At 39.4% G+C, this 138,601-nt stretch overlaps 16 protein-coding genes, 2 long non-coding RNA genes and 2 pseudogenes across 35 annotated transcripts; 7 read left to right on the top strand and 13 right to left on the bottom strand.

The window, feature by feature from the left end:
• The first annotated feature begins 3,856 nt into the window (after positions 1-3,856).
• On the top strand, positions 3,857-6,764 carry LOC126622311 (squamosa promoter-binding-like protein 3). The gene is made up of 2 exons (XM_050291009.1): positions 3,857-4,389; positions 5,514-6,764. The coding sequence occupies exons 1-2, from the start codon at positions 3,875-3,877 to the stop codon at positions 5,608-5,610; spliced, it is 612 nt and encodes a 203-aa protein (XP_050146966.1). The 5' UTR covers positions 3,857-3,874; the 3' UTR covers positions 5,611-6,764.
• Positions 6,765-6,977: 213 nt separating this feature from the next.
• Positions 6,978-9,569, bottom strand: LOC126622310 (mitochondrial arginine transporter BAC1-like). 3 transcript variants are annotated; one of them, XM_050291005.1, is made up of 8 exons: positions 9,284-9,560; positions 8,682-8,771; positions 8,434-8,535; positions 8,143-8,247; positions 7,970-8,068; positions 7,701-7,889; positions 7,507-7,605; positions 6,978-7,392 (listed from the first exon to the last, which is right to left on the bottom strand). In XM_050291005.1, exons 1-8 carry the CDS (start codon positions 9,374-9,376, stop codon positions 7,258-7,260), a joined length of 912 nt encoding a protein of 303 aa, XP_050146962.1. In that variant the 5' UTR covers positions 9,377-9,560; the 3' UTR covers positions 6,978-7,257. The 3 variants fall into 3 exon arrangements, with proteins under 3 accessions (XP_050146962.1, XP_050146964.1, XP_050146965.1); XM_050291008.1 differs by having other exon boundaries at positions 7,375-7,392; positions 7,709-7,889; positions 9,284-9,569; XM_050291007.1 differs by lacking the exon at positions 8,682-8,771 and having other exon boundaries at positions 9,284-9,565.
• Positions 9,570-14,277: 4,708 nt separating this feature from the next.
• LOC126622307 (putative E3 ubiquitin-protein ligase RING1a) lies at positions 14,278-19,772 on the top strand. Its single transcript, XM_050291002.1, has 10 exons — positions 14,278-14,570; positions 14,746-14,788; positions 15,878-15,936; positions 17,287-17,368; positions 17,524-17,644; positions 17,742-17,783; positions 18,172-18,702; positions 18,887-18,994; positions 19,106-19,315; positions 19,476-19,772. The coding sequence occupies exons 1-10, from the start codon at positions 14,477-14,479 to the stop codon at positions 19,494-19,496; spliced, it is 1,311 nt and encodes a 436-aa protein (XP_050146959.1). The 5' UTR covers positions 14,278-14,476; the 3' UTR covers positions 19,497-19,772.
• A 1,266-nt stretch (positions 19,773-21,038) lies between these two features.
• On the bottom strand, positions 21,039-22,360 carry LOC126622309 (auxin-repressed 12.5 kDa protein-like). 2 transcript variants are annotated; one of them, XM_050291003.1, is made up of 3 exons: positions 22,056-22,360; positions 21,713-21,920; positions 21,039-21,398 (listed from the first exon to the last, which is right to left on the bottom strand). In XM_050291003.1, the coding sequence occupies exons 1-3, from the start codon at positions 22,165-22,167 to the stop codon at positions 21,359-21,361; spliced, it is 360 nt and encodes a 119-aa protein (XP_050146960.1). In that variant the 5' UTR covers positions 22,168-22,360; the 3' UTR covers positions 21,039-21,358. The 2 variants fall into 2 exon arrangements, with proteins under 2 accessions (XP_050146960.1, XP_050146961.1); XM_050291004.1 differs by having other exon boundaries at positions 21,713-21,917; positions 22,056-22,241.
• A 4,211-nt stretch (positions 22,361-26,571) lies between these two features.
• LOC126622306 (protein FRIGIDA-ESSENTIAL 1-like) lies at positions 26,572-30,653 on the bottom strand. Of its 2 annotated transcripts, none has more exons than XM_050291000.1 (5): positions 30,183-30,653; positions 29,434-29,659; positions 29,045-29,274; positions 27,396-28,963; positions 26,572-27,286 (listed from the first exon to the last, which is right to left on the bottom strand). In XM_050291000.1, exons 1-5 carry the CDS (start codon positions 30,625-30,627, stop codon positions 27,257-27,259), a joined length of 2,499 nt encoding a protein of 832 aa, XP_050146957.1. In that variant the 5' UTR covers positions 30,628-30,653; the 3' UTR covers positions 26,572-27,256. The 2 variants fall into 2 exon arrangements, with proteins under 2 accessions (XP_050146957.1, XP_050146958.1); XM_050291001.1 differs by having other exon boundaries at positions 29,045-29,265; positions 30,183-30,647.
• Positions 30,654-34,554: 3,901 nt separating this feature from the next.
• LOC126622300 (ethylene-responsive transcription factor 12-like) lies at positions 34,555-35,558 on the top strand. Its single transcript, XM_050290991.1, has one exon. The coding sequence runs from the start codon at positions 34,684-34,686 to the stop codon at positions 35,218-35,220; it is 537 nt and encodes a 178-aa protein (XP_050146948.1). The 5' UTR covers positions 34,555-34,683; the 3' UTR covers positions 35,221-35,558.
• A 20,016-nt stretch (positions 35,559-55,574) lies between these two features.
• LOC126622302 (protein yippee-like At5g53940) lies at positions 55,575-60,351 on the bottom strand. 3 transcript variants are annotated; one of them, XR_007623391.1, is made up of 6 exons: positions 59,925-60,351; positions 58,993-59,036; positions 58,493-58,601; positions 58,127-58,182; positions 57,878-58,054; positions 55,575-55,969 (listed from the first exon to the last, which is right to left on the bottom strand). XR_007623391.1 is itself a non-coding variant. In XM_050290993.1 (5 exons), exons 1-5 carry the CDS (start codon positions 60,018-60,020, stop codon positions 57,976-57,978), a joined length of 384 nt encoding a protein of 127 aa, XP_050146950.1. In that variant the 5' UTR covers positions 60,021-60,350; the 3' UTR covers positions 57,794-57,975. The 3 variants fall into 3 exon arrangements, 1 of the variants encoding a protein (XP_050146950.1); XR_007623390.1 differs by having other exon boundaries at positions 55,575-55,927; positions 59,925-60,350; XM_050290993.1 differs by lacking the exon at positions 55,575-55,969 and having other exon boundaries at positions 57,794-58,054; positions 59,925-60,350.
• A 4,858-nt stretch (positions 60,352-65,209) lies between these two features.
• LOC126622298 (ethylene-responsive transcription factor 4-like) lies at positions 65,210-66,374 on the bottom strand. Its single transcript, XM_050290989.1, has one exon. The coding sequence runs from the start codon at positions 66,248-66,250 to the stop codon at positions 65,507-65,509; it is 744 nt and encodes a 247-aa protein (XP_050146946.1). The 5' UTR covers positions 66,251-66,374; the 3' UTR covers positions 65,210-65,506.
• Positions 66,375-68,734: 2,360 nt separating this feature from the next.
• LOC126622305 (uncharacterized) lies at positions 68,735-69,421 on the top strand. Its single transcript, XR_007623394.1, has 2 exons — positions 68,735-68,853; positions 69,058-69,421. It is a non-coding gene; the product is annotated as an uncharacterized LOC126622305 (long non-coding RNA).
• Positions 69,422-75,181: 5,760 nt separating this feature from the next.
• LOC126622297 (MACPF domain-containing protein NSL1-like) lies at positions 75,182-78,678 on the top strand. The gene is made up of 7 exons (XM_050290987.1): positions 75,182-75,743; positions 75,999-76,237; positions 76,532-76,727; positions 76,880-76,960; positions 77,070-77,253; positions 77,330-77,496; positions 77,791-78,678. Exons 1-7 carry the CDS (start codon positions 75,489-75,491, stop codon positions 78,478-78,480), a joined length of 1,812 nt encoding a protein of 603 aa, XP_050146944.1. The 5' UTR covers positions 75,182-75,488; the 3' UTR covers positions 78,481-78,678.
• A 106-nt stretch (positions 78,679-78,784) lies between these two features.
• LOC126622304 (pentatricopeptide repeat-containing protein At3g57430, chloroplastic-like) lies at positions 78,785-81,103 on the bottom strand (annotated as a pseudogene).
• A 10,610-nt stretch (positions 81,104-91,713) lies between these two features.
• LOC126622299 (protein DEHYDRATION-INDUCED 19-like) lies at positions 91,714-95,100 on the bottom strand. Its single transcript, XM_050290990.1, has 5 exons — positions 94,752-95,100; positions 94,503-94,642; positions 93,310-93,387; positions 92,923-93,209; positions 91,714-92,166 (listed from the first exon to the last, which is right to left on the bottom strand). Exons 1-5 carry the CDS (start codon positions 94,834-94,836, stop codon positions 92,058-92,060), a joined length of 699 nt encoding a protein of 232 aa, XP_050146947.1. The 5' UTR covers positions 94,837-95,100; the 3' UTR covers positions 91,714-92,057.
• A 1,098-nt stretch (positions 95,101-96,198) lies between these two features.
• On the bottom strand, positions 96,199-98,882 carry LOC126622303 (protein NUCLEAR FUSION DEFECTIVE 6, mitochondrial-like). Of its 7 annotated transcripts, none has more exons than XR_007623393.1 (4): positions 98,657-98,881; positions 98,432-98,553; positions 97,237-97,308; positions 96,199-96,470 (listed from the first exon to the last, which is right to left on the bottom strand). XR_007623393.1 is itself a non-coding variant. In XM_050290997.1 (4 exons), the coding sequence occupies exons 1-3, from the start codon at positions 98,812-98,814 to the stop codon at positions 97,851-97,853; spliced, it is 288 nt and encodes a 95-aa protein (XP_050146954.1). In that variant the 5' UTR covers positions 98,815-98,881; the 3' UTR covers positions 97,440-97,681; positions 97,807-97,850. The 7 variants fall into 7 exon arrangements, 5 of the variants coding, with proteins under 5 accessions (XP_050146955.1, XP_050146956.1, XP_050146951.1 ...); XR_007623392.1 differs by lacking the exon at positions 96,199-96,470 and adding an exon at positions 96,500-96,721; XM_050290997.1 differs by lacking the exons at positions 96,199-96,470; positions 97,237-97,308 and adding exons at positions 97,440-97,681; positions 97,807-97,858.
• Positions 98,883-99,347: 465 nt separating this feature from the next.
• Positions 99,348-101,088, bottom strand: LOC126622301 (uncharacterized). The gene is made up of 3 exons (XM_050290992.1): positions 100,822-101,088; positions 99,943-100,101; positions 99,348-99,851 (listed from the first exon to the last, which is right to left on the bottom strand). The coding sequence occupies exons 1-3, from the start codon at positions 100,831-100,833 to the stop codon at positions 99,573-99,575; spliced, it is 450 nt and encodes a 149-aa protein (XP_050146949.1). The 5' UTR covers positions 100,834-101,088; the 3' UTR covers positions 99,348-99,572.
• Positions 101,089-104,737: 3,649 nt separating this feature from the next.
• Positions 104,738-107,219, top strand: LOC126622296 (uncharacterized). The gene is made up of 2 exons (XR_007623389.1): positions 104,738-104,951; positions 106,763-107,219. It is a non-coding gene; the product is annotated as an uncharacterized LOC126622296 (long non-coding RNA).
• A 996-nt stretch (positions 107,220-108,215) lies between these two features.
• LOC126622292 (protein E6-like) lies at positions 108,216-109,600 on the bottom strand. Of its 4 annotated transcripts, none has more exons than XM_050290983.1 (2): positions 108,919-109,600; positions 108,216-108,828 (listed from the first exon to the last, which is right to left on the bottom strand). In XM_050290983.1, the coding sequence occupies exons 1-2, from the start codon at positions 109,518-109,520 to the stop codon at positions 108,432-108,434; spliced, it is 999 nt and encodes a 332-aa protein (XP_050146940.1). In that variant the 5' UTR covers positions 109,521-109,600; the 3' UTR covers positions 108,216-108,431. The 4 variants fall into 4 exon arrangements, with proteins under 4 accessions (XP_050146940.1, XP_050146941.1, XP_050146942.1 ...); XM_050290984.1 differs by having other exon boundaries at positions 108,216-108,918; positions 109,018-109,600; XM_050290985.1 differs by having other exon boundaries at positions 109,018-109,600.
• Positions 109,601-113,295: 3,695 nt separating this feature from the next.
• LOC126622295 (uncharacterized) lies at positions 113,296-114,304 on the bottom strand (annotated as a pseudogene).
• Positions 114,305-114,809: 505 nt separating this feature from the next.
• Positions 114,810-117,158, top strand: LOC126622293 (uncharacterized). Its single transcript, XM_050290986.1, has 3 exons — positions 114,810-115,153; positions 115,518-115,960; positions 116,450-117,158. The coding sequence occupies exons 1-3, from the start codon at positions 114,989-114,991 to the stop codon at positions 116,886-116,888; spliced, it is 1,047 nt and encodes a 348-aa protein (XP_050146943.1). The 5' UTR covers positions 114,810-114,988; the 3' UTR covers positions 116,889-117,158.
• A 474-nt stretch (positions 117,159-117,632) lies between these two features.
• LOC126622291 (homeobox-DDT domain protein RLT1-like) lies at positions 117,633-128,206 on the bottom strand. 2 transcript variants are annotated; one of them, XM_050290980.1, is made up of 18 exons: positions 127,522-128,206; positions 126,969-127,424; positions 126,276-126,352; positions 125,221-125,628; positions 125,057-125,146; positions 124,813-124,977; positions 124,491-124,713; positions 123,981-124,081; positions 123,328-123,414; positions 123,078-123,227; positions 122,833-122,988; positions 122,106-122,315; positions 121,268-121,972; positions 120,627-121,181; positions 119,595-120,227; positions 119,389-119,493; positions 118,876-119,136; positions 117,633-118,712 (listed from the first exon to the last, which is right to left on the bottom strand). In XM_050290980.1, the coding sequence occupies exons 1-18, from the start codon at positions 127,664-127,666 to the stop codon at positions 117,957-117,959; spliced, it is 5,283 nt and encodes a 1,760-aa protein (XP_050146937.1). In that variant the 5' UTR covers positions 127,667-128,206; the 3' UTR covers positions 117,633-117,956. The 2 variants fall into 2 exon arrangements, with proteins under 2 accessions (XP_050146937.1, XP_050146938.1); XM_050290981.1 differs by having other exon boundaries at positions 126,276-126,349; positions 127,522-128,204.
• A 3,448-nt stretch (positions 128,207-131,654) lies between these two features.
• LOC126622290 (triose phosphate/phosphate translocator, chloroplastic) lies at positions 131,655-135,028 on the bottom strand. Of its 2 annotated transcripts, none has more exons than XM_050290978.1 (12): positions 134,574-135,028; positions 134,386-134,460; positions 134,190-134,255; positions 133,808-133,886; positions 133,470-133,590; positions 133,278-133,373; positions 133,001-133,113; positions 132,849-132,926; positions 132,634-132,750; positions 132,427-132,526; positions 132,237-132,337; positions 131,655-131,971 (listed from the first exon to the last, which is right to left on the bottom strand). In XM_050290978.1, the coding sequence occupies exons 1-12, from the start codon at positions 134,825-134,827 to the stop codon at positions 131,954-131,956; spliced, it is 1,218 nt and encodes a 405-aa protein (XP_050146935.1). In that variant the 5' UTR covers positions 134,828-135,028; the 3' UTR covers positions 131,655-131,953. The 2 variants fall into 2 exon arrangements, with proteins under 2 accessions (XP_050146935.1, XP_050146936.1); XM_050290979.1 differs by having other exon boundaries at positions 134,569-134,717.
• Between the last annotated feature and the right edge of the window lie 3,573 nt (positions 135,029-138,601).

The following is a 138,601-nucleotide window of genomic DNA, read 5'->3' as shown; positions in this document are numbered from 1 at the left end:
ATTCTCATGTGAAGATTGACTCCAATCAAATAAGTAATCATAATTTAATTCAATTAGGATAATTACCCTATTATCTCAAGATATTATTTCCTATTTAATATCTTGAGAATAATTAGAGAATATTTCTCCATTAAACCCATATGGCCAGCCCTAGCTCTATAAATACCCCATATTCTACCAATTTTGGAGAGATTTTTGCACCCCTAAAAAAACCCTAAACACTTTACTCTCTCAGATAAACTAATTTAGGCACCGGAGATCCGTTGACCTACCCCCCCACCTCGTGGGCGCGTGAGGCTTAGGTCTTTGATCAAATGTGTTGATTGTTTTGCAGGTGCATTTTCATCAAGACTGAAAACGGCGGAAATTTGCATCGACGATTATTACATTATGCACATGGTTCATTTTCATGGCCAACTCCCCACAACCACATGTATGTGGCTTGACTTTGTTCGGAATGGGCAAATGATTTGTGACAGGTGATTATGAGAGTGAGGGTGGTACTATTCCACTTCAAGGTGTCTCACCCCAAACCTTCCCTCATTTTCTCCTGATTAATTGGCATTTATCATATTTAACTAATATGTTGTGGAATGTGATTAGTGGATATGCATTGCATGGTGATAAGAAGTAATTATGATGAGAGAGAGGTAATTATGCCAAACATTGGCATTAGGTGTGATTAAACCCTCTCTTCAACCTTCGTGACATGAAATGGTTGGACATTTGGTCGGGTATATATTTCCGTCAAATATTAAGAGAATCATCCTTTGTTCGGTATGAAATGCTATAATTTTTTTTTAACATTAAGTAAATTGAATAATAAAACCAGAAGTTATGGGTAAGTGGTAATTTAAGGTTTGCCTCTCCAACTCACTCTATTTCGAATTCAAACACTCATGTAAGTGTAGAATATTGTTTGTACTAAAAAAAAAAAATTAGCTAAAAGAAAAAGCTAAAATGATTAATATGACAACTAAACAACTATTTACTGCAAACTCTTTCTTAGAAAGAAGTTTATAGCTGAGTTGGTTAAGAACACAATATTATCATTACTTATATAATATATTTGTATGTGTTGGTAGTTATAGTATTACTATTAAGCTATATGATCATTTTTGTATATGGTCAAGTCAAACAATATTATCATTACTTAACCCCCAATCACTCAAAGAAAAAGCCAATAATCAAGCCTTGTAATTAGTGGTTACTCTACTAGTGTAGTCCACATTGTGTGGTCCTCGACCTCTAAGTAGATGCAAATTCAATCTAAATTAAAACTCAAAATGAACTGATTTACTATTGCCAATCTTGTTGATAACTCTGAACTTATGTATATAAATCCAGCTTCTATAACCTCTTCTGTATGTATATATATTAAAAACATTTTAAACACCCGCAACATCTCGCATGCACTTTTGTACTATGCATGAAAATATATGATAATTTGGGCCCATTGTTAAACAAATATTTCCCAGTATATTAAGGGCTCAATAACTACTGGCTTCAATGTCGAGCAACTTTTGCCTAGTAAGAAGGGCTCAATGACTTCGGCCACCATTTGGTTGGACTACATGTAAGATTGTAAACCAAACAAAAATGGGCTAAAATTGCAGCCCAAACAAAAATGGGTCAAGGATCTAGATCCAAGATTGTAATTAAGTTAAGCTTCTTGGGCCTAGTGGGCTAGTTGTGTCCAAATTAGGGTTGAATTTGGCCGTCATAAATGCCGGATCTAAACTTTGGAGAGAAACTTACATGTATTCCAATACAACATCATGTCATTGACATTAACAATGCAATATCATGTGTTAATGCAAAAATGCACAAGATTGTATTGTTTGTTCGAAATGTCACATGATGTACCGAGAGCCACAGACAGAGAAGTCATTCTCAGTTTCTCATGCCATGCTATGCTATAGACGAGTCCAAAAACAAGAAAAAATAAAATTCAGGGAAAAAAGCTGTGATGGGATGTGTGAATCATGGTGCATTCATGCTGTGAGTTTGTCCGTCCCCTTTCTTCTAAGGGCTTTTCCTCCACCACTAAATTCTCTATCAAACTCAATTATTTAGGTCTACATTTATTAAGTTCACTAATTTTATTTCACACGGTAAGTGCCCCTTTATCACAGTGGTGAAAAGATGTGGAATCCTTACATGATGATGTGGGTTCAAACTTCGTTGGTGGCTAATCTAACATCTAATCTAATAAAATCTATCGTTTGACAAAAAAAATAAAATTTTATTTCACACGCTATACCCATCTTGTATTTGAACTCAATTGAACCAAATTTTCTTAATCGATAAGCAACTGTTAAGTTATGCGTTGCCTCATTTGGCAATTAAAATAAGGGATCATAGTTTGTTGGTGCAAGGCTCATCTTCTATTTGTTTGTTTAATGTTCATAATAAAAAACTACCAACTAGCTAGTACTATAATTTATTGGTATTCATCTTCACCGGTAAGTAAGAGGTCTCATGTTTGACTCACACATATTTGTGTGTTACATTTGATACCTAGTTTGCAGCTCGCCCATTGTGATGTCTAACCCAATCAATTAGAATATGCCATTCTCGTCATAGTACATTTGAATATGTTACACTAATTAATCCAAATCTAAGGGATTCGATTTGAAACCCACGGGTGCTCTATGTTGCACATGAACTTGCTCATGGGTTGGATCGTACAAATGGGGACCAACCCCTATTTATAAGTGACAATATATAGTACCATATGTGTCAAAGCATGATAATCACTGTTGCTACCTCATTGGACCATTTAGGGTTTTTTTTTCGCCTTTCACCCTTCACTTTCCAATAATTATAATACATTGTGAATGAAGGAGTCGTCACACTCTCTATGAAAAGGACTGGCAATATCTATATATGTATATATTCATATAGTTAAACCTAACCCTATGAATTATAACATATCTTTAATTTTTATAGGGTTTTAGGTTGAATAAAATTGAGGTTTCATCATAAAATCAGTTTGAGAGTAACTCAATTTACTTATAAGCCCACGCAAGATCCATATTCCATCAATGTGCGACTCATTCTTAACAAGCCCCCTCACATGTGTCGAATTTTCAAGCCCAATACGTAAACAACACAATGGGGTGACATGGAGCACATGTGGCCGTTTGACTTCACACGTGGGACAACCTGCTCTGAAACCGTGAAGAAAATTGAGGTTCTACTATAAAGTCAATTGGCAACATGAAAAGTAATCCAACTTACTTATAAACTCATGTAAAGTCATTTATTCTACCTATGTGAGACTCGTTCTAACATAAACTTGTAACGAATAGACAGATGTACAAATCAAATTCATTTTTACAAAAATTGAGTTGTTGATTAGGTTGATCCATGATTGGATTAGACATAAGCTCTGTGCTCTATATAAAAATTATATGGCGTAATAATCACACATGCATTAACGCGTTTCAGTGTCCTCCAGGCCATCTCAAATTACAAAAAAGTGTCCTTCGAAATAACCTAGCTGTAGCTGACCCCTAGCTGGTTTAGCCGAACCCAAATTTAGTCACTAAATTCGTGGCTGTACCTAATATAAGTAGTGATTAATAAAGGTTCGTCTAGAAGTAATTTTGAGAGGGCGCCCAACATCATTTAGGAGGAGAAACACATAAAAAGTGTTCCTTCATCCAAATGGTTTTATAGAAAAGTGCCTCTAAACGAGCACTAATTAAGTCTAAAATTGAGGTTAGATATTAATTAGTGAAGATGAGTTTGAACTGTGTTATGTTGTTGTAGTGTAAAAATCATATGTAGATGATGTGTTATTGGAGTAAATATTTCTAGGGTTTGGAGGTACCATTCACTATTATACTTTGTGCTCACAAAGTAACAAATGGAACTTGTGGTCCTCTCTCTCTCTCACACACACACGCTTCTCTTCCTTTTTCTACACCTTTGCTGTTTGATCAATGTTTTCATTTTAGCCTGCTTCTCCTTTGAATTTAACATCTTCCTTCTCCTCTCATTTCTTTGCTTCTCCTTTCGTCGGAAAAATATGGAATCAGGCAGAGGTCATGGAAAGAGGATCTTGGTGAAATACGAGGAAGAGGAAGAGGAGGAGGAGGAAGAAGAAGAAAGTAGGAGTGGGACACCATCTATAGTGGATGGTGAGGATGAGAGAAGAGATACAGTGATGATGATGAATAGTACTGCTCCTCCTCCTACAGGGAGAAGATCTGGTGCAGGAGGGTCTACAGCAGGGCCATGTTGTAAGGTAGATTGTTGCAATGCTGACTTGAGTGATTTAAAGCAATACTACCGCCGCCACAAGGTCTGTGACGTTCATGCCAAGGCTCCGGCGGTGTTCATGGGTGGAATCCGGCAGCGCTTTTGCCAGCAGTGTAGCAGGTAACAATTTTAGAACCGTTTTTTCAACTACCACAGTTTTGCAAATAATAACTCTTCCATTAAACATTTAGACAACCTTCAAACATTTTTATCTATGGAGTTCTTCTCTCATGTGATAATGATCAAGAAAATAAATAAATAAAGTGCCCTCTTTCAGAGAGCTCTTTTGCTGGGAAATGCAGGGTTTACCTTTTCCCTTAAAGTTTTTTCAAAAGAAAAGGTTCCCAGGTAGTTTAAGTTTATAGTATGAATTAAACTTGCAAGAACCCCACACCTACAGTTTCATGCCATATCTTATGGAGAGAATTCCATATTAGTGAGTATGCCTAGCTAAACGGTTTTCTTAATTGTTGCCTAATTACTATTCATGTAGACACATAATTTTTGTTAATTTCATGCACTTAGAAATTATATATATATATGACGCAGCACGAAGCAGGAGAGATACAGCCGTAAACCCTCAAAAAACAAGAATTTTGGAGTCCATCAGAGTTTGAGAGAAAGTCGAAAAGTAGTTGTGTTTAGACTTTAATTGATAATTGATAATCACATTGAAACAGTCAAAAGGCTTAAATAAACGGGTTACAACCCCTAAAACAACTCAAAGGACTCTCGACATTAAAATGACAATAATTCAACATTAATCGGACGACAACCCAAATGTTCGATCTTTATAACATAAATTAAAACTACGTTTTGGAGGCTGAAACAATCTCGGATGGCCAAAATCCATTGTATGTTTGAACCATGGCATCGTTCCCTTTTTGAAAATGTATCATAGGCCTAAATTGGAACTCGAACGCCAAAGTTGCAAATTCTCATTGCATCCTTTTGCCTTCCGACGGTCCATTTCCTCTTCAATCATTTCGGCCTTTTGTTCTACATCAACATAAATTGTAGATACACACATACAAATTTTTCTAAAGAATGATTAACTGCCCTTTTTAAGAAAAATGCGAATTGTCGTTGATTTTGTTGATTCTTTAACTCTATAGTTTATTTAGAGTTGTCAATATGTCCCTAATAAACTTGACTGTGCATTTAAAAAAGTGCATTCAAGTGCATGGTAGGAAAGACACTAGAGTCATGAGTCGAATAATGAATGAATGGTGGTGCATTGACAGGTTTCACAGCCTATCGGAGTTTGATGACCGTAAAAGGAGTTGTCGCCGGCGATTAGCTGGACACAATGAGCGGCGTCGGAAGACCTCCCTACAATAACATGGACATGGAGGCGGCATTTCTAATTAATTTAGTACTTGTTTGGATGTGTTTTTTAAATAACTGAAAGCGCTTTTGTTGAAAATGTTTTTGGAACTAATCCTTAGTAAAAATGCAAGTAAATTCTGAAAAGCACTTAAAGTGCTTCCTGGAAGAAGTACATAATTAGTGCTTATTGCAGAAAACATTTTAAGTGCTTTTAGAACCAAAAAATATTTTCTTTAAAAGTACTTTTAACCATTTTAAAAACACATCCAAACGAGCTCTTATTAGTTTCCATCTAGCATATGATAAGCTCCCTATCTTCTGTCAACCCTCAACCTTCATTATACGTATTCACCACTGAAACTCCCACCCCCCCCCCCCCCCCGGTATGCATTAATTAAGGAAGATTGGTTTACTTTTAATCATTTTAAAAGCACATCCAAACGAGCTCTTATTAGTTTCCACCTAGCATATGATAAGCTCCCTATCTTTTGTCAACCCTCAGCCTTCATTATACGTATGCACCATTGAAACTCCCACACACCTCCCCCCCCCCCCCCCCCCGAGTGTGCATTAATTAAGGAAGATTGACTTACTTTTAACCATTTTAAAAACACATTCAAACGAGCCCTTATTAGTTTCCACTAAGCATACGATAAGCTCCCTATCTTCTGTCAACCCTCGGCCTTCCCCCCCCCAGTGTGCATTAATTAAGGAAGATTGACTTACTTTTAACCATTTTAAAAACACATTCAAACGAGCCCTTATTAGTTTCTACTAAGCATACGATAAGCTCCCTATCTTCTGTCAACCCTCGGCCTTCATTATACGTATGCACCACTGAAACTCCCACACCCCACCCCCCGGGCCCCCCGGTATGCATTAATTAAGGAATATTGGCTTCTTTGCTAGCACAATTTTGAACCTTGAAATTGTGCTTCATGATTCTTGGCTGTGATTTGAAACAACCCTACCACTTGATCTGTTCAGTTGGTAACGATAATTCTTGTTTTCTTCACATGCTTTAATTTGTCACTAACTTTTATCATACATTATCATGGTATTTTGTCCTAAGATCTTTCTTATTATTATGTTATGAATAACATGTACGTGAAATGAACCGTCACAGTGTTCGTTAATATTACCAATCTAATTATGTTTAGCATGTATTTTACTTGTTGATACCAATATAGCCACAAATATGAACACATTCACTCATATTACAACATATATATATACATCATCACATTTCGGGTGTGACGGGACGGGGAGGGCTATCAAATTTACCATATGAATTAGCCATGTCCAGACCTTTCTCTCTAATCTTTCAAAAAATTGTAATATCAAGAACAGAAAAACACCAACGAAAACTTCTTGGCTGCTTTGTTAGAAAAACTTCTATTTCAGCTGACAGAAATTACAATAAAACATGTGAAATCCTTGATACAAACTTTTCAACAATCATTACAAAAAAAATCTCACAACAAACCACTCCAATCTCTGATATTTTCTTGTAGAAAAAATGTTCGAGCTCCTTAAATCGAGAAAACAATGCATAGTAACACCCTTGGAGTTCATCTGAGTGAAAGAATTTTCTCTTGCTGAATGCGGTTTAAAAGTTGCCAAACAGGTTGGAAGCATTTGGTTATTGTAGAGAAATGCTTAGTCGCGCTTGATGCCTAATAGTTTTATGGCCAACTCCCAGGTGACGATTGCTGCTGCATTAGCAGGAAAAGCCCGAACAATAGTAGGACCCAAGCCAATATAGCATCCTTTCAATCCAGCCCTTCTGTAAATCTACAGAGGAAAAAAGAACAAAGGCCAATTTAAACATTTTCCGGGGGATTGGGAGGGGGATGGGTGAGAGAGAGAGAGAGAGAGAGAGAGAGAGAGAGAAAGGGGTGTCCTTACCAAGCTCAAGATTTGAAATGGATTTCTTGTTGCGTTCTTATCTGGAGTCGTCTGAATTATGGTTTTTGCCACGTCCAAGGGTAGAACAGCCAACCAAAACTGGACATAGGGTGAGAACATCAGAATTTATAAGTCTAGTGGAATAAGAATGTGAGCTTGTGTACTAGAGAACGTTAAATTGTGAAGATGCATACTGCTATACCACCAAGGCCACCACTAGCAATCCCAACTCCCACGTCAATCAAGTTTCTGTGGTCAGTTGAAGCAGATTTCAATTGTAAATGCATGTGATAGCGGACATACTCATAAATGCTGAAGAAGACCGCATTTCCAATACATTCTCTTAACAATGTCGTAAAACCTCCTCGAAATATTCCTCTAACCTGAAAAGCATTCAATCACCTAAAATGATCATAAAAAGTTATGCTCGCCATTGTCGCCAGAAATAACAGTATTTTCTTACCCCATCATTTTTCACAGTTGTAAGGACACAATCAAGAGGATTGCCATATCTTCTAGACATTGGGACCACAGAGTCTGTGCCTTGAATTTGCATCCTACACTGGAAAAAAGCAGTGCAATAAGTATACCGTGAGAAGCAACGGAACAATCTAAAAACCATCCAATTCCTCATACCTTCACCAGCTCCGAGGGGCATAATATAAAACTGATGACTGATCCACTAAAAGCTGCAGATGGAATTATGACCTTCGGCTGTGGACCTGCACCTTGGGCACTTCCCTTCAAGTGTCATTGCAATTCAGAAGAACGTCACATAAGAACCATAACAGATATACAATATCTTTATAGAAGTCGTATCAATAAAGTCACTAAACCGGTTCGCTATTATGCATCTAACAGAAGCCATTATCCAGATCATTACAAAATAAAATAAACAAAGATTGTCCACTTTATTTTCGTTGAAACCTGCAGTGACTGTTTGATCTGGGAATACATGCCGAAAACAACTGAACTCTCAAAAGCCATCCCCACAAAAGATGATGTCGCCCCTCTGTAAAGTCCTTTAATCTGTTAAGGACCCAATATCAGTCAGCTCTCCTGGAAAAGATGATGCGGAAACTCAAATTCTATAACATTGGCACCCTTTCCGAAAGAAAAATGGTTCTAGATCGTTACATTAGAGATATTCAGCTAGATAAAGTTCAGAATCATACGCCTTCAGTCCTTAGTATCCTTGCAGTGCAATGCAAACTATTCCTGTACGTAATCCCGTGTGCTGAAGTGTTGTGTTTTTGCATCTTAACCTAATTCAACATTCAGAGACAACCTTAACGGGAAGCACAATTGACACATAAAGAGAAATTGTCCATACATTTTAACAGTTCACAAAAGATAATCTTAGAGGTAAACAATATCCTGAAATCATCAACTACAGATGTGACAAGACGACGAATGGATCGAAAGATTACAGCTTGGCCAAGGTAAATTTACAGAATATCAAGCTAATAAGAAAACAGGGCAACAATGTATACCTAAAGGAAAATTAAGCTCTGTAAGTTGCTACTAAAACCAAGTTTAGTATATCATCTAAATTTTGATTCTTTCCACTAATATGATACTAATCCAAACATTTTCCGATCAAAATTTAAACTACCCAGATTCCAAAAACTAAACTTTGGCATTGTTTAACACATTTTACTTCCAAATTCTATCAAATTACACTTGAAAATAAAATTAAAAGCAACACCCATTAAAGTAAACCTCACCAGCATTAAACCCACTGAAAGTTGACAAAATCAAAGAGATGTGATTTTACCTTGACGGTGTCAAAGGGATGGCCGATTCCAACGGTGGCCACGCCGGCGATCAAGCCCGCAACGTACTCCTTGTAACCGGAGCTGTCCGCCATTTCTCTCTCTTTCTCTCTGTGCGAATTGGCTTGTGTTATTTCTGGGATTGTTGAAATAGCTAAGACCAGAGAGGCGGCGGCGCGAGAGACGAGAGGCGAGTCTCTGGGTCAGGACCGCCGCATACAAAATTTTATTGGGCTGTTTTGGGAAAATCGCAAATATTGTGCGATTGGTTTTGGTAAGTGCGATGTGACACAAGACCCACTGTCCGACGTATCGATTGGTATGCAAACGGGATGGGATAAAACGGAATGAGACGGGACGGGACGGGAGAGAATGGAGAGGGATAAAAAATGTCCTTGGATGGAAACAAGGAGGAAGAAGAAGGAGACGGAGATGTTATAATTTTGTGTTCCACAGATGTGGAACGAATCATTCCAGGGGTAAGGTAGAACAAAAATTCACCTAAAATTCGTCATGTGAAACGTCGCTTTCCATCTGTTTTAGGCGCACCAAACATGAAACAGAATGTCTCATCCCACTCCATTCTGTCCCGTCCCACGTACCAAACAGGACCTGAAGATAACATGTTCGAGCCTCAAAACTGAAAACACAGTTTTTAGCTCAACAAAATTTATCTACTCAAATTGAAGTTTAAGCATTTGTGAGGAGAAATTTTTGTCGAGAACAAAATTCAATACATTAAATATCATGCATTCATTCTCAAGGATTCAAACGCGACATCATGAAAGGGTATTGGAATACCCAAGAGCAATGGATGATAGGCGGTTTTTTCTTTTTCTGGGCCAGGTTAGTGAGACAAATAAAAGATTAGACTACTAACGGAGTAGTAGTTTGGGTAGAATTTTTTTTTTTTTTTTATAGTTTTCAACTAATTATATAACACTTAGTACCGAATTATGTTTTCAGCATACTAAAAAATTTCTCCTTTACAAGGCCATATTAGCCCAATCATAAGGCTCCAATAGCGTGAGACTCACTTAACAAGAAAAATTCTGGCTCCAATAGCATACTTTTCAACTGACAAGGATGCATTTTTCACAAGAAACTAAGGGTATGTTTGGTACTTTACTTAAATTCAACATTTTAAACTCAAAAACAATTTTCAAGTTTTAGATTTTAAAAACTTGTTTGGTAGGACTATTTTCAAAAACTGAACTTAAGACTAACTAAAAAAAATAGTATATTCTCTAAAAACATAAAAAGTAAGTTTTTAGAGTTTTTAAACTTAAATTCACTCATTTATTTTCTCTCATTTCTCCCCTCCCACTCCAAATCTATCTCTCACTCTTTTCTTCTTTCTCTTTCCTCTTTTTTTTACCTTTTTCGTCTCTCATCCAATTCGTTATCTTCATTCTTTTGGTTCTTTCTCTCACTCTTCTTTCTCTTTATCTCGTCCGATCCTCTCATTTCTTTCTCTTTCCTTCAATCATCTCTTACTTTATTTCCTCCTCTCTCTCTTCTTTCTCCCTCTCTTGCGATCCCTTCTTTTTAGATCTCTTTGTCTAGTTTAAGTCGTAAGGTTTAAAATTTTTAAATCGCAAACCAATCATCTTTTTGAATCTTAAAAAAAATTGATTTCAAGAAATGTTCTCAAGAAATATTTTAAGAAATGATAAAATTTTCGAATAGGATACCAAACAGATCCTAAAGCATTGTTGGTACTTTATTTCACTCTCTTACTCCTTACTGTAAATATATTTTTGTATAAAAAAGGCCGCAAAAGAATAGCGGAAAGGTGGAACAAGAAGACGATTAAGAAAGTTATCATACGGATTGCACAGGATCGTTGATGAATTGGTTTAAGAGCATTCACATACCATGCGCCGAAGTCATTCCCACAATATTGAACGCAAAATAGGGTAGAATTAAAATCATACGGTTTTTACTGCAAGTTGCATCAAATTCATGCTGCATATATGATGTACTACAGTAGATATCTGCAGGATGCTGGCACGTCATAACTTGCTATGAACAACATTGTTAGGAAGTTTTCTTGCCTTGCCAAGTTGGGATGGCTTTTCAAACACATATTTTCTTTCGGCGACAAATCTTTCAAACGAGAGCCTTTTGATTCTTTGTTGTTATCTTGTAGTAAAGAGGGTGGAATATGAGGCGGCAAAGGAGGGGGTTTGGGAGACAGAGGTGGCATCAACGCCCATACAGAAGAAAGACAACGGCTTGGTTGGTCAAGAACTTGGAGAAGTGAAAGATCCTGCATGTCTGTGCAACAAAAACTGCAGTAGTCAGATCTCTCAGGATTGCTTACCGTCGGCTGCTAAAAAAGAACCAAGTTCCACCACACATCTTATACGGTATGCCACCAACAATAAAACAAAAATTCAAGCACAGAAAATGAATTTAAACGACCAGTACGTGCGAAATAAGAAGTTGACTAAATAACATTTTGAGAACTTGAAGATGGGCAGAAGAGCAGCACATGGAATGCTGAAGTTCAGATGCGGTATAACTGTTCCTCCACCATGCCTTGCATTACTGTTTCAAGAATATATCTCATTAAACAGGCTTATATAAATCAAATGAACACGTCTAAGATCTGAATGGACGATGATGACACTGAAAGCAGCTTCAATAACAACGTAGATACGCAACACGTTGGTAGAAATAACAAACTTCAGCGTCTTCTGATCAAGACACATACCATTGAAAGTGCAAATCTGTCATGTTGATTTAGTTAACCAACTACACTGCTTTGGATATGATTCTTATAAAACATGCCGTACACAGAGCAAAATAATTAAAGACAACCAGCATACAACAATTTAGTTCTTCATACCTTGTAACAAGTCCGATCATATGACCCTCTGAATTAACGACAGCGCCACCACTACCACCAGGATGGACAGCAGATGCTGTTTCAACTTCAAGCATCGCAGGAAAATCTCCTTGTGTATTTCCCGGTTGGTTCGTTTGATATGAGAGCGGAAACTTTCACTTTAAAACTTTTGTGACAACACCAGAACAAGTTGATGGGGAGAAACCTAATGTGATTAAACTCAATCAGGATTCAGGACATGAAGCATAAGAGGACTTTTTAAATCAAGCAAACAAACAAGCCAATTAGGCCATCTCCAACCGAAAGGTCCAGATGGCCGAAAATAGCCCGAAAATTGTCTTCAACCGAAGGTCAGGCCCAAGGGCTTGTGGACCCCACTAGACAAAAAAGGGCAAAGAGTCAATCGGCTGGTCATCTTTAGCCAGCCCGTTGCCTAGCCCTATTTTTTTATTTTTTTTATTTTTTTTGTTCTTTTCCATTTGCCCCACTTTAGGGTTTAGGGTTTAGGTTTTATTTTTTTTTGTTCCAGCCCATTTTTTGCTTTTTATGCCCAGCCCACTTTTTTTTTTTTTTTTCTAATTTTTTTCCTACACCATTTCTCACATATTTTTCACTTATCTATACTATCTTACCTCATTTTATTTCAATTTTTCACATTTCATACTATAGCCCTTTGGTCCTCAGTTGGAGACGGTTTTTTGTGACATGGCCCTCGGTTGGAGATAGTAAGAAATTTGGCCATGCACGTTCATTAAAATATTAATTTCTTGAATGACCAAAGGGCTAAAACGAGTCTTCTGATCAACCTTCAGTTGGAGATACCCTTATTGGAGGGGTGGGAAACAAAAATTGCACAACAGAGGCAAGGACATACGTACAGTTCCTCCCGCCCAACTGTGGCACTATAAGATCCAACGTCCATTTTTCAGAACTATATGCATCAGTAATGCAGCGCGAGTATACGAAGAAAACTTGAAGCATAGGATCTGCATAAACTGTATCTATGCATACCGTTCTTTTTCAGTTTCAACATTGTCATGCTATTTGTTAAATCCCTTTATGTATATTAAATCTTGACTGGATTGTATAAAAGGCCAAATGAAATGACATGCAGACACAATCAAGTCATTCATTTCCAAGGGGCACCAGAATTCAATCAAACAGAAACAAGTGGACACTTTTACCAATTTCCCCTCTGTATGATTGTTTAGGAGAGTATTGGCGTATTAGATGAATAAAGCATCGTCTTATAGATACTTTATTGGTTAGATCTTGAATATACATGTAGATACATGGTGCTTTCAGTTGAAAAATAAGCATAAGAGACGTCGAACATGGAATAATAAGTCACAATTTACTTATCTAACACTCTGACAAACTCAGTATCTTCCAATGAATGTCAAACGTGTTACTTTGGCTAGTCTCTAGTCATACTTATATTGTACCTTACTCAATGCGCTCAACTTTAACGTAAAAAATTATTGCGAATCTCAATTTCAAACTTAGATATTATTACTGAAGTATTTGGCGAAAAAGGTTCAAAACCAAAACAAAAATGTTAAGAAAACATGAAACTCCAAATCTGATAGATTGATAATGGACTTGTATCGGTTTAGGGATAGTTTAGTAAGAACAAATTTAACAATAACAAGTCGGTGGCAATAGGGAGAAATTAAAGAGAAAATAAGATTCGGGTGCATGTTAGTTAATCAATCCATATTCTCCTTTCTATATTTCCGACGATAGTATCAATAAATGGTATAGGTTTTATGCAAAATTTAATCTTTATACAAATTTGTTATATTTCTGCATGCAAAATTAATCGTTAAATTTTTTAGATCATTAATTAATATGTAACATGAAAGAATAATTGTTCTATTAGAGAGTTTTTATTTTTATTTTTATTTTTTTAATTTTTAATTTTTATGATTTTATTTTTACTACAAATCCAGGAATTGCCAGCAACTAAACGTAAACCCAAAGATTAAAAAAACAAAAACAAAAACAAAAAAGTAAAGCAAAAAAGTAAGATATATTTACCATATTACCCCTGCATATACACGTGTTAACTGAAGACCCAAGCTTGAATTGTCTCCATCTTTTTTTATTTTTTTTATTTTTTATTTTATTTTTTATAAATAGAAGAATTTTCGGTAAGACCACGAGCCTCTGCCCCTCCGCCTCTCTCTGGTCAGCCACACTCCACCACCCACTACCGCCGACCACCGCCACCTTCATACCTCTCTATCTCCTCTCTCCGAGAGCACCACAATCAGCTAACAATTTTACCTCACTCACAACGGTTCCGTTCCTTGCTAAAGTTCCGCTGCAAACCAGAGCAATGCCGGCACAGAAGCGCACCCATGAGGCCATGGAAGATGATCCTCCGCAGAACCACCGCGAAAACAGCCACGAAACGCCGCAAGACGAAGAGGGTACGTCTTATTTCTCCCAACGCCCAAACCCAACTCTAGATTTTTCCAACCCACCGCATATACAAACACCGTACTCGCACGTTTCTTCCCCCTCACATGGTTTTTGGATTTTTGTTTTCTCTGATTCTCTGTGCTGTTGCTTCATCTGTTCTCTCTCTTCCCTTTTGCTCCTCAGAGTCCGATCGAAGCCCGTCGCAGAGCACCGAAGAGAAAGACGAGTGAGCTTTTTCTCTCTTTTTATCTTCATTGCTTTTCTCGTTCTTCTGTTTTTGGTGGTCGTTTCCGTTTATTGTGTAACTGTTTGATGTTTGAATGCTGGGTGTGATTTGGGATCTGCATGCTTATCTTCGTGCTGGGTTTTGTTTTGTTTGTGGTAATCGAGCGGTTGCTGGGTTTGAGCTGGGTGGATTGACGTGTGTATGCGACTGTGAAAGCAATGGCTTTTGGGTTGATGTGGGTTTTCTCTTCTGTTTTTCTGGGATGGATTGCCGTGTTTGTGTTGGGAAGAAGGTTGGTGGAGTTGGGTTTTGGATCTTTTGAATTCGAGCTTCAAATTCCATCGTGCATGGGTGGTTCAAGCATGTTGCCCAATCTGGTTTGCTCATTAGCTGCAGATTCTGATCATTTTCGTTTCGCTTCTTGTCAAAATTTTCGATGATTGTTGGGTCATTTCGAGCAGAAATTCTCACTCTCTCAGTCTTGTTGGTGCTTGGCTGAAGGAACAAACAATCTGCTTACTCTACTGGGTTCTCATTGTTCTGCTAAACTTCCACATAGAAGTGTTTTACTTACAGAATATTTACCACGCCAAGCTTGCTAGTTTTTACTCGTTAGATAGAATTGTTGCCATGTTTATAAAAGAAAGCAACTAACGTTCTTATTTTCGTTTTGGGATATGGTAAACAATGCTGGCAATAACGTCAATATGCATGCTGAATTGGGCATTTGTATGCTGCTTGCAAAATGCAACCCCACAACATGCAGCAGTTTATGTTTTAGTTTCGATATGCATTTGTGTTGTCCAGGCTGATGAAATGGTATGAAAAGTTCCATGTAATGATGGATTTATGCTTGAGGACGAAATCAGTATTATAAAATGATCAATGATTTATTTTATCTGATCATGGCTCGAGGTGGGGTTGGCTATGCTTACAGTATTTCCCTCTGAGAAATTGGAGTGCACACATTTTTCATTCTTTGTATAATTATAAGCGTGCAAAAATAAAAACTTGCACAAAGGGCAACCGACATATTATACATTACATCCGCTCTATGCTAATTTTTCTTTTTATTGGTAATATGCACAGATTTGTCATAGTGAAATTGGCAGAAATTCGGAAAGAAGTCCAGTGCCCCATCTGTTTAGGTATGTCTTGGCATACTAAATTTTGGATTATAACTGAATCAAGATGGCAAGTAAGCCTTTTGACTGGTTCTATTTTTTTGTAAAAGGTAATATTGTTGGGTACCAGCATAGAGTAAAGCTTATTATCTATTATCGAAGGGAAGTTGATAGTTCAGTTCTAGAACATCATATTCACTTCGCATGCTTATGTCGTTTGTTGTGTTGCAGCATTGATATTAGAATATCTTGAAATGCCTTTGTCTAAAAAAATTCTTGCATACAAGTCAGAAATATTGGTTTTGTTTAACTTGTCCGAAACCATGTATTGTATGTACCACTTTGTCAGTGCCGAAACATCAGCTACCAGTACAGGGTTGTGAATCTAGTGATATTTGGTTCCGCTGTTTTCTGTTTCAACTCTATCCATAAACCCTTATGAGAAATCCCATGCCCACTATCAATGTGTTTGCTCTGCTGACATAAACATGAAAATTTTTGTTTTTAACGTTTTTATAGCCGACCCCACTTAGTGGGAAAAGGCTTTGTTGTTGTTGTTGTTGTTAACGTTTTTATACTGCATAAAATTTGCAGTTGGGTATAGTAGAGAGCTCAATATTTGTCTTATTTTCTCAGAAGTTTGTGGTTGTTTCTTTTTACAAGAATATAATTTAAAGACAGAAATTTTTTGTGTAATTTGTAAAATATTTTATCCAAAAAAATATCTAAGAGTTATATTTGCAAATTCTGTGGCGACTCTGAGTTGGTACTTACATCTTCTTCCCTAAAATTGCAGTTGTTAGGTTTTTTTTATAGATGTTAGAATTTATGGATTACATTCTTCAACAGAATTACTCTTTTCACATGCAGAGTCACATTTTCATGATAGTAGCTCATAGGTAGTTACATACTAATTGAAAGACAGTCATCTCAGCTCAACAAAGCATCAATGCTGTCAAATTTATTATTTTCTCTTTTTTTTGGCCCATAACTCTGTTAACGGAAGTACATAAGTTTCTATGTCATGGTAAATTCAATGGAAGAAATAGAATTATATCCTCAGCTTTATATTTAAAGCCTTAAAATTTTATATTATCTTTTGAATATCTTCCTCTGATAAACACAAGCAGCCTTATTGATGTGCCAATATAACTTAAAACCATTTGGACGGTCTAAATCTATGTTAATTATGCAGGCTGAAATTAATGTCCAAAGATTGAGAATTTTCACATCCAAGAGTTCTTTGTTCATATTGGAATTTTTCTAAATATTGAGACAATTCATCAGACTATATCAAGCAAAGTACTCATTGGTCCCTTTTACATTCGTACATTGGAAAAGAAAAGAAATTCATTTACCGATTGGTATCTATAGGGATCATTCGGAAAACAAGGACAGTGATGGAATGCCTGCATCGCTTCTGCAGGGAATGCATTGACAAGTCCATGCGCCTGGGGTATGTCTTCAAACTATTACTTTTTCCTTTTTAATTCAAATGAACGTTCAAGTTATTTTTGTCATACAGATTTTGTTTGGAGGATTTCACAAAGTATTAGAAAATTTGAGTTTGTGGCTTTACTTCTCAATACTGGTAACTGGGTTTCGCTGCAGGAACAATGAATGCCCTGCCTGCCGCACCCATTGTGCAAGTCGTCGCTCTTTGAGAGATGACCCAAATTACGACTCCTTAATTGCAGCTATATATCCGGATATTGACAAGTATGAGGAAGAGGTACTACGATGCTGATTTACAACATCTCAACTGTAAATTTTGTTTTTTGTAAGTTAAATTATAACTGAGAGAACTGACGGTTGATTACCTCCTGTAGGAATTGGCTTTTCATGAAGAGGAGAAGGCTCGCAATAAGCAGGTGACTATTCAAGTTTCAAGTTTCTTTTAGGGTTAATAAGTATATGGTTTAATTGGAAGTTAACCCTAAATAAAGAAAAATAACAAACGGCGAGTTATTCTAGTTTTCTCATGCAATTGATGAGTTCTCTGGTTTTGTAAAACCCTGGAACAGTCATTCCTTGAAACTTTTAGTTAAGACTTGATTATCTACTTGTATGTGGGTCTCATCTGTGTCTCATTACCGAAAACAATGCAATTTGTACATAATAAGGTATTACACTAGAATCATCGCATTTTCATCATTTAGGTGTTACTCGTCACCATGAAGTTAGTGGAACTGTATAGAGATTTCTTTTTGTTCTTAGTTTGTTACTTCGGGCCCTTGATCTTTGAGCTTATTTGCACAGATCCAAGCTTCCATTGCCCAGACATTTCGACGGCAAACCGAGGCACTAGGAAGGAAACGAACAACAGCTAAAGCCACAGCAGCTGCATTTATGAGGAGATCACGGGGTAGCTATCGAAATGCGAGGGGGAGAAGGAGCTATAGAAATGTTGCTGAACATCAAGGGTCGAATGACAATGAGGATGTAAATGGTGATGATTGTGGTAGAGATTTATCTTCGGGTGATGAGCGCACAGAACCAAGACCGAAGAGATCCAAAAGATGGAGAGGAGATCGATATTATCAGCCCTCATCGGCAGCTGCTAATGCAGATAGTGATGATGAAAATGATTATGAAATGAACAAATCAGAGATTCTGGGTGCATCTGTGGGGCGTGTTGGCAGCTCAGAGAGGCTTTCCTGGGGAAAAGGTGGCATGCGGAGTCATACACGGTATGGCAGTACAAGTGGTGGCAGTGGTAAAAATGCCAGGAACATCCGTCTCTCTAAGTTGGTAGAGTATCTTCGAAACCCAGGAGATAATGATGACGAGGTAATCTAGAGTTTAGGCTGACGATCTTGTCATGACTCTTCTGTGATAGGGGACTGTGAGCAGTGCCTTTTGAGATCATTCCTTCACACACGCTATGTATATATGATGTGTATTTAGACTTTTTATCTGGCAATCTGCTTCAGTACCGAGATGGTTGGATCAAACGTTTTCTCATTTCTTTCAGTTGGACATCCACCTCCTGCTTGTGTCTTTGGATGAGCAAAGAATACCAAGTTTGCAGCGGCCGTATCTTTGCTGCAGGTCTACTCTGTCAGTTGGACAACTATGTCAGGTGATCCTTCAGCTGTTTGTTGCATTTTTTTTTTCATTTGATGGCTTTTTCACAATCTCGGATCTCCGAAGATTTCATCACCATACCGAAACTGGTTTTATTTGTACACAGTATGTAGCTCTCCGAACGGCGTGTCAAGCTGAAGAAGTTGAAATATACTTGGTGAAAGAGCTGCATGCCGAATTCAGTCATTCAACTGCCACCAATATTCAAATTTCCAAGTCTCTTGTTCTGGATTCAAGCAAAGAAAACCTGCAACTTTTAAAAGAAGAAGAAACTTTGGCAGAACTTAGAACTCACAATCTCATTCCTGGCTATCTGGTGAGCAGTGAGCACTTCTTTCAAAGTTCACACGACCAATAGAGATAGCGGAAACTTGTGCGCGACGAAGGCTTGCGCATCAAGAAAGAGAGTCTAGAAGTTTTTAAAAATTTCCTTACTTTCTTAATATTGTGCGTATTTGTATGTATGATTTTTGCAGATTTTGGCATATCAGAAGTAGTGGAACTGAAGCCGACGATGACGAGAAATCTGAAAACAAGTGGTTCTACCTTCTCCTTCTCCTTCTCCTTTTATGTCTATTGTGATCACCCAGCTGCTGGCATATGTTGTTGAATAGAAGAGAGTGTCTGTTTTAGAAACTCGCCGCCAAGTACAGAGCAATTTGGATGCAGATGCAAATCGCCATGTCATGCTCCGAGCTTGTTACCAACTCAACTGTTATTTTATGTACTTATATAATATGAATTGGGTAGTGCTATTTATAACCTCATTTTTACCTCTCGCGTACACTTATTAAATGTTTGTTCTTCTTCATTTTATTCAATCTTATGATCGAAAATTGAGGAGTGTGTGAGAATGAATAATAGGTATGGGTAAAATAGTCTTTTCAATCAGGCAGTATCCCAAAGTTGAAAGTAAACTCGCTCCCTCCCTCTCAAAATTCATTTTCTATATAATCCAATCTAATCACTCAACAACGAGAGAGATTTACATGCGTTGCAGGACGTCACCAATAATACAATGTGCGGGGGGGTGTTAAAAAAGTATTGTATTATTGACGAGAAACGTTACAGTAGCTTTTTGATGATTCCACCAATAATGAAATGTATTATTATATTGTCTTACTGACGAGACGTTACAATCTACGGGTTTTGTAAATTGTTTTGCAAGCAACATTTCAATTCAATCCAACGCACCAAAACGAAGCCTAGCCCCCACCTAATTTGTCCTTGGAACAAAAAAGAATGGAGGCAGATTGTCTGCCCTCCCATTACCATGCCCTTCCCTTTATCTCCTACATTGTGCGATCATAATTAAATCACGTCAACATTTTATATTAATTTTTTATAAAGATAATAAAACATGTTAACGTAATTTAACTATGGTTGCACAAATAGGAAATAATGAATAAAAACATGATAAAAGGAGGACAGACAATCTACCTCCAAAAAGAAATAGATGAATCTCCCATTTCCATGATTCCATTTTATTATGGACTATATGAACTATAGTGATTAGTGACTCCATTATTGATTATGATAAAAGATAATGTATCATAATTTGTCACTTTCCAATGGGCCCCACTCACCAACCTCACGTAACGTCTCAATTGCAATCCTCTCTCCTTCCTTATCCATAGACATGTGGGTCCCTTTACATGGACAGACCAAATTATTAACAATACGAGGACTATATACCATATATTATAATATTAAAAAAGATTTAAAATATCTAATATCTTCTGTATAATAAGCTATTAATTTGAAATACTTCCATGATGACGTATTTATGTATTTAAGCGTATAAAGTCGTCCTCAATCCTCATTGGATTCTAATCTCGTGTGGATAGATAAAATCAGAATCGGATCTCTTCCACTAAGATCATCGGATCAAAAGATCCGAACTTTTGAAATTTAATTACCGATTAAAAACATAACTTCCTTTAAAAATTATAATAAATTTAACCTTAAATTAGATTTTAAGGATTCGAATGACTCAATCCGGTGATCGATAAAACCAAATAATTGAGTGCATCATAACATTTAATAACATCCAGAAGATATTTATTTATTTGATTATAGCAAAAACACGACAGCAACTCCTCACAACCATCCAACGGTAGATCTGACCCAACAATCATCACCGCACAAGTGTTCATACGACAATCTCACATATAATTCCAAGACAGTGAGCTCTCTTGGAAGAAAGCCCTAAGTACAAAATCCAAAAGGATACCTAATCGCATTGCCATCAGAAAACCCTCATCGGGGCACGTAGCAAACACTGAGATGAACAGATACACTATTTACATGCAGCCCCTGGTGACTGGCTGCTGGTCAGCTCAGTTGTTTCTTCGTCACCTTAACGATGATGGATGCTCCTGGTCTCGCCACTGTAGAGCCTGTGAGATCACATCACACATAAAAGGTTAACCCATGATCGCAACAACAAACCATATAGATCTAAACCCAACAAACAGATCCTCGATCTACGGCTTAGATCTATTTACGTTAATATTCGAAATACGCACAAATAGAACTGGTCACAAACTTTACGTATATAATCACAGTACTTATAGTATCCATATTTGTATCTATCGGTTCTTTTTTTATAGTATCCATATTTGTATCTATCGGTTCTTTTTCTTTTTTTTCGATTAAAAATTTGTAACTAGTTCTATGCGTGCGTTATTAGGGTTAGGCTACGTATACATACCAGTCGTAGACAGTGGGAGAGTTGGGCTGTGGCTTGTCGAAAACCTGGTTGCCCATGGATTTAGTGGCAAGGTTGCTACCTGGGTGGAACACACTCCTCCAAACGTTGTCTTTAGCACGAGCGGAAGCCGGTGTGCCTGGGGTGCCTGGGGTACCTGGTGTTCCGGGGCTCATCGGCATCGTCAACTTGCTCGACTCTCCCTCCACTTCTACACATCACCAAGTTAATAATAATTAAAACCCAAAAGTGAAAAACTCTGAATCCATAGCAAATAACATATTAAAAAGGGCCAACGATCGACGAAGAAAGAACGAACGTCGTGCCCAGAGAATGATTGTAGTACCTTTGGCTTTGATATTCAAGGGCTTAGGAGCCGGCTTCCTAAGCATGTCAAGGCCGCGTTCAGGCTGAGGTCCGGCAACAATATCATCCCAAAGCTTTTCAAGCAGAACCATTTTTGCTTTCTCTCTTTCTCTCTCTCTCCCTCTCTTCTTTTCTTCTCTCTCTATCTAAAGGTCTAAGGTCTAGATGGTGCTATTTATAATACAACTTGAAGCTAAAATATCTCCTCTCCCATTAAAATTTTGCTAAAAAATTATGTAATTCATACACTCAATTTTACTTTCTTATATCGTCTTAATTTTCAGTTGTCGAATATAATAAACGAAGGAAAATCAATTTTAAAAACAAAAATAAGTCTATATATAACACTATCTTTTTGTTATCTTTTGTTTTGCTACTTCCACCTGGAATGACGGCATTGTTACTGAATCAAAGATTATAAGAATAATACTAAAGAGACTAAATTTATAAGCAAAATTTGTAATTTAAATAATATGTCATCAATAAAAAATGATTGTGTTAATCAATATTTAATAATTCAATCATGAACTTCTATATTTTTTAGTTTATAAATTTAGTCTATCTAACATTACCTTTATCCGATGTAGTGCGTAGGGTAACGATAATTGTGAAGGTGAGTGGCCATAGGAAAAATGAGAGTGGAGAAAAGGACGAAGGAAATGGATAAGACTGAAGACTTGCTAAAATTGGGTCCCGCCATAAAATATCCACCTAAGGTCTAAATGTAAGTTAGCTGGGGATTTGCTTCACAAGTGTACGCTCAATGCTAAAAAGTTTGTCCTATTCCTCAGAGCAATGTGGGGCCCACAAAGTGATGGAGACATGGGTCAGACTGACATGTGGGAAACTCTGATTGGGTTCGTATTTTCCAACAAGTCCCTCAATTCTTGTCAGTGGCTCGTTTGGTGCGATAAATTTTTTCAGCACGTCGGAAACACGTCTTGTATGTCAAGTGTAATAATATATTATTTGTTAAATTTTTTTCTAAAACTTTTTACCAATATTATTATACTTAGTGTAGCTAGCTATGTTCTCGACACATTTTGGTACATAGGATTCGACTGGATTGCATAAATCTCAAGTTTAGAGATATGTTGCGAGAAAAAAAAAATTACGGCCAAATAGAGAGTAAAAGATTAATTACTCAAAAACGAAACTTATCGGTTCTAATTCTCTCCAAACTCATAATAGGATTAGAAGGATAAGTTTACTTTCATCCTCTTTATTATTGAAATATGATTTTCTTAAACTTAGAAGAGATAACGGTCTCGGAGCATCTTCAAGGATTCATACAGCTGCAACGATCGGGTCATCCCTTCATTTGGCAGATTGTGTTGTTCTCCCTCCAAACTAAACCTAAGGCCCAAAACCCACCTTCGGAATCCGAATCCGAATCCACCTCTCAAATCCAGAAAATGGACTCGGTTTCAAGGCCCAACAATCAAACCTAAGTTTTTGACCCACCTTCCGGATCCGAATCCACCTCCCGAGTCCAGAAAATGGACCCGGTTTCAAGGCCCAACAACCAACCTAAGTTTTTGACGAAATACTCAAATCCTGTGAAGTGATCATTTTGTGTAGCAATCAATTTAGACAAAGTCAAGTCCACCAACAAAATAATTCCTTTAGTTCGTTAGTAGGTGATTTAATTAGAGAAATTCTAAGACGAATCTCTAAAAAATGGAGCTCTCTATAGATTCTCTGCCACCTCATGTTTTTAATATAATGTTTTATAATATTGGCACAAAAATGGACGTTAAACTGTGATATGACAAAGAGTTCATGAAGAATTCCTCTCGGAGAAAATCCCTTGGAATTTCTTGTTTTTTAAAAAGGGGGACCAACTAGTTGTTTCGCCATGACAATCCACTCTTCTGAGGGCTAAGAAAACTCATAGAGGCATTTCAACCTCTTGCTAACTACCATCGTGCAATTCACAAGCGTTAGGAATCGAACCCAAGGCATGCCTTGTGAAATACGGATCTGAAATTCGTCAACAACCACTGGACCCCGTGATGGTTAGTCCCTTAGCATTTCTAATTTATTAACATTGCTAATGCCATCCTCGATAACATCAGCTTCTTAAAGGAAATTTGGTAATTAATGTAGGGGTCAAAAGCACCAGACAAAAGTTCCTTGAAATCTCGAAGCCATCTTTATTTTTAAGGTTTTGTAGATTAACAACAGATTTGGTGGGAGTCGGCGTCCGGCCACACCCACAACCACTCCACAATAAGTATAATTTCCACAAACCAAGTCCAAACCTTGTTTTTACTTTGGTATCATCCACGCCCATACCCAAAAAAAACACCTACAAGGCTACAAGTTGCCTGCCGACGAGGTTAGCCGCAACCATGTATCAAACTCATCACTAACATATACACATCATTCTCGACATCTATGCAAGTCAAACTTCGAAAATACCCCAACAGAACTTGCCGCAACTAGGTATCGCAACTAGGTATCATAACTCATCACAAGTATAAATCATTATTGTCATCTATGTAAGTCGAACTTGAAAACTTCTCAAACTAGACAGATACCAATAGATCAAAGGCTAGTTTCAAATTTTACGCATTTGATGAATCACAAAAACTATGTTGAATATTCGAAATATTCTCATCATATCTCGTTCTTTCCAAGCTGCCTAACCATCCAAAATAATAGAAGGAGAAGAGTATATCATGGCTGACACAATACGGCAAGAGCAGCAGAAGTGAAAAATAAACAAGCAAGACAAAAAAGAATAGTTCAAAACTTCAAATCAACACCTGCTGCCCTTATCCAGAAGTGTATATATAGAACCTGGAAAGCTTGGAACCATGAAAGCATCATCATCAAAGCAATGGCAGCCCGCCTGCAAAACAAGATCACTGTGGATGCTGCAGCCGATAGCAATTCACTCGATTCCTTATCATTCGCGGGCCTCATCTGTGTTCAGGATCAGCAATCCAAGTGCCTTCCTCCTACTAACAAAGCTAATCAAATTCACAAACAAGACACAGAGTTTGAGTTCAGTCACACAGAGTCCATTGTCACTGACCCAATCAAGCATTACCCAGCAGACCTGTTGATCTCGAATGGTCAGATCGTACCAAAAGCAACTGCGTTTGAATCAATGCAACGTCTCAAGACTGACCAGCTTAGCATCAATGGTCCAGTACGAGCAACACGTACCAGAAATAGGAGATCAAGTGAAACCACCGGTGGCACAGAAGTATATGCTAAGCCAATTCCAGAATCCAGAAACCAAGAGAAAAAGGAGAAGCCTGAGCCAAGATCATCGTTTGGCAAGAAAATATTCAAATCATTTTTCTTCCCTTGCAAGGAATGCCAAGTTGCTAAGCCAATCAAGGGAGCACATAGAGTGTCAGAACAAAATGGGAAGTCACGTTGACATGAAGCTCCTTTTCTTTTCAATTCTTTATATTTCAGCTAATCAGAAGTCCATTCAATTAGTAGAGAAGAAACTTAGATTTCGAAGCGAGGCTTCAATATAACCTGAGTTTGTTTCAGTTAGCAAAAATCAATAAATTTCAGATATGAATTTCTTTTCTGAAGCTCTGATCAATAAACAACTCGATGATAGATTCTCAACAGTCTCAGGTCACTTAAAGTCACTAATACAAATCTGTTTTGCAGCAGTCAATGCCATAAACCGATAAACAGTCCCGACTTCTTTGCAGTGCATTGTATAGAGAACTAAAAAAAGTATAATTCAACCTACCGGGATCAGATGAAGTTATCTGATATCCTACAGGATTCACGGCATCTCAGTATCGTTTCTAACGTACTGAAGTCATTCATCATGTAAAGCAGCCTGGATCTAACACTAACATTAACACTACAGATCATTTCCCAAGCCCTGTGTTTGCCTTTTCTTTTACTTAATCCTAATCTTGATCATACCAAAACTAAGCTACTTTTGGAAACTTGTTAGGCCTTTATGATAACAAATTTTGACTCGGGGTGAGAAACCGTACATCTGGTCAAACCTAACTTATTCTAGAGATGGGAAAATGGGAAATTATTACAGCATGATTCATTTTACAGCTTTTGTAGTTGCAGCTATCAGACCTCACCAACAATCCCATATGTAAGTTATTTTCCGACAGAAAATCTGAGTTTTAGGACTCCATGACAATAAACTGTTTTTTGAAGGAGAAATAAAGTAACAAGGTACTAGGATATCGATCTTTTTTCCATAAACAAAGAAAAAAGAAAAGAAACTGCCTTAGCTCAAAGATTTGGGCCCTTATAGGCCAACATGGGAATGGAACTGTCAAAAACACTTCACATCAAACATGAGAGTAAATTACCAAAGTATGAAATAACAGATGAAATAACAGCATGCCATAGAAAAATAAGAGTACCTCAATCCACATGTCTTCACATAATGAAACACTACCCAGAAGAATCTGAACAGTTACAGATCATGATAACAAAAAATGAGGATGGAGGAGGAAGAGTAAAACTTCAAATTACACTGCTAGCAATTATATGTCAACTTGAATTTCATAAATTTAAATCAAACATCTTTAGGTATTTACAATTTCTGAACGATACACTTTACTATCCTAAAGTAGAACTGCCACTCTCCAAGTGCTTTGTAGGCAGTATAAAGGTATACGTAAACTCAAGAATCAAGATACCCAAAAATTGATCAATTACATATCCATCCTAACTCATGGAAGACTAATGTACAAACTGTAAGTTCAACTTCACAGGGTCCAAAATGGGTATCATTAATTCCCAATTTCCCAAACCAAAAGGTTTCATTTAACCTTTTCACTCCACAGCACCTAAGAATTGAAGACTGACCTTAGAAAGACTAAGAACCAGCATTTACACACCTGATAAAATTTGCAAAGACCCTCAAGCTGAGTTAATTCAAGCCTAAGGCAATCTTCCTTGCATAAAAATGAAATGAATGATAACCATTTTCTTATAACAGAGACTAAGATAAGTCCTAGTTATGACACCATTTACCTCACAATCTATGAATTGTCAGTAACATAAATAATTTATGAAAGAATAAATCTTGTAAAAAAATTAAAAACTTTCTACAAAAACTCAGTTTTGATTATATAAAACAGGGGATACTAAACCAACCGTCCATGACCTCTGATTAGTAAACTGTGTAGGAAAATTTGCAAAAGAAAAATCACTTGGCCTAACATCTCAAGATTTTCCATATTTTACAACATATCCCTGCAATGAAACAAGTGGCTGTCAGATTCCATGAACAATTGTATGCTCAAAACACAAGATCTGCTTCATCACACTATCACCAAAAATTAAAGAAAAAGAAAAGGCTAACCTCAACAAGCTTTGAGATTTTTGGACGGCATACAGACAAGTATTGGATAACTGTTTCTATGGTTGGTGGGATTTGATGGGGCTGAAAAGCACTGATAATCTTCTCTACTGCTCTCTTGACTATCATGTTATGTGCATCCTTGCTGAGACTACCTTCACGCCATTTTGGTTTTAACAATTCTTTTACTAAATCTACAAGAGCTGCACGGAAATTCCTCACAGCTTTTGATTCTTGCTGTACATTCCCGTCTGTCAAATGTTCACCATCCACTTCATTCTTATCTCTAAATCTATCTACTTTTATGTCTTCTTGGTGTCCAGAACTGTCACTTACATGTCTAGAATCACCATACGCCGTACTGGCTTTGTTTTGTTTTGTACTACCTTTGAGATGAGACAGGCCCAAGGGATTTTCTTGTCCAGTCATGGTTCCTTTTAGGCATACAGCAGAAGTCCCCACTGTCTCTGCTTCAGTGCCAGGTGAATTATGGTCACGTATACAGCAGCTATTATCTAATACCTTCTCATGATATGTATTATGTGAAGACATAGAGTTTGTATCACCATCACAAGCTGGCCGCGTGGTCCCACTAGCAGATTCACCATGTATTTGCTGATGCAATTTATTCATAACGGTTGCCCCTTCAGGATAGAAAGAAGTTTCACCAGAGATGTTTGCTAACTTTGGTAACTCAATGCTGTCATGAAGAGGGTCATACTGCCTCCCTGAAGATGATAGAAACGCACAAGGAAGAATAAAAGATGGCCGGAAAGGCACAGATGGCTCCCAGTCATTTGAAGAAATTTTTGTTTTAATTTCAGCAGAGTGCAATGACACGCTGATCACAGGAAAACTTTTCAACTCAGAACTAGAGAAGGGAGAAGAGCTTTTCAGCAAGGGAGGTAATCTAGTACAAGACCGGTAATCCTTACTTCGATCAAAAAGCTTAAGAGTATCATGAGGACTTGCATCGAGATTGGAAGAACTAGAAGGCAAAGAAAATCCAGTCCAAGATGAAATACGGCTAGTTGGAAACAAGCCAGTAGTTGAAAGATTTCTTGAGCTTGAATTCAAAGCAAGGTTCATGAGTGGGGAACTATGAACACGGTGCACATGCTGGCTCCAAATTCCATCTGGTTCCCCCACACCGCTCGAATGTGAAGAGTTCTTCCTTATAAAGTACTTGCCTGATGATGAAATAGATCCATTTGAAAAAAATCCAGGTTCAGGATGCAAACCGCTCATAAATATAGATTTATCTTTATCAGCAGGCCAATTTCGTGTCTGATCATCTCTTTCTATATCCTTAAGCGATGAGAGAAAGCCTGGATCATCTTTGGATGAATGCAATTTCTTTGCATCAGTGGACTCGCCCACATTTGATTCCTCCCCTATAACTGTTGGAAACTTGCGCTTTTCATGAAACTGGTGCTGTCTTCCTATGTGTTCCAAAAATCGGATCTTTTCAGATGTGAGATGTGAAGAAAATGCAAAATCACTTCCACTTGAAGAGGCCAGAGGGTCACGAAAACCAGGTGACCTTGATCTCTCAGTAATGTCTCTTAGACCTGTTACAATAGAAGGGTGTTAATAAGAACGTCATAGGAGAGCACTTTTTTGACATCCATACCCAAGAAGATACAACGTACCTTCATCAAGCTGGACTTCTCTAGTAGAATTAGCAACATCTCCCTCAGGTTGTGGTTGGGAACTATTGGGATTATCTTTTACATGGACGAATTTACAAGAACTACCTCTAATGCACCAACCCTTTGCATGGAAATCACATATAATAGCTGGGTGCTTGTTTCGATCACTAGTCTCAACCGCAGGAGATGTAATTGTGGTCCCTATCTCAAAAGCACCCAACCTGAAAAACCTGACAGTTAGTGGGATGGGTAAAGGTTTGGTTCAAAAGGCAAATAATTAGCCACCAGGTACACATGTTAATCCAACACTCTAAATATTAAAAATGCATTGGATTTGGCTCTACAATGAAAAGATTTTAAACGTATAAAGGGTCAACACATCACCTCACCTTGAATCCATTTGCTTTCTATCATTCCTCTGCTGCATGTCCACTTGTTTCATCCCATCCTCTGGATTCACAATACCTCTAACCTCCTTACCTAAATTATCCCTCATCGGGATGGCATCAGCCATCTCTTCCCCGCTACATGAGCTGGCGGCTTTAGCATCCATAATCTCACTATTACACAGATGACTGTTGCCATCATCGCGTAGGTCTACAGAGGTTCTCTGGCCTGAAGGGATTCCAGCATCCTTGTTAACAACCACATAATCATCTTTTATACCAAAATGTTGTTGAGAGATAGAATGTTGATACGTATTCAATAACAATCCAGTTATCCTTGAGCTAAATTTTTCTAAAAAACTGGAACACATTCATCTTCTAGATATATGATTGAACCGAATAACGGGCGGATTTCGAATCAAGTAGAATGCTTGACCTATAAGTTCAAACAAGCAAACCGAAACCTTTTCCCAAACTCTTCAAACTACAGTTCCAAGTTTACAACAATTCGTCATAACCCAATTGCATTACTTAATTTCACCTAAAATTTTCCAATTAAGCTAAAAAGGCACAGCATTGAAACATGAATTGCTACAATCAAGCCATATTTTACAGAATCAATCAAAATTCGAAGTCAAAAGAAGCAAAAAACACCGAAATTCCAAAAAAATCAAACAAATTATAAGAAATTAAAATTAAACTAGGTTAATAGAAGAGGTAAATAAACTAGGTTAATAGAAGAGGTAAATAACCGTTCTGATGATCATGGGCTTGAATTGGTGAATCTGAAATATCCATATCCACTTCAACCCTTCCTTCTACTTCGTCTTCCATATCCTCTTCCTCCTCCGCCTCCGCCGCCTCCTCCTCTTCTTCCGCCTCCGCCTCCCCCTCCTGCTCTTCCTCCTCTTCTTCTTCCACTTCTTCTTCTAACATCTCGGGGTCTTCTTCTTCTTCTTCCTCGATATCGTATTCGGAGCATTCGGCCGGTTTCAGAGATTGGTCATCGCGGCTGTGAGGCATTCTGAGTGCGCGGCTGTATACGTTGGTACGGTGAGACTTGGTGTGGATGTTTGTGGGGACGCTGAGACTGAGAGCTTCACTGATCTCCGTCGGCCAAGGAACACATGGCAATTCGGGTACCGGAAGTGCTGATGTCATAATTATTTGGACTAGAAGAAACCGTAGATGTTCCATGTAATCAATGGAAAAGGATCCGGATACTTTTCCTCCTAGGAATTAGTGATCGTTTATCGTATATTGTGCGGTCAGAAATCATTTTAAAATTTTAAATTTTAAATTAAATATAAATAGTACGTAATTAAAAATGATTACACGATATATGATAAACGATCACGATCATGAAATCCTTAAAATCTCCAGAAAAAGGATTCCAAGAGCAGACAGACAACTCTATTCAAGAAAAAGAAAGTCAAATATTTGGGGACAAAATGAATAATACTAGATCATACTAGAATAAAAGGAAAACTAATGAAAAGGGCTTGAAAACTTTGAGTTTTAATGATAATGACAAAATAAAGGGTAAAGTGAATAGTACCATGATTGATTTTTTAGTGTAAAAATGTGGTTTTTCGTTAAAGTAAACAGTACCGGGTGCTTTTCGTTAAAGTTCCCATAGAATAAATTTGTGTATATCCTATGTTATAGTGAGATAATAATTATAAATAAATAATTCTTTTTTATGACAAAATTATCCTTGCATTATTTTAGGCATTTTTTCAAAGAAAAACTAATGAAAGGGACTTGAAAACTTTGAGTTTTAATGATAAGGACAAAATAAAGGGTAAAGTGAATAGTACCAGGATTGACTTTTTAGTGTAAAAATGTGGTTTTTCGTTAAAGTGAACAGTACCGGGTGTTTTTCGTTAAAGTTTCATTTTTTCAATTGGTTTTGAACTTTTTCGTTGGGGGCATTTATGTTCCATTATTTTTTATGAAACCCGTGACCTCAAACGGGCTACTGGCATTATATATTAGTATAAATATATCGGGAATTGTTATTAGCATTTCAAAAATTTCATTCTACATTTCAAATTTTATATTTATTAGAGAGCCGCATTCTGCACCCTTACCACTATGGAGCTTGTTGTGGTTATTTTGAACCTAATTTTTTTTTTAATACACATATAATGTGTCACTTTAATCTAATTATTATTTAAATTGTCGATTTATTTTTGCATACAAATGACTACATAATTTTTAGGGTGACTAATTTATCAAAATGTTATCTAATTTTTAGGGTGACTTTTTCAATACACATAATGTGTGACTTTTATCCAATTATTATCAAAATTTTACTGAAACTGTAACTAATTTATCTTCCTTTTCTACTTCACAATAAAAAATTTCCAGTTGAGGCGTCACTGTCATTGAAGAAAACAATGGAGCTTCCTGTTCGGTTGGGTTGGAATGGTGATCAATGTGCTCCCCAAACAACATCCATGGAGCGGAGCTGACTGCCAGTTTGATAGAACAAGCAACAAGTCGGTAATGAGTGTTTTAACTGTGCATGCACAGGGCTCTGGACAGCCAAGGGCTGAAGGGATTCTTGCCGAATGACATATCCAAATTACGCCATCTTTGAAGCATGTCAGTTCCTCGCTTTGAATAACAAAATGGAACTTCGTTAGCTTCTGTATGGCATCTTCGTTTTTTATTCAACTTGACGTGCTAAACTTCGATGAAATGGTACTCACTGCATAAATGCGACAGCAAGCAAGTCCAAGTGTTTTACAGCCTTTTTAACGCATGTTTTGTTCTACAGAAAATTGAGCAGAAATAGCATACAAGGGTCCATTCCTTCCTCACTTGGAAATTAAGTTAACAAACTTATAGAAGTACTGTAAGTGCAGCTCATATATTCTCTTTTCCGGGACAGCGTATCAACAGTTCAATTCCATGTCTAAAAAAAAACTCATGCTCCTTCCTTGGCAGGGACTCGTCGTTCAATGCCTGAATCGCTTGGAGAATTGACCTCGTTGCGAAGACTGTAAGACGTATTATAACGCTAACTTATAGTTGTATGAAACCAAAATGTGCACGGAGCAAGCTTCAAGCAAGAATTAGACACTTAATAATCTGCACGCTTTTGGGGCTTTTTGCATATGTTAACATGAAAAGAAATGTATGTCTACTAATCCTGAACTACATGTTTGGTTTTGATTCAGTTTCACTGATAATCATGGACTATGCGGTATACCGGGACTACCTATGTGTCTGACTGCCCTTGATTGATCCTTTAGGCAAAATCCGACTGCAGGTAAGGATGTCGATGTAGAAATCAAAATGTTTCCGTGCTTCCATACCGTACTCCCAGATGGAATTTAGAATACTAAAATAGTGTTACTTAACAAGATTTCTAAGAAATTGTTTGGCATTGGCATTTGAATATTGTCACACATTAAGGTTTTGGGGATTGCTGAGCACAAAAAACTTGTCTGCAACGAGATATATTGTATTTATCTCTCTCTCTCTCTCTCTCTCTCTCTCTCTCTCTCTCTCTCGTTGGCATACACTTTCTGCTACATGCACCTCACTTCAAATTCTTAGTAAGATGCATGTAGCGAAATAATGAAGTGAGTTACATGTAACAGAGTATAACCAACATTCTCACCTCAAATTCTTAATATCATGCACATAGCGTAATAATAGAATGAGTTACACATAACAAAGTGTATACCAACATGAAGAGGGGGGGGGAGAGAGAGAGAGAGAGAGAGAGATAAAAGCAATCAGGTTCCCGTGAGTTGCTTACGAAGGATGAGAGCCTTCAAAAACTTGTTTGCAACGAGATGCACTGTATTTATCTTTCCCTCTCTCTCTCTCTCTCTCTCTCTCTCTCTCTTCTCACGTTGGTATACACTTTTTGTTACGTGCACCTCAATTCAAATTCTTAGTAGGATGCATGTAGCAAAATAATGGAGTGAGTTATATATAACAAAGTATAACCAACATTCTCACCTTAAATTATTAATATCATGCACATAGCGTAATAATAGAATAAGTTTACACATAACAGAGTGTATACCAATATGAGGGGAGAGAGAGAGAGAGAGAGAGAGAGAGATAAAACGTGTCTAAGAGTACAATCCCTACCACCATAGGGTATCTAAGCCTTCAAAATTCAGAGATCCAAAACAATATTCACAAAACCAACAGAAGAAAAAGCAGTCAGGTTCCGTGAGTTGCTTACGAAGGATGAGAGCCTTCAGCCCTTTACTACTTTACCAACCGTACGATTACCTCCGTCAGATGTCTGTACGTGGAGTCAGCAGTCAGTGGGTCAGTGGTCACACGAGTCGCACCCACTCCCCAACCCAGTCCCAGTCAAACACGCCATCGACGCAAGCCTTACCCACACCCAGCAGCAGCCCATCTCAGAATTCAATTCAAAAGTAACCCAAAAACCCACCCCAAATTCAATTCAATGGGTCAACCCAACCCGCCCTCTGTCTCCTGCTACTCAGACACCACCTCTCTGCCCGCCACGTGTCCGCCTCCTCACTACCAAACATCTAAGAGATTTTTCAATGTGACCGTCACACGTGGTGTACCACGTGTCGCTATATAAATAATGAGATATGTGTTAAAAAATTAATAACTTAAAAAATAAAATTTCTCACCACTTACCTAAAAACAAATGATGTACCACTCATATTTCCGTCACAACTAAAATTTTATCCCTTCAATCCAATTCACTATCCGAATACGCCACCCCGGGCCCCACTTCCCATGAATTATTATTTAAATAATCAATACAAGAATCTAAAAACAAAATTCCAACATACGAAATAAATGGCGGGCGCGGCTGAGCCTGACCACGCCGCCGTACAGATATCGGTAGGGCTTACATCACCACCCCCACACGTCTACTCAGGCGGCGGCTCTTTCCTTTCCTTTACCGTTAGGGCCCACAGCACTATCCTCACGTGTGCAACCCCCTCTCGCGCCCTCACCATAACCGTCCGATCGCACATGAACGCACATCTCCAATCTTGATAACAATCCAACGGCCCAAATAATTAACAAGTAAAAAAGACAGCATAATCCAATCAAAACAATTCGTATATATATAAGTAGAAAAGAGCCGTGCCGTCCAGCCGAGGATTACGGGTGTCTGAGTGGGGCCCCGAGATTTTCACTTTCTACACCCATTCAACTTCTGTCAAAACCCCCCTCTCTCTCACTTTCTCTCACTCAGAAGCTTTGCTCTCTCTCTCTCTGGATCTTTCCATGGCGACTGCAGCTGCTCCCTCTTCCTCCCGCGAGGGCCACTACAGGGGCGTGAGGAAGCGTCCATGGGGCCGGTACGCCGCAGAAATCCGGGACCCGTGGAAGAAGACGAGGGTCTGGCTCGGCACATTCGACACGCCGGAGGAAGCCGCCCTCGCCTACGACGGCGCCGCCAGGACGCTCCGAGGCGCCAAGGCCAAGACCAACTTCCCTGCGCCGATCCCCAGCGGCATCTCCCTCGATCTCAACGCTCCCTCCGCCGCCCACTGGGCCACTCACTCCGGCCGCCTCGTCGAATTCCTCCACACCGGCGTCCTCAACGACATGGGCGGCGGCACTTCCACGAATGATACGCTGCCGTTGATGGCGAGGAGGGAACCTCAGCAAGCTCCCGTTGGTGTGGCGGGAAATGTCGGCGGCGGTGGTAATGGCACGGTCGCGGATGGTTCGGGTTTCGGCAGTTCGGCGTCTTTTCTGGGACTGGTCCGGCGTGGCTTGCCGATTGATCTCAATGAGCCTCCTCCCTTGTGGCTGTGAAGAATAACATTAATCATCCCGCCGTCGTTCTGTGTTTTTCCCTCTCATCGTTGGTTCTAATTATCTCTCGCCATAATTTTTCTTTTTATTTTAGTATTTTCACTAATTATCTAAAGAAAATCTTCACCGTTACGCTTCGGATGTATGAGGATATTAATATTTGAGAGAGGAAAAAAAAATTGTTGTTCAAATTAAATTATTAGAGAGGGAGCTTTTTCTTTGTATGTATATTTCAATATTTTATGTTTTTTTTTTCCTTAATATTTTGTAATTTATCAGTTAGAAATGTCTTCTGGTTTTTCCAGTGCAGTGCGAGTGGGATCGCCTGTTTCCGATAATCTGAGCATCCCCATGAAATCTGAAGCGAAAAATTGACCCACTTGCAGTTCTGAGGCGCGTGGTAGTTGAGAGTGTCCGTATCTCTCCCGACATGACGATTGCGGTACCTTAATTATTAATTAAACTAGTTTAATTATCTCTTCGTCTGTCGAACAATTTCAAGAGCATTTTTGTGGTTGTATGCTCATTCGACACTGTCGCATGCCTTTTCACTTATTTTTATTAACTTTCACAATAAATATCTTCTTTTTTTTTTTGAAAATTAAACTAATTTAATTATCTCTTCATATTTCAAACAATTTCAAGAGCATTGTTGCTCACTATCATAATTATGTTGAGTGTTCATCATACACCTAATCATCTGTCAAGACTCACATGTGTTTTCACTTAATTATGTTAACTTTCATATTAAATGTTATTTTTTTAATTTTTCAAAATTAACCAAAATTAAGTGAAATGATAAGTAACAGATGATTGAGTGTAGGCTTTTTTGTCGCACATAAACTTGCTCCTTAAGCAATGGACTAGGATTCTCCCGTCTCTTTCTTTCTTTCTCCTTCTATTTGAACGCTTGAGATTTCATCTTTTTTTTCATCTTTGTGTAGAGAAGAAGAAGAAAAAAAAAAACTTTCTAGGGAGGGAGGGGACGGGAAAAGGGAGGCGAGAGAAACCCCATCCTTAAGGGGTTTACAGTTTTTGCAATCGAGCTTCAGTGTTTGATTTTTCACCTTCTCATATTCCTGTATATGTGCAACAGTCGGAGTCATGAAGGGACCACACTGGTCTCATGCCCTTTCTAACATTTTTCGCACGCAGAAAAGTTTAGAGTTATGTTTATGATTTTCCGCAAGCTCAGGGCCCCAATTTGACTTTTTAGTTTAATTTCTTTCATTATATTTGATTTGATATTTGTGGCTCTTATAAAGTTCAAGTAATCCGTTGCTTGTGAGCTGTGAGGACAATACTATAGCAAACCTAAAGGACATAGTTATTTTTGTAGGATTAGGAGAGCATTTCAAATATAATTTTTGCACACTTTTTACATTAAAATTCTGGCTCCGTGCAGTGCAAGTGCAACCAATGGAATATTGATGGGTACTGTTATGAACATCTGGTTACAAATTATCTAAATTTTGTATATATTGTACGATTCTTCCCGATAATTAGAGATTGTGACTAATAGTTCCAGCTAATTTTTTCAAATTCATTACAAGATACGTAGATCGTGACTACATACTTGCTAAGATCCATAAACCTAGACGATTCTTCCCGATAATTAGAGATTGTGATCGTGATTTACAGAAATTATTGTAGGGCCTAATTGATATGACAAACTTGGATTTTGGGAAAAAGTTGGTTTGTCTTGTTTGTTAATTTCATGGGACAAGTGTGAAGAGGTAGCCTTTCCTTGTTATTTAAAAGCAAGAAAATACATACGTACACAATAAAATGGCCGCGTTCTTCATGCGGTGTGATGTTGCCGGCTTTGGGTCACTTTCTCTTCTCTTTTTTTCCATCCTCTGGAAATCTCTCTCTCTCTCTCTCTCTCTCTCTCTCTCTCTCTCTCTCTCTCTCAACCCAACCAATATTTCAAAAATAATATTATTTACTTTATACAAAACCTTGATTAAAACGTTAACGATAAAAAAATCACACGCATTATTTATATGTCAATTTCAAGCCTTGTGAGTGACAACCTTTGGATTTTTCTTCTTTTTGTACATGTATTCTGTAAAATGATTCTTGATCACAATTCTCGAACCAGTAGCGAAGGACAAATACATAACTTATGTGCAATGACACAACTAACTATTTTGGTGGATTAGGGTTTGTATTTAAGACTTTTAAGTGGAAAAAAATGAACCCTCAAAGTGCAATATAATCGCAATCTTGTTCAGGTGGTTTAGTGACACTTTATCTTCTCATAATTTGAGAAGGTTTTAAGTTGAGCTCTCTTTATAATTTGTGGTATATTGTCGTTTTTTGCGGCTTGTTTGTTATAAATGCATCTTGTAGGATGACTGATACATTATACAGGCTGTGACTACAAGTTATTCGATTACTAAATTTTCATGTTATAAGAGTCTCTTTTAATTAGCTATCGGTGGTCATTTATATACGCAAAGTAATTTTAACTAGCACATTTTTACCAAACTAATGTGTTCAAAACTTCAAATATAAGAAAATAGGTAATGTTAAAGAGACCAGCTATTTAGACTAAATTTTGTAAAGTATATGATATGGTTGTTAATGATTAGATCATTACTTAAAATACGATCAACAAGTTTATTTATTATTGGTGACACATCGTATAATTTACGAATTTAATTTAAAATTTTAGCATACTGTTTGGGCCCAAAATAGCAGTTTGGGCCGAGGGAGGTATCACTTTCGGCCCGGGAAGACTACGGCGAGAAAGTCATGGGGGCTTCAGCTCATGGGCTTCTAGGCCTAGATCGGTTAAATCAGAGTGCAAGTCGAGTCCTAATACAATAGGGACCCTCGACGAGATCGGTAAAACTAGAAGGCGAATCCGGCTCAGTTAAGGACTAGATTCGTAGTCCTAGCAGAGGTAGGACTGATTGAGGTAACGTTAATCCGGAGAAGGAAACCTAGTTCGAATAGGATTAGAACTCGGGCTCGGTGTTCTGCTTCTATAAATACAAGACATTCAGCAATGGAAAAGCCCCACAAAAATCAATACAAAATTGCCCTGCGCAAACTCTCACAACTTGAGATCTTTTTCTTTTCCTTTTTCGCTGACACATCTTCCGTTGGCATCAACAGCACTGTGGAAGCAACCGGTGATATCTTAAGTCGGCATAGATAGCTCTGTCACCGTAGAGTCGGTCGGTCTCGCAGTATCTTCCGTTGGCATCAACAGCACTGCGGCGAGAACGGTCGATTGCCTATCCAAGTCTCGGTCGAGAAGGGTTTTCGAATCCTTGTTGGTCGAGGTCATCTCATTAGCCTTCTCGGCAAGGTGAGGTGTTACAGTTATTACATTCGGCACATTGTAAGCCGAATTCGGTTCGTGAACTTTGTAAGAAATAGCAGCCTTGTCTTCAGGCTCGAGAACCCAAGAGGCCGAGACGCGTTCCTTTCTCGGCCGCAATCGCAAGACGCAGAAGTCAGTAGCGCGACCCAACGCAGCATCATCAAATTTACTCCTCGGCCGAGCCTCGGCCGACGAGTTGGCACGCCCCGCAATCACCGAAGGACGTAGTTAGCTTAGAATATATTCGGCCTGCGCGCCACGTAGGCTTTGTAATTTCTAGGGTCAACATTTTGGCACGCCCGGTGGGACCCAGTGCTAAACTACGAAGTTCATGCCAATTGAAACACGATCGGTAAAAAAAAAACAGCTATGGGAAAGTCGACAGCCGATTTACCGAGTCAGAGCATAGGACAAAGTGTGCCACAGGCGCAGAATCCCCTTAGCGTTGGGACACCTGAGTCCACGAGCGCGACTCGCCGAGAGAGAGAACTTAATCTCGGCGGTCAACTCCGTGGTTTAGAGATCCCAAACAGAAACACATGCGTTCTCAATGAAGGGATAATAGAGGAATGTGATGAGGATGGTGGTGAAGGAACAGACCCACCAACGAGGTCATTCCTCCGAAAGCGACTGGACGAGCAGTCTCGGTCAGTCGAGCAGACGTTCAGTCGAGGCATTGACAAGCTGCAGGACGCGATACTCAGTGCCAATGATCGGCAAACCAAACTGCTCGAAATGCTGGTTAGCCAAGTTGGTGGCAGCAGGCCTTTCGATCTTCGCCAAACTTGCTTACCAGAAAACAATCCGGCACCGATTGTACCGGCCGGGCCTATTCTTGCCCCGCTCAAAACAATTAACTTAGAGAAGGGAGGAGGGTCGAATAGTAGGTCAGACGGGACCGACCAAAGGGTCGAAGCAGCATCTGTTGATATGACCGAAGTTCAGCGGATGATCGACTCCGCTATGAAGAAAGGGCCGAAGTTTCCCAAGTTTATTCATCCATACCCAGCTTACGTTGAGACGTTTGGATACCCGAAGGGCTTCAAGATCCCAGATTTTAGTCTTTTTGCTGGTGAATCGTCCCTGTCTTCGTTGGAGCACGTGGCTCGTTTCACCGCGCAATGTGGAGATGTGAATAGTGATTTCCACAAGTTAGGGCTGTTCAATTTTTCATTGACCGGCTCGGCATTTGCCTGGTACATCAATCTCCCGCCTAATTCCGTCCAAAACTGGGAGGAGTTGGTCGAGAAGTTCCACGAGCAATTTTATCGGCCGGGGATGGAGATGTCAGTTTCTTCATTAGCACGGATGGCTCAAGCGTCTGATGAGTCACCAATGGATTATCTTACTAGGTTTAAATCGGCTAGGAATTGGTGCCGAGTGCCCTTACCCGAAGTCGAATTTGTCAGACTTGCTTTGAATGGTCTTGACGTCGAATACAAAAAGAAATTCTTGGGGGCAAATTTTCGGGACATGTACGAATTGGCCCAGCATGTCGAGCAGTACGATTATTTGCTCCGCGAGGAAAAGACTTCGAAGACTCCAACTCGGGGAACGATTTACAAGAACCCTACTGTCAATTATGCATCAACCGAGGATGAATGTGTTAGTGTGGATGCGGCTGAGATAGTAATAGATAAACCATACATTTGCAAGGCATTAACTCAGGTTGATTCTAGAGAAGCCAAAAGTCGCTCGGCCACTGAAGGAACATCGAAACCGTCAAAGGTTTATACTTTTGATATTACCAAGGCTGACGCAATTTTTGACCAACTGTTATCAGCAAGAATCATTAAGCTTCGGCCTGGTCATAACATTCCTAAGGCCGAGGAGCTTAAAGGAAAGGTGTATTGCAAATACCACAATTCGAGCAAACACACGACAAACAATTGCGTCGTATTTCGTGATAACGTCCAAAGCTGGATTGATAATGGCAAACTGAAGTTCCCCGAGAAGAGGATGAGTGTTGATACTGATCCGTTCCCCACGGCAACAGTAAATATGGTCGACGCGTACCTACCCAAGGACAAAGGGAAAGGCAAGGCTGAAGTGGGTGAGACACAACGCCCGCGGAGTCAGAATGTTCGGCCACGGTTCATGGCCGATTCGCGTTCAAATAAACTATCTGCGGCCTTAATGGGGCCCGCTATTGTCAAATCTTTGACGGAGTATAGCGCCGATGAAGATAGTGGGACAGCGGTTCTGTGCAGGAAATGTAAAGCGAAGGTCGACAGTGAACCAGAAGAGAAACCTTCTTCGCAACCCGTGGCCGTAACTCGGCAAAAGGTAGCCAATGAAGACCAACATCATGGGGTTTTTGGGAGGCTCGGTCCTAAAGTACGGATGGAAGAGACACCCCCGGTCAGGCGGCGCCTCGATTTTGATGCTTCATTTTATGACGATGATTACTATAAGCGTAATTCTAGCAGTTCAGGATCATCACGGAGTCAGAAGACCTTCAAGCCTCCTGAGCCTAGAGATCAACGTTGGTATACGTACCATTCTTCGAAGGGCGTCTATACCGCGTTGTCCAAATCTCAGAAACGCCGGCATCAACGGATGGATTGCATGGCTCGCCGACAAGCAGCCCAAGAAACTTCGGCCCCTAAGTGGCGACCGAAGGATACAGTTGCCACTAATGAAAAGCGACCACCTCCACCAATTATGACAGAGTTGGCTCAGGGAAAACGGCTGGTCGGTCAAGACGTCGAGACCATGTTTGAAGAAGCCGATAAGCGGATCAAACTTCTCATTCGACCAGGGGAAATGAAGGCACGTGTTGAACATTTCAGGCAAAAGGTCGAAAGTAAATTATCCCCGATAGCTATCCAAGAGCCTTTGGTCAAAATTCGACGGAATTTGCACCCCCCGTTCCTTGGGGAGTCTTTGGAATATATGCGAGAATTTCATAAGGAACATTCGGCCAACGATTTGTATGGTTTGCCGAAGGCATGTCAGGACACCATTGATCTTGTCTTGGCTTGTCCGGATGCTGAGCGGATCATCCAGAAGACCTCAGATCCAGGATTGAAAGCAAGGTTCCAGCACATACGAGAAGCTCGTGTCTTTGGATTTGAAGTTGACCCGTATACCGATATCGATGTCGCTGACCTTCCTTTCTCGCTAGAGGACCTTCAGTATTTACGGTATCACTTTGAAGTATTTTCAGCAGTTTCTCTCTTCGGCCTTACGACCGATGAAATCGCCCGTATTGCCCGTCTTGATGCTTATCTCGACACTAGGGATGCTCGGCTACACTACCAGGAGCAGGTTCAGGACTTGACCCCAAGCTCATTGTCAATCTCGACCTTACCTGAGGCGGTCATGCGGAGCCAACAAGTGGCCGAAGCAGCTCCGCCGGGTGACATTGTTGAAGGGACGGAAGAATCTCGTTGTCCGACTCTGACGACAACCAAGTCCGTAGTCGCTAACCAACCGAACGAGGAGGGTCTCGACCAGATGGGCCCGTCCGTCCTGGATAATATGGAAATTAGTATGGTTCATGTATTACCTGCCGATTTTCAATCAAGCACGGCTCAACCAAATTTCCTCGATGGAGATGTGGTTGTCGAGGAACCTGGTCATGTTGATTTTATATCGATTGCTGAAGGCGAGTCAACAGCAAGAAATGATAGCCTAAAGGCCGCTTTGGCCGAATTGTTCCCTCGTTTATCATCGGCCAAGCTTCACCATTTAAAGCCATTGTATGTAACGGCACACATCGAGGGATATCCGGTTTCTAAGGTTTTTGTCGATTGTGGAGCTACTGTCAATATCATGCCCCTGAACATCATGAAGGCCTTACGCCGTTCCAATGACGAACTTATTCCGTCAGGGATCACAATGAGCAGTTTTGTCGGCGACAAGTCCCACACCAAAGGTGTGCTTCCGTTAACTGTGAATATTGCCGGTCGCACCCATATGACCGCCTTTTTTGTGGTTGATTCCAAAACCGAGTATAATGCATTGCTCGGCCGAGATTGGATTCATCAAACCAGCTGTATTCCTTCCTCATTGTACCAAGTGCTTGTCTTTTGGGACGGCAAATCGGTCACTGTTCATCCGGCCGATAGCCAGCCCTTCGAAACCAACATGATTCAAGCACGGTATTATGACGATCACGTCGGCTATATTACGTTGCAAGGCTTCAATGAAGAAGGACGGCCGACTCGGATTTCCGTTCAGAAAGCTATCGAGGTTGGCGCCGAGACTGTCCAGCAGGATTCGGCGAGACTCGGATTAGCTAACTTTCTCCCCGAACCCGATGTTTGACGCCGATCGGGAAGCACGTAGGGCCGCGGTTTCATCTACTATGGAACGACTGCTGGCCCATTGGTATACGATATCCAAACAACCAAATTCGGGTGTCAACCTCGTCGAGTTCCTTGCTGAGGGAGATAATGGGCCTGTATTATCTTTTGATAAAATTCGAGCCGCCCCGGCCAAGCTCGAAGATCATCGGCCCCTTGTCAAGGACCCTTTGGAAGAAATTAATGTTGGGACGGCCGATGACCCACGACTTTTGTTTATTAGTGCGTTACTTCCTCAACAAATGAAGGACGAGTTGCGGGCTTTGCTTACGGAATTCAAAGATTGTTTTGCTTGGAGTTATCATGAAATGCCCGGCTTAGATCGTGCTTTGGTCGAGCATGAATTACGTATTAAGCCCGGATTCAAGCCTTTCCGTCAGCCACCTCGTCGATTCTCGACCGAAGTACAACTCAGTGTTAAGGACGAATTAGTTCGGCTTTTGAAAGCCGGGTTCATTCGGACAGCTCGATATGTCGAATGGTTGGCGAATATTGTTCCTGTATTAAAGAAAAGTGGTGCACTGCGCATCTGTACCGATTTTCGCAATCTGAATCTGGCAACGCCCAAAGATGAGTATACAATGCCGATTTCAGATCTGTTAATCGATGCCGCGGCGAATCATGCGATCTTATCTTTTCTGGATGGACATGCCGGCTATAACCAAATATTTATTGCCGAAGCCGATGTGCACAAAACTGCTTTCCGGTGCCCGGGGGCACTCGGCACTTACGAATGGGTTGTCATGCCATTCGGCCTCAAGAATGCCGGCGCCACGTACCAACGGGCGATGAACACCATCTTCCATGATTTAATTGGCACCATCGTCGAAGTTTATATCGACGATGTTGTCGTCAAATCTAAACGCCGACAGACACATCTGGACGATCTCCGACAGGCTTTTCTCCGTATGCGTCAGCACAACCTCAAGATGAATCCTGCCAAGTGTGCCTTCGGTGTATCGGCCGGGAATTTTCTTGGTTTCCTCGTACATCATCGTGGGATTGAAGTCGATGAGAACAAGGCACGCGCAATCATCACCGCCCCACCCCCAACAACGAAGAAACAATTACAGTCCTTACTCGGCCAAATCAATTTTTTACGCCGATTTATTGCTAATTCGGCAGGTAAAATGAAAGCCTTTTCCACACTTTTGAAGCTTAAGGACTCTGATAAGTTCATGTGGAATGAGGAGCACCAGGCGGCGTTCACACAGATCAAGGTTTCCCTTACAAACCCACCTGTCCTGGTCCCTCCTCAGCGCGGTAAGCCTCTCAAGCTGTACATCTCGGCGGCCGCCGAGTCCATCGGTTGCCTCCTCGCGCAAGACAATGATACCGGCCGGGAACAGGCTATCTTCTACCTCAGCCGTAATCTGAGTCCTCCGGAGATCAATTATTCCGCCGTTGAAAAGCTCTGTCTCACCGTGTTCTTCGCTGCATCCAAGCTTAGGCATTACATGCTCCCGTCGGTCACCCAAGTCATTGCCCAGACCGACGTTATCCGGTACATGCTTACCCGGCCAATTGTGAAGGGCCGAATTGGGAAATGGACGATGGCGTTGTCCGAGTTTAGTTTGCAATACGTGCCGCAAAAAGCTGTGAAGGGACAGGCGTTGGCCGATTTCCTTGCCCAGCACCCTTCGCCTTATGATTTCGGGGGTGCTGATGTTGAGATTGGCATGGTGGTGACCCGCGACAACTATTGGACGATGTATTTCGATGGTTCCAGTACTTCGTCCTCGGCCGGTGCAGGCATCGTCATTCAGTCTCCTCACAACGATCGTTGGTATTTTTCGCTCAAATTGGATTTTGACTGTACCAATAATCAGGCCGAGTACGAGGCTCTGGTCATTGGTCTAGGCCTCCTTCTTGACCTACATGCCACTCGTGTCCTCGTCCGCGGGGATTCTGAATTAGTAATTAACCAAATTAATGGGTCTTTTCGCTGCATGAGTTGTACTCTGGCGCCTTACCACATGATCGCCAGCTATTTGGCCGAGTCCTTTGACGGCATTACATTCGAGCATATTTCTCGGGTTCATAATACCGACGCAGACGAGTTGGCTCAAATCGCCTCCGGTGCACAACTCCTGGGGGGCAAGCTAGGCCGGGAGATACCAATATTACAACAATTATACCCGGCCTTGGTTGATCAGCAAATCCTCCGTCGAGACAATGTGATACGCACCAGGGTCATGTCCTTGCCTTCGTTGGTGGATCGGCAGGACCAGGACTCTATAGAAATTTGCGCGGCCGAGGCAGTACCAGATGATTGGAGAAAGCCCATTATGCAGTACCTTGATAATCCTAACGGAAAACACAGTCGCAGGACACGGGCTCACGCCACGAACTATGTCACGTACCAGAGCGAGTTGTACCGAAAGGGTGAAGATGGTTTGTTATTGCTATGCCTCGGCCCTCAAGAGAGTGCTCGAGCGATCGCAGAGGTTCATGAAGGGGTATGCGGAGCTCACCAGTCTGGACGAAAAATGCGATGGCTACTCCGACGACACGGTTATTTTTGGCCGCGAATACTGAAAGATTGTATCGAGTTTGCACGAGGATGCGTGCAGTGCCAAATCCATGGGCCTATACAAAGGGTCCCGGCCGAATCGCTACATTCGGTCATTAAGCCGTGGCCGTTTAGAGGATGGGCCATGGACGTAATCGGCAAAATCACGCCGACTTCTGGAGCTGCTAAGCATGCATGGATAATAGTCGCAACTGATTACTTTACTAAGTGGGTCGAAGCAAAATCATATGCCGAATTAACGTCTAAGGAAGTTTGCGATTTCGTAGAGGAACACATTGTGACCCGGTTCGGTGTGCCAGAAACGATCATAACCGACAATGGAACAATCTTCACAGCCGAAAGGTTTAAGGAATACACGGCCAATTTGAAAATTCGGCTGGAACAGTCCACACCGTATTATCCACAGGCGAATGGGCAGGCCGAGGCAAGTAATAAAGTGTTGATTGGCATCCTCGAAAAAATAATAAAAGAGAGGCCTGGCATGTGGCATTTGAAGTTGAACGAGGCATTATGGGCATACCGAACGTCGTCCCGATCGGCGACTGCAACAACCCCGTACGCATTGACTTACGGACACGATGCGGTGCTACCAGTCGAGTTGAGCATAAATTCGTTGCGATTAATTGAACAAAGTAGTTTGTTTAGCGCCGAATATAATCAGTCCATGAGACAGGAACTAGAAGATTTGGAAGAAGCGCGACTTGACGCTTATAACTTACTGGTGGCACAGAAACAGATTGCCGAGCGAGCCTATAACCAAAGGGTACGACAGAAAACGTTCGGCGAGGGTGAATTGGTGTGGCAAACGGTGTTGCCCGTAGGAATAAAAGATCCTAGGTTCGGCAAGTGGTCGCCGAATTGGGAAGGGCCGTTCATTGTGCATAAGGTATACGGTAAAGGGGCGTATCATCTTAAAGACCGGACTGGAGTAGTTCACAAATTACCAATTAATGGGAAGTTCTTGAAGAAATACTATCCGGTCACATGGGAAATGCGCGAATAAAAAGTTTGTTGTAGGAAAAGTCATTCCATTAAAATTGACAGGTATTACAAAAATGAGTAGGTCTAAATACATTCAAGGAGACGAGGGAAGAAGAGTGCTGAGCAGAGCTTTCAATTCCAACCACCGCACGTCGGCCATGATGACTTCGGCTTGTCGATTCTTTTTGTCTAGCCTCAGGCGCTCGACCCGTTTTTTGGCCGCCGCATACTCAGTTAGGCGATCCTTCCCGCCTGACTCGAAGTCCCTCGCAAGTTCAGAAGCAATGACCGACCGGCGTTTTGCTAGTTCGGCCATCTGACGGTCGAGCTCGGCTAACGCTTCTCCTTTTGCCCGTAGATCGTCAATCTTCGGACGGAGGGTGTCTTGAACGGCCGTGGCGGCTTGCAGGTCCTGTTCGGCCTTCAGAGCAGTCTGGAAGATGCCAAATGTCTCCCGAACGCGCTCCAAAGCAGACGATGCCCGAACAATGGCATCTCCGCTTAGGCGACCGTCGGCCCCAAGGTCGTTCAGACACACGCCGAGCAGATCAAGACCGTTGCGCTCAAGTACTTGCGATGAAGAGAGCGACAGGACTTCTCGCAACTGGGTTAGGGCGCTTGGATCGGCAGCCTCAGTTGGAGCGGCCGAAGGGCCAGACTCTGCAGTCGTACTGGAGAGGAGAGCTTTGAATTCAACCTCCCATGAAGCCTGCACGAATAAACAAGGTTAAGCTTAAAGGAAGTCATGACAAGAATAGCAAGAGGGTGTCGTTTTTTTTTAACCTGCTGAGAGGAGACCTCGGCCATGTCCCCAGGGTCGTTGCTCGAACCTAAAGAACTCAATGGCCGAGCCCAGTGTCTCAGATTGCTTCTCACTTCACGAGGCCGATGGAGGTTATCTACGTTTGATGGCCACTGAGGCGGCCAGGAAATATAGATAACGCCCTTCGGCGCATAGAATTGACGGTGAAAAGAATGTACAGGCACCTGACATTTAGTTTTTCCTTGTTTAGAATTCTAAAGCAGAAAAGCAATCAGGAGGAAAATCGAAGGTACTTACAAAAGCCGAGGTAACCTCTTGTGGAGGGATGTGGAAGCCTTGGTCTTGAGGATGGATCGGCGATTCCGCCGTGGCCTCGGGTTCCTCGAGCAGGCGTTTGCCACGGTCGGCTGCCGATGGGCCGATTGGCGCAGCTGCTTCAGTGGAGGCAGGGACGTCCTGGTCTTGAGAAGGAACGAGAGGTTCGGCCGCCGGGGTCGGTTCCTCGACCGTGAGCTTGCCACGATTAGCCGAGGAGGGGCCGGGTCGAACCGCCATCTCGGATACTGGAGGAGTTCGTTGACGAGTAGGAGGACGACGCGCCAGCGGGACCTCGTCGCTCCCCTCACTCTCTTCCAGCACGAAGACCGTGGGCTTTGGATTCTTGGGAGAGGTTTCCTCGGTCGTAGGAACCGCCTGGTGTGAGACAGGTGCCTTCTCGACAGAGGGAGGTACGACTGATTCGCCGGCCACAGAAGCAGGCCGCGCTGGGATCGTCTCTACGGCTGAAGCCGGCTGTTTCTTGACCCCAGAATGGCCGGCGGCGGGAGAAGGGGAAGCACTGGGAGTCGTCGTGTGGCTGGAAATAACGTGGATCTCCCGTGCACCTTTCTTCGCCAGTTGCTTTACCCGCTTGGCAGGCGGGGAAGGCTTGATAGCCGGCCCGGCCTCTTGGCGAGGCCGTTTGGTCAGCCCGGCCCTACCAGCAGGTTTGTCCTTTTTGGCCACGACCGATTTTTTCCCGGCCATAGCAGCGGCAACTACCTCTGTCTTTCTCAAAGGCCGACTACCTAAAAGGATAAAGACAATTCAGTAAGGCGTACAACAGGCAAGGTTGAAGAAAAAGGGGGAATTGAACAACTACCTTGAGAATGGGGGGCCGGGGCTTTCTTAGGTCGGTTACCGAAGAGCCTGTTTAGTACATCCTCGACCGGCGCACCGAAGAACTCTTGAGTGTAATTTTCCCACCACTCACCGAAGGTGTCAGTGCAATGGGTTTCTGGGGTGGCCGGTCGAAGGCGAAATCTTTGGCAGTACTCTTGAAACTCCTTCGCAGCAGTCCTGCACTCGTTCTCTGAAGAGCGAGGCTCGCGTCCGCGGCTCAATACTGTGCGGGAAGAGAGAAAGGGGACGGGACAGCCCTGAAGATAGCCGAGCTGACGGGCAAGGAAGTTCGGATGGTACACTTCCCACCCCGACCGTTTCCCGTCGCAGCCGAGAGGAAGGTCGCGAGCAAGCACGAACGACCCCCAGGTTCGGCGAAGAGCGGCGTCCTCATCTGCCGCCCACGTAGAGGTAGGCAGTTTGATGGAGGGGGGGTAATCACGACGACGAAAAATCAGGAATTCGTCGCTTGTGAGATCGTCAAGGGCAAAGAGGTACCTAAACACCTCTTCGGCCTGATGAGGAGGCGTTGGTCGGGAGGCTAGCTGAGGACCAAGAGCCTCTGTTGCTGAGAAATCAGCTATAGCCGGCCGAAGGGAGGCAAAGTACACCTGCAACCAGAGCTGGAAGACCCAGAGAGGGCCATTCTGGTGGGGGTCCACCGTGTGGAGAGTCGCCTCGGCCAGGCAACGGAAGAGGTGGGCAAGAATATTAGAACTCAGCGCCAGGACGCGACCACTGGCCAGGGCTTCGGCCACTGGCATATTCTCGACCAAACATTTGTTTGATTTGGTACAACAAATGTATTTATTGTACCAGTAGAAGAGGAAGGCTTCATGCTCTCCTTCTCGCAGGTCCTCTTCCCCTCGACCGGCAAAGTGAAGGTAGAGGGTGTTGTAGTTGAGAAAGTTCTTGTGGAGCTTCTGTATTTCATCCCTCGACGGGATGTGACCGTCACTATTCAGGGTCTCGAAGGCTCGACGGTCGAAGAGCGTCTTCAGATCGATATTCGACGGGTGCCCGGAGAGGGTCGCGTCGATAGGGATCCCGGTGGCCGAGGTCCCCAAAATGGCGGTGATGTCCAGGATGGTGGGACCAATGGGACCAAGGGGAAGGACCATTGTGTTGGTGGCTGAGCACCAGAAGCATAGAGCGGCTAGGAGCAGCTCCTTGTCAGGGACAATGTCCATCGACGAAAGGAGGATGGCGTCGTAGATGCCCAGGATTTTCCATTTTTCGCCGAAGAGCCGTTCCATTCGGACAACCCAGGTCGCCCAGGTGGTGGTCGTCGAGGGCCAGGAGCCTTGGGGCTTTGCCGCCTCCCATCTCGACCATTCAAACCCTTGGAGCAAGGGTGTAAGGCAGTGTTCCTGGAGAAGACCAGTGATGGTCGGCGGGATTGTTGCCTTGAAGAGAGGACCCAGGATTTGGTGGACGGTGCTCATGTCGTTCTCGAACCGTATATTCTTGATCGAGCTCCGATCAAGGATCTTCTGATGCTGGTCGCATTCCCGGGAAAGCTTGGAGATGAAGGAGGCCATTGTAAAAGCACAGCGTAAGGAGGTTTTTTGGGTTGGGGATTTGAGGACGAAAGCTTGGAATGGAGGAATGCACTTGAGAGCAAGAGCAGGGGATTTCAGGAAGTTTGAGAACGTAAAGAACAAATGAGGAAATTTCGGTATTTATAGAGTAATGGGAGGAAGAGCAATCGTTCGAAATTCAAAACAAAGGGCAAAATCGACCGGAGGAATCGTTGATCATGATGAGCATTTGGGGAATGCGGTTGAGAAGACCGACGGTTTTAGGTTTTGGGGGCGCACGATCGCGTGTGACGGCGAAGTTAATGACGAAAGACGGTTCGACGCCTGCACGATGACAGGTGGGCTTACGGACTGATGAAATGGCTCACGGATTGAGATAGTGGTCATAATGACGAGACGGTTCGGGCAGGCGCACGCTTCAGACGTCATTATCGGGGATTGGCCATGTTAGGGGATGCCACGTGGCGAGTGGTTTAGCAGGATCAAGATCGTGCGAACATGTTCAATAAATACGCCTTGGAACTCGGGTATTGGGATCCTGAGTGGTAGATTCGCTTCTTCAAGGCCGAAACTCGGCCGAAGGGTTCAGGCCGAGGACCTCAAAAGCGAGGGGGCAATGTTTGGGCCCAAAATAGCAGTTTGGGCCGAGGGAGGTATCACTTTCGGCCCGGGAAGACTACGGCGAGAAAGTCATGGGGGCTTCAGCTCATGGGCTTCTAGGCCTAGATCGGTTAAATCAGAGTGCAAGTCGAGTCCTAATACAATAGGGACCCTCGACGAGATCGGTAAAACTAGAAGGCGAATCCGGCTCAGTTAAGGACTAGATTCGTAGTCCTAGCAGAGGTAGGACTGATTGAGGTAACGTTAATCCGGAGAAGGAAACCTAGTTCGAATAGGATTAGAACTCGGGCTCGGTGTTCTGCTTCTATAAATACAAGACATTCAGCAATGGAAAAGCCCCACAAAAATCAATACAAAATTTCCCTGCGCAAACTCTCACAACTTGAGATCTTTTTCTTTTCCTTTTTCGCTGACACATCTTCCGTTGGCATCAACAGCACTGTGGAAGCAACCGGTGATATCTTAAGTCGGCATAGATAGCTCTGTCACCGTAGAGTCGGTCGGTCTCGCAGTATCTTCCGTTGGCATCAACAGCACTGCGGCGAGAACGGTCGATTGCCTATCCAAGTCTCGGTCGAGAAGGGTTTTCGAATCCTTGTTGGTCGAGGTCATCTCATTAGCCTTCTCGGCAAGGTGAGGTGTTACAGTTATTACATTCGGCACATTGTAAGCCGAATTCGGTTCGTGAACTTTGTAAGAAATAGCAGCCTTGTCTTCAGGCTCGAGAACCCAAGAGGCCGAGACGCGTTCCTTTCTCGGCCGCAATCGCAAGACGCAGAAGTCAGTAGCGCGACCCAACGCAGCATCATCAAATTTACTCCTCGGCCGAGCCTCGGCCGACGAGTTGGCACGCCCCGCAATCACCGAAGGACGTAGTTAGCTTAGAATATATTCGGCCTGCGCGCCACGTAGGCTTTGTAATTTCTAGGGTCAACACATACGTAGCATTATTCTATAAAACTTCCAAATTACTCTTTTCACTGTAACTTTTGGATGTTATTTATATATGTCATATTGTTTATTTTAATTTTAAAATAAGTAGTGGTGCAATACCAATTTTTCTGAATTATTGTGAAAATGAAGTTGTAATGCAAAATCGTAAGTAGTTGTCAACCAGAAACACAATTACTTTTAGGACGTGTATTAGATTAGACAAAACAATATTAAAACCAATAAATTAGTATGAATCCAAGCCTGTGGGCTCACACGGGGCACCAAATAATTTGATTAGTCGACCAGACACTGCTTTTGGGTATTTTGTGACGCAACCAGATGTACAGTTGCTAATTCAGGGTTCATTTAGAAGTAAAATTAAAATGGTTAATACCGCTTCCTATAGGATATTTTTTTAAACAAATTCTTAGTAAAGTACTTTTAAATCTAAAATTATTTTTACTAAAAATATTTTAAATTATTTTAAAAGTACGTTCAAACAAATTCTCCGTACACAGTAACAGGAGGAGGTCACTTAAGTTACAAAAGTAAACAAAAGATTGCAAAATCTAGTTAAAAGCTAAATTACGCAATTGTTAATCAATTAAATTAGGATTTAATATGTAATAATTGGAAAAGGAAGGGAAAAGGGGGAAAGATGGTTTGATTAGGGTAAAGAAAGTGGATGAGACGGCCACTAATTAAGTATTAGCATTAGGATTATATAGTTTGTCAATGTTTTGCCTTTTCACAGCCTCCTTTTAGGCCGGCGGCTTTGGTCGCAAAAATATTATATAATTTTATATATCAATATAGGTAGCCTATGATGGTGCTTGTGTCCCTCAGACTCAGGTCCACATGACTCAAATGTGCAAAACGTATTGTCGTTTTCATGTGTAGCGCAAGCAAACTAGCTACCAACTTGGTCTTTTATTTTTATTTTATTTTATTTTAAGAGAATCGTCACAGCAGTCATTCTTCTACGAGCAGAGAAGACTCACAAAAGTAGTTTAGTATCGCCTTAGCTACCATCGTGCGATTCACCAACGTCAGAAATCGAACTCAGAATGTACCGTGTGGAATATGAGTCTGGAATTCGTTCTCAACAAATGGATCACTATGTGGTGGTTATCTCCTTGGTCTTTTCTAATTATCGTTAAATTGTGAGATCATAGAAAATTTATGAAGAATTCCACTTTGAAAGAGTTTCCTTAGTATTTCTCTAATTTGAATTACCATTTCAACCCTGTCTTATTGTACCCAAAGAGTAATAAGTAGGTGAAATCCATCAAACGTGATAATATCAAGGCACTCAGCGTGTACTATTTGCCAATAATTTGTCCACGTTAAGTATTGATTTCATCAGCTCTAAAAATTAGTAACACTACCCAATATTGCCTTTGCATTCAAATATAATTTTCATACTCGAGCCCCCTTGACAATCAAGAATTCTCCGTTATGTTAAATATTAGTGGATAAAATCTTTAATTGCATGGAATATACAAGTCGGGTTTAGGGTTAGGGTTACAGAGAAGAAGACAGCGAATAAAATAAGAGGGGGAAAGAAGGAAGAAGACCGAATACAACACGCAAAGGAGCTGCAGGTGCAGGTGGAGCAGCAGACTTGAATTGCTTTTACAGAGATATTTCACCCAATTCCAACGTCACCACTCGCCATCATCACCACTCAGCACACATGCACATCAGCTGCTCCCTCCTGCAACTTCTGCAGAATCTGTACGTTGCATCTGCTGCCACCCTCTGCCGCGTGGGTACACCTACCCCCGGCCGTCACTTCATAGACTGACCGATTTGACCCTCCCCAGTTGGTCCCCACATCCCTTTCTGTGCCTCCCCTCTTCCCTTTTCTCTCTTTTGCCCTTTTTATTATGGCGGGAAGCCACTTCCCCCGCGTACGTGTCGGCTTCTCTGCGCGCGCAGTGGCTGGCGTTCAAACTGTGGCGGGTCCCCGGACCAGTCGAATCTTGTCGGAACCAGGGGCGTCACGGCCGTCTCTCCAACGTTTGGTTTTGCTTTTTATTACGTTGCGCAGCCCACACCACATTCTTAATAAATCGATATATTTATAAATTAAAAAAAAAAAACAACAACAACAACAACAAAAGTTGAGTTATGCTTTTGATTTTCTATTTAGATTTTTTAGTTAAAATGATTTTTGAGATTTGTACAACTCTTCAGGTGCTTGAGATTTGAAATCAATAGAATTAATCTCTGAGTATGTCCACCATCAATCATTTTAGTTATTTCTTAAAAAATCTCTATTAAATAAGAATATAATGATCAAAAAATCCCAATTTTTTGTCAAATTATTTTGGCACATTGTTTATTAAATTAAGCATATATTTATCTTTTTGATCCTTATTTAACATAATTTGGTAAGGTAACATCAAAATGATTGATGATGGACAATCTTAGGGATTATTTCTATTGATTTCAAATCTCAATGACCAAAATAATGTGTTATGCAAATCTCATGGATCATTTTAGCTAAAAAGTCTTCTGTTTATTATGTTGTCATACTGTAATTTAGTATAAAAATACTTTTTATGATTTAATGTTTTGATTTGCAATTTTACTTTTTTTTTGTCGAAGATTTATAATTTTACTTGCTGTCATGTATTTGACCGCTAAAATATATTTACGAATTATATAATATTATATGAAAAATCTCTTATATGAAATATTTGCCTGGTTATATATAAATTTATATTTTCAAACAAATCAAGACGTATTTACATAATTATATATTTTTAGTAAGTTACTTTGGTACATATGATTAAGATATAGCAAGCATAAATAACGACTCACAGTCACAGGTACAAAGGCAAAGCATTGGGACACGACGACGCTATATTTTATGTGACACGTGTGCCCGTGATAAGAAATGACATGAAAATACATTACGATCATGGAGAGATTTTTCATTGTGATTGGTACATGAAGTGGTACATTACGCATCATTATACAAATCGTGGGATATGTGTGTAAAAAAATTAATAACTTATAAAATAAAATTTCCTACCAATTTTATTAAAACACGTGGTATACCACTTATTTTATCGTCACAATTAAAAGTTTCTCATGATCGTGACAATAACGACCGATGAGCATTATTCATACATGATAATGATGCATTAAGGAGGTTTTTACCGTTTTGACAGGGAGGGTGGTCGACAAAAAATGAAAAAAGAATGAAAAAACCAAATTAATCGCATCACGATGAGTGAAAGATTTTGTCTTTGGCATGTCGTTTTCAATTTCCTTTCTTAAACAAGCTACGAATCCATTTCAAAATTGTCGAGAATAAAAATATTGAGCAAGCAAATACATAAATAGACCAACGATTGACAACTCAAGAAAATTGAAACAAAATATAAGGTGAAAGAAAAAAAAAACAAATTGGAAATAAAGAGAGGCTTAGATTAGAATGACGAAACGTATTAAGATTTAACAAAATTGGTCAGAGCCGTATACTACATGTATTGCATTTAAGTTTCAATTTTCTTTTGGCCTATTTTTAGTTGTGATACCTAGAACTCCTTTTTAATCTTACTTTGTTCCATATAACTTAAAAATCACCACTTTACTCTTTGAAAGTTAAAACACACAATCGTTTCATTTTGACTTGTTGACTCTTTCTTCTCTCTGAAATTTATAGGTTGCCTCCTAAAACATATGTGAGACCTAATACCTAATAACACTATACCACATGTGCAATAAAGTTGATTATAAATATCCGTTATGCGTTAACATTCAACAAGCAGATAATATTTAAGTTTAAAATAAATTGAAGAGATGAAAAAAATATAAAAAAGAAATGACTAGCTTGGTGCATCCAAATTAAACCCACATAAGAGATTAACAGATCTAAAGGCAATATAGAGCGAATTTTGAGTTTTATAGAAACGACTTTCAAGTTTCATAGGGCAAAATGAGATCATAATCGAGTTTCAAGAAGCAAAATGAAGCGAACTTTGACTTTCAATGAGTAAAGTGATGATTTTTTACTTACAAGGAACAAATTAAGATTAAATTAGAGTTCTAGAAAACTTGGCCAAATTTTTTTTCTTCATAATTTAGATCAATTGAGGGTAATATTTTTTATAAGTTCTAAAACGATGAAAACAGAAAATTACATAGCGAAATAAAATACTTATATAACATAAATACATTACTAATATAATTTCACGTGCAAAAATACAATATCGTACATAATAACATTTACATATCAGATTGTATCATCGACACAAAACAACAAAACATTACCTTAACGATGCACTCGTATGCTATGAAAGTTGTTCGAAAAGGGAAGGGCACTGAGAGTCCAACCGTGGTGTGCATCACGCGGGGGCAGAGAGTTGCAGAGCGGCGCGTGGCCGTGCCGTTCCAATTAATACCACCACAACAATCCCCGGACGGTGACATTTTATTATTTTTTCTTTCTTTTACCCGATTATTCTGTGGTCCCCATCTCCATGGCTCCGTCCAAGACTCGGTCAGACAATACTGAATGATGGAGGAAAAAGGATAAGGTCACGTACCTTTATACTTTTTACACACATCTCTCAATTTCAGTACTTAGATCAAATAAATTAAAGAAATTAAAGCATAAAAATAAACAAAATATTTGAAAAAATAATAATAATAAGAGCATGCATAACACTCTAAAATAAAGCTACATACTTTTGAGAATTACCGACGTAGATTGAATTAGGTAATGAATTCACTGTTACGTGACCTTTTTTGGTTCAATAATTTATTATTATATACAATCTTTTATGAGCATGATAATATATTATTGAATCTAAACGTTAAGTGACAGTAAATTTGTTTTCATGTGAGTTACTTCTCCGCAAGTGGGGTTCTCTTCCCACTAATCACACTAACTTCTCAATATAATTTTATGATCAAAACCGCTCATTCTATAAAAGGAAAACTAAAGAACATGGCTTCAAATCTTTACATTTTGATAAAAAATAATCCATAAACTTTATTTAATAATAAAGACAAAAAAACTAATAAAAATTCTCAATTGATCTACACACTGGATCACCAGGTCTGATCAATACCAAGTCAATGAGTCAATGCAAAAGGGAGAAAGGAAATTATGCTTTATGTGTTTTCACGTCGTCTTCAAGGAAATTTCGGTGTGAAAAGGAATGCACATATGAGTGGGTACAATAAAAGAGAATTTAAGAAAATAAATTATGCTTTATGTGCTTTCACATCTTCCCGTTGAGGCAAATGTGTGGGTACCAGAAAAGAAACAAAGAAGTCTTGTTCTTTGATTTAATATATTTATGTGAAAAGAAGTTTCATAAACAGTGTCATAAGTTTTATAAACAGTGTACCTTGAATCAGCGTGTCAGATTTTTTGTCATTTTTATTAAAATTATATCATTTTCATTAAAATTTAAGTCTTTTTAATTAAATAAAGTTATAGCATAATTTTTTATTAAAATAAACTTAGTCCAAACCCTTTTCATCAAAGTTCCCTTCTATAAATCCTTAATTATTCACAAAACATTCAATGTTCATGTGTTTGTTAACGAAGCATTATTAAACGATGAAACGTTTCTCGACACGAGTAAATTTTTCACGCGACGAACATTGAACAATGACAAAAAAAAAATGTGTTCACCGATGCAAAACATTGGGACGTAGATTCAAGTGAGTGGTTAGCGCCCTATTAACTTACTAAACAATTATTGTATAAGCTAAGTTAATTTTTTATTCTGTTGGACGGCAGAAGACCTAAAATTAAGCATGCTCATGTATCCAATAAGAAGCCAGGATGTTTCTCTATCCAAAGGAACACCGTCCACCCACATCTGTAATTAAATAATTATATCTAATAAGCGCAAAACAAGAGTAAAACTACGTACGATTGACTTTTCCCCCTCGGCCCCAGCCCTTGCAACACTTCAGTGAGATGGGTGGAAAGGAGAAGAAACCAAAATGGGCCCCAGAAAAATTATACCTATCATTCTAATGAATATGAAGGGATCAGATCATTGGGGCACATTGGTTTTTTTAAAATGGCTAGCCGAAGGCCAAAGGGAGAGAAATTTTTGCGAGTGAATGACCAGACCACGTGGCTGTTAGACCGCACACACACAAAATACGTAGAGTATTTTGGTCCTACCATGAGTACCATCCCATGTTTCTTCCCAAATATTGACAAAGCAAAGCTTCTAGTAGGAGAGCTCTAACTTTTCATGTGCTCCAAAGGTTTTCGGAAAATTGCATCTTCAATCCTGATGCTACAAAAGGCTCTCACTTGTGTAGGGTGTTTAGGTTCTCATAAACCGTGTATACGCTCGAACTAGTTGTTCATAATCACAATTCTCAAAACCAGCCGCGAAAGACAAATTTATAACATCGATCGATGGATTGACTTGATGGATAGGGTTGGTAATTAAGACATTTAGTTGGAAACAAAAAATAAAAACTCACCTGAAAGTGTAATACAGAATTCAGAACTCTTGATATTGTCTGTAATGATTATAACTGTAGCATCCACCTCTTATTATTTGTATAAGTGTTGAACTTTGCTAGGGATTTTCTCCATCACTTGAACCAAGACGAGCGTCCAAGTTGAATTCCTCAGCTACATCCTCCACTATCCTCCATCTGTTATTGAAACAGGCACATTTAGTTCAATTGAAACCGTAAATAGAGACAAAAGTAAAAGACAGCAAGTACCTTTCGAGCACAAACTTTCCTTCCTTGTATTTTTGGTTTTTTTCGTGTGCAATTACCTAATAAAATTCACCGTCAGTATTGCATAAGATTGTTTTGTGTTCAAAATAAAGGTGTTCAGTCCACAAATAGCACTTTAATAACATTGATCAACTGCTATACGTAAACTTTGCCACAAATAATCTCACTAATTCAAAAGTAGAGGGTCCACGTCTAAATGTAAATGATTGCACAGACGTAGAGTGCATTTCGAGTACTTGATTCAAAAAAATATAGGTTACCTAAACGTGACTCTCTAGTCCTGCTCCTACCTACTCGTGCTAACAACAAATTGGAAAACATTCAAGCAGAGACATGAAAAAGGCATACATATTTCCAGCCAAGAATCTGTCCGCAGCAGCAACAAAAAATATCTTCCACAGTATGCAAACCAGAGTACATTAGCCTATCTTCCTCAGGACCGAGCGTTATGTTCACCCTGGATAATTTTCATAGGTCAGATGAGAAGAATGAGGATGCAGGGAAAGCCAATCCACATTTACCCATGGCATTTGAAGATAATATAACATTGTTATTTTTATGAGAACAAATACGACAGCATCAAATTTATATTATTGTGACCAAAAGGTTGAGAATGCCTGTGTCCTCCTCCAACTACTGCTTAACGTATGAGGAATTTTAACGATCAGCAAACCTACAATATAGAGAGGAGACTGATTCCTATGAAAAATTGACAATATGGCTAGTCAAGAATTAATTAGTTCACTATAAGGATATTTGTTCATTGTCTGGCAATATGTCAGCCAGAAAACGACATGACAAATACGAAAGGCAACTAAAAGCAAAGGCTATAATAGCAAAGAACTTACACATTGCTGAACAGATATGCCCTTCCTTGATGGCTGTTGAAAGACTAATCAAAAAAAGCAACAACGAAAATAAACATCTCAAAATAATGAGAATAAGCTCCATGACATATAACAGAATAAAAATTGAACACGGTTCTATATATTCTTCGAAAAGGAAAACATTACTAAGATCCATGTCTAATGTATCACACTTGTCACTCTTCACAACAACAAAACTTAATAGCTTGGCCGCAGTCTAGTTGCGAAATGTTTAGTTTCTCCACGAATCTATGTGTGTATACATTCCAGTCGTTACCATGGCACTAAGTGGTTTTCTCCTCCCAATTGACCCGGAGTTTTTAAGCTTTTACAATCTGTAATATGCCGAGAAAGTGTTTATTAATTCGGTAGGTGCGTGTGATGTCATACACTGGGGCCAACACCATTGACAGCGCTCAAAGGCGAAAGCAACACTCTTAGATCTTGACTCTGCAGCTGTTCCTGTTCCTTTGATTGGTTCTGTGCAGTTTATCGGTTCTTCGGTTTTTTTCCTTTTACATGTGTCCATTCTCGCTTCACAAAGCTTCTTCACCAAGAAATACCACATATCCTCTAACGAACGCCCTAATCCCAATTCCCAATCCAGAAAAAAAAATGCCTACATATAATCTAGTCCATGCAGGACCTGAAAACCCCAATTCACTTATGCAGGACCTCAAAACCCCAATTCACTTATGCAGGACCCGAAACCCCAACTTCTAAAACCCTTTTCCTAAAATCAATACAAACCCATTTCAAATTCCCTCAAAAGGAAACAAATTCTCAACCTTTTTCTCCATTCTATCACAAACTAATCCTATTTTACTGGTAATCATGCTTATATCATTCCAAAAAACCTCATCATGTATAAAAAGATGCAAACTTTAGGGGAAAGAAATAGGGAGAGAGAGTACCCGAGAGAGGACATCATCGGCAAATGCAAGAGCGCTGTCACAGAATCTGCATCTGTAAGTTCTGCCGTCCAATTCAATCAGAAAAATTCTCCCCATTTGAAATTTTGACCTAATTCCAACATAAACCCTAACCTTATCAATCTAACAGTCTCTGTCCTCAACCCCAATTTTTCGCTACCAATAATTCTACCATTTCAGCCCCCAATTTTGAACTCGCTCTCTTTTTTTACTCACACAAATCAAAATCCCAATTCCAATTTCGCAAACTGGGTGTGCTCTGTTGCTGCGCCACTTTGACTCCTCTCCCACCGCCACCGGAAAGTCCCGGTGCATCCAATCTTTTTCTTTCGCATCCTGCTGTTTCAGTCACGTGGTGGCGCGTTCGTTTGTCGGTACACATGCAATCAGGCGACGTGTCGTTCTTTGGTCCACCTCTTCTCAAAAATAGTTTTTTTTTCCTAATTAAAATCAAATTGTAACAAATAATAAAGCAAATCCTATCGTTTGGTAACAATCATCTCACAAATAAGATGGGCGACCAAGGAGAAAAAAGATCTCTTCGTATGTTTTCCACCGAAGAAATCAAATCAAATGATTCAAATTTTTGAAATTTAATCAAACGGTTAAAAATTATTATAAATTTTAAAAGTTTTCAATAACTTCTATGTTTTTTGTTGTTTGATCAAATTTCAAGAATCCAAATCACTTAATTTGGTCGCTTTAGAGGAAGAGATCCGAAGAGATGATCTGTTTTCGACTTAGAAAAGAAATGATCTTTTTTTGTCCCATGCACCAATTTGTAACAAAACACGACATCTCATTTTGTCTTTCTAGGATTTAGTTGTTCACATTCGCATAAATGATTATTTGTGCGTCAGTATATATCATAATTAACGATGAAAGTGGAAAAACAAAAAGGAAAACTAATGAGAAATATTTGAAAACTTTGAGTTTTAACGATAAGGACAAAATAAATAATATCATAATTAGTTGTTCACATTCGCATAAATGATTACTTGTGCGTCAGTATATATCATAATTAACGAGGAAAGTGGAAAAACAAAAAGGAAAACTAATAAGAAATGTTTGAAAACTTTGAGTTTTAACGATAAGGACAAAATAAATAGTATCATAATTAACTTTTTAGTATAAAAATATGATTTTTCATTAAAGTAAACAGTATCGAAAACTTTTCGTTAAAATTCCCCAAAACAAAATTAGAAACATTAGGATAGACGATGAATTCAATCTGGTTTTGTCTTTTTATTTTTAATTACACAATCAGCAAAAAAAAAAATATATATATATATATATAAATCAAGTACCAAATGCCCTTTTTTGATCGGATGGTGAATACAAGTGTCAAAAATAATTGATTAGAAATTCAAAAAATAAAAATAAAAACTTTCAACTAATTATTTTGAGACGCATAATATACTGAGTTGTGTTTGTTGTACGCTAAAACATGTGATCTCGCACACACACCTAACCAAAGTTAATTTGGTAATACATTATTATTTATTATATAGTTTGTGGTCAAATCATGTCTCACACCGGATTTAAATATTTTTTATTTTTTTTCAATGACAAGAATTAGTCCATGCGATTGTAACGGCTAAGTGTCACGACACCATTGATCCATTTACCTTAAACATCTTCTAATGATTTTTATTATAATTTTATAGTATAATAACTGTATAATTCCAAATAATGATCAAATATCATAGATATAGCCTACGGGTGGTGTTATTCATATATTTTTTTTAATTTTTGAACTTCAGATTGAATAAGTAGAAAAAAAAATCAAATGACAAAAATTAATAAAAAAGTGTGTAAAAATAAAAAAAAATGTGTGTGAATAACACGACGCTAACCTATTCCTTCCGATGTGGGTTCCATCATCCATGGTAGTATTATTACAGCTATTGCTCAACAATTGGATACCAGATAGAATGATAGGGATTTGATTACAACCTCCTAACAACATTCAATATGATGGTGTTTTTCTTTCTTTTGTAAATAATTTTGTGCAATTTGTAACTAGTCAAGAATCGTCATATATCATTGAGATATCAGTATTTTTTTTTCACGAAATGCGGTTGGCTATCAAATTCTTAAAATATTAATATTATATAATAGAAAGAGGAGCACAACTCATTATAATTTAAACCGAGTGACATAAAGCACGTATAATCGTTGATTTTTATATGTGGGCTAACCTAACTCTGATACCATTATAAAAGTTCATATAATTTGAAATAATTGGGACAAATGTCCCAACTCCTTGTAAGTTTGCTGATGATGAACATTTTCTTGACATCAAAGTACGTGATGTTGCACATACGCTCAAATTTGAAAAGAAATTTAACAAGTGGATATGATACGCGTTCATATAGTTGATTGATGTACCTAAAGGGACTTTGAGCAGACACATTAGTTGGTAAACAAAACAAAATAAATGCTTGACAACGAAATCTCAACCCTAAACTCCCACAAACAGTTATCCAAATCAATAACCATTCAACAAAGCTAAAGCCAAATACGAATGACATTGACAATGTCAATAACGCGTCGTGGGATGCGGCAGCCTTCAATTCGAAATCCAGCTAATCAGCTAAGGTCAAAAGACTCACATAGACATTTTAGCCATCCCATGACCATAAGTCTGGTTTCCACACTAGCAGCGAGTTTCGAACTCAAGACCTCTAGTTTTTAATTTGAAGGAAATCTCGCAATCCGTCATTGACTACTAGGTCACAAGCTCGTGGTTAACGTAAATAATTGATAACTTTGGTGGGAAATGGAGAAAAGGGGATTGCAATTTCACAAGTTGGGCCCCAATACGCATATGTAAGGATTATGGGGATCTTCCAATCATATCCGTTTATTGTACATCGTGCGGTTAGTTTTCATCATATACTGTTTATATTAAATTTTAAATAAAAAAATTTATAATGATTTCTGACCGTACGATGTACAATGAATAAATGTGATTTGAGAATTCTGAGATCCTCATAAAATAGATCCAACGAGGATCCTCACTCATGTAAGAGTGCGAGAGAGTCTTTTTTATTCTCCAAACTCCAAAGCGCACGTACGAACACAACTCTTTATTCCTTGTCACAACCACAAGTGTATTAAGGGACGATACTACATCGGCTTTTTTACCCAACGAATTTTGACCGTCTGATGAACATTAATCATCGGCTGACTGGTTGCAGACTATAATATTGGCCAAATATTAAAACTCCCGAGTTGCCCGACTGGGTCAATTTCCGGGTTAATTTCCCGAGCATCTTTCAGCCAATGGGTTGTTGAATGGCTAAAAAAGCTTATTAGATCTGGTACGAAAAGAAAGAATATAAGAGAGAAAAGGGAATTCACCGCCAGTGAAGTAAAAATCCAGCGACTAATTAAATAAATATACCTTCATCTCGTCGTTGATATAATTTAAGTAAAATAATAATATTATGTAACTGTGTTTCTGTTGCATCGAAAACTTTTGTTTCAGTAAATTCATATTGAGAAGTAATAAGAAAAGGGAGTGAGGGGGAGGTGTCACCTCAGGAGGCAACAAGGAAAAAGCCATAAGCAGCCGCCCGCACCTATATTTTATTCTTTCTTTATTTTTTGTTAAATGTATATTCTATTCATTTATCTAATTGCCTGACGGTCGTTTTTATTATTATTTCTTTTTTTTCTGGCTTTCTTTTCAACACGGACGCGAAACGTGGCCCGTCGCGAGACGTCCCAGTCTCTCTCCTTCTGTTGGCCGGACGAGACCGCGGGGCCCACACGCGGCAACAGCTTTCAACTAAAACATGCCGCCCCGCTTAACTGTCTGTCACTTCCCGACACGTCACCACTCTGCGCCGTACTCCATTACTTTCTCTTATTATATTTTTTATATAATATTATCTTAATTCTCGTTGCTTCTCCGTTGCTACCTTAAATTATCGTAAATTTTAATCCATTGAATTAAATATAAATTGCGGTATCAACGTATTGATTGATTTAAATACACGCATGCTCTAACATTGAATTGCACGTATCTCTAAATCTATGCATTGAACCAAAGATATTTACATTATGTTGGTTCACGATCAGATACATAAAGTTTAACATTGAATTGCACATATCTCTAAATCTATGCATTGAATTGAACCAGAGATATTACATTATGTCAGTTCAAGATCTGATACATAAAATTTAATAATATAATTATTTAAAATTTAAAAAAAAAATTCAACTAATTATATGACAACAGTTAATTTACCGGACCGTCTTTTCAACATGAAAAATCTCTCAGAGTTGATTGCATCATCTATTATTCGGCTCGAAAGCTGACGTCGTTCACTCGACAGGAGCATGTTTTCCGGAATTTCGAATCGAAGTTGAAGTGTTGTCCAAATATTATTTTTCAGCCATTATCTTATCAAAATATTCTTCAGCAAAAGGACGGTGGGCTCCACTAAAAGCGGCAGCCGCGCTTTCCCACTTTCGCTCGCAGCGCCCGCCACCACGTGGGCCCCGACTCTGTCCGCTTCTTTCCTCCCACCTGTTTCTCGTTGCTAAGCAAAACCATTTAATTAATTTCCCCAAAAGATAAATATAAAACAATAAATAGGTACTTAAGATCGGACGGCCGTATATCACGTGCCATCCAAACACGAATCTCGAGAGCTACCCAGTCAACGTGGAACTAACTTTCGGTCTGAAACACCCTCCGAAACCGGCTTGCTACCCTTACGCGCCCTCTAACCACTGCTCCCACGCGCCTATAATATTTTTTTTTTGCCCTTTAATCCCAACATTTCTCTAAAAATCAGAAGGTGGGGGACAAAAGCGGAATTATACAAAGCACTCGGTTTTCACTCGTTCGAGTCAAGTAATGGCCGCCGACGCTTGGGGCAAAAGACGTAGCCACGCGGCATCGAGTTAGGACACCAATTATGATGGGCAACGCTATCGTTAACCACAGGAATCATCAAATTTCGTGCTATTTTATATTAATAGCCGGCTGAAATTAAATTACAAAAAAAAAAAAAAAAAAAAAAACCTTCACAAATCTTGAAAATATACCCTGATAAAATTAACGAAACTTCCTATTGCGCAATGGCTTGTAGCGTTTGATGATCGTTAAATCCCGTCGTTATTAAATAGAATACGAAACTGATTATAAATGTGATAAAGAGCGTTAGATCGTCCGGTCAGAATATCATATTCGTAGAGCAAAGGAAACAATTACGGTAATGATTAAACTAAAATATAATAGATTATGGAAATTCAGAAATTAACAGTTAATTATTTCTTAAACGAGAGATTACACCTGAAAATTGATATCGAAAAAAAAAGTCACAACAGAATGAAACACGGTGGAGTTTCGCTGCTGGAAAAAAAGGATGATGATCCGATCAACTACGTATTTACATGGAGCTTCTTTAATTGGTTTCTCTTTTCATGTAATTTTTTTTCTTTTTCTATCTTAGAAATTAGAAAATTATAAAATTAATAAAAGGAAACTGAAATTGAAGATTCCCTATTAACTCGTGCCGTCGCCGCGCGCTTCTCGAAAACCAAAATCAAGCGAGGTCCGGTGGTGGAGGGAGGTTAAGATCGAACCCTCCGCCGCCGCGAGGAAGATCGTTCTGGTTCAGATCGACCACCGAGGACGAGTCCGAGTCGCTCTGGGCCCCGCCGGCAGCGTGGAAATCGGGCTGGTGGAAGTTGGGGTGATCGAATCTCATGCGTGGATGAAACTGGTGATTCTTCATCGCGCCGGCTCTGAAAACCGAGTCCAAATAGAGCACCTGCTTCGCGGCCGCCGCGGCGGAAGACGGAACTCCGATGACAGCTCCGAATCCCGGAACCTGATGGTGCTGGAAGGGGAACCTCATCGGCGCGGAGCTGACACCGTGAGCGAGATTTAGATCCAACGGCGAAGAATCGACCATGAGGGCCGGCGGCTCACGGCTGGAGGACTCCACCGTGCTGCTCTGACTCGGGCTCTGATTGTTGCTTCCGCTACTAATTTTATTATTATTATTTTTTGTAACATTCAGGGTAACATTTTCCGAAGGCTGAGGGAAGTTGGTCTTGGCCTTGGCACCGCGGAACTCTATGGCGGCGGCGTCGTAGGCCCGGGCGGCTTCCTCCGCCGTATCGAAGGTTCCGAGCCAGACCCGGCTCTTCTTGCCGGGATCTCTGATCTCGGCGGCGTACCTCCCCCACGGCCTCTTCCTCACACCTCTAAAATGCACCTCCTTCACGTTTCCGTTACCGTTCATCCTAACGGCGGCGGTGGCCGTCTTCTCTCTCGGCGCCATAACTAAACGGTGGCGTTTTGTGTATGTAGTGTTTGGGTGGAAAGAGTGTTTGGCTGCAGAAAATATGTGAGAGAAACGGGTGTGGAGATGGCGATGGAGGACTAGGAGGCAGGCTGTGGGTTTTATATAGAAATGATGAGCGAGGAATTGAAGAGAGAGAAAGAGAGAGGAGAGAGAGAGAGAGAGAGAGAGAGGCGCACAGTCAACAAGGGATTTGACTGAGATGGGATTAGGGAGGGGCGGCTCTCCATCGGTGGCAATTTAGTAATTGTGCAATGTTCGTTTCCGTATTACGTGGCATGTGTGCGTTGTCGAGAGAGCACACCCATCATTTTTATCATCATCTGACGGCTGCGAATGCACTCTTTGATTGCGTGCGGTGATCCTTTCCTCCCATCTCCCACGCTCCACTCCGTGTATCGTTTCGATTCGCCGTTTATTGTTGAGTCAATATTAAAGAATATTTTACATAGCCTGATTATAATCACGTTTGAAAATGATTTTACAATGACCGTAAATATTTTTAGAGAATTTTGTTTATGTTTTAAAAATATTTTTTGAAATAAGCACTAGTTATATGCTATTTGTAGAAAGCATTTCAAGTACTTTTCTATGATTCATTGTATTTTTACTCAAAACTGTTTAAAAATCATTTTCACAAAATGCGTTTTCAGCCATTTTAAAAGTTGTTCCAAATGAGCCCTATATTGTTATGTAACGTTATGTTTCAATGAAACAATAACATTTGAATATAATGTTTTCAAAATCATTTATTTTATTATTAATTAAATGTTACTACGGTGATATACTCCAGCCATATAAATCATTCCCCAAAATTAAAAAGTGGCAAGAGAAGATGTTTCATTCACACATTTATTTTCTTCTTAAGCACTAGTGTTTGTTTTTAACTTTGAATTTATTGAAGAAGGATAAAAAGTAGAAGTGTTAAAAAACTATTCACGGTTGAATGTCCCAAAAAGGTATTTTATCGAGATCTATGTAAGCACATTTTCTTTTGAGATTGTATGTTATCGTTTTCAAATTAATGCATAAAAAAAAACTCTTTACGATTGAAAATTTCAAACATGAACGTTAAACGAATCGTAAACTCAACAAATTAAGGATTAATGTGTGTGATGAACACATTCAAACACAATTAACATTGTTAGACTAATTTTACTAAATAATATGGGTAATTTATTTTAGTTCAGGATCAATTATATGAATATTATATTATTTCTTTAATATCAATTTCCTAAACAGATCGACTAACAATCCATAGTTTGATACAAATATACATAAGAGCGCAACCTCTTTCTACCTCGTCAACGTATTTGGGCAACATAAACCATTTTAACAAGTTGTCGACATAAACTCATATCATATCATGCCGCGTTAACTTTTATTTTCAATTTTTTAAATTCTTAATGTAATTTTTAATTTGTTGCCTTAACTTTCCTTCTTGGGCCCACGCTTTTACCCTCCCTTTGAACCGATCGCCCTTGGACCAAAAGGGCGCTACCTCTCGGCCAATCCGGATCCAACACGTGTCCTTTTATTACGCGTGTTGCTTGGATGCGGAGGACCCCACGCAACCAGCCCCGCCCAGCGTTTCTTACTACATTTGGGAGTGGTTTCTGAGAGCGGTATTGTTTTTATCCGACAGCTCCTCCTCCCCACACTCTCTCTGTTATCGTGATCCACACGCGCATAAAATATTTACTGTCTTTCTAGATTCTATCCCCGCGTTCGTCAGCGTGCTGTTTTAAGCAAATGCTCATAAATCGGTGCTTTTTTATTGTCTATTTCAATTAGCCTTGTCTATTTTTTTTAGAAAAAACTTGTGTATAGGGTCGACTTGCCATTAAAATTTGTTGGGTGACATTTACAATTCACTCAAAACTCTTCATGTGATAAGTTTTTTTTTTTTTTATTTTTTTTTATGAGTACATTGATATTTTTACATTAAGAGGAGGGAGAGTTCGGCTAAGCCATATAATAGCTAGCCTAATTTGGCATCAAATTCGCCATCCATGAAATTCGAACCAAAGACCTCGAACTTTCAAATGAAGAGGAATATCACTATACTATAGTATTGAGTGGCTCCACGTGATTAAGTTTTAAATATGATGTTTATCAATCCGTAACATTCTTCTATTTTAAAATTTTCATAATTATCTTTTTTACTAAGTATGCATCATGAGATTCAGGTATCAGTTCATATCTTTCCTTCTCCTCCTCTCTATCCATTTCATAATTATCCCTTTCAAAATTATACATAAGATTGTTATTAGCATTTCAAAAAAAAATTGTATGTCACTCATCTTACTTTAGATAAATAAAATAAAATAAAAAAGATGGAAGGGTACTTAATGACTTTGGTTTGGGATCTGTGGTCCCCAAGTTTATCTCTTATTTATCAAGATTCTAAAAGGCATCGGAGATCTGTTGACCTAACCCCCCACCTCGGCTTAGGTCTTTAATCAAACGTATTGATTGTTTTGCAGGCGCATTCTCGTCGATACTGAAGACGGCGGAAATCAACCACCACACCTCGTCGGTGGCTACCATCGCTTCTTGCCGCCTGCCGCCAAGCATCCTCTGTATGCCTTCCTCTCTGTTCAAACTAACATACCGTCTCTGGGTTAGGTTAGGTACCAAGGTCATTGTGTGGGGGTATACATACGACATCAAATGGAATCAAATTCACCGACGAATTGAATACAAAGTTGATGCTTGATCTCCAATTGAATATGATTGAAGGGAACCAGACTTTGCTTTCACTGCTCAATATTTAATACTTGCAGGCGGTAGATGTCGGCAGTGAGCGAGGAGACAGGCAAAGAAAGTGAAAGAGAGAAGCAGTCTTGCGGTGGCGAGGAGGAGGGGAGTACCCGCCAATGGTGGGGCATTTGGGTCTGCGCTGCTTCGTTCTTTTCCTCCAGTATGTTATCAATTTGTTATTTTTTAATTTTAAAACAAAATAATAAAACTTAACACTATTAACTTTCGTATACGGTAGGACAACTACCAAGTAGTGGTAGACATATAAGAGACAAATCCGAGACACAAACTTCGGAACAACAGATCTTTGGCCAAGATTTTCTCAACTCTTATGCATAACAAATTTTACATGCCATGTCATGTATTATTTGTTGAGTTTCGTGTTCATTTGAATCACGGTCTTTATTAATTATATATGACTCGTATATATAGTTACGGTATGGTGGCTGCTATCTTATCAAGTAGCACGTAGTATTCATGCATGATTCGTCTATATTATGCACGTAGAAATTGATTAGGACTTGTGAGGTTCATGGAAGGGGAAAAACTGCCTTTTAGTTTATATGTTTTACACATTTTTGTTGCTTAACATTATTCTGCCATTTAGAGCGAATGTCGTTGTACAAATAAAGAAGAGTATCATTAAATCGTAGTACTAAATAAATTAAAAAAAAACAGATTTATGCATAGATTTTTTTCTCTTCTATATTTTGTTTTTATTCCTAATATTAGAATTGAATTAGTCCGAGTATAAAGAGACAACAGCAATAAATAAGATTGTGCAGAAGGAAAAAATGAACGTCAGAAAATTATTTCCCAAACGCGGATTTATCCAGATACATTGTCTCTCTATGTGAGAGTGAGGAGAGGCGGGTGAGGTGTCATATTTGGACCAATCACATTGTCTCTTTCATTTGATGCGTATCACAGCCTTCTCTAGCTTTATATCTCGAAACATGATGATGACGATGAAGAAAATGATGGCGGCTCTTTGAGTTTGGCCACAGCCACAATTTTTTTTGTGGACCAAGAAATTGAGAAAACAACCTCTAAGTTTTATTTTATTTTCTTCTTAATTAAAGATGCTATCTTATTTGGACAACTAAATGAAAACTACAATTTATAAAAGATCAAAAAATATATTGTGAAACCAATTGTAAATGTGAGTGAGAGAGATGACGGTTGTTGTTGTCAGTTCTTGGCAGACACAATAATTGCTAACGCGAGTCTTATAGTAGAGGCACATATCAAAACAAAAATCTCACAATAACCTTACTACGTAATCCGGTAGTCTTAATGAGAAAAAATGAGTTAATGCAAGGTGTCAATATTCAAGATAATCATCAATGCGCACATAATGGTATAACCAGCCCATAACAGGTGCCTCATCAAAACTTCATTAGGTTAGCAAAAATCCAATAATAGTACCGGAGGTGGTGATCATGATGGTCATGTCAATGGTGGCAAAAAGACAGTTGGAGGAGATTATGGTACAATGATGATGAGTATGACAAGATGGTGGTAGAAGAAGTGATATGGTGGCGGCAATGGCGTCCGCAGTGGTGATGACGGTACCAACGACAATAACGATGTCGGTAATACAGGATGGCTTTAATTGACACAATATAAGCCTATAATGAGCACATCTAAATTTAAAAGTGAAGCAAAGTCCATCGAACTCATGCACAGTACACTTTCTTGTTTAATTTCCCAAGTGTTTCTTATTTCTTTTTAATTTCTTATCCTTCTTTTCAAATGGCAAAAAGAAATACTCTTTTTTGTGTATGGTTGGACTTAGGAAACAAGAAAGAAGCAACCACCTTATCTTCCACCGCCAACAAAAGAAAAAAAAAAAAAAAACACAATCCTAAAAGTTGACATAAAACTTAGATTTTATGTTTCCTAGAGAACAACCACCGGAATATATACTCAACCAAACCACTGCATAATGTACACCTCATAATCTAGGCCGCCAATAATATCCAAATAAAACCATCAAACAATATATTTTGGGGACCCCACCAAGTTTATCAAGCTTTATTGGTTGGATTTTCTTCGAAATCCTCTTAAAGTGGGACTCGAGCTCTCTGTTACCTCATACTTTAACGTTAATTTTCTTGTTAATATTACAAAATATTGTCCAAACAATATGAGGTGTTAGAAATTCCGTAGAGAATCCCACTTATTGAAAATCTCCTTAACATATAATATTATGAAAGATAAAGCATATCTTAAAGCGTATAAATTTTGAAGGTGAAACGCATTGTCTAATACGTGGCATCTTTTATTTGTTGACAAATTGCACTTACTTTATTTAATTGTCATCTCCAGCTATGGGCAGGCGAATTAAGCACGTTAATATGTCATTAATTTTTGTTTGATGACCGTGACACAAAGTGAAGTGATAGGGAAGGATTCCACCTATATTAAATATTATGAACATTTAAAGACATAGATCTACGAGATCATAATAAATAAAAAATTAATTCAAATAATTTAATCACCGAAGTATTTAATGTTACGTTTCACGAATTTTTTTTTTTATAGGAAGCAGTCAAATTGAAGCTAGGGCTATATGCATCTTTATCTTCAAGACAACATATTCCTAGTCTGATAGGTAGTGCTATATCTAGTGAAATATGAAACAGTACGTGCATATAAAACGGTCCATGTATTATTCAGTAACTTTGTTAAAAAGATATTTAAAAATTCAGTTATTTTTCATTTTTAAATATTTATTTATTTTTGTTTTTCAATAATATATATAATATATATATATATATATATAGAATATTTCAACTTATGTGCATTGTTGAATAATATGCCTAAATAACATGTATTAAAAGTGAAAAGTGTGTGCGTATATCATATGTTGGAATTTTGGAAAACTGTGCAACTTAACGAATTATTAAGATGAATACGAAAAATGAAAATATTTTTGAAAAATACACAACTATTTGTATAATAAGCAAACTTAATTACCGTGAGTGTTCTTTATATGTGTACATTTGACATAAATACTTCATCTTATGCCGATTTTTGGCCACTATGTTGGTGGCACGGGCATGTGTAATTTGGTAGCTAAATTACTCGTTTTGATACATCTGTTGTGCATGTGTGAATCTCTCAATATCACGTTGGCTTTGCGTTTTAAATTCATTGTGGTATTTATTGCAGTTGCGTTAAATAACCGCTTGTTTTTTTTCAAATTGTATTGCTTGAGCATTGTAATTACTTTTGAATCAATAACAGTATAACCACTAATTTTCTAATAATATACACATAAACTTGTCGCACATGCATAGTTAAAGCGAAGCTTAGAATAATCTGGTACGCACGTAACGGTGTCACAGTTCCGCTTATTATTGGTTTAAGTGGATGATGACATGCGGTGGTGGTGGCGGCTAGGGGAGGTTGGTTTTTGGTTTTGAGGGCAAAAGAGATGAATGTCACACAAAAAAGCAGACAAATAATTTAAGTGGAAAGGGGTTGTCAAGTGTGAAATGTGAGCGTGAAAGCAAGTAAATATAGTATGTGGGAGTCTTGACTAAATTGCTCCATGGATTTTTCAATGTGTTAATTATGTGCCCTTGGAGCCTAGCCTAGTTTGGACTTTGGACTTTCTAGTACCTTCCCCCCTTGATTTTCTTTGCTTGGTCAAATGCTAACCTCGTTCAAAACATGTTTAACAACAAAAATGTGTGAGGTAATGGTGGGATTAGTTATAATCAACGAGTTAATGACGAGTTAGCATTTTTTTTTTCACCCTCTGCAGTGACAGTGAGGGTGATGTTCCTTTCTCATTTGATTGTCGTTATATTGGTTTGAATTTTGAGATTCATATCTTAAACTAACTAAATCAAGGTAATCTAATGACAATCAATCAGGGCGAGCATCACCCCTCTTAAAAAAAGGATATGACAAAATTGGCAGACTCTACAGACTTAATTGGATTGAACTTTGGTATGGGAACCTATCAGGTGAGATTTTCAAATTCAGAGAAACCCTGCAATTAAAATTGGACAATCCTTAACCAAATCTTGTTTAATGAAATAAACAAGGGTTTCATAAAACGCGAATAAAAAATGATGGGGTGAGCAAAGTTGCAATCTTAACAAAATATTTATTATGTTAAAAACATGAGTGCAAAGACTTCATAAAAAATCTCGCTTTCAACGGAGTTATCTTTTAAACATTTCTCAAAAGTGGGATTGGGAAAGCAGGTAAAAAGTTGTGACCAGTATGTTGGTGCTGCCATTTACTCTAAAATAAATATCACAACACATAAAGACCATACATTGATTCCTCGAGAAAATAAGGTAGACCATTGACTTTTGACTCTTTCTTTAGTAGTGTGTGGTTGGCAAAGGGCAATAGTAAATTGGTAATTAACAACCATATGAAAATGTCACCCTAATTGATACTTATTTTTTAATCTTTATCTCTTCAAGGGAAAAAAGGAAGGGAAGGGTAGTAGAATAGTTATACAGAGGCGGTTTTGGGTGAAGAGATTTTTCAGTGTGACCGTCACACATGATGGTACATCATATGTCGTTATATAAATGATGAGATATATGTGTTAAAAAGTTAATAACTTAAAAAATAAAATTTTCCACTACTTACATAAAAACAAGTGGTGTACCACCCGTATTCCTGTCACAACTAAAAAATTTCTCTTTTGATGGAGCGAAAGATGCAATCCCACTGAACTTCAAATTTAAAATGGCTTCAAATAATCTTGCCATCTAAAATTTATATATAATAATGTTATACATTTAAAAAATTACGTCTATTACCATTAGCACTTTAAAATATTAGAATGCACAACGAAAAATTTAGGGGAAATTTGGAAAAATAACCAAATTTTAGATCTCATATAGAATTATAACCACTATTTTAATTTTATGATAATTATAACCAAAACTTGATGTAAAAGTATTAATATACCCTTAATACTAGGGTTTCTTATAACAACCACAACACAACCTTTAAACTACCTTAAAATGTTGAGGATTACTGCAGATTGAGGCCACTGAATTAACTTTCTCTTTAATTAGCAAGACAACCTATGAGAATGTTCTTCAGAATGTACTAATTCCATAGCTAATTATTATTTTTGTAATTAGATACTTCGATTTAGTGTTTCACTGACTAAATTGCATACATTCCAATATATTTTTCCAGTGGATGAAGAAAGAATACGAAATTGCATATGCAAAGTGAATAGTGAAAACAAAAAAGTGATGAAGATTAATTTCTCATTTTAGGATAGTTTAAAGGTTTGTTTTGGTTGTTGTGAGAAACCTTAATATTAAGGGTATATTAGTACTTTTACTTCAAGTTTTGGTTATAATTATCATAAAATTAATATGGTGGCTATAATTCTATATGGGGTCTAAAATTTGGTTATTTTTCCAAATTTCCCAAATTTTAGAGTGCCAATAGCAATATCGTAAAAAATTATTGTTTTTTCAAATTTATTATATAACAATGCTATATATATATATATATATATATATATATATATATATATATTCTTGTTTGGTTGTTTAAGATTGGATTAATTTTGATTATTTAGTGAAAGTTATGTCTGTAGCTCAATTTACTTATTATTTAATGTTTGTAAATTTACAATGTTGATTCATAAAGTTTGTTTTGATTTAATTATTGTTTTCTAACGTCCATACATTGTTTTTTTTTTTTTTTTGGCAATCTATTTTCAGACGGGGCCATTTTATAAATTTCGCACCCAGGGCTCCCGATATCTTAGAGACGGCTCTGAGTTGTAGCATCAAATATAAATTAGTCAGCAATATGTGAAAATTTCGTAATTATGTATTCACTCTTACACTCGAAATTCCGAATTCAATACTTATATTTTGTCATGTAAAAATGGAAACCTAGTAGAAAGGATGAGTAATCAACACTGGGTTTAGTACTTAGAAGTCCAGCCCAATTCAGTATACAAGCAACTCATTTTTCTCGGTCGACGCCGTAGGGAATACCCAAGGACAAAAAGGTAAAACAACAATGCATGAAAGCAGAGACGTCGACGCGTGGTGCGACGCGAAATGAAGAGGAAGAAGCCGCCAACCCCAGCCGCCTACAAAATATCTACGTTCCCACTTGCGTCTTTCCGGCGGAGTCCTCCCGATTCAAAAATCCAGGCCTCCTCCGCAAAACCCATCCAAGGCGGAGAGTCGCTTTCAGCAATCAATGCAAATATTCAAACTTTTTTGATTAATTAGTTGTTAATTTGTTTTAATTTTTTAATTAAATTAAACAAAGAAATCAACTTTGTCTGAGTCTCTTTCTCTCACATCGTTGAAACCTCAAAACCGGAGACTCCAATGGGTCGTCGCCTCAACCTATCAGAACCCTTCAACACTCCCCAAACCTCGATCCCTGTATCCACCCACTTATTCGCCGCCCGATTGGGTTTGCTCCCAAATCGATGGCTCTCAATGCGCCTCGCTCCGACCCCCAATCCGCCGCCCAGAAGGCCGTCGCGGTGATCGGGTCCGGGTACGATCTCTGCAACGACATCCGGCTCACCGCGTGCAAGCCCATACTCGTCGACCTTGACCCGACCCGGACCCGCGACCTCGTCGTCCCTGGCGGGCCCGTCGTGCGCGGCGTCTCCACCTCCATCAGGTGCGATAAAGGCGAACGCACCAGGTTGCGCTCCGACGTCGTTTCGTTTAATCAGGTACTGTTTTTTCCTTTCTTGGGAAAGGAAATTCGTCTGCTTTTCGTTTTTTTGGCGCGAAATGGTTTCTGGGTTTTGATTGTGGTTGGTGATGAAGAATTGGAGAAGATCGATTTTTTAAATTTTTATAGTAGCGACGGTAGAATTTCATTCAACACGAAACCAGAAGCAGAATAAGAGGTATGGGAGGCACAAAACGAGACAGCCAAAGGCTTTGTTTTCTGCTAACAATCTCTGCTTTGTTTGTATTCCCAGATGTCAGAGCAATGCAACAAGGAACTGTCTCTAACGGGCAAAATTCCGTCTGGTCTGTTTAATGCTATGTTTGGATTCACTGGCTGCTGGCAGAAGGATGCAGCTCCCGTAAAAGCTCTTGCTTGTGATGGTTGGTTGATAACTCTGTATAACATTGAGCTAGCGAGATCCCATGTAAAGCTATCCGAGCATGTGAGACAGGAAGTGCCTTCTACATGGGACCCTGCTGCCCTTGCTGCGTAAGATTTCATTTCTTTATCGGATAGCTCAATTCTCCAATACCTTTATTGATGGCTTCTGCTGAATTTTTGCGTGTTAATGCTCTTTCACATATTCTTCCATTGTTGAATGCACATAAAAGTTTTTGTTGAGTTAGGCACTTGAAACTATATACAAATTACGATAACATAGAGGTGTAAAAGCAGAATGTATATCGTTCCCCTTGCCGGACGGTTATTTATGTAGATTTTCCAGCTAAGGTTTGTACAACAGTTCTGTGCCACTGCGCTGATGTTTAAGAATTTGAATTCCAGGTTCATTGAAAAATACGGTACTCATATTGTTGTAGGGGTGAGGATGGGTGGAAAGGATGTAGTTCACATAAAGCAGTTGCAAAATTCAAATCTTCATCCCACAGAAGTGCAGGAATTGTTAAAGCAATTAGCTGACGAGAGGTTTTCTGAGGATGGAACTGGATCGGAGTCCAATGATTTATCAGGAAAAACGAAGGTAAGCAGAATTTTGAATTGTATAACCTTGCCTCTTTTTCTTAGAATCTTATGCGCTTCTGTTTTATCTTGATACGTAATTATGAAAGTGGAAGTTGTGGACATTGATGAAGTGACTTATTTTAATTTTAATGTTTATGTTCGTTGTTTCAGGATGACGATTCTATGCACTGGGATGTTCGTAGAATGTATGCACCCTCAATAAGGCGACCTATCATCACACAAAGGAATGATGTAAGCCCTTTGGTGTCCATTTTAACACTTGTTTCACAAATTCATTGAATGTGAAACAATCAACCTGCATTGGATGGATGAAGATATCTATATTTTTCAATTAATGCAGGGTACAGTTACTGTTTGTGTTCGAAGGGGAGGTGTTGATATTAGTCAAAGTCATAACAAGTGGCTTTCAACCGTATCAGAGTCACCTGATGTCGTATTGATGTCCTTCGTGCCCCTAACCTCTCTGTTGGGTGGCGTCCAAGGAATTGGATTTCTAAGTCATGCAGTGAATCTCTACCTTAGATGTACGTATCCCAGTAGCTAAATTATTTTCCCATAAAAAGTTTGAAAACACTCATGTTTCTATGGTAAACCTTGCAGACAAACCGCCAATAGAGGAACTCCATCAATTTTTGGAATTTCAGTTACCACGTCAATGGGCTCCAGTGTATGGCGATCTCCCTCTCGGTCTCAGGCACAGAAAACAAGTATCCCCATCACTTCAGTTCACCTTTATGGGCCCAAAGCTATATGTTAACACTATGAAGGTAAATATCTTGTGATGTAAAATATTGACAAAGTAGCTGCTGATAGCATGTTGGGAATTCCTTGTTCTTTGAAGACTTTCAATTTTATATGTTTTATCAAGCGATGAACTCTTTAAGAAATTCTTAAAACTGGAAAATTGTTGTGTCGATGAGTTGAAAGATGCACTATTCTTTACCTCGATTCGCAAAACATGAAATGAGTTGAAATGTGCTGGAAAATTGTTCACATTTTCATTGATCCTATTACTCATGCTATCGCCCTTGGATTGTGGTTTCTAATTTTACAATTTTCAGGTTGATACTGGAAATCGACCGGTGACAGGAATGCGTTTGTATCTTGAAGGTAAGAAAAGTGACCATCTGGCAATCCATCTCCAGCACCTTTCTACTCTTCCCAGTACTCTCCAACTCTCAGATGATCACAGTTATGATCCCATTGACGAGCCAGAGGAACGAGGCTACTTTGAACCTGTCAAGTGGAGCATATTTTCACATGTATGCACTGCCCCAGTACAGTACAATGGGGCCTGTATTGATGATTCGGCTTCAATTGTGACAAAGGCCTGGTTTGAAGCCAAGTCTGTCGGAATGAGGAAAGTTTTGTTCCTGAGGCTAGGATTTTCAACAGTGGCGTCTGCAAAACTCCGAAGGTCAGAGTGGGAAGGACCATCAAGCTCTTCTCGAAAATCAGGATTCATCTCGACCTTGATGAGCACAAGGTTCAGTACTGCATTGAATCCGCCTGTGACGCCCAAAAAAGTGGATTTGAATTCAGCAGTTTACCCCACAGGGCCACCTTTACCAAGCAAGGCACCGAAAATGGCGACGTTTGTAGATACCAATGAAATGTTAAGAGGTCCCGAGGACTCGCCAGGATATTGGGTGGTCACCGGCGCCAAGCTCTGTGTAGAGGGTGGGCGAATCTCAGTGAAAGTGAAGTATTCGTTATTGACAATAATGTCAGAGGATTCTATGATGTTGTAAGAAACCAAAAGAGGGAAGAAACACATACTTTTGTTGTAAATGTTATACCTTGTACATTGTCCATTCTTAAAATTGATTTGGAACTTCACTAGATTCAAAAAAAAAAATAGATTTGGAACTTGATTCCATATGGTTCAAATCCAAACTGATTTGCCAATGTGATTCTTTTGTGAGAATTAAACAACTATTTTTCCTCCATCATGGCTACCGTACGACAAAAATTTACCGACATCTGATTTGTGATACTGTCATAGTGACGCCACTGTTGAATGTTTTAGTTTTAAGGTTTTTAAGAATAAACTCCTTTTTTCAAATAAAAAATAATATCAATTAATTTATTAAAAATTACACTTTAATAGGCATACAAAATTGTAACATAATTCCACAAAAATCACCAATAATCCCCACAAGAGCATGAGCCATCTTTGAAATGATGGAATCTGTTGACGTCCCTCACAATAATCTCCCTCGAAACAATCTTACAGATGAACTTTAGTGCTGTATGGCAGTCCACACGTACTCTTAGATTCTTCTTCACCCTGATGGGAGCTCCCGGCCGAGTGGCAATCAACGCGAAAGCCACTGTAAGCTTCTCGCTGTGGTAGCGCAGAAGCTGCTGCTTTTCGCCTTGTTCCACGTCATGGAGGTCCATCTCCACCATTGGAACATAGCCGGCTTTGTACAGTAGGTTGAAAAGTTCATCGAGTTTCGCATAAACTTCATCGCTTCTTGAATGGCTTCTATCTCCTACTATAAATGTGTGTACCTGGTCTCTGACCTCAATCCAACTCATCCCAGGTTCCTTCTTTACCTGGCCATCTTTCATAAGTTTCCTCATTTTCGCCACATTACCCCACATGCCGGCTGATGTGCAAATGTTTGCAAGAAGTACGTGAGTACCAGATTTCTCGGGCTCAAGAACTAAGAGCATTTCAGCAGCGCACTGGCCAAGCTCAACATTTTTATGGATTCTCGCAGCACCAAGAAGTGCCCCCCAAACAGATGTGTTCGCTTGAAATGGCATTGTGTTGACAAGCTCCGTTGCCTCATTTATCTTCCCTGCTCTGCTAAGGAGATCAATCATGCAAGCATAATGCTCTTGCCTCGGCACAACTTCAAACAACTCTGTCATGGACTCGAAATACTTTTTGGCTTCCATTACCAAACCTGCGTGATTGCAGGCACAGAGGACACTTACTAAAGTAATGTGATTGGGGGAAACACCATTACTAAAGTAATGTGATTGGGGGAAACACCATCCTCGAGCATCTGAGTGAATAAGTTGAGGGCCTCTCTTCCATGCCCGTGTTGAGCGAGTCCTCCAATCATTGCAGACCATGAAACTATCCCTCTCTCAGGTACCTCAGTGAAAGTACGATCCTCATCTTCTATGCTTCCACATTTTGCATACATGTTAACAAGAGAGTTCCCCACAAAAGGATCGGACATGAATCCAAACTTGAGAATGTGAACGTGGATCTGTTTCCCTTGCTCTTATGCAGACAAATTTGCACAAGCATTCAGAAGAGAGCTGCATACAAATGAATCAGATTTGTTTTCCCTCTCCAGCATTTGCAAGTAGAGTTTTAGAGCTTCTTCTCCTTGTTCATATTGCGAATAGGCTGTGATCATCGATGTCAAAGCCACCACATCCTCAATTGGGCATTCTTTAAAAATTCTTGCCGCGTCTTCTACTCTGCCGCATTTTCCATATGTATCAAGAAGGCTATTTATAACATACATATCAGACTCAAAACCTGTTTTGATAGAAAGTGAATGAACTTGTTCACAAACATCAATGGCCTGCACGCTCGCCGTGGCTTTGAGGACTGTAGATAAGGTAGTCTGGTTAAATTCTCCTCCCTCCTTGTACATTTCAGAAAAGAGGGATACGGCTTCTATATCTTCCCCATTCTGCGAATGTCCCGAGATCACAGCATTCCATGCAATCATGTCCTTCTTCGGCACCATATCAAAAAGAACCCTTCATCATCTCACACTTGCAATACATATCTTCCGTATCCATCTTTATCAAGAAAGAGTGTAACTGCCTACCCAATTTCTTGGACCCCAGTCCAGCACAGGCTTTAAGTGCGCTCGACAATGTGAACATATTTGGACGGATTCCTGATCCTTTCATTTGCCTAAAAAATTTTAGAGCCCGATCATGGTACTCGTGAAGAACACAGCCAGCAATAACAGCATTCCAGGAAACAATATCAGGCTGTGCGATTTTCTCAAAAACTGTTGCTGCATCTTCAAGACTTTTGACTTATGCATATATGTCAACAAGCGCATTTGCTGAGAATGAGTCGGATTCGTACCATATACCCATGAATTTTCCTTCCGTGACTTCCATCCCCGAGCCCAGTGCATGCGTTTATTCTTCTAGATAGACTGTACTCGTTAGGTCTTACTCCACTTAGAATCATTTCCTGAAACAAATCCATTGATTCTCCATGAAAATCACTCCGCACATAACAAGAAAACAATGCACTCCACGAAACAACATTCCGTTCTGGAATGGCATCAAACAGCCTCCTAGAATCCCCAAACTCCCTGCATTTCGCATACATTACAACCAAAGTATTTGCAACAAACTCATCAAACTCAAACCCTGTAAACAGCGTGTTCGTCGCAGGAATCTCCTGGCGGACGAGCACACAGCTCCCCTGGGAGAATGGCGTCGGTTGAGGGTATCTGTCGTACTTCTGCTTTCTTCTCGGGCTCGCTCGGGCAAGCCTTTGTCGGGCAGATCTTGGTCGGGCAAGCCTTTGTCGGGCAGATCTTGGTCGGGCAAGCCTTTGTCGGGCAGATCTTGGTCGGGCAAGACACACTTCGGGCAAGGCTCGTCGGACAGTTCTGAAAGAGAAGGACAGAGTTAATTTGAAAAGGTGCATTTGTGGGGCCTTAGATGTAGGCCTTAAGGCTCACAATCAAGATTAACTTTGTCGTGCTCAGGCGTGCCACTGCCATCTTCAGTATGGCAGATGTTGAATGGGTGTTAAGCTTTGATTGAATATGTATACGCCCGAGAAACCAAGTTAGATATAACATGTGCCTTTGTGAGGCCTTAGGTATAGGCCTTGAGGCTTCCTGTCATACTAAACCAGCGCTTGGATGTATCATATTTGGTCTTTTATGGTTGCCAGAGTCTTATCACTATTATACTTTTGATTATCTGAATCCAAGAGGTAGGACGAACCCAAATGAGTGCCTTTGTAGGGCCTTAGGTATAGGCCTTGAGGCTTCCCATCAGAGTTAATCCTTATACTCGGACCAACTAGACCACAACATGAAATGAAGCTAAATAGATGCCTTCGTGGGGCCTTAGGTGTAGGCCTTGAGGCTTTCTATCAGAATTCACTCCCTGCTTAAGCCTTTTCTACGAATCAAGATATAATAGCAACAAAACGGAGAAATAGATTGATTACTTGCGCCCCAAGTAACTTCGGACTTCTCGTTTATCAAGGATTGTCGTGGATGGGTTGAGTCCACATAGAGTTCTTTTTTATGCCTTGAGGCCAAGGACTTTTAAACTGATCTTTAAATTACACGCCCGCCGGGCTTAAGACTTAGATCTGATTTGAACTCTGACACGATTCAGATCGGATCCAAGTGCTGAAGACTCATTTTCATTATGACTTTGCTAGAAATAACTTGTATATAACTGGGAATATATAACATGTTATTGTGCTTTTAAAAGAAAGAAAAGACAAAGACAGAGCAAAGATAGTCGGGTAAGTTTGAACCTTATCGGCCAAGGCTGAACTTCTTACAAAATCTATCTTTGTGGCTCTGTCAGAGGTCTGAAAGCTTTTAGAGGGGTTGACAGGGGAGAAGAGGATACAAAATGAATCGATACCACCATGAACAAGGTAGCAGAGCTATTACAGGGGTTTGGGAAGGTTTATCCCGAATGGGATGAATGCTTGTGCTGACTACAGCTTCGTTGAAGGCAAATCTGGCTTGAGTAGAGTTTTGGCTTTTGTTTGTTTGTTTGAGTGTCCTTAATTCTGTCTTCTCTTCCTCCTTTTATAGACGACTTCAGCTTGGGTTCCTGTAGCAATAGCGGTTGCCCGAATGCGGTTTGGTGATGACTCACTAGCTTTTTTACATGAATGCCACCAATAAAGTACTTTATTGGGCTGTGTAGTGACTGAATAACCTACCCCCTGTGGTCTTTGAGCAGGTAAGCAGGTGGCCTTTGTAACTTGTGCCCAGCCGAAAGCCTCTTTCCTGCCTCCTAAGTTTTCCTCTGGGCTTTGGGTTTGGGCCGACTTTCTCTCTGGCCCAAAGTTCAGATTTTATCCCAAACAGTGCCCCCTTCAATTGATGTTAAGGTTGGGATCCCAAGCGCCAACATTAATTGAATAACAGCATGCGTGCCCTTTGAGCTTCTTGCGACCTTTAAACTGCCTTTTGGTTCTCTATAAATTCTGGCTTTGGAAACCCTTTTCAAATCATCACCTCTTCTTCATTTTGGTCTTCACCCTTCATCCACCTTGAATCCTTCCGTCTCCTCACTGAGAAATGGGTTCCTCAGGTTTTGAGTGGAGTTTCCTGAAACTCCCCTTTCGTGAGAAAAAAGAAAGTTTTCACCTGATGATTGCTACCTTCAACACCTTTGGTCGATCACCCATCTACCTCCAACACCCTTGGTCAGGAGGTCTCCTCTTGATGACTGATCTTCCCACAACTTGTGGTGATAAGTCGGGCTTCATCATCATACATGGTGAAAATCTTGTGGGAGGGTCCTCTACCAAGCTCATGTTGGCCGCACAACCCGATCACCTGATTGGGTTCAACCAAGAAGATAGCGGGAAACCAGTTGAAGACACCAACACTTTCAGAGAGGATCAAATGTAATACATAAGATTTGGTATCTTGTAATCTCATCAATTTGTCGACATGAAATAAGTATTTTTATCTATTTATGCATCTCTGCCTTCTTTAAATGTTTGGATGAACAAAATACCGTATGTGAATTTCTAAGGTCCGTCCCAATCTGCTCCCTCTTCGATATAACAATCCCTAACATCCCATAATGTAGGACAATATTTCTTCAAGAATTTTGCATTAATAGGGTGTTTCTGCTCATTGCCTTCGAGGTCTGCTAGATAATATCCTCCTTTGTTCAAAACCCGACTAATAATAAAAGGACCTTCCCATGTCGGGCTCCATTTCCCGAAGCCACGCAGCTGAGCGCCTAGCGGGAAGACCGTTTTCCACGCTAAATCTCCTTCCTTGAAAGACTTTAACTTCGCCCTTTTGTTATAAGCTCGGGCAACAGCAATCTTTCCTTCTTGAATCTGGTTCAAGGCTTCAATTCGGGCTGCATCCAGATCTTCAATACCTTGACACATGGCTTCGATATATTCTGCACTATGCAACCCAAATTGGTTTTGAATTCTTACGGAACTGACGTTGATTTCCATAGGAAGCACTGCATCTTGCCCGAAAGTCAAGGCATAAGGAGTCGTGCCTGTCCCCGCTCTTTTAGAAGTCCGGTATGCCCACAACGTGTTCCCTAGCATCTCATGCCACCTTTCTGGACTATCAATCACCATCCTTTTAATAATGTTGACCAAGATCTTGTTGCTAGCCTCTGCTTGCCCATTTGACTGAGGGTAGTATGGACTGGATTGGATCATCTTTATTTTGTACTTGCTTGCAAACTCTTCAACCTCCTTTGAAATAAAAGATGGCCCACGATCCGTTACTATAGTTTCAGGCACCCCATACCTGTGCAGGATCTTGGTCTCAATAAAATTCTTGACCACGGCTGAAGTTATGGATTTTACTGCCGATGCTTCTACCCATTTAGTGAAGTAATCCGTTGCCACAATTATGAAAGTATGTCCCTTACTAGAGGCCGGATAAATCTGCCCGATGAAGTCCATTGCCCATCCTCGGAACGGCCAAGGCTTGACCACTGGATTGAGAGGTACTGATGGTACGTGCTGGAGAGGTCCATGTCTCTGACATTCTTCACATCCGCGGGCATATGACTTACAATCTTTTTCCATGTCGGGCCAGAAATAACCATACCTTCTGAGTAGCCATCTCATCTTTGTTCCCGCTTGATGTGCTCCACATATTCCCTCATGTACTTCGGCCATTACTCTCATGGATTCCTCTAGGCCTAAGCATTTTAATAGCAACCCATCTGGGGTCTTTCTCAACAGATTTTTTGTCCACAAGACATACTTGGTTGCTTGCTGCCTGTTCTTCTTACTTGTGGGTGAAGAAGGATCTTTCAGATACTGAGTAATAGGTGTCCTCCAATCTTCCACCTCGGTCTCTAGAACCATTACATCCAGACTGAACCTCCGATCTAAGATAGAGGGAAGGTTTCTTGTTTGGATCTCAACATCAACACCATACCTCATTTCTTGCGTTGGCACTCCTGAAGCTAGTTGCGCCATTTCATTGGCTGCCAAGTTAGATCCCCTAGGAATGTGATTGACTGATATCTCAGACTCCCACAAACTTAGCAGTTGTGTTGCTGCCATATAGTACCCTGCCATAGTGATATGTCTGCATTTGAACTCGCCATTTAGTTGATTTATCACTAACTCTGAATCACCAAAGATCTCTACTTCAGTTGCCCCCAAGTCCATCAGGATTTCCAGGCCGATAATCAATGCCTCATACTCCGCCCGATTATTGGTATTTTCTTGATAATCAAGTAGGAAGGAATAGTAATGATAAACCCCTTGAGGGTTTATAATCACAATTCCAGCTCCTGCTGCCTTCTGAGTGTAGGATCCATCGAAATATAGCTTCCAAGGTGTAATCCAAAGACCTGCTACTCTCCTTATCTCTTGCTGGATCCAATCTTCTTTGCCCGAAACATCACTTCTTGGTGGGATCCATACATTAGCAACTTCTAAACTTCCCGGGATATTGATTTCCTCGTTTTGAGACTCCTGATGTTCGGTCAGGAAGTCAGCAATTGCCTGGCCTTTGACTGCCCTCTGGGGTATGTACTGAAAACTGAATTCTGATAATGCTAGAATCCACTTCCCAATCCTCCCTGCTAGCATAGGTCTTGACAACATATACTTTATCACATCTGTTTTGGCGATAATGTGCACATGACAAGGTAGCATGTAATGCCTTAGCTTGCTGGCAGTAAAATATAGAGCCAAACACAGTTTTTCCACCGGAGAATATCTTGTTTCTACCTCGGTCAGAATTCTGCTGAGGTAATACACAGCCTGCTCTTTTCCTCCTTCATTATTCTGGGCTAGTAGACTCCCAATTGATCTTTCCGATGCAGAAATATATAGTTTCAATGGCTTTCCCCTTTGAGGTGGCACCAGCACTGGTGGGGTAAGCCTTGATGCTATCAAATGTCTGCTGGTGGGTTGGCCCCCACTCAAAATTCTCCCTATCCTTCAATCTTAGTAGCGGAGTTAGTGGCTGGATTTTGCCCGCCAAATTGGCAATGAATCTCCTTAAGAAGTTGATTTTACCTAGCAATCTTTGAAGCTGTACTTTGTTCGTAGGTGGAAGTGACTCTAATATTGCCCGAGACTTATTTTTGTCCACCTCCACACCTCTCTGATGCACCAAGAATCCCAAAAAATTGCCCGCTCTTACTCCAAAAGCGCATTTCTTTGGATTCATCTTTAACTTGTGGATCCGCATCCTCATCAATGCTTGCTTGAGGTCCACGAGATGCTGCTCTTCTGTCTTAGATTTCACCACAATGTCATCGATATACACCTCCATGCTTTGGCCAATTAAATCATGAAAAATGGCATTCATTGCCCTTTGATACGTGGCGCCTGCATTTTTTAGCCCGAATGGCATGACCAGATATTCATATGCCCCCACATGACCAGGACATCTAAAAGCTGTCTTATGAATATCCTCTGGCGCCATCTTTATTTGATTGTAACCGGCATTTCCATCCATAAACGATAAAACTTTATGCTTTGCTACAACATCTATGGATAAGTCAGCCATGGGCATGGGATATTCATCCTTTGGTGTGGCACTATTAATATTCCTATAATCAACACAACACCGTACTGCTTTTGTTATAGCTTTTAAAACGGGTACAATGTTGGCTAGCCACTCTACATATTTGGCTAGTCTAATAAAGCCAGCTTTCACCAGCCTTTCAATTTCTTCTTTGACTTTTTCTTCTATCTCCTTTGACATCCTTCGTGGTGCCTGCTTGACAGGTTTATATCCTTCCTTGATGGGCATTCTATGTTCCACCAAGGCTGGGTCTAATCCTGGCATCTCGGTGTAATGCCAAGCAAAACAATCTTTGAATTCTTGCAAAAGAGAGATAATCTTGGCCCGATCCTCAATCCTTAATAAACCACTGATTTGAATTGGTCTCGGATCCTCTTCTGTGCCTAGATCAATAACTTCCAATGGATCCTGGACTTCTGGAGGTGGCTTATCAGGTTCTGCACACAAAAATTCAACTAACTCCGGGTTCTCGGGCAGACCGTCTGGCTCGTCTATATCGTAGACGCATTCGGCCATTTGAATGGCCTTATCTAACTCCTCTGTGCAAGATTCTTCCTCATTTTCAGGCTGGCTGGTAGAAACTTTCCCCTGCCACTCCTGCTCTTCTTTATCCAAGAGCTTTTCTTCCTGTCTTCTTCCCTTTCCATACACCAACAGTCTTTTAATCAGGGATCTGACTGCCATGACCTGATCTTTCTTCTTTTGTTCGATCATTGATGGTATAGAGAGTTTGGTATAAGACAGGGTCTCTCCCACTCCTCCTTGGTAAAGAGCATCCCTTGTTCTAGAAGCTTTCGGGCCGTCACCTTGGTAGGGCGGCCGTTCTCATCAGCTCCTAAACATTTCAAAATTCCCACGTTGGGATTGTAGAAATTTGCTTCTGCAACATTAGCTGAGGGGAGGAACGGCCGTGATTCGGCCTCTACCAATTCCCAAAAGCTTGATCCTTCAGTACTTGCCTCGTGGTATACAGCCACTTGTTGATGAAGAGTAGAAGGTATGGCTAAACTTTGATGAATCCAATCTCTTCCAAGTAGGGCCCCGTAAGTGGAAGTGCAGTCTACTACAAAGAACGCCAACATTATTTTCTTGGACCCCAGATCTACCTCCAAAGGTAATATCCCATGAGTCATGGTGATGGCACCTGAAAAGCTCGAGACTGTAAGGTTTGTGGGAATAAGATCTTCAGTGCTTCTCCCCATCCTCTTCATCTGCTTGGCTGGCAGTATGTTAACAGCCGCTCCTCCATCAATCAAAATTCTTTTGAAAGGTACACCTTCCAGATGAGCTGAAACGTATATAGGCTTCAGGTGGTTGGCCAATGAAATACTTGGGCGGCTGAACACCATTTTATCTGTGTAAATCCGTAGGGGACCACCTTTAGGTACTTTTGAGGATTCAACCTTGCCTGAGTCTTCCTCTGTAACTACCTCCACATTGACGTGAGCCATCATCGGCTCAGTTGTTAAATAATCACCTTCCATGGTAGCGGGCTGGTCAGGCCTGGCGCCAAACATGGCGGATAATACATACGTCATGTTGATGTGGAAGTTGCTAGGTTCGAGCAAGTCCTCCTTCTTGCTCCCAATGTGATCCATGAACTTGTCTAACCAGGCCATTGCATCGGCTGGTAGTAAGGGCTATGGTATCCCTTCCTGTTGTGGTTGATTCACGTCTTCGTACAGCGCTTGCTTTGGAACTTCACCAAACGGATCTAAAGGCAGAAAGGTTGGTCTCCTCTCAGATGCAACAGTTTCCTCATGGGTGGGCCCTGGCCTCCAACCAGGTGTTGGCATCATAGTCAGATCTTCCTGAGCCCTTCTTAAGATCCTATACTTGCCAGAATGTTGGCTTTGTGGCACATGATTCCCCATACCCTCCGTCTTGCCATTGGCCCTTTCTACTTCCTTCTTACTTCGCCAACGAAGCTGACTACTACTTCCAGATGTTGCCCTTTCTGGCTTTTGATTTTTTGAGGCTTCAGAGGTGATGGGGGTCATCAGGGAATTCATGTAGGCTTTGTGCTGCCTTTGAACCCTTCTGACCATGGATACTCCCATTGGTCTGGTGGGCTGCCCATCTTTTCCAACTACATACCATTTCCGCCCACGATATGCAGGAGTTGCTTTCTTAACAGGATTAGCTATCCCATCAGTTCTTCTGACTTCCTTCCCCTTTTGGCCATTTTGAAGCTGCTCTGTACTTCTTTGGAGTTTGGCTTCCATGTCCTCTGCCTTGTCAGAAACTTCATAGTTTCGAAACTCGTCAGAAACTTCATAGTTTCGAAATACTTCTGACAACGCCTTGGGTTGGGAATCACCTCCTAAACGTTGAAAAACGCTTCGGGAGGTATTTTTTCTTGTTGCCTGCTTAAGCCTTTCGCGGGCTTCTCTTTTAATTAACTCGTGATCAATAAGGACTCCAGCTGGGGGAATCTCGAGTTCACATTCACACTGGCATTTACTGCACATAACCAGCCCTTTGATTATGGCAGCCTTTGGGTACTCGGATGGTTTGCCTATCCCTTCCGTAGGTCGTTTGGCTAGTTTCCCTTCTTCTTCTTCCCTTATAATTTTCCCTTTTCCTTTCTCTGCCCAGGTCATGTTGAGCATGTTTACCGGGGCTTCAGAAAAGGGCAACACAGGGTTGACTATGACTACCTCATCTGGTTGGGTAGTCCTGTGTCTTTCTCCTTTGGGAGGAGCCAAACCTGTCTCATTTCTAGAGCCTAGGGAGGCTTCATTCAGTCTCTGTAGCATTTGAAACAATGTATTCTGTAAATCTTCTGGCATGTTTATCTTTATCTTCAGATCAGTGGATCCCACCGGGCGTGCCAAAACTATGTTCGTCGCAGGAATCTCCTGGCGGACGAGCACACAGCTCCCCTGGGAGAATGGCGTCGGTTGAGGGTATCTGTCGTACTTCTGCTTTCTTCTCGGGCTCGCTCGGGCAAGCCTTTGTCGGGCAGATCTTGGTCGGGCAAGACACACTTCGGGCAAGGCTCGTCGGACAGTTCTGAAAGAGAAGGACAGAGTTAATTTGAAAGGGTGCCTTTGTGGGGCCTTAGATGTAGGCCTTAAGGCTCACAATCAAGATTAACTTTGTCGTGCTCAGGCGTGCCACTGCCATCTTCAGTATGGCAGATGTTGAATGGGTGTTAAGCTTTGATTGAATATGTATACGCCCGAGAAACCAAGTTAGATATAACAGGTGCCTTTGTGAGGCCTTAGGTATAGGCCTTGAGGCTTCCTGTCAAACTAAACCAGCGCTTGGATGTATCATATTTGGTCTTTTATGGTTGCCAGAGTCTTATCACTATTATACTTTTGATTATCTGAATCCAAGAGGTAGGACGAACCCAAATGAGTGCCTTTGTAGGGCCTTAGGTATAGGCCTTGAGGCTTCCCATCAGAGTTAATCCTTATACTCGGACCAACTAGACCACAACATGAAATGAAGCTAAATAGATGCCTTCGTGGGGCCTTAGGTGTAGGCCTTGAGGCTTTCTATCAGAATTCACTCCCTGCTTAAGCCTTTTCTACGAATCAAGATATAATAGCAACAAAACGGAGAAATAGATTGATTACTTGCGCCCCAAGTAACTTCGGACTTCTCGCTTATCAAGGATTGTCGTGGATGGGTTGAGTCCACATAGAGTTCTTTTTTATGCCTTGAGGCCAAGGACTTTTAAACTGATCTTTAAATTACACACCCGCCGGGCTTAAGACTTAGATCTGATTTGAACTCTGACACGATTCAGATCGGATCCAAGTGCTGAAGACTCATTTTCATTATGACTTTGCTAGAAATAACTTGTATATAACTGGGAATATATAACATGTTATTGTGCTTTTAAAAGAAAGAAAAGACAAAGACAGAGCAAAGATAGTCGGGTAAGTTTGAACCTTATCGACCAAGGCTGAACTTCTTACAAAATCTATCTTTGTGGCTCTGTCAGAGGTCTGAAAGCTTTTAGAGGGGTTGACGGGGGAGAAGAGGATACAAAATGAATCGATACCACCATGAACAAGGTAGCAGAGCTATTACAGGGGTTTGGGAAGGTTTATCCCGAATGGGATGAAGGCTTGTGCTGACTACAGCTTCGTTGAAGGCAAATCTGGCTTGAGCAGAGTTTTGGCTTTTGTTTGTTTGTTTGAGTGTCCTTAATTCTGTCTTCTCTTCCTCATTTTATAGACGACTTCAGCTTGGGTTCCTGTAGCAATAGCGGTTGCCCGAATGCGGTTTGGTGATGACTCACTAGCTTTTTTACATGAATGCCACCAATAAAGTACTTTATTGGGCTGTGTAGTGACTGAATAACCTACCCCCTGTGGTCTTTGAGCAGGTAAGCAGGTGGCCTTTGTAACTTGTGCCCAGCCGAAAGCCTCTTTCCTGCCTCCTAAGTTTTCCTCTGGGCTTTGGGTTTGGGCCGACTTTCTCTCTGGCCCAAAGTTCAGATTTTATCCCAAACACAGCGCAACCGCGTGAACCTGCTTTCCGAGTCCCAAATCTCTAGTAATAGAGCACGCTTTAAGAACACTCGGAAATGTAAACTCATTGCACTTAACTCACAACGAGTGCATCTCACGACACGCCGAAAGGGACTCTTTTCCAAGTGTTTGAATGGCAGGTAAAGTAGTTGGGGAAGAGGGTTTTGGAGGGAGTGGAGGAAGAAGCAAAGCTTCTTATATGTGGTCTCACGTAAAACGTGTGGAAGAGGCTAGTTATATTAAAAAGTTTGAAAGATGCTTCAATATACGTGGTCTCACGTAATTTGATATAATTTTAACAAAAAGAGCTAAACACTCCAAAAAAGTGTGTAACGTGAGATCGCATATGATCTGTTTAGATTGACAAAACTTTGTTGTTATGATTACAATCTGGATTTCAAAAACTCAATAGAAAATATTTATGTGACTTAATAAATGGTAAGGCTGTTCCCAAATGATTTATAACATTTTCCTAAATGTCAGCAGAAAAATCTTGAGAATTCTAAATACTTTCTCATAAAGAATTATGTGATATAACTCATGATTTTGAATCGGATTTTGCATGCCAAAGTCATCATCCTTTCGTGTTATCCATTTCTCTATCCCAACCAATAATCTGATCGATCACGTCACCTATCTGACCAATAAAAACTAGCCGGTTAATAATCCACATCTAACGTTGTTTCATCCCTTATGTAGCTTTGTTCACAAATTTTCCGGCCAAAAGAACATATCGGGAACAACAGAATGAATTGAAAAGCTTCATTGTTCATCAGAGGATTGAATTGATCTGCTGAAAACTTCACATTCACCCGTTTATATGTACAAAAGCCGAAAACTATCATAAATTAATCTTCTCCATTGACTAAAACAACGAACGTTACTTCAGAACGCATTACATTCTCGAAGATAAGGTGCTAAAGATAAAGATAGGTTATTCTGATCAAGAACTCATAGCTAATCTCATTCGAGGCACGTATTCGGTTGTTTAAGAAGGTAAAACCATTAGAAACCCGCCCGATAAGTGCCCCCTAACAAGATTTTGAATAACTGATCATTTTTATTATCGTAGGTACAACTTACTGTCTCCAATCAGTCACCTAACAGTGTTGAGAGGAACAGATCTTGCACGAAACCAGCTCTTCCAGTAGCTTGTCGAATCCTTTTCTCCCGCTCTTCATAACTCAAGGAAGGATCAAAACTGCAAAAGAGAGAGACGGAGAGAGACGGAGAAAGAGAGAAGAGAGAGACATATTTCAGATTCAAAGAACAGCATTGTAGGCTCTTACACAAGCAATAATCCGGAAAGATGGGCATCATCGGATAATCCTCTTCACCATCAACAGTTCTGATTACATTAGCCCCTGATTCATTATCATTGTTTACACCTTTAGGTGAACTAAGAAATGCTATAAATTGAGTGATTTGGTTACACTGATCATGAACCCCAGCATACGTGGCGTAGTCGCATTGTCTAGAGCAAATGTGCTACCCCATATGCACCCAAGTTCAATCCCCCTCCCCACAGTTTAGATTCTTTTAAAGTAGAATATTTGCTTGCATCAGAAAGAGAATCCCTGTATTAACACAAAACTCAAACCAAGGCGTCGACTTGGCACCACCTTTGTCACTAATATTTACACCTTGGAGAGGCTTGAACACCACACCCACCCAAACAAAAGTTGGCAATACTGTACAACCAAGGTTGGTGATTTTATCTACCAATAATGTTGGTGCACTCATAACATGCAGAACGAGTTTTAGGAAGAAAGAAATAACCATGTACGTGAAATAATAAACTTACGCTATACATTGGAAGATAGCAACTAGGTGATAATCAGCATTCAAACGGTAGTGTGACAATGAGAACCATGTCATGCATCATATTCAAACAATTAAATGGCTATCGAAAGATGATGTCAATTAAAACCAGTTTGTGATAAACATGAAACAGTACCTTGATTTCCAAATATGTGATGGCACCGCATTCTTTGCGGAAGTGTCCTCAGTAGTGGTTACCACAGATTTTGAAATTTCATCTGCTCCGGAAGCAGGGAAATTCAAAATAAGTGATGACAAGAATGGATCGGTTGCCGCTGCATTAGACACATTAGCATTTTCTGATCGATATCCACCGCTCCCTAGAAGCACCTGGAGATGAGCCTCACGAAGATCCCGGCCAAGGAGAGACAGTGCCTGACTGTTAGGAATAGCAACTCTACGCAATCTGCGACGTCTCTGCAAGTGGTATTCAGTCAAGGAAACTAAAAGGGCGATCAAGCTTTTGTACATAGATATGTTATCAAGCAGTCCAATTTACTAAATTTTCCAGTTTAAAGGATATCTTGAACAAGTGTCCATGCTGCAGTGTGATATGACTTAACATATCCCGTGAAACTTTAACGGAGCAAATGGGACAAATCTGCAAAAGGAGAAAGTAAAAACACAGTCTTTCTTGCATGAAATATCGACTGAAGTAAAAAATAAAATATAGATGAAAACCACAAAACCAGTTAGTCTCATCTGCCATCAATTTCAGGGATAAAGTTACAAGTATGCAACACAGTCCGGTTGATAAATTTTGTAACTTATAATACAAAGACAATCCATGCTTTACTTGCTGCAAAATATTTGAAATTGCTCGAGCATCAACAATAGTTAGAATGAATTTCCTATTTCCCTACGCGTTTTACAAACCCGAAAATGCATTTGTTTCAGTCGTATGAAGAAAAGCAAGCAACAATCAACTACTTTAGCCCTCTTATACAAAACACGTCACACAAATTTCAGTCTATGGAAGGGTCGTACCCAATGCACAAGGCTCCCGCTTTAAGCAGGGTCTAGGAGAGGTGAATGTCGGCTAGCCTTACCCCCATTTATGGAGAGGCTGCTCCCAAGTCTCGAACCCGAGACCTAACGCTCATGGGCGAAGGCACTTGCTATCGCACCAAGTGCGATTTCCATAAATGGGATTTCCACCACCGCTGTTTTCTCATTTGGCACTCCTCCCTTTATTTATATCCCACGATTCTCCTTCGATTTATCAATGCAAAGCGAAGGAAAAAAAGGATAGCGGTGCAGAGTGACAAAAAGAGAGTGCGAAAATCATTTTTGTCACACGTTCCTCAGCTAAAACATGAATCATATGATTGCATTAGCTGATTTTGGAAATTTTCGGTTGTATTTACTCCTCGTGCAATTAACCGAAAACAAAAACAAAATTCAATTCATTTCACCATGGTATGAATCCTTTCAAACATTTCAGGTAACAAAGAACGATAATTCGGTGCATTCATAGCCCTCTCTTTCTTCTTTATTTCCCTAAGTGGAAAACGCTACGATATTTTAGCAGTTATGTAGTTACATGCCACCTTTGATGAATCGAAAAGTCAATCGCAGAATTCCAAATTGGGTAATAACATTTGGCCGACACAAAAGACAAAGATCATAGCTTTGTCCTCCGGAGGAACCAAATCATAAAACTTTATGCGACAAAAACTAAATCGAACAAAAAAAAGACAATAAGCAAGAACGTACGGTGACTTTAGATTCGCAGGAGTGCTCGTCTTCGAGGTGGGAACACAAGGACGCGATGTCGAAGTCCTCGTAGCAATACGGGCACGGGAAGTCGGGTCGGACCTCGTCTTCTACCTCGAAATCATCGATGCTTAACCGATCTGTAATTTTTAAAATTTTCCACAGAATTAACAAAAAAAGGAAAAAAAAAAAGTAAATAGAGATCAGAAATGAAAAACAAGAACAGAGGAGGAAGAGGGGCGTACGGACCGAAGTGGGAGCTCTGGTGGTGGTGCTGCGTCGTGTACTGGCGTTTGGCGGCGGCGAGGCGGGAGGTCCAGAACTCGGAGTCCATTGAAGACGGATTCGACTCGACTCAAATCGGTTCGATTCGATTCGATCAGGTGCTAAAGCTAAAGCTCTTTGATTAATTTTAAATTTCAAATTTCTGATAGAAAAAGTACAAATTTTTAGAAAATGTTGAATTTGTGAATTATTTGAGTTGGTTTCTCTTTCTGTGAGATATTATTGAAGTTTGATCTCTGCACCAAAATACCAAGAGAGAAGGAGAGACGGAGAGAGATTTGAGGAGGAAGGAAGCTGGAAGCATATATAAATAGAATTATATATATGTATGTATTTATATAAAAGCTAAAATATTTAGATATATTGAGATTCTGGAAGCAGATAAATAAATAAATAAATAAATAAATAATATAAGTTGTGGATAATTTGACTTTTTCGTAAGAATGACTCCATGAGGAAGCATCAGACATTGGACGGAGGCTGCTGAGTGCTGATTAATTATGGGTTATATCTTTAATCATTTTCTTCAGGTTTAAATATTAATTAAGGGTAATTAATTGTGGGAATAATATTTAAAATTTTTGTGGTCAGCACTGAGGTTTTGTTTTCTTCCTCTTTCTGTTGAAATTGAAGAAACAATTAGGAATCTTTATTGTTTGGAAGTACTTTTAAAATAACTGAAAGTAACAATTATATACTTCTTATAAGAAGTATTTTAAGCATTTTTTTTATTATTTTAAATTCACTAAAAATTGGTTTTAAAAATATTTTCACTGCAAGAGCTTTTAGTCGGCCAGAGGTCTGCAGTCCCTAAATTAGTGTCTCATTCTAACATTTTGACATATGTCTTTAAGTAGTTTACGTGATTTAAAAACACCAATTTAAGAATAGCAGACTTCTGATTCTTTTAGTCATTTTAAAAACAATTCTAATCAAACCAATAGATGGTCAAACTGCATTCAACCGCCTTTCAGACCATCTTTCAAAATATAAACCCTCAAATGGTTTACGTGTTGGTCAATGAGCAATTTGGGCGCTTCATAAAGTCAAGCTTCTTACCCTACAAGGACTAAGCAGGTCCGACGACTTGGTCAGCTTTCTCCAAGTCCGACCACTGCGTGACGTGAGATATAATTAATACAAACTACCCTGCTTTACCGTTCACGGTAAGATTGTTTAGGGGTAGTTCAGGGACAGAAACTTCGATAGAGTTGCCGATTAGGACAACTCTGAAATCGAATTAGATTAGTGAGTTTATAAAACTACCAAAACGTAAGCGGCTCTGTTTGTGAGAGCAGTCGGACATCTTACGTGGTCCGGCTGCTCTACACATGGTCTACCCTAGAGGTCTCCACAACTCTAGAAAGGAAATGTTAAATTGGCTCATCTCTTGAATAAAACGCGAAACAAATCAAGAAGACCGGAGATTGGAAATTGCATCAACATGTTTGCCCTCAACCTCGTTATGATCGAGATGTCAAGATCGGAAATTTAATCATAAAAACAATATAAATCATCGTTATGTCACCTCCTTGGTGAATGATTGTAGAACAAATACAATTCTGTGGATTAAACTAGTAGGATGAAGCAAGCCTCAAGTCTCAAGCAAGTCCTACAAAGTCCATTGAAATCCATGAAACCTACGACCGATTCATCGCATTCCAACAGATAACAATCATCCATCTACAACGAAAGAAAAGAAAAATGTAAAATTTATGAAGACAGAAATTTGCAGCCATTTTGACATAATTTGCAGTTCAGATGAAAACGTAGTGCGCGATTGGACAAAAGTAGGTATTTAGACATTCGTTTCTAAGTAAACAATTAGGTTCACAACTTAAACTTCATAAGCAAGGTAAACAGAAGCGCAACATGGTAAGTCTCCGAGCCAAATTTTGAAGTCTGCTAATCAGAAACCATCATTCATCACAGCCCTAAACAAAGAAACAGGCATAGTCAAAAGAAGTGAAGCAGCTTAGGAAGTATTTAGAAACAGAAGGCCAAAGCAGTAACACAATTAATGTTCTAGGTCCAGGGTAGTCGATATGCATTAGAATCGAAGTTGAAGCATGATATGATTATGCTACTAACAGATTTCAACAAGTAGAAGAATCTACTACAACCATCACCCTTGAAATTTGACACCAAAAGTGACCAATTAATAGCAAGGCAGGACAATGCATCTTCTAGTAAAGAGTAGATATATGATTTATACAGTTATGGTAAAAAAAAATCAATGAAACCATCAGTTGAAGTGAAACCGAAATGTACAAAAGTGCAATTCTTGACCTAATTAATGAGGAAACACTATCATCATCATCATTTTTCATCACCATCATCACAGTACAGATAGATAAAAGACTTTAAACAACAAAAAAACATTAGGAAGCACCAATATTTAATTTTTAGTTCCTTTTACATCAAGAAATTTAAGAGTTTTATTCACCACCTTGTCTTAGAGCGCAAGTACATAAAACTTTGCTCGAACCCTCTGATATTCATCATACATCATCATTGCAATCTGAGTGAATACAACAAATCAGTGTTATTACTAATTCTATCCTTATACATCTATGCTGACATGAATAACAAACAACAAAGAAAGTAGTTCAGCTAGAGTTTGCATTGCCATTCAAAGGTTCATGGTTCATATCAGCATAAAAACATCAGTGATTTATTCATCGTCAGTGAATGCAATTTTTTTTGTAAAGCACATTTGTGCAAGAAATACAACTGTTACATTGGAGGAAAACCCAATTTTACATATAAAAGCCAACAAAAATAGTTGTAGACCATAGTCTTCTTATCTAGTCTACTGAAGAGAAGTCGACAACAAAAATAAATCCAAGTCACTCCATATCTGATGCTTGATCCTCATCTAGTCTTGTCTTGCCCTACAAAAGCAAAAGCATATGCATTCTTTCATTGCACAAGACGGGGAGAGATAGAGAGAAAGATGGGATAGACCAAAAGAAAAGGATGAAATTTTGGAGCAAAATAGGCAAAAAGATTGTCTCACTGATTTTAAGTCCTGGCAATACTTCCATCCATGATCATCTAACATCACCCCCCTTCTCAGACAAAGAAAAAAGAAAAGAAAATTGAAGAATTTTAAACAATTAGGCTGTCATTGTAGCCAAAATGTTAAAACTTTTGAGCAAGTAAAGATGCCCACTTCTTAATGCACCGTAATAACTTACGCAATAGTTAAATGATAGACTTGAAGTAATGCTAAATGACCTGCATTCCTTAGAATTCTAATCTAGATGACAAGTAATGAATCACTAAAAGAACCCCAATTTCACTTCAGGAACAATATAGCAAATACTCTGCAATTAAAAGAAACCACAGTGCTCGAATTTCCGAACATAAACAAGCAATCATCGATCAATACACAGATAAACTACAATGCAAAAATTTTGTCCTTTCAATTCAAAGCCTTGCTTATGACAAATCAGATTGCCTATTGACTAAAACACTCGAAACAGAACAACTTATAATGTACTCACAAAGAACACGAATTGAACACGAAACAAGTAATTGAGCCGATAAGCAATTTCCAAATCCAATGCCACAAATAAACAATTCAGCAAACACCCATCACGCATCACAAAACGAAAACTCGAAAGACAAAGAGGGAATACCTTCGGAGGTCCAACCGTAGGAGCGCTGAGAGACGGAGAGCATCGAAGTGAGCAATGCAGAGGCTGTGGCTGTGTGGTACGGAAGCATCGTCTCCACGCAGCAGCTCAACTCCACGGGCGACCTTCAAAGCAACAAAGCACACATTTTTAAATAAAATTGAAATTGATTAAAATAATTAACATTGAAAGTGATGAGATTTAGGGTTTGATGAATGTTCGATTTACCTGAAAATGCGAGGAGCCGAGAGCCTTTGGGTTGGTTTGGGGATGTGAAATGGTGAGGAGGCTGGTTTGGGTCTGGCGGCGGAGGCGAGCCTCGAGGCCACGGTGGTTCGCGCCGCAGAGGAGCGGAGGACGGACCTGGCGGCGGCGAAGGAGGACATGGTTGTGGGATGGCGGATTGTTTTGGGGTTTTAGGATTTCGTTGAGTGGGAAGAAGGTTTGGGGACTATAGAGGAGCGTTCTGGTGTGTTTCGCTTGTATGCCTACTCCCATGATTGAGGGCGTGGCATACGATGATTGGGGGACGAAGTACAAGGCTGTGATTTTTCGGTCAAGATCTAACGGCTTGGAATCTCCATTCCTGTTCTTAACCACACAATTACTCTACAAATCTTTTACTTCTTTCTATTTATATTCAAAATTATAAAATTTAACAATCTTAGTTCGGTTAAATCAAACTTCACAAAGATAGTTGGTTAAGGCAGTGTGTTTGCCTTCTTGCATCCAAGTTCGAATCCTCGTGCCTATAAATTAAAGTAGTTTAAAATAGAATATCAATTTGTCAAAAATAAAATCTTGAACTTCAAATAGTGACGTTATTTAGCTTGTAACTCAAGTAGTTAAGTATATTTCCGATTCATAACTTTTAAATTTTGAAACAAAGTGACCAAGCACAACAAGCGAAATGCAATACTTGGTGCGAAATGCAAAATCTCGTTTCAGAAATTGACAAGATAGAAGGTTTGATTCAATTCCAAGCAATTTCGGACTCTCAATCAACACGTCAACTGTGATAAAAATCTGGATTCACAACGAATAACTCAGTTCTGAGTACACAAATGACTGGAGAAATGTGACACAATGTCATGGTACGGAAGTGAAGTTTATTTCCCTTCGTATGGAAGTGTACAAAATGCACTTAGCCTCTGGCATCGAACATTGCCTTCTTAGGCTTGCTCTTGCTCTTACTCCTGCTGATCTTTACGAGAGCTCCAAGCAGCAGCGGGATGCAGATACGCCGAGACATGTCTACTCGACGTCTCGCGGAGACCTCAGACTGCGAACCCTTGATCGAAATCCTGTCATGCTCTTCGAAGCGGATGGAATTGGGGAAGTACAACCGTCCTCTATCACCCGTTCGAATCCCAATTAGTCGGCCTAGTGACATGCTGTGGTCTTGGAAGAAGGATGCTGAGGACTAGTTGGGGAAGTAGACAATCACATTCCATGAGAAGGGAACAAGTTGGCAATGTGGGAATCAAGGCAATTGAAACAAAGGCAGGATTTACCTCGGTGTCAAGGTTGGAGGACGAAAAGGAGGTGAAACTGGCGGAGCGAAGGTGCGAGGACTGGTGTTCTACAACTGCAGCTGGTAAGCTCCCCACCACTCTAAGTCTCATGTTCATGATCTCAAGCCCTAGGGGCCATCCATGGTGCATTTCAAGATCCTGGGGATTTAACAATTCAACGTTTCGCAGATCGCGTGTTTACATAAAGAAATGCAACAGAAAATGCAGGTTTTTGACTCAAATCCTAAACATGTTTGTTACAAAAAGATAGATTGTGCATGAAAATGCAGGGATTAGGTGGAAGAGAGGGAACCATCAATAGTAATATTAGATCCCTAATTATGGTGATTAGTAAAATTAAACCCTATTAGTTGATTGATTAATATTCAATAGGGATTTGACCGACAAAGTAGTTGCATTGTTTAGGTCTACCTGCTATCTATGTCTGCAGCTCAACCAATTTCTCAATATCTAAGCAGGATTAGAATTAGATTAATGGAAAAGTAAAGCAGTCCTAAAAATATACTTTTGATTTGACTTCCTCCTCCTCCTCCTGATATTTAACTCTTCCAGAACAAACATGCATGCTTCTAGTTATGCTTTCCTAAGCCGGAAAATAATCTACGGGGAGGAGATTCGAACTTAGGTACAAGGACTTAGATGCACTGTCCTGACCAACTAGCCTAACCCACATCTGCATACGCAAATTGAGTTAAGTTCTCATCCTATAATCCTATTCAAACGCTGAACCAAGAAGCACAGAAGAAACAAACTTGCAGGTTAAAAGAGAAGAAACAAACTTGATAAAAGCGTTAACAAACAAATACACACTTCGAAATCCAGAGAATTATAAGTTCTTCAGGCAGAAAGTTTACTTACCTCTGCAACCATGGCTTAAAGAACAGCCTGAGCAGGAAGAAGAAAGGAGAAGACTATGTATTCACAGGAGAATCCCCACACTGATGAGAGAAAACGTTATGGAGAAAACAAGGTTCGTTTTCATATACTTCCTTAAAAAATACATCAGGTGATTAAATGAGCTCTGGTCCCACCTCCATGTCCAGTTCAACCCATTAATATAGCTGCAAATTCACACAACCTCAACCTGTCCTAAATATCAACCGTGGTTTAACCACTAATAATCTCCTGTTTTTTTTTTTTTACAAACAATACGATATTTACAAAGATACTTTCCCAACAAGTCACAGTAGATGGCAACTTAGACCTCATCCCACCATGTGAAGATCAAGTGTCAGTAGACTGCTCAGGCACAAGTTTTAACCACCAACCAAATACAATAATTTAAAATCTTATCTTTGACACATAAACCCATGTTTTGAGTAAATATTGTGTTCATAACTGTGTTGGTCTGGTTTTGGTGCAGCCGTGCAGGAATTGAATTTGAACGTTCCAAAACCATGTGCAAATCAAATGGTTAGGTGGCTCCATTTAGACATGAGAAAATATAATTATTAAGGTAATTACATTAGGAGGTTGAAGCTGTTGAGCAATCTCTGCTATCCCTTCCAAAAGCCAACTACAAATGGATTAAGTAACAGAAGAGATAGGTGATGTTGCAGCTCTTTTTGGTTGGAAATTATATATCCTTTAGTTGGAATCAACAGTGTTGATCATGACATGTTAACCTTAAGCGGATAGTTAATCTCGATCAATCGAATATCAAGTGCAGATTTCTGCACAAATAATTTGACAGAAACAAAACTTTTTTCATGTTTTTTTACGAACGACAACAAGAGATCAGAGAAATTGAACCCAGGACCTTAGCGTAATGCATGATTGGAATTTGGATCTGCATCTGCATCTGCATAAAGTTGTGGGACATTTCCAAGAACTTTCTAACAGGTTGGACAGTTGGAGGACAAATCATGAACAGTAATAGGTCAGCCTTAATAATTAGGTATCGAACTTGTCATACAAGTGAATTAAACACCTAAAACTTCTCACTTACCGTCTTGCTGGTGGTGGGACAAGGGTTGTACTTGAAATGTGGTTATGTATGAAGCTGTGAAGCCTGTAATTGTCTACTTAAACAGTACATTGAGTTCAATTTGTATCCAAATGGAGCATGCATTTGTAAAAGGTGAAAATTGCAGATCAAAACAGGCACTGTAAATTGTGCAAGGACAATCTCAGCTTAGCTGTGTTCTTCAGTAACCTGCAGTGACTCGAAATTTAAGGCCTGCAGCTGCATTCTTTCATCCATCTCTTTTAACTACAGCCCCACTACTGTCGACCAATTACCGGGAATGGTAATTGGGGTTGTGTCTTTTAGTGGATTCAATATCTGGGTTGCTATTCACTTCTTACCCTTTTTTGCCATAGTTTGCAATGATTTCATGTCCTTGGATTTCTGGAGGCATGCCCTACTTGCACTTCAGGATGATTACTTGATTCAATAACATTAGGAAATGAAACTTTGAACGAATGTGAATGCGATCATTCCATAAGAACTCTAAAATTAAGCAAGTTTGGACTAGATTAGTACTAAGATGGGTGACTTTTAGAAAATCCTCTTGTGTTGCATCCATTTCTTTTAGTTTGATAAGAAAAAAAATACAAAGTATTTTGTGTCCATTATTATTCATCAAAAAATCACTGCATGTAAATTAGAAAGAGAGATTCATTGGTAGACAGACACCAAGAAATCACACGTTGCCATGGGCACATTTCGGAGCCCTGAGAGGGAATTAGAAAATATTTTATACTTACAAAGCGTTTTTTATATGAATATGTTCATTCATTAGACTATTCATTAAATTAAATACTTTTGAAGAAGCATTTTCAAACAAATATTATCATAAACACTTTCAATTATTTCGTTGATTCCAACTATTCTAAAAATACTTTCAAACAAGTATGATAACTGCTGCTGACGATAAACTTGAGGTGGGAGTTGAGAGTCGAGACAACGGAGGTGAATGATGAAGCGAATGGTGATGAGGAATGATTACTTTGGTAGGTCAGATAGGGACAAAAATGTCAGAATCAAGTTTCCCAAACGTGGCAAACAGAGACACACGAATCGAAAAGTATTGGTTTGGTCGCTAGCAACACTACCAGCCAAACCCCAAGTGCCAACCAAGTGACTTCCCCTCTAGTAATTTGGGTGCCGACACCACCAATTTCCTCCTATGTCATGTACATCCCAACCCACACGGCACTTCTCCATAATAATTTATGACTAGTGCTAACGTCAACTTCGCACGCGCACATGAGTTGATTTTAAGGAAAACTAATGAAAATGGCTTGAAAACTTTAAGTTTTAATGATAAGGACAAAATAAAGGGTAAAGTGAATAGTACAATGATTGACTTTTTAGTGTAAAAACGTGATTTTTCGTTAAAGTAAACAGTACCGGATGCTTTTCGTTAAAGTTCCCTTGATTTTATTCGTTGAAGCATGTGCGATTCGTTATAATCAACAATTAGAATGATATACGTGAACGCGGTTGATTGTAATATTTATTATGATGTAAGGTATACTCTATTTATGAAGGAAGAAAATGGTGGATCACATTCGTTTATTAGGCGTGCAAAATTTGAGAATTGTTGATCACCTATTGAGCCTCAACCGTTGATGCACCACCGCATATACGTTGAAGATTGTGTAGAGTGGATATGTCAAATAGAAATGTTTCCTTTTCTTGTTAAAAGATCAAACTGTTGATAGTGGGCTACATAATGGGTTATTCCCATCTCCTCTTGATTGTTTGGTGTTTCTTTGGGCTTGTGAATTTAAAAGTTAGACCCATATTTGGTATTTTCTGAGAAAGCCATGTGAGCAACCCAATAAATTATTAGGAAAACTAATGAAAATGGCTTGAAAACTTTGAGTTTTAATGATAAGGACAAAATAAAGGGTAAAGTGAATAGTACCAGGATTGAATTTTTAGTGTAAAAATGTGGTTTTTTGATAAAGTGAACAGTACCAGGTGTTTTTCGTTAAAGTTCCCTAAATTATTAGCTTATTTTTCTTGTTCTTCAGGTTGATTTAGGGGTGGTTTGGGAGTGAGGTGATTAAAAAAAAACACCCATGAAAAAAAGCTGTGAGGGTTTTAGGCGTTTGGTAAACTGAAAAAAAGGGCTTATTTTGGAAGCTGCTGTGAGAATAAGCTGAAATCAAAGGAAAAAGCTGAAGCTGCTATTTGTAGCTTTGGAAAACTGGTTTTTTTTCAAAGCACATGGAGCTACAATGCTTCTTTAATGAAAAGACTCACTATCAGACTGTTTTTTTTCTTCCAAAAGCACTTTTACAAAAAAGTTTACCAAACACTCTGCTGATTTATTTCACAGCCGCTTATTCTCACAACAGCTTTTTTTCAAAGCACAACAATACCAAACCAGCCCTTAGTATTGATGTGCTTTGAAGAAAAAAAATTTGATTCTACTGTGCTATGAGAATAAACAGCTATAGAATAAAGCAACAGAGTGTTTGGTAAACTTTTTTATAAAAGTGCTTTTGGAAAAAAAAACATTATTATATTGTTTGGTAAACTTATTTGTAAAATAGATGTGACTGTGGAAAATGATCAAACATGATATAATACTAGATGTGCCATTAATTTAATTTTTTTAACAAATAAAGGTGAATTATTAAATATACTTTATTTTTAAAAGAAAAATATTTATAAACTTTATCTTAAATATTAATTAATATGACAAACTACTTCAATTGAAATATTTTAGACTGAATAGTTAAGATTCAATAGTACAATATTGTTAATATACTTGAAAGTAATCTAATTAGATGTATTCGTCAAACTTACCGCTGATTCTATCTTATGTGATATTTCAACTTTAATGTCCCGCTCTTCTTTTAATTTTGTTCCGGCAGAAAATTCGGTTTTATTTCTCTCTGTCTGTCTCTATTTGATTGGGTTTAGCAGATAGAAATGCAAGAACAGGCGATGAGCTCCCTCGCTTCGAGCTCTCTACCTTCCAGCAACGAAAGGTCTTCGAGCTCTGCATTCCATCTTGAAGTTAAAGAAGGTTTGACTTTGATTTTTCAACTCGTTTTGTAGTGTTTTCAAGTTTCTTTTCCAGAAAGTATAGCTTTGTTTGTTTAAATTTGTGTACTTGTTTTTTAATCAGAAGAATTTTGAGATTTCTCACCTGGGTCTTGTAAAACCCAGGATTTTCTCAGCTGGGTTGTTGTTATTTCCCGGGAAAATGCTCTTTTCGGATGAAAAGTCTTCTATTTTTACATTATCTCAGATAAAAAAGAGAAAGCTTTGTTCAATAAGTATAGCTTATTTTGTTCGTGGTTAACTGTTTATCTTTGCAAATCGGAAGAACTTCAAATTTTCCCATCTGGGTTTTGTAGAATCGACAATTTTCTCAACTGGGTCGTTGTTTGTTTCCCGGGATTTGTTTTTTTTTTTAAGAGATGGCTTCACACCTGAAGGATTTTTCTGAAACAGAGAAAGGAAGTGAGAGTAAGAGTAAAAAGTTAAGCTAAGCCAAACTGGGGCTTCATCTGGTGAACCTCTAGCCTCAAATCCATCCTTAAGGTTTAGATATTGACCATAAGAAAAGTTTTTCAGCCTTCAATTTATCACACAAATATGGAGGGTTGGTAGTCAAATTGGAGCCAATCCAAGTCTGCTTCACACTTTAATATTGGAGGGAATTAAAATTGAAGTCCAAGACCTACACTTGGAGAGAAACTTGCATGTCGAAGCATGGACGGAGTTAGAAACATTTTTTTAGCAAGGGCAATTTCGAATGATGAAAATAAATTGAATTTTTGATCCAATGCTATTAATTTATTGTCCAACAACACGAGTTTGGGTAACTAGTGTTTAGAACGGTAAAATTGTAAACTATTAGCTAATGAAAAAATTACATGGCTCTGAAGGGTGAAAGTGTAAGAAAAGTATAAAACGTGAGAGGGTATTTTCAGTTAAGTATTTGGACTGAAACATTATTTTTGAATATATAATTAATTTATAATTTTAGTTGAAGTATTTTTCATGGCAAAAAGATTTGAGTGTGTACAGTTATCCCCAATGAGCATATGTTGCCTCGTCCATGTGTCGAAGGGTGTGTTTACTTTTGTGTCTGTTTTCTCGCCTAGCGCGAAGGTCATGCGAATGGAGAGATACACACAATAATTTGAGAGAGAGAGAGAGTGGGGTTAAGAGTAGTGGGTGGCTTTGATTATTAGTCCTACTAGCACATGCTCCTTCCTTCCCACATTCTCCCTTTATGGATTTGCACTGCGCTCCTCATCTCATGTCATTCCCATCTTCTCCTATTTTTTGTGATTACGGTTAAGTCACGTCAACATTTTATATTGATTTTTTTTATAAAAATAATAAAAGAAAAAGTAATGTGAATATCAAATGTTGACGTAACTTAACTGTGATCACATAAATAAGAGGAGATGGGAAAGACATAAGATGGGAAGGGCAAACAATTCAAGTCCCTCATCATTAGTGCATGCAGTTATATACTACAATTTGAATCATATAGCGGTACAATTTGGTGAAGTGGGCATCCATATCCATAAATAAAGGCACATCACCAACTTTGCCAAATAGCTTTTGGTGGTAGAGAGAGCAGCTACCCCGATTTGGTCCCCCATTGATTGGGTTAGTTTATAATATATAAATGCCACATGCATGCATTTCTTGCATGGATGGGAAAGATTGTTAGAAAAGTGGGAGATGTTATTGACATTCTGAAATAGTTATTGAACACATAATAATTTATTTGAAGTGCTAATAATAATTTTATTAAAATTTTGGTAGAGATTTTAAAGTGTCTTGATTTCTGACTAGCTTTTCTCTCTTGAATAGGTAGGTGATGAAGCTTTAAAACTTGAACAAGTTTTCTGCAATTTTAGATGGCCAAACTGCAAAATAATTCCATCTCCTAGATCAACTGCATACTCTATAAATGGTCCCAATCAAGTGAGTTAGTTTATAATTTATGTAACTGCTTGTTAATATGCATGCATTGGGTGGATGGATGGACGTGAGAGGGCGATTTCAAGTCAATAAGGTTTTTCACTTGCGAAAGTCAGAGAGAACATCTATCGTACGCAGCTTTATCCTTACTTTATAAAGACATTGCTTTCATGACTCAAACATGTGACATTTTAATCACAAGAGAACAACATTTCCGTTGCGGCAAGGCTCGTCCTTTGTTGCTCAAAATTATGTGAGAGGAAGATAGTTAGATAAAACAAGTTGCTCTGTTACTCAATTTTTTGTGGCACATTGTGATTAATGGATTGTGTATGTTTCAAACTTAGATATTCAATTGTTCATAAACGGGCTCAAATTTTGAATAGCCAACTCTTATAGCATGGTAAAAATGTGAACTTCAAACTCAAAATTATTAGCTAAAATGCGTTCTCGATTTTCTTATATTTTTCAAGAGGGTAATTAAGTTGTTGATTTCTTAGCTAATTATGGAGTTCGTCATGCAAGCTTTCATTGGTGGGATCATATCTCTTCCCTTGCGTCTTGAGCCTATTCTAGGAATTTTTCAGGATTCCCTAGCTATCGTTTTTCATGACTTTGTTGGCATAATTTTTTTTGCGGGGTTTAGTTTTTTGTTCCCGTCTTTCTGAAAAAAAAAAATTCTTGGATTCACCTTATCAGCATAACATGAGTTGTGTGACATAGCTATAATTGTGTCTACATTTGTTTATGAAGAGTGAGGGTTTTCCTGGCGTGTATGATACTTTTTTCCAAAGGGCGACCCAAAGCCTGGCACCAAGCTTTGGAAGGGTCAGAGGAGGAGCCGGAACGTCTATCGTACGTAGTCTTATTTTTCATATATGTTATTTTCACAACTTGAACTCATGATACTTCGACTTTAAAAGAACAACGTTTTCGTTGCGACAAGACTTTCTAAAGTAAATAAAATATTCATCCAAAGAAGGGGAAAAAAGATAAAGTTTTTGGTCAAAAGGTTGAAGCACTTTGAATGCTATTATGCTCTTTTTACCAACTAATTACTCTTGTGGAAAATGAATATAAGCCACTTTGAAAACTTGAAAGCAACCTTGAGTCTCCTTTTTCTTTCACCATATGATTATGAGCGCGCTAGGATCCTAAGCCTCAAGCTTAGCCAAAGGGATTAGGTGAATGAACTAATAATTCAATCATCGTTAAGCTTTCAAACAGACGGATCAGCGGTCTACTATTAATTACTCTAATACCAATATTGTTATAACTTAATCACCTGCATAACCAACTCTTTTACAATAAAAGGTACCAACCAAATTGGCAAATCAAGGAGTTGAAACAAAATACCTTGTAGGGAGAAGCTGATATACATTTTCTTCACTCTTTCACAGTCCACAAACTCAAGCTTTTTCAAAGCATGAACACTGAAGCATTTTTATGCAGAAAGAGAGACAATAATCTATCTTTAATCACGTTCTTTTCGATTAAAACATATTACCACAAATATATATATCAAAACACAGCAAAGTGGTACTACTCAAAACAAGTCTCATGGCACGAACTGATCTTCACTCTCTTGGAACTCCTCCTCATTCTGGTACTCTTCCATGGAGTTATAGGTGTTCTGGTTCGCATTTCCGTTGCCGTAATTGCCCCTGTTGTTGTACCAATTTTTTGATTCGGCCACCCTAGAGTTTCCGTACTGGTTCTGGTTGTAGTTGCTCTGGCTTCTCGGGTCGTAGTAGTACTTGCCGTTCTCCAAAAACCTGGTGTCACTCATTCCCTGCTTCTCAACATTGTAGTAGTTGTTGTTCTGGTAGTTGTTTGGGGTGGCGGTGTAGCTGCTTTGAGCGAACCTCGTGTCGCTCAGGCCATTAGGATTGGCCTCAAAGTTGTTGTTGTTCTGGTAGTTGCTGGGGGTGGTAGTGTAGCTGCTCTGAGCGAACCTCGTGTCGCTCAGGCCATTAGGATTGGCCTCAAAGTTGTTGTTGTACTGGTAGTTGCTGGGTGTGGTAGTGTAGCTGCTCTGAGCGAACCTCGTGTTGCTCAGGCCATTAGGATTGGCCTCAAAGTTGTTGTTGCTCTGGTAGTTGTTGGGGGTGGCAGTGGTGGTGGTATAGCTGCTCTCAGCAAACTTCGTGTCACTGAGGCCATTAGGGTTGGCCTCGAACTTGTTCCCGTTGTAGTAGTAATTGTTTTTGTTGGGATTGTAGTGGTTGTTGTATCTGTCGGGGTACTTTGTATTGTGCTGCTTCTCTGCCTCGGCCGTATAGGGCAGGTTGTTGTTGTTGTTGTTGGGTGTGTACTTGTAGGGTTCACCGTTGGTTGTGGTGGAGGGAGGCAGCTGGACGGACTCATGACCGTAGAGGCCGTATCCGTTTTGAGTCTCTGGAATGAAAGTTGGCTCTTGCTCTTGCTCTAGCTTGAAAACTGGGGACTCTGTTTTTGGGAGCTCTGTTTCTGGAGACTCTGTTTTTGGAGTCTCTGTTTTTGTGAGCTCTGATTCCTTCACATTGTTGTTGTTAGAACTGGAAACTTTGCTAAAGAATTGGCTCTCTCTGGCTTGAGCTTGGAGAGAGAAGAGGAGGAGAGAGAGGAGGAAGAGGAGAGAGAAGAATTTGGGAGGAGGAGGAGCCATAAGTGGCTATTGTTGTGGGAGGCAGCTGCTCTGAATTGTGAGGTGTGAAGAGTGGGAGTGTTATAGTGGAGGGAGACCTAGCGGGCAGTGCATTGTTTATATAGAGAGACATAATTTTTTTTTCAAGTATCCAACCATTTTTACCATAATACTTAATATACTTAATATACCGAACTGTGTTCCGGCACATACTTTTTCTTATTTCTCAACCAATTTTTTCAACTCATTAGGTGCAAATCGGGTGGAGGATTAGTGATGGTTTGTGGTCCCCACTTTGGTATGCAACTTCAACAATATTGAGTACTCTGTTTCTTTTCCAGTTAATGAGTTTTGTATTTTATCCTTAAAACACGCGCGCACACACACATGCTTTTAGGTTAATCCAACTATTAGTGTTGTTTAGGTTAATCCAACTTCAACAATACACACATGCTTTTAGGTTAATCAATAAAGTGTTTAGTCATTTTGATTATCCACGTTTTCGTTTTATTTGTAAAACACTTCTCAGAAAAATATTTACCGAATCAGTGCTGATATAAGAAATGTGCTCGTAGAGCAGCTCCATCGAAATTTATAGAGTATGTAATAAGCACTTGCTAATAGAATTATGCTTATGAGTTATGACCATTGATTTTTGTTTCATTCCAAGAAAACCAAAAACATGATATAAGATGAATGAGGACAACGAGAACCCATCTAACACAATTGATAAGGGAATGTTAACTTTAATTGAGGGTGCTCATGATGTTCCCCAATGCGAAGGCTGAGGGGAAAAATAAATTGGAAATATGACAAAGGATAATTTGGAAATAAATTCTAAATGGTGCCAGAGGAGAAGCGTGATCGACCCCATATACATCATTGACGTGGCCATGTAATTATGCTGGATTGTGGAGTTAATGATTCATGTTCTAACCTAGACGGTGGATGCAACTGTGACGGTATTTTTAGTTAAAAGTAGTGTTATTCAAACGCTTATTTTTACTTTTCACATATTCTTCTTAATTTTTAACCGTCGGAGCATGAGTTGAAGAAGATCAATCACCACAAATTAAAAAAAAAATGTGTGTATGAGGTAAAAATGGGTGTGTGACTAACACTATCCTTAGTCAATCACGCACATACATGTGTAATGTTGAGAATGAATCTTACATTGATGGAAGGACATACTTTGCATGAGCTTATATATAAGTTGGGTTACTCCCCATATTGGCAATTGGTTTTATGGTGGAACATCAACTTTCTTGATGTATTAGAGCAGATTGTCGCGCCACAGTGCTCCACGTCATCCTGTTTGTATTGTCTACGTGCTAAGCTTGAGTTAACGTGACAATGCAAGATATTGGTTTCTGTAATTTAACTTTGTTTTAAGTGGATTTTTCTTGTGTTAGTTGGAATATTTAAGTTGCATAAATACAAAACTGAAATGCAATTAGAGATAGAGATAGTTCATAACAATCTCATCTTTTATATGGTCCAAAAATAGTGACCAACAATCTCATCTGCTAATATTTAGATCCCAACTACTAAATTATTAAATTGTCACCAGAAAATAGTGAAAAAATAAAGATGATGTTGAAGTTTTTGTGGTTCGTTATATCTTCTTCAATTCCATCATTCACATTTTATTTATTTTTTAAAGTCATAATTTCAAAGGAAAAGGGTGGAAGGTTAAAGGAAGCTTCCTTGTTGATTGTATTTGTATATGCACCACCAAAAACCCTAGACCATTTCACAAAAGCCAAAAGAAAGGAAGGAAGAAAAAGAAGAGGTACATGGTATCATTGGTGTTGATTTTGTAAAAGCAAAAGCCTATTTAGCACCTTCCTACCAGAAAATAAAGACAGAAAAAAGCAGTAAATAAAACCTTTGAAAAAGCAACCACAAGTGGTGAAAAAATCTCACACAACATTGTCTTTAATTAACTTATAGATGATTTCACATTATGTAAGTTGGTTTTATGTAATTGCCTGCATACTTAGATTTCCTAAAGTAATTGGTTGACGGAGACAGACTTACTTGCAATGTGGATAGACTCATATTACATGAGGAGCGGGAAAGACACATAAGTGTATATCTGATAGATTTTAATCCTCTTTAGTTGATCTTGTTTATCGATTGTCTCAGTTGATCTTGTTTATCAACTGTCTCTGATGTTATACAAACTTAAAAGATGATGCTATACAAATATAAGAACACAAAGTAAACATGCCACATAAAACATAAAGAATTTAGCTAGGTTCGGCGAACTTTGCCTACTCCTCGTGTGATCTCTCTTAAGAAATCACTTGTACTATGAAGAATAACAACCTAGTTATAAGAACTTATTGAAAAGCCAAAACCTTGCTTTGGATAAAGAACTCTTGGCTATCTACCCTTATATTTTCTATATTGTTCGTGTGCATAAGCAGCGCTTAGCAAGCCTATTTATAGTACATAGACCGATGGTTACATGACTTACAAGTATAGAATGTCTAAATCCTTTTAGAATAAGGGAAACTAAATTATTTCCTAATCCTAAACTGATTGGGATTACAAAGAAAACCTGTTTCTCAACTCTTATAGAAATAACTTATGCACATTCCTTTTCTCCTTCTCCAACACTGAAAACCTAAACCTGATCGGCTTTGGTATTTGGCCGAGCCAAATCACAAGACAGCCGCTCTCAACTTATCCACACAAGCAAGAAAGAAGATGACCCAAATTTCACATCAAGGTTTTCATAAATATTGAAGAGTCTTAGTAACCAGTGACCTACAATGGCGCTGGTATTTGGTATTGAAGTTTAGCATGTGGCAAGTGGTGTTTGCCAACTAATGTGAGTAGCCATCCGAGAGTTAGGTCATTGTTTGGTTATAGCAGTTGCAGATTGAATCAACTAATTGATGCAAAGGTGGCCCACTCAGCCCTCTCTCTCTTCCTCCCTCTTCCTTTCTCAATCGAAACAAAGAGTTATGCGTACGATAAACGTTTATTTCTTATTCTCATAAAACAAAAAACCTTGTTTGCTCGTGATCATTTTTTAATGGAAAGAAAATTAGGGTTAGGGGTGTGATATTCACACATATCATTTTACTTTTTACACACCTTTTTAATTTTCGGCCGTCGAATCGGATGAATTGAAGAAGATCAATGGACAGAAATTATCAAAAGGTGTGTGAGAAGTAAAATGGGTTTGTGGATATCACACCTCTTAGGATTATTCTTTTTCCTCAACCACCAGCATTCCTTAGATTCGGGGGAATATAATTAAACAGTGAAAGATGCTTTTGTCAACGTTTGTGTTTGACAAAGCACCCAATTCCCTTTTCTTTTTCTTTATGTTTAGTTCACTTTTCTTTTTCTTTTTCTTTATGTTGCACGATTAGCGGGAGCATAGTTTTCGTCCTTCAAAGTTTGCCCTTTGGACATTAATTTGTTTGGCAATCGGTTGTATATTTATTTGTGTCCATCGCTCTTATGTGCTCTTATGTGTCTCATCTCATCTCTCATGTCTCTCTTTCAACGTGTGTTTTTAAACAGAATGTGTCTTGCAATCAGTTGTACATCGTGTAATTTATCTTTTCCATGCTTACTAACGTATTATGTAAAAAAAAAAGATAAACACAATAGATATACAATCGATAATTGGTAATGTTCTCCATTCCTACTTGCTATTATTTTGGATAGTGCTATCTACACATCCCTTTTACAACGGATAACACCAATCATTGTTTTTTTTTTCTTGACTGTTTTCTTGTTGTCCCCTTCATTTAATTTTTCTTGCAGAGTTGAGTTCTGTAAGGTTAAGTGGGAAGAGCTAATCACTCAAAATAAACAATACATATCTGTAAAAAGACTACTAATTTCAGCAGAAAGCGAAGCTAGTACAAATACATTCTTTTATGCATCCCAAAAACATTAATAAAACACAGATTTCCCAGAAACCCAGATATATTATTAAGATAAGATTAACAAAAACCACTTGTATGATAGATTATTGAGCGGGGACTTTCGGGCCATTTCACTCGTCCGCGCCCAGTCACAAGAAAAAACTCTTCGGATCCCACACAGGCGCAAGTCGGTGGGCTCGAAATGCAGGGATCATTATGTGTCTTCAGCGAAAGTGTAATGTGGCACGAAAGTTCCTTACCTTAAATTTATCTGACTTTCCGGATAGGGTAATGTTACGAAAATTAAATTTATAAACTAAATAATGTGACATCAATAGCCTTTTGGTCATTTTCGATTATGTGGGGCCATTTAGCCTAACCCTAGGTTGTAGACGATATTCAAGCTATTTTCGACCATCTGGCCCTCTGCACTATTTGGTTGGAGATGACCTTAGTTTCCAAAATTTAGTTTTCAAATTTTGTCTCCCTAGCATTACGCTGCGCCGGATAAGGTTTCCAAAGCAGAAGGGAAAACAATAACATATTGGGAGCCAAAATACCAAGCACAGGATTCACATCACTGCCAAGTCGTTTTCTCCTCATCCTCTTCTTAAACCTCTCTATCCTCTGGTCCTCACCCCACTGAGCTTCCTCTCCACCCTTTGCAAGAACCAATGGCGGGGGATGGTGGTAAGGGCACTTGGACCTCCAGGAGGTCTGGGGGAGCCCTACTCCGGTTTGAGAAAGAGAGAGAGGGCAAATTGGAGGTGGATGGGAGGGTAGTCACAGTTGAGGTAGGAGGAGAATTTGGGTGGCGATGACGAGCTGGGAGTGGAGAGATGGCGCGGTTGTTGGGTTGCTTAGGATGTGGGTTAGGGCATTCAATTTTTGCTCCCATGTGGTGTTCTCCATTGTTTTGGTGCTTATCCTTCTACTGTCTCAAACGACAATGGTGCAAGTAAATGCTATTAATCACGTGAGCTACACGCCTACACGTCCCTTGTTTAAATTAATCTAATAGGATTCTCTTTGGATTCTTCTAGCGAGGATTTTGGAGATTCGTGAATCATGTACGTTCATTATACATTGTGCAGTCAGTTTTTGTCAAATACTGTTTGTGTTTAATTTTAAATAAAAATATTTAAAATAATTTCTGACTGCATAATATACGATGAACGAACATGATTGACAGATTTCTAGAATCAGAAAGAGGATCCGGATTCTAAATTAATGGCTTACTGATGAAATCCAACGCAAACGGCCGGACCTTTCCACAGAATTGAAATTGGTTGGGCTTTTAGTTGGGCCCTTATTTTTGGGTACATCAATTTGGGCCTTTATAATGTAATTTGAGCCCACAAAATTTGAGGTATCTCTGGAAACTTCGACACTCGTCTGGTTACTTCGACACATTCTTCTCTTTTCCCTTCCCACCTCCTCCTGTTCGTCAAATAATCTCAAGCTGCTACCCAAATTATAAATATTCACAGCCTTCAAACTCTCCACAATTTCGCAAAGATTTTATCAGGAAAATAATAATACCAATAAAATATTAATAATTACAAAGCAAAAACAAGGAGAAAAAAGAAGGAAGAGATGGGTGTGGATTACTACAAGCTTCTGCAGGTGGACAAGAATGCCAACGACGACGATTTGAAGAAGGCTTACAGAAAGCTCGCCATGAAGTGGCACCCTGATAAGAACCCCACCAACAAGAAGGAAGCCGAGTCCAAGTTCAAACAAATCTCTGAGGCGTACGAGGTTCGTTTAATTTCTTCACCATTTTGTTCTTTCGCTTTTTTTTTTTTTTTTTTTTTTTTTTTTTTTTTTGAAGAATTCATATTGGTTATGCTTGAAATATTGTGTTTTTAATCTGATAAGGAAAGATTTTTCATCTGGGTTTTGGACTTCGAAGTTAAATTGCCTATTTTTTTCATGTGAAAATTCCTTAAGCGGCATAAAAATTCAATCTTTTCACGTTCTGTAGATTTTTGCAGGAAGCCCATTTTTTTTTTTTTATCTAAAACTTTCTCAAACAATTGAAAAATCAACGTTGCCACTTTTTTCTAGATTGTAAATTAAACCCAGAAGCTGGAATCTGATTCTGTGTGTTTTAATTTTGCAGGTTCTGAGTGATCCCCAGAAGAGAGCAATCTATGATCAATACGGAGAAGAAGGGCTGAAAGGCCAAGTGCCGCCGCCGCCGGATGCCGGTGGGCCTGGCGGTGGAGCTACCTTCTTCCAAACTGGAGACGGTCCAAATGTGTTTAGATTCAACCCCAGAAACGCCAACGACATTTTTGCTGAGATTTTCGGGTTTTCGAGCCCCATGGGTGGAATGGGAAGTGGAATGGGTGGAATGGGCGGTGGCGGCATGAGGGGTGGAAGGTCTTTCGGTGGAATGTTTGGGGAGGACATGTTTAGTTCGTTCGGAGAAGGCCGGCCCATGAGCCATGCGCCACGAAAAGCTGAACCAATAGAGAAGAGGTTGCCTTGCAGCCTTGAGGAGCTCTATAAGGGGACTACCAAGAAGATGAAGATTTCGAGGGAAATTGCAGATGCAAGCGGGTAAGTTCTTTATTCTTCCTCAGTTTATAGAAGGGAAATGATTTACGCACATCTTTTCATCCTTTCGCGCAATTAGTCATGTTCCTTGATCATCCTTCAATCTTATAGGAAAAGTAGGTGCTCGTGTTTAATTATTCACCAATTTTAACAATGCCAGCATTGTATTGCATTCTAAATTAACGTTAGTTTAATGTAGCGCACGTGCCTTAGCTTAGTTGGTAGGGCTCCCGTCTCGTTGCACTCAAGTTTGAATTTCCTTTTCCGTAGATTAGAATAGTTTAGAATGTCGCATTGGGAAAACAGAATGTTAGTTTGACATGTCTTTTATGTTCTCATCTTTGATGAAGTATTAAAGGAATACATTCGAGTCATCTTTTGTTTTCGTGCTGTTAATTTGATAGCTTGTCAGTCGTATTGCAATTCGTATGATCTATTTTTTCTCAAATCATTTGTCTGGTTTTTAATGACCTTATTCATTGTGTTACGCAGGATGACAATGCCAGTGGAGGAAATCCTAACCATAGAGATCAAGCCTGGCTGGAAAAAGGGAACCAAGATCACGTTCCCGGAGAAAGGAAACGAGCAAGGAAACATGATTCCTGCCGATCTTGTGTTCATAATTGATGAGAAACCACACCCCACATTCACAAGGGACGGGAACGACTTGGTCGTCACGCAGAAGATCACTCTAGCAGAAGCTCTAACAGGCTACACTGTCGACCTGACCACCCTAGATGGAAGGAGCATCACCATCCCCATCACCAATGTGATCAGTCCAAACTATGAGGAGGTAGTCCCTAAAGAGGGAATGCCTGTACCAAAGGACCCCTCCAAGAAGGGTAACCTCAGAATCAAATTCAACATCAAGTTTCCGACGAGATTGAGTCCCGACCAGAAGGCCGGAATTAAGAAATATTTGCCGGCTTGATTCGAATTCGAGCCGCTGTGCTATGCGAAACCAGGGCGCTTGTGAATATTTTTTTGGATGGCTTGGGATGTTTGTGTTACTTGTTTGTTTTGCAAGGTTAAACATATGTTAGTCCAACGGGGGAGAAAAACACTGTCCGTTGGAATTCATCTTTTTCTGGTGACAATGCTTGTGTGAAATAGTACTTAATTAGTCTTATTTAGTCTCTTTCAACAGCTGATGATGTTCATGAAAATTGAATAATCTCAAGGATACGAGTTCCAATCTGCACACTGCGCATTCATTCTTGTTTGTTTCTCTCGTTTTAATTTATTCGTATTTTTTCACATTACCTACATTTTGTGGTTTCGTCACCTTTCAGGTATCGGCCAACATGTCTTCATTCGGGTGTCTTTAGACGTTTTGGTTTTGAGTGTTTCAATGAAAGTCGGATGAAATTATAGAAAGTAAAAAAGACTCTGTCAATGGTGTTTCTTTTGTGATAGATTTGTGGAAGTTAAAAACGTTTTTCTCACTATCCAAAGCGCTTGAGATTTCATTCCTTAGAAGAATTTAAAAGTGCTTATGAGTTATGAAAGTGTTAATTAAAGTGCTAGGTGCATCATCAAGAAACACTTACAATTCAATTGAAGTTCAATCTATTCTACTAAAAGCAATTGCGAGCAGAAGTGATTTTTACAGGAATGGTCCTTGAAAATCTTCCATAAATAAAACTAAAATACAAAGAACATGTGTTGCTTGCGGTTTAAGTAACTTGCTTACCTTTCCATTAGGTAAATAAATGGTTTTGTTACACGCTTACTTGACTTACACGTTACACCGCAAAACTACTGCAGTTCCCCTAATCCAGTACTTCTATCCATACACTACCATTTAACAATTTAATCCATCAAATGGAAAATCTTAATCTAATAATTATAACAGCAAAAAATCAAGATTACCGGAGGCCGGTATCAATTTCCGTTTCCGTCATCAGGATGGGCAGCTACTGAAGCTGCACTATCTAAAATTGTATGCAGCCGCGGGGTATATCAGGTGGTTGCGCAGAGGCACTTCAGATTTCGAGCTTCATTCACTAGAGTCGTCTGAACTTTCCGATTCTGTGCCATCATCGTTTCTCATCGTGTTTGGTAGCATTTCGTCCGAGGCATCGCTCATATCTACATCCCCCTCTGAATCTTCATCTCTCACTTCTTCCATGACATTATTGTCATCTTCTGAAGCATCTATATCGTCGTCACTAGCTTCTACTAAACCCCCGTTCCATCCGCTGGAAGTCCCATCAAATCCAATTTCCCAGTTTCCTTGTTCGTATCCCACTGCTTGGTCGTCGTCTTCTGATTCCAATGCGTCTACTCGTTCAAATCCCTCTCCTTGCTCGTCACCTCTCATATCGATCTTTTCATCATCCCATTCCTCAGCCAAGTTTCTTGGTGATTCTCCTCCACTCTCAGGGCTGCTGCGCATGTCACTCACACGGCCCAGAGGTGTCCCCTCAACAGCCCTGTTCTTCATTCTCCTCTTTCTAACAGTTCGGCGACCCCGTCCGCTCCCTTGTCCCTGCGTTCGCTTTCCCACCGTTCTCAACCCTTGATTCAAATTCTCATTACCCCTAATGTTCTGACGACTTGCAACAGATTTGGGATTACTCACTTTTTTCTGCCACCTTTTACCGCGCCCTTGCTCTCGACCTCCTCTACCACGTCTAAAGCTGTTTCGTCCACTTTTCAGGTGAGTACTGTTTTCTTCCCTCATGTATTCATTGAGGCCTGCTTCAGTTAGTTCAGTCTCACTCCTTGATGTCGGAAGTCTCATAGGTTGATTCTATAGACGAAAAAAACACATGTAAGTTCAATGACACGGTGGAAGTTGTATGACACCACCAACATCAATTCAACATCTATGGGATTTCATAAGAGCTGTATTTTAAAGATTTACATGCTTTTCTGTCATTAAGCTTTACAGAGAGAAAATGGGAAAAACTCACAAGATATTCTCCCACTTCCTTGTCTGTGGTGGGCTCAGCTTTCGCTTGCTTTACATATGTAATTGATGAATCTATCTCAAGAAGCCTCAGAGCCACAGCTGCAGTGGTATGTGGTATCCAAGGAAGTACAGGAACGGATCCACTGGCTAGATAATCGCGAACAACCCCTGGCTGTTTGCAGGAGCCCAGCAATTCCTCCGTCACTGCAAAGTGTGATGACAGAAAGTCTTTCTTCACTGCAGTCTCAACCAGAGTCAATATCTGGAAGGAAGTTTGTACAAAAATGAGTAACTTAACATATAAAAAGTTAGTTTGAGGAATAGACATATGAGGTGCCATGGTCGTACTGGTTAGAAAAATGCAAGTGAAATTGATGGATAAATCTTTCCTCGTGATACTTTCATTTTGTTTGTAAAAGAATAAAAAAAAAAAACCAGGAACACATTCTTTGCAGAAGTTTAGAACAGAATACAGGGTTGACCATAAGAATGAAACAAGAAAAAGGATAGAAACCTGAAGAAGTTCATCCATTGATGATGATGCATTCAGTTTCTCTCCCCACATCTTTCGACGGTCATCAGTCCAAGACAATTGAAGAGCTTCTGGTGGAATAGATACCTGTCGAACAAACAGTGAGTGATATGAAGACTGAATAAAACATCAAGCATGGATTCATGAGATGCCAGCGATGCCCAAGGTGTAAAGCATCAGTATCTCACCTCAACAAGAGCTATTAACGTCTTGAGCAATCTTCTGGCCAAGGGAAGAGAAGTACAAGGAATATCGAAATTCCAAGGTTCCAACATCCTTTTTTCTTTACATTGCATTACATGTTCACCAAAGTCAAAATTTCTGTTGAAAGCATCAAAAGTCTGATGGCAAGTATAGCAGTGGGAATCCTCAAAGTAATAACAATTGAGGCAGACATCGCAGACATCAAACAGCGGTCTGCATCTCTCCTTCCCATATTTCGTGGCACATAAGGTAGATGAATTAGAGCATTCTTTCCACATCCACTTCTGAAAATCTTGATACCTTCTCAAGGCAGCCCTTTTCTCAGTTTCACTTCTGTCAAGCTCAATTCTGAAAGAAGATGAGGTCTGCGCTGTATCAGAGTTCAAAGCACAAACTGCACTTTCAGGGCTGTCAAAATGAGAAGGGAAATCAGGACTAGAATCCATTTCGTCAGCTTCATCTTTAACATGGTTTTTACTTGGGCCTGCATTGTTAGGACGATGCGTATTTTTCTGAACATTCTCCTTGAAGGATGCCTCAATCTTTTGCAACATTAAGCGTAAATGAGATTCCCTAATCCCGCGTGCGTCCAAAGACGTAACAAGAGCATCAAAGGCCTATACAGACAATCAATTAAAAACATTATGATAATAAAGAAACTCTTAAAAGAAACTGAAACAGCATGTCAAAACTAGCAAGCATAAAAATGGTGCCAGCAAGCAGACAAAAACCTATTACAAATGTGGCTTAAGAACCTAAGACATACTGCCAACTGAAACAGCAAGTCAAATCTAGCAAGCATAAAAAGATAATAAGTTTCCAACTTTGCTAAGAAGCTCATGATGCCCGACACAACTTTGATTCGCTTAAAAGAGATGAAGGGGTCAATGCCAATTTATCCTAAAGATAAAATGTAATCTGCATAACCAACAACATTTATTGTGCAGAATTAAACTCCAAAACACTCAGACAAGTAAGTGCTCCTGAAACAGATTATAAAAGCTGTTAAGCATTACCTCTTCAGTGTCAATAAGCCTCCAGCTTCCATTGTTCAATTCAATGAAAATTCTGCCTGAACCAGGGTCATGTCTTGATGCAGATGCAACAAATTGCCAGTATCGATTATGCCTACGATCTTGACCAAGAGGCAGGGACCTGTATGCAAACATCTCCTCTGCTCTATGTGCAATATACGATTTTAATTGTGAGCGCGACCTTTTTGATGCATATGCAAGTTGCTGAGTCAAAAAATTATCAGAACCCATGGAGATATCTTGGGCTGCTGAGGTCCTTTCACCATGCACACCATTAAGCTGATTCTGAACACCTTGTGACCCATGGATTGACTTTTCATTTTCTGCAGTGACTGGAGATGCATCAATGTTCCTGTTATCAACATCCCGTAAGGGACTTAGGCCGTCCTCTACTCCAGTAGCTTGTACTTCAGCTTTGCCTCCCATTAAAGATGGAAAATCTAACCTACCAACATTCTCTTCTTTTAGGCGACTTTTATCCAGCTGTGCCTCTGCCCACATTTGCTTCTTAAGAGCATTTGCAGCTTCTAAGCGATCCTGTTGAATTTTGGTGTCAAATTGAAGTTTTAACACAGAAAGTACGGTAATACATTGATTTCAAAAACTTGTAAGGAAATGTTTACCTCGAGAACAACACGAATGGTATTTCCTTCATTTGCAACACCAATTAAGGCAACAAGACCACTCAGACGCTCTTCCACGCTGAGGTCAGAATACTCCCCTTCTGTAAGTCCTTGAACCCATGACTCACCTGACTTGCTTTCATCAATCTCCATATTTTCTTGGTCAAGATGACTTGTACTAATATCTGCACCCAAAACACACTGTTTTGAGGAAGCACTAGGACAGAATGCATCTTTGGAACCAGTCAATGAGGAGCATAAAACATCCTTATCAAACTCATTTTTCACAGCAAGTCCAACATCATTGCTTAAACTGTCCTTTCCATTTTCTGAGAAACTAATTACTTCATTGTAATCATCAGGGGATTTCTTTGCAACTGATGGAGTAGCTAAATCATCAACTTCAGGATCTTCATCAACTTCACATTCAGAGTCTTCGTCTCTTTCAACCTCATCATTTTCAACATCATCTCTTTCAACATCATCGACATCTTCTGCAGCTAAAATCCCATTTTCAAATATTTGAATTTTCTTCCTGGCTGCAGAAAGTATGGCCTCAGCATCATCAGGATCCTTTCTGTAAGCAGCTCGTACACGGTATGTTGAAGGAGCTATTCTTTCAAAAAGCTTAGTATCTCTTGTCAAAGCAACAGAAATTGACGCTTCAGGAGTCTTGCTTGTTGTCAGGTCCCGAAGGCCAGATTTCTTACAGAAAAAGAACAGATAACGGACAAATAAAAAGAAATCAGGAAAGAGGCACATAAAACTCAATACCAAAAAGACTATTCTTGTCACAAGATTCACAACAGCATTTTTGCTAACAATAAACTTTAGTCACCTGAATCTTGTCTGCAAGATCTAACACTGTTAGTCCCTTATTTCCCTCAAGTGAGAGCACATGAAAAGCTGCAAACTTTACAGTTCCAGGAGTCAACCGGTGTCTAGATCTTCGTGGAGCCAGTAAGCCTTTCTCTTGCATTACTGCAAATGCATTTACAGCTGCAGAACCATTTCTTAGATTAGAAATTGCATCCTGACAACCTTTACCCTGTAATAACAATGGTACTGTGAGTCTTGCAACTTTTAGCAACAAAAATAAAACAGAAGAAATTCCAAATCTTTAATGTCTGAATGTACTAATTTGATTGAAAAAAATATACACAGGAGTAGCCATCTATAAGGTGGCTTAGTGTGAAGTATGAACACACTGCCCAATCTTTAAGTCCAAGACTAAGTCATTGAGCACTGCACTAATCCCAGTCATCAAGCTAGGTATGAATGAAATTCATATGGGTTTCTTTGTAGTTCTCATCAAGCAAAGTCTGAACTTCGTCATATCATAGAGTTCAACTAACAAATCAAACCTAAGCAAAGCCAAACATCAAAGTTTTGATGCTCTTCCTTGTTTTGACGCTCTTCCTTCGAACTAGGAGTCTAGGATGCCAGTTTAACTTGAATTCAAACTTCTATGGATACAAATTTCAGCTTTCTTTTTTACACTACTCTTGACTGATGCAGTAGATAAATTCCTTTCAAAGAAAGATAATAAAGAATTGAAAGAGAACCTCGTGATTATCAGGTGTGTATGACCATGCGATACTCCTTTTCTTCAGCTGTGGCCCAAATCCAGCAGAGAGTGCTAGTTGACGGAATATTTCAGGCCATGTCAGCAGACTTAAGTGCTGCTGCCAGTTCCGTATATCAAAGCCCCATGCATAAGCCTGAAACGGATAGTTCCAAGAAATATTAGGAAAAAGCATCAAAATCAGCAAACAAAGTAACTGCGTCCATGAAGAGAGTGGGGGATTACTCCTTCAACAATCTGTGGGTGTCCACCTCCAGGATTAGCAGCACCATTTTGATTTATTCCTAATCCAGTAGGAGTCCTTGCAACATCTTCAATATCTTTGATAATCAACCTCAAGAGAGCAACATGGATCTCTCCTAACAACCTTGAATCCTAATATCAAAATTGTACGAAGTATATGAGCAGCAGAAAACATATGGACAAATAATTAGAAAGCATAATTTTGAAATAAAATAACTCAATGGTGGCTCACATAGTCATGAAATGCTTGGACAAACTCATCAAGAGTAAAAGGCCATAACTCGAGAACATCAGCAAAGGTAATTAAGAATCTCCAAACCTGTCACCATCACAATTCAAACATCAGATTAGAGGCATTAATTCAAATACCAGAAACAAAGAATCTACTAAAAGTAACATGCATATGACCAGAGAACAATTAACGTACAATTGCAGACACAAAACTAAAAACTGTGAGATCACAAGCCAATAAGACAGTCACATACACCAAACGATCACTTGATTAAATACTAGAAGTCTAGAATAGGACCAAAAGTAACTGTCACCAGAATCGCAACTATCGTTGGAGATCGAACGACATCTTTTACAAGTGATAATGAGTCTCCTGTACTAAATATGAAGTGTTAAAAAGCATAGTTATAGGTCCATGAAACCTAAAGAATAAAAGCATGTCATCATTTTACCACAACTAGGAAACACATTCAAGACCAAGTAGTAAGAGAAGTACAGTGAGACTATCGCAATAGCCAGAGGCTGGACCATTGATATTACTGACTATGCTGTGTGCACAAGAAATACTGTACCCATAAATCGTACAAGAATAGTTAATATCAGCATATATGGTACTTTTAATAGCTCATATAATAAGAAAAAGGAAGAACGCACCATGAGAAGGTTACCAATATTCGCCTCTGAATTGATCCATGGCTGAATTGTAAATGGTCTTTTTAACTGCACAGACCTAGGTGGGAATGCAACCAAAGAATCTGAACCACAAAAAAACGCGTCATTGAATTATTTTATAGAGACAGACAATAATGAGATGCGCAAGTACACTATTAAATATTTTATGAATACTTGTGGGTGGTTTCAGGTCGATTAAATATTCATAAGTTATCAGCGCACTGAATTTTATTTATTTTTTGCTCAATTTAGTACATCAAAAGTCCTAAATCTGTCAGCATCAAGCTTATTTCACTGAATTTAAGGAGATTCAAAAGATTTAACTTCAAAATTCTCAGAATAAGTGCCAGAGCAGTACAACAATTGGAAGGATACAAAATAGCATGGTAGATCAGATGGATTTACTATAAAGGGCTAGAAGATATACTTAGGTACTTCAAGCAGCCATGTTAAGGGTTAATAGAAGGATTCATGTTACCAAGCAACGCCTACCTCTGAATGCATCAAGGTTTTGCAGGGTGTCAAGATCAATACAAATAATGGAGGATAAACCCTTGCTTGTAGCAGCCAACTCCATTAATTCTAGTTGTTCATCCTCAATAAGCTCCATAGACTCTTTAGCAAGCCTGCGTGCAGTCGCCTTCTCAAGTGCAGCTTTGCGTTTCACTACCTCTCTCTCTTTGCGAAGCTCTTCCTTCTGCCTCCTTTTCTCAGCCTACAAGATAAACCCAGAGGGGTTAAGAATCTATTATTCTATGCTGAAAAATCAAAGATACATCACATATGCATTACATTTGTAGGACCTCGAACTTACTCTTATATATTCTTTCTGTAAAAACTTTTCCCTTCGTTCAATTTCACGTTTTTGCTCACGCTTTAATCTCTCTTCCTCGCGTTGCCTCTCACGCATCAACCTCTCTTCTTCTTTTCGTCTCTCACGGTCTTGTTTTTCCATTTCCTTCCTCATTCGTTCCTCATTCTATAAACAGAAAAATCAAAATATCAGCATACGAATTGCTATGCTTCAGAAACAATTGTTTAGGACTTAAAAATAGAACCTTTCTCCTCAGAATATCTTGTTTCTCCAGCTCCTTCCGGATCCGCAACTCATGAGCTTCAACTTCTTTAGCGATTCTCGCTTCTTCACTCTACAAGGTGCAACTGGTTAAGTCCTTGGTTGAGAAAATATACTATTATACTAAAGTTAACTGCACAAGTATACCTTGCGTTTCCTCTCCATTCTCAGAATAGAGTCATTAATTTGACCTTCAGATAATACATTAGAGTTTTCCAGCGCAGGTGCAACAACAGGGGGATCACTAAACTGAGTATTTACCCTCACGTTAGTGAAGGAGTCCCTTTGTGCTACACTGCCATCATCAACAGGAGATGTGTAGGGCACTACTTGCCTCTCCTGCTGAGACAGAAGACGAACACGTGACGCATGACCATGGACACCATGAACCCTTGACAATGGCTCATTTCCAACAGCAAATGACGAAGTTCTTGCAGTTGGGCCATCAATTGCTGAATCGTGAAAATGAGATTGAGAGACTTGTCCGTATGCATCAGACCGAATACTGGAGTGATCTTGAAGAAAGGGATATTCATGGATAGCCCTTGGCGTAGCCTGAGATGAAAACTCATTCTAATTCAATGATTCATCCAAAAGAAATTGAGGATACATAAAACATCCAAAATTACATGCATTAGAAAAAGATAAAGAGTACCAACAGTACAAAATCAATTCAAATGCATTAGATCCCACAACAGGAAGCAAAAGGGAATGAGAGAGAGAGAGAGAGAGAGAGAGAGGGAGGGAGGGAGAGAGTATCCAGACAGCGAATAATGAGTTGTTTTGTTACCAGTCATGCAACTAAACCCAATTTTAAATCACCCTTATAAAATTAAGTTACGAAGATTTGGACAAAGATGCAAATACTCTTGCTAAGATTTCAAACTCAGACTTCTTGAAGCCAGTTCAATCGAATTAGAGTTCTAAACTGGCAAGGAAACTCTAGATACTGCTGAAGTCATCGAACGATACTCAAGTGAGAACTGCAAAAGAATACCACCTACCCTATGTTTGTTCGACTCCCCACAACATTATCTTGTGGTTTTAAGTTTTAAAGGTTGACACATGCTAATGAAAAAAGCAGTACATGTATACCACTTAACGGTTCACCAGCATCTTATATAGTAGATGTTATCCATACTGCACATGCCATCATATGGTGTATAAAAAATAATAGATTTATCAAAGAAAAAGAAACAGACTTTAATTGGTTTTGCATCATGACGCTCATATTTGCCCTCCAAAGCATGGGCAGACCGCTTATGCTGCTCCGCAACTGCTTCACCAAGTAAAGAATCAAAAGGGTTAGCATGAAACCTAATTGCATACAAAAATCATTCCAATAACAGAAAATAATATGCTAGGGTAATAATGTGGCTTTAATCAATCACTAAAGCATATATTTTCACATTTTAATTTGGGTAGTAGTCCATATTTTTAGACCACCACAAGATGAGAAATTTGAAACTCAAGTTTTTTACTGAACTACCATGAAGCATAAAGCCTTCAAAGCAAATGAGAATGTTAAACCACACTAGAAACCGATGACAAACCAACTAGTAATCTTAATTATCAGAAAAAACTGGTGAACTGAGTAGCAAGTGTGATCTGAATGTCGGAAAACTTGCAAAGCGCATGATTGCTGAAATAAAGCACACCTATTGACACATTTAAACATGGCAAAAAGAAAGTCATGAAAATAGTTTCTGTTTATCTTATGGAAGGGAGCACAAAATACAAATATACACTGATAAAAACAGACCCAACATTAACTCACTAAACAATAATATGCACAAAATTCTCTGAATAATGTTGCAATCCAATCCCACATAAGTCAAGTACAAGGCATTGCTCAATTGACCTGTAAAATCAATAAGGCAACCCAGTAATTATACCTAGAGGTGCCCCAAATGCATCGGGCGGCAAAGGATCAAACTCTATCCCGAGAAGCGGGCCATCTTCCCTCAATGGCTCTCCCAATTGAGCTTCCACACAAGCAATGGCCCTGAGCTCCAAGATCGACTGTGGCGACTCATAATACCTCCTCCCCCTCATTGGAATGTCATCAGCCACACCCCTAGCCACCACATTCCGCAACTCCGCGTGACCAAAGGGGCTTGACCCGGAGCCTGAACCGGACCCATAATCACTACCCGGCTCTGACCCATGAGCCAAATCATCAATGGGGGGCTCAGGCAAAGCGGCTACCAATTTCCGCTGCTTCTTCGGTGGACCCCCTTCCTTCTTGTCCTTCAGCCTTCTGTGACAGAACCACATCTGCAACTGCCGATCGGAAAGCCCTAATTTTTCCGATAGCTCAGCCCTAATCGCCTCCGACGGGTAGGTCTCCACTGATCAAAACACAAAAATAAAAAAATAAAACTTCAATTTCCACAGAATCCAAAACAAACATTACAAAAAAAAAAAAAATCGAGAAATCAAACTTACATGCATATGCTTTCTCAAGGGTTTCGAGCTGAAAGGGGGTCTTCATCTGGCGCTTGGGCTTGCTCTGCCCCTCACTGGAATTGTTAAGTTTACTATTGCTCTCATGATTTTTATTCTGATTTTCTCCCTCCGACGCCGCCTCCATTGAAATCGAGACCGAGATCTGGGATTCCACCCAAATCTTCCGCCTTTCAATCCCTCAAACCTTCAAACTTCGAAACCCTAATCCCCGAATTGTCATAAAAAACTGGGTCTTCGTAAAGAATCCGATTTCCTTCTCCTTTTTCTCTCTCTCTCTCTAAAACTCTCGTTCGTTCTTTCTCTCTCTAAAAACAAAATACCGTAACAGTCAAGGAAGAAGAGATCGAGAAGAAAGAGAGGCGTAGAATTATCATGATGGAATATTAAGAATACGAAGAATAAACATTTTGGAATAATAAATGTTGAATTTTTTACGGGGATTGAAAAGAAAACACAGCAACAAACATTAACATCAAAAACAAAAACAAAAACAATGAATAATATTAATAATATCGAAAAATAGGAAAAGGGAAAATCAGGACGAGGAACATGTTTTTTAAAACAACAACAGTATTCCCTCCTCGCTCTAATTCTAATTCCACCACCTTCCATAATTTTCTTTTTCTCTCACTTTTTTCTATTTCTAAATTTTTTGTCTTTTATTAAAATTCAGACGATTGATGCTACTTTCATGTTAAACGGGGCCTTTTCAGTTTTTAATTCTGCGTATATTTTATTATTTATTGAATTTTCAACTTTTTAAGGTTCTTTCTTTCTTCAGGTTTTTTTTGTTTTGTTTTATGTTTATGTTTTTTTGGTTCAGTGATGTTAAATACGTTATTGCAAATTGCATCGTATCAGATCGTGTGCGTGCGTGTTTGTTTGATGTTTATCCAAGGGTTCTTGGTGTTCGTTGGTTTGGATTCTGTGCGTTCGTTGGATGCGATCTTCTCATTGGGCGCGCGATGAACGACCATATGTTTCTGCTTTCCTCTGTTTGTGGGCCCCGTGTCTGCTCTGTACACAATTGGGCTGGGCTTCTGTGAAGTGTGTTGATCAGAAAGTAGGCTTTAGATGATACCCAAAATCGAAAAAAATTTCATTGTGACGGGACTATGCGTGGTACATCACGTGTTTTTACATAAGTAGTGGGAAATTGTATTTTTTAAGTTATTAACATTTTAGCATATATATTCCACTATTTATATAATGACATGTGATGTACCACTCGTGTTCCAGTCACACTGAAAAACCTCTCCTCAAAATCTTTTTGTGGCCTCTATGTGACTTATCTTATTGAGTGATACGTGTCCATTAGGGGTGGGCATGGGCCGGGCCGGGCCCAAATTTGGAGGAACCGGACCTACCCGTTTTAAAATGTAACGGGCCGGGTAGAGAGATTTTGAATTTAGGAACCAGACCTAACCCGGCCCGTTTTAAACGGGCCGGTTCGGGACGGGTCTACGGGTCCAATTACTCTTTTTTTTTTTTTTTTTTTTTTCTGGGTCTGACATTGGGCTGCTTTTTTTTATTACCAACAACACATTCACATTTACAAGGCCAAATACAATAGGACAACGAAACCAAGCCCAGCATAAAAAGCCCTAACACCTTCATCCTCTGCCGCTGCACCCTCCGCCACTGCTGCCATTAGAAGGACAACCAAACTCGAACCAGTGGCCTGAAATCAAGCCAAATCGAGCTCCCAAAGCGGATAAAAAGACGATTTCAACAAGTCCTGCAAGATCCTTCACAGCATGATTTTCCAAAATTTAGTAAAGCAAGTAAATTCTTATTCTTTCATTAAAAAAAAAAAAAAAACTCTTGACAAATCAAAACCACAAAGAATTGATACTTGGATGCTCAAAACCCTAACTGAGAATCAACTATTAGATAGCTAACTGAACAAAGTTGTTGTACACATAGCAATTCAAAGAATAACCTCTACACACGTATTATACTTGATCCCCATCTAAAATCATTAAACCCAGATCGTAAAATAATCAGAATTAGCTAGAAAAACCATAACTATTATCATATATGAGAAAAAGCAATAAAATTGAAATCCCAAATTAAACAAATCGAAAAACCGTAGCTCGAAAATTCAATTTTTCATCTGGATAACATGCAATTCAAATAAAAATTAAAACTCTCCATCTGGGTTCCTTTCAATTCTACCCAACAATACTGAAATGCGAAATTAGGCATACCTGTTAGCTGCTGTAGTCGCTGAACCGCTTAGATTATGGTGGTGTTTTCGACGGCGATGATGGGTGGTCACGATTGGGAGAAGAGTCAGGAGACGACGGCGATAGTGGTGTTGTGGGAGAGGAGATTGAGAATCGAGAGGGAGGACTCTAGGAGAGAGAGATCGAGAGGGAAGACCCTGGGAGAAAGAGATCGAGAGGGAAGACTCTCGGAGATAGAGATAGAAAGGGAGGACTCGGGAGAATCAACGAATCGAGAAGGAGGACTCTGGGAGAGAGAGATCGATAGGGAAGGCTCTGGGAGAGAAAGATCGAGAGGGAGGACTCGGGAGAATCGACGAATGGAGAAGGATGACTTTGGGAGAGAGAGATCGATAGGGAAGACTGAAAGAGATATAGAGATCGGCAGGGAGGGACTCGGGAGGACTCGGAAGAATCTTCTAGAAAGCTGAGATGTGCGTTTGTGAGATTTGAGTGTGTGTGAAAGAGATATTTGAGAGTGTGTGAGGTTTGCAAATGGTTCGGGCCGGGGGCCCGCGACTTCAAAAAATTGGAACCAGCCCGCCCCTTTGTTTACTTAGACCCGCCCCGCCCCGTTTTGTATCTAAAAGAATACGGACCCGCCCCGTACCCGCCCCGAACCGCCAATACCCGCCCCTACCCACGGGTCCAGGACCCGTTTGCCCACCCCTAGTGTCCATTCATTTAATCTCTTTAGTAAAAAATAAGAACAAAAGATAAATTAAGTCAAAATGACACGTGTCACTCAATAAAATAGGTCATAGAGATGGCTCAGAGAATTTTGGATGCAGAATATTTGAACTCGCTTTAGATATAGCGTGACGTGAGTTGAGAGAGAAATGATTTGAATTTGAGGCATTTTTAACATTTGAAGATAAAAATATATCATTTTTGTGGCGTGCTAGCATTTTTTTTTCCTTTAAGGACATCTTTGGTGATCTATACTGAATCGGACTCTGTATATCATATTGATTACAAATTTACAATTAACTAACTTCACAACCCACCATTGTTAAAAATAGATCTGAATAAATATCAGAATTAGTCCCTTAAAACGAATAAGGAGGAGGAGGATGATGACAACGATGAGGGTGTCCGGCACCTTGTTGATTCGAACGATTTGAAACCCATGACTAATGGTTAGGTACGTAGTCATATTTTTTCTAGACAAGTACCTATGATTCTTTATTCCTTCTATAATATAGATAACCACCACACCGCACATATGTCGGAATCCATATCCAATTTGATCCGATCAATCAAGCATGCCCTAAGTTGCTTATACTGCATTTTCGTAGTTCTAAGTGACAATTGGAATTGTGTTTTTTCAATTATAAGATGTATCAGATTGTTCATTTGGCTCTTAGAGCTCGTGGCAAGTTTGTGATCACCAATGAGAAAATGACTAACTAGAAGCATTTAGTAGAGAATACAATCCTTTCCCAAAATTTTGTGGTTCTCTTCTCTCCACTCGAGTATCTTGAACCATCTTTTTAAGGTCTTTTTATAGAACTTGGAAGGTCCTTATCCTCACCTTTGCTTTAGTGGCTAAATCTCAATGTTCTTAATTCCTCGTAGAAAAGTACGTCTATAGTTGGAGCCCAGTGTCTCAACTTCCAATCGCCTCAAAACACTTACTTGCAACCAAGTGATCGAACAACTATTCTTACAAGCTCGCAACCAAGTGATTTGAGGCTTATCCGTGTAGAGAGTTGTAGGAACAATTGTCCAATCACTTGTCATGAAGACTGTAGGGAAGAGAGGAAGAAGAAGATGCAACGTGAAACAAATATCTACACAACTGATATCATGTAGAATTAAGAACCGCATGACTATTGGGAGAAAGAAATAAATACAACATAAAGGCCATGTAAACAAAGAATGTGATAAAGAAGTAACTGCATAACATATGTTTCTGCACGTACTATTGAGAGTGGACTCGCACATAAAATCGTCATTGAAATTGATACTTTATTCATTTCCAAACAACATGAGACTATTACAAATTAGAATGTCTGTGTACTCTCAATCAATGGAAAAAAAGAGGGGGGGGGGGGGTAGGGAGGAGGGGGGGAAGAAAACAAACTATGACATAGATAATAGATGCTCAATTTGCTACTTATGAAGGGAATTTATGAAATTTACAATGCATGGTTCCCTCCGTGTCCGTTCTTCATTCCTCCTCACGCAGCTTTCCCTTGCTGGATTTCAGGAAAGAAAAAGAAAAATAGAGTCAAAAGAACAATAAATGGTGCATATAGCATTAGGTTAACTGATAAGATCAATCTTCAGAAAAACGCATATGAGCAGAAGTGCTTCCTACATAAGCAGTCCCAAGCGGCGGTTCTAGAATTAGTTTAAAGGCAACTCCAAACATGCATGAATGCAGACATTGGATGCCAGACAAAATGTATATCAAACAAGTGCCACATGCATGAACTATCTACTTAGCTATATCTAACTCACTCGTTTCTCTTCTTCTATCTTGGCCTTGAGGTAAGAGTAGATCGCCACTCCTGCAATTGCAATGCCAGTTCCAATACCAGTTTGTGTTGAAATCTTGTTACCTGCGAGCACCGATAAAAATTAGTTATGAGGTCAAATTTTCATTGATCTAAAAAACGAAGTTGAAGATTGTCGGACATAAAATCATTACCAAAGACCACGATTGAGAAGCCAATCACAAACACACGCTTCAGCACGTTTCCAACTGCGTGCGTAAGAGGCGCCACTCTCTCCAGGGTGTTGGTAGCCAACTGATAGTTTGGAAAAACATAAACGGTTCGTATGATTTCATAACAATTGAATTCCAGTGAGAAGATTATGCTACTGCTACAACACGAAGTAAAGAAAACACATATACCTGGTTATAGAGATGGTAAAACAATCCCACCCAGAAGAGATCGGTGACGAACTTGACAAGTCCTACTTTAGCAATTGCATCATTGAAACCATACTTGATTAGTTGAGGTCCCTCTACCTATTGACGAGAGACAGGACATGGAGCCACAATTCATCAAAATTATTATTTCAGTTGCAGAATCAAACTACCACAGTTCTCAAGAGAAGTATACTCACGATGAGAGCAGGTGGAATGCAGACGAAGAGTGCAATGATTGAAATATAGGCATATAGATTTGTACTATCCATATCAGTCTGCAGAAATAACAAAAAAGTTATAAAGGAAAATTAACTTCAAGAATTCAAAACGTAAAGTTAGAGAAACTCACCATGGCTTTCTTTGAATAGATACTCCTGTAAGTGAAGGAGATATTTGAAATCATAGCACTAATGAAGCCAAGCCAGTTGAACGACAACTCAGTCAGCGATGCCATCGACACACCTGCATTTTAAAACCATGGAAAACCAACTTACGTGACAATAAATTTATGTGTTTGAAGAAATGATTCATCGAAATAATGAGTCACACATTGATATCCACGCATTTGGTTAAATGCCAGATAATATGATTACAACAACTGAACGAACATAAATAGAAGAGCATACCAATAACAACAGGAGCCAGGGACAGCCATAGAGACAAGGGGATTGATTGTCCGAGTACAAATTGCGAAGCAGCAGCATTGAAGAATGGCTCAAGAGCTGAAACAAATAAATCCGACGTTAATCCAACATTAATTATATACAGTCATTTATTGTTCTCCGAAATCTTTTAGAGCATAAAATTTGTGCTCTCACCTTTGATTGTATGTGTGAATGAGACAGCAACGGCTGCAAACGAGACGTTGCTGGTGACGTGGCCAAGTGCATGGCACACTGCCACTGGGATAAGCAGCTTCAAGAGGTTTGCATCCATTGGCTGCATGGAGAGAAACACCAGTCACATACACTAAATGAAGAGTTACCAGAATTCTCATTTCAAGTGAACCAAACAGAGATTTGCATATATGAGTTAGGCCAGTTTGCCTGTCCTAACTCTCGAGTTTTTTTTCTTTCCAATATCGTAACTCTCAAGTTCGAATCATCCTTTATTTCTTCGAGCAATAATTTACACAACATTTAAGTAGTTCACTTACAGCGCGTTTGGGAAGGCCCACAGCCCAGCTGATCAAACAGTACACAACTCCGACAGCCAAGTGCACGACGGACACAAAACTGCACCCACACAGAACAAAAAACTCACTTCTTTAGAAGAAGCCGAAACTAAAATAACTAGAACAGGCTTGAGATATAGACATATATGGATATGTTATTGTGACTGTATTTTAAATCAATTGTCCACTATAAAACAATTAGCTTCTTTATGTAATAGTGTACGATTTAAAATACAGCACAACAACATCTCGTTAAACAAAATTATACGTTTAGTTTCCTTGCAGAACAGTGGACGATTTAAAATATAACACAGTAACGTCTCGTTGCATGAAAAAAAAAAAAAATTGAAAATGGCACACTTACTATGGATACGGAAAGTAATTGTAGATCTTCTTGTTCATGATGTTGAAAATTACGTTCAGAAAATACCTGCAAACCAAGGACAAATCCGTAATTCCCGACACAATGATTACTAAAAAATAAATCCAAATTAATTTTAAACTGTTTCAACAGTTTATGATAAGCCGTTAAATTGTAGACGACGCGCGGGAGTCCGTACCACATGAAGAAGAAGAAGCCGGTGAGGATAAACGGGTACTTGCCGAAGAACCCGATCGGCGCCACCTTCGCGTCCCTGTAACACCACCGTGTCAGAAAGAACCGGCAAACACACACAAAAAAACTCATTAGTTCGGAGGCTGACGCGGGCGAGTCAGACCGAGATAGAACGGAGGAAACGGACCTCACCCGGCGGAATCTCCTTCAGCCGGCGACGAGGCCGCGGTTTTGCACGGCCGGAGAATCTCCCTCTTCATCGGCGACGCCTCGAGCAGCAGCGCCGGGCGGAGCTGCCTCCCCCATATGAGGTTCCCGCCCTCGCTCACGGCCCCGATTGGCCGGGCCGAGACGAACGGGACGGCGCCGTTCTCTCTGTGGGATGGCTTGCGCTGGTAGGGGAGTGGTGCGAATGCGGTGGCGCGTGAGAACACCCGCGACTGCATGATTGATGTGGAGAGAGAGAGAGTGCTTAGAGACAGAGAGAGTGGCGAATGCGGATTGGCAAGATGCAGTGAACTCTTATTAGTTGTTCCGAGCAGACAAGTGACAGATGGAAACGAACCAGTTGGAGGAGAACGAAGGCGGTTTATTTCTTTTGTGTTCGCGCGGTTCTGCTCTTCTACAACGCGAGCACGTTAGTGAAGTACATCCGCGGCTACGATTAGGTAAAGGTTGGTTTGAAATTTGCTTATGCACATCTTTTGTTCGTAAGTGCTTATAATATAAGTGCCTTACGTACAAAAAATGTTGAAATTCATATTATAAAACCTGTGCATCCTCAAAGCATTTAGTATGTGTTTTTTACTTCGTGTTCGATTCATAAAATTTTACGTTTGCAATTGGAATTGTTTATATTGTAAATCATCTTGTAAAAGTTACCTCTACGATCATTTAATAAAAGTTTGAAGTTTTATGAATCGGCCGAGGAGGAAATCATCGTCAACTTTTATGGAGCCAAGTTAATTACATAAGATGGGGGGAGGAGCATGGGAGGTTACGGTGTGGGTGGGATAGGGAATAAGGGAGACGCATGGGGATGTGAAATGGGAGAGGTGGGGCCCTGCTTATCCCCAGCGTAAGGCGTACGAGCGACGAGAATGCGAGTTGATTTGGATCGCCTTATCCTTTCTGTTTCCTTAATTCCCTTTCCGGTGCGGAACTGTTAATTAATTCCCTTTCCTCTCAACTGTTTCTCACGGGAATCAAATTCTTGGAAAAAAAATTCAACCAAAAAAAAAAAAAAAACATATAAAGCTTTGATGATTTTTGTGTAAGAAATTTCACAAGCCTTGGTAACAAAAAAAATATCTCATAACATATCTCATCAATCATGGCTAGCATATAAGTCGAAGTCATCTCTAATGACCTATACGACATATTCATATCTAATCACATATCACATCAATTCAACTAATATCGTATACTTACTTGAACTTACCTAAACTTACCTGAACTTACATATGTGTCATGAGTTCACCTTTGCACTTCAGAGCGTTCACAATAATTATGTGCAAGGAATATACGTATGGATATGCCATGATGAAATCTAAACTTAAAACATGTCATAATATTTCCAGATATATAAACATATAAACAATTGGTCTAGAATGTCTAAACTGTAGTGCCTCATTCCCAAACTATTTACTTTTGAGAGTAATCATCGATGATAAGCCTAATTAAACACTAGTTAAATTAACTATCAATTAATTCCTTCTCATTACTTCAATTTCTTGATTATTCACGCAATGATTTATGATCAACATTTACCCACTAAAACATAGGGTCAAATCTTATTCTCTTTCCACCAATGTCCCTCAAACTACTCAATTTCCCAAACTAGACTATTGTCTCGATTATTCGTTCTCATTTATTATATGGTTGCATCTAACGTCTTGTTAGACTGACTATGTACCCTAAACAAGGATTAAGCCATTCGTAGTTCGTATTAGTATTTCAAAATATTCACAGTAATCATATGCAATAATTAATTTATAAACGTTTGTGAAATTGTCAATCATATGTATATATAATATACGATAGAAATGAAAAGACCCACTCACCTGGAGTCCACATTATGATTCTCTAGCACACACATCGAGGCATCAAGAACGATTGGTGTCTATGACCAATTATCGAATCACATCTCAGAATTCTTACTAAAAAAATGCGTAATTCACATAAGGCACATTCTCAAGGACATTCCAAAATAGTTTGAGACTCATTGACCACAAGTTAACCGTCGATCTTTGATCGACGGTAGGGTCTACAACCCTGTAATTTGATCAGGAAGATCCGCATATCAAATTTCAAATCCGCAACTTCCAAAGACCCACATTATGCTTCTAGAATAACATACTTAAATTTATTACGATCCAACGGTCGGATTTCCGTCAATTGCTCAAAACTAAGTGACGGTTAACATTTATTTTATAAATTTACAAATCCAATTCGGGACGATCCATACATCGGATTCCCGATTTGTAAGTTCCTATGATCCTCAAATATTATGCACTATAATGTATTAAAGTTTGGTGATGATCCAACGGTCAGATCGTCGATTCATATTTGACCTATTCACGTGTCGAAATGAAACTAAGCCCAAATAATGAAATTACGTCATACAGATATCAATTATGAACCCAGGGCATCTAATAGTTCTTAAACAAAATATCTTTGGCCCACAGGCCACGTGCCGCCGCACGCGCCGCCGCGGGTGGCGATCTGCTACCCCGACTCGCTGGAAAATTCAGCTATTTATAAAAATTCTCAAAAATTGCAGAATTAAAGATCTCAAAGAGTATAGTAAACTTTATACCTGTGGCCAAGTCCAATTTTTCCTAGAAAGGCTCCAATTTTGCTAAAACCGTACGAAACCATAGAATTTGGTGTGATTCGATTCGACCTCCAAACTTGCTTCGACGCCTCCACCACTACTTGGGCTTTGTTCCTGGGTTCTAGGGGAGTGTTTTGGTAGTGGTAATTGAAGGAAAATGTTTCACAAATGGGTGGATTTCAAGTAACCTTTCATGCAACACCCATGGTGGTTTTTCCACCAAACTTCAATCAAATTCCTTCTAATTTTGGGTGGAAATGGAAGAGATATAGGTTAGATGATGATTGCAGGTGTTGAAGAGCTATGGTTCACCGGAATTAATGGTGAATATCGTCAGAATTTGCTCAGGGAAGTCCGGGTCCTAAGTTGGGTTGGACGGGTCACAAGGATGAAGGCATGGGTTTGGTGCTTCTCACCTTCCTCCTTTCCCTCCCTGTCCTTCTTCCTAATTCGTCCTCCCATCTTCCTCCTTTCTGATAGGGCAGCAACCCTCTCCTCTTATCTCATCAGATTGGGCAGTTCCGCCCAATCTCCCCATCTCCCCTCTTTCCACCAGTCACACACAAACATATATCATAAAATCATTTAGTAATAATAAAAAAATATAGTGTAGGATAATTAACATAATGATTTATTCCAAATACTTTTGGGTTCGTAATTCCACGAAACTTTAACTGAAACTCCAAAATCACTTCTACATGTGCCTACGCATCCGTAAGATCAAGATCTATCCGAATATGTCAATAAACATGACAAAATATACGAGAGTTACACACGTCCTCGAAAAATCACGCTTTGCCCATAGGGCATTTCCGTCCTTTCAAGTATTAAAATTATAAAAACCATAATTTTTTAGGGACGGGCTATTACATAGCAACATTCATTCTCGCAATTTATTCACACACTTGATTGTTTTTTAAGGTACATATTTTAGATTCAGGTCCAAAAATACAGAGTGTTTTTAGGAGTGAGTTAAGTTATCTAATTATATGTTTTTATTTCTTTTATACTCATTTTATATTTTCTAAAAATATTAAAAACCAATTAAAAATATTATTCATTTTTCAACTCTAAAAAATCTAATTAATATCTTACAACAACAAAAAAACTAGTATAATAGCATAAAATGTATATGTAAAACATTCTACCCTAAGTTAAGTAACAAATATATGAATGTATGTTATACCTATATGTGAGATATGAAACCTAACTAAAAGGTAGAAGAAAAAAAATAATAAATAACATACCTACAAGTAAGACATATTAATCTGTGACAGGTTGAATATAAAAAAGAATCTGTCATATAGGTAGATAAATACAATTAACATGTGATACAGGTTGATTATAAAAATAAAAAATAAAATCTGTAAATAGGGTTTAAAGT

This window comes from Malus sylvestris, chromosome 5 (assembly GCF_916048215.2).
Source record: "Malus sylvestris chromosome 5, drMalSylv7.2, whole genome shotgun sequence".
In the NCBI taxonomy this organism is placed as follows: Eukaryota; Viridiplantae; Streptophyta; class Magnoliopsida; order Rosales; family Rosaceae; genus Malus; species Malus sylvestris.
Note: the sequence above shows the minus strand (reverse complement) of the source record. Positions and strands in the feature narration are given on the sequence as shown.

Bases quoted from the DNA above. Each gene is read 5' to 3' on its own strand.
- LOC126622306 (XM_050291000.1), bottom strand. From the start codon at position 30,627: ATGGAACATCTACGGTTTCTTCTAGTCCAAATAATTATGACATCAGCA. The intron at 29,660-30,182 runs GTTATTTACCTC...GAATCCCTTCAG, and splicing joins AGCCCATGATCATCAGAACG to GCCAGAGAACCTCTGTAGAC. The intron at 27,287-27,395 runs GTTAGCCTTTTC...GTTTCATTGCAG, and splicing joins AAATCTCAAAGCTTGTTGAG to GGATATGTTGTAAAATATGG.
- LOC126622310 (XM_050291005.1), bottom strand. From the start codon at position 9,376: ATGGCGGACAGCTCCGGTTACAAGGAGTACGTTGCGGGCTTGATCGCC. The intron at 8,536-8,681 runs GTATGATTCTGA...GGTCCTTAACAG, and splicing joins GGATACTAAGGACTGAAGGC to ATTAAAGGACTTTACAGAGG. The intron at 7,393-7,506 runs GTAAGGACACCC...TTTCCTCTGTAG, and splicing joins CATTTCAAATCTTGAGCTTG to ATTTACAGAAGGGCTGGATT.
- LOC126622309 (XM_050291003.1), bottom strand. From the start codon at position 22,167: ATGGTTCTGCTTGAAAAGCTTTGGGATGATATTGTTGCCGGACCTCAG. The intron at 21,921-22,055 runs GTACTACAATCA...GGTGATGTGTAG, and splicing joins CTTGAATATCAAAGCCAAAG to AAGTGGAGGGAGAGTCGAGC. The intron at 21,399-21,712 runs GTATGTATACGT...GTGATCTCACAG, and splicing joins TCTCCCACTGTCTACGACTG to GCTCTACAGTGGCGAGACCA.
- LOC126622311 (XM_050291009.1), top strand. From the start codon at position 3,875: ATGGAACTTGTGGTCCTCTCTCTCTCTCACACACACACGCTTCTCTTC. The intron at 4,390-5,513 runs GTAACAATTTTA...GTGCATTGACAG, and splicing joins TTTTGCCAGCAGTGTAGCAG to GTTTCACAGCCTATCGGAGT.
- LOC126622303 (XM_050290995.1), bottom strand. From the start codon at position 98,814: ATGTCCTCCTTCGCCGCCGCCAGGTCCGTCCTCCGCTCCTCTGCGGCG. The intron at 98,554-98,656 runs GTAAATCGAACA...GTTGCTTTGAAG, and splicing joins TCGGCTCCTCGCATTTTCAG to GTCGCCCGTGGAGTTGAGCT. The intron at 97,682-98,431 runs GTATTCCCTCTT...TTGCTTTTGTAG, and splicing joins CTACGGTTGGACCTCCGAAG to GGCAAGACAAGACTAGATGA.
- LOC126622300 (XM_050290991.1), top strand. From the start codon at position 34,684: ATGGCGACTGCAGCTGCTCCCTCTTCCTCCCGCGAGGGCCACTACAGG.
- LOC126622299 (XM_050290990.1), bottom strand. From the start codon at position 94,836: ATGGACTCCGAGTTCTGGACCTCCCGCCTCGCCGCCGCCAAACGCCAG. The intron at 94,643-94,751 runs GTCCGTACGCCC...TAAAAATTACAG, and splicing joins CCACCAGAGCTCCCACTTCG to ATCGGTTAAGCATCGATGAT. The intron at 92,167-92,922 runs GTACTGTTTCAT...TCTCTTTTGCAG, and splicing joins TCACATATTTGGAAATCAAG to TTTTGATCCTTCCTTGAGTT.
- LOC126622293 (XM_050290986.1), top strand. From the start codon at position 114,989: ATGGGTGTGGATTACTACAAGCTTCTGCAGGTGGACAAGAATGCCAAC. The intron at 115,154-115,517 runs GTTCGTTTAATT...TTAATTTTGCAG, and splicing joins AAATCTCTGAGGCGTACGAG to GTTCTGAGTGATCCCCAGAA. The intron at 115,961-116,449 runs GTAAGTTCTTTA...TGTGTTACGCAG, and splicing joins GAAATTGCAGATGCAAGCGG to GATGACAATGCCAGTGGAGG.
- LOC126622297 (XM_050290987.1), top strand. From the start codon at position 75,489: ATGGCTCTCAATGCGCCTCGCTCCGACCCCCAATCCGCCGCCCAGAAG. The intron at 76,238-76,531 runs GTAAGATTTCAT...TTTGAATTCCAG, and splicing joins GACCCTGCTGCCCTTGCTGC to GTTCATTGAAAAATACGGTA. The intron at 76,961-77,069 runs GTAAGCCCTTTG...CAATTAATGCAG, and splicing joins TCATCACACAAAGGAATGAT to GGTACAGTTACTGTTTGTGT.
- LOC126622302 (XM_050290993.1), bottom strand. From the start codon at position 60,020: ATGGGGAGAATTTTTCTGATTGAATTGGACGGCAGAACTTACAGATGC. The intron at 58,602-58,992 runs GTAAGTTCTTTG...AAAATTATCCAG, and splicing joins GCATATCTGTTCAGCAATGT to GGTGAACATAACGCTCGGTC. The intron at 58,055-58,126 runs GTACTTGCTGTC...TTTCAATAACAG, and splicing joins GGAAAGTTTGTGCTCGAAAG to ATGGAGGATAGTGGAGGATG.
- LOC126622307 (XM_050291002.1), top strand. From the start codon at position 14,477: ATGCCGGCACAGAAGCGCACCCATGAGGCCATGGAAGATGATCCTCCG. The intron at 15,937-17,286 runs GTATGTCTTGGC...TGGTATCTATAG, and splicing joins CCAGTGCCCCATCTGTTTAG to GGATCATTCGGAAAACAAGG. The intron at 17,784-18,171 runs GTGACTATTCAA...TTATTTGCACAG, and splicing joins AGAAGGCTCGCAATAAGCAG to ATCCAAGCTTCCATTGCCCA.
- LOC126622291 (XM_050290980.1), bottom strand. From the start codon at position 127,666: ATGGAGGCGGCGTCGGAGGGAGAAAATCAGAATAAAAATCATGAGAGC. The intron at 121,973-122,105 runs GTGACTAAAGTT...TTTTTCTGTAAG, and splicing joins ATCTTGCAGACAAGATTCAG to AAATCTGGCCTTCGGGACCT. The intron at 119,494-119,594 runs GTGAGATACTGA...TTTGTTCGACAG, and splicing joins CGTTAATAGCTCTTGTTGAG to GTATCTATTCCACCAGAAGC.
- LOC126622292 (XM_050290982.1), bottom strand. From the start codon at position 109,520: ATGGCTCCTCCTCCTCCCAAATTCTTCTCTCTCCTCTTCCTCCTCTCT.
- LOC126622301 (XM_050290992.1), bottom strand. The intron at 99,852-99,942 runs GTAAATCCTGCC...TTCCCCAACTAG, and splicing joins CCTCCAACCTTGACACCGAG to TCCTCAGCATCCTTCTTCCA.
- LOC126622290 (XM_050290978.1), bottom strand. From the start codon at position 134,827: ATGCAGTCGCGGGTGTTCTCACGCGCCACCGCATTCGCACCACTCCCC. The intron at 133,887-134,189 runs GTAAGTGTGCCA...GTGTGGGTGCAG, and splicing joins AATTACTTTCCGTATCCATA to TTTTGTGTCCGTCGTGCACT. The intron at 133,114-133,277 runs GTATGCTCTTCT...TTTAAAATGCAG, and splicing joins CCTGGCTCCTGTTGTTATTG to GTGTGTCGATGGCATCGCTG.
- LOC126622298 (XM_050290989.1), bottom strand. From the start codon at position 66,250: ATGGCGCCGAGAGAGAAGACGGCCACCGCCGCCGTTAGGATGAACGGT.